We start from the raw sequence: 140,182 nt of genomic DNA on the forward strand, positions 1-140,182 counted from the left end.
TCCACGGCAGTGTCACCCCGTCCCCCGCATCGTGCAGTCCACGGTAGCGTCACGCGCCCCAGGTCCGGCAGGGCCTGAAGAAGCCAGAGGGCCGCCTCCCCGGCCTCCCGCGGCGACGCCAGACCCGATCCAGACTGCGCCGCCCGGAACCGCTCAGACCCGGCTCCCCGCCTCGGACAGACCGCGGAGTCCCGGGAAGGCTTCCTCAGGCCAAGCGGATTCTCTGCAGCCCCAGCCCCCCTGACCCCTGACCCCTGACCCCGGGTGACCCCGACGGCCTGGCGGTCACACAAGCAGCGCTTTCAAACTCCGAGGAAGGCCTCGAAACGCCTCCTTAACTCGTCTTGCTCCTTTCTTCGTGGGCATGAGCGGCAAAAGGCGAGCACATCGCAGAAGGGGGTTTCTTCACTGGAAAAGAAGAAGAACCTCCCCCGCCTCGGAAAAACCTTTCCGGGGAGACCCCGAGCATAATTCTCCCATCACGCCCCGGCCAACGCTTCCCACCAGCCACCGCGAGGCGTTTCCCGCCGTCTACGAGTGAGCCCTTCCCATCAGCCACCGCGAGGCTTCCCATCAGCCCCCACGAGGGATTTCCCATAACCCCCGGCCGGGAGCTTGTGCAGACGCGTCCCTCGGTGAAGGAGGGAGGGCCGCGAGGCCGGGCCGCGGGTGAGTGGAGAGCGGGAGGGTCCATTTCCCCAGTGAGAAATTCCCTCCTTGCCTTTCCCAAGTAGAGGCGACAGAGACCCGCCTCTCGCAACCTCCCTGCCCTCCTCCAAAAAGAACGAGCGGAGGAAACACGGTCCGGGCCGGCCCGCCGGTGAGGGGGCCCTGGGGGACCTCGGGATTGCTCCAGAGGGGCTGGAAGTGCTGGCAAGCCCCCGGGGTCTGCCCCCTCCGTCCACACCTTTCAGGCCACCTCCAGGCGGGGGGGCTGTAGGCCTGGTAGTTGCCATGGCGACGAGCTCTTCAGGACCCTCTTGAAGCGGCCCTAAGAACGGGGGTGGGGGGGGATCGGAAGACCACAGACAGGCCTGTCCGGGGTGGTTGAGGCTGCAGCAGCCGCCCCCAGCATCAGCCGGGCCGCTCAGCAAGGAGGATTCAGACCTGTCTTCACCGTGGAAGTGTCGGGCTGTCCGTTAGGGCTGCTTCCGTCCTGCGCACGTAGGCGTGCACCGCGCGCTTACCCCAGGGCGGGCCACTGTGCGCCGCCGACGATCGGGCGCGGAGACCCGCCGTGTCCGTGGATACCTTAGAAACAGGAATGGCAACTTCTTTTTTTAAAACAGAATTTTCATGGCATTTGGTGGATACGAGCCAGATGCCAGGCTGCACTCCGAACCCCTCTTCGAGGTTCTGACGTCCGCGTGCCCGTCTCTGAAATGGAGGTGCGGCCGCTGCCCTCCGAGCACTGTTGGGGTGTCCGCGTAAAATGTTCCCGGGGAGCCTGGCACGCAGTGAAAGTGGGTGTCGGCGATCCACGCTTACACCGTGCTTGCTGCTCCTGTAGTCCGCTGGGAGCCTTCTGCCCGCCGGTCTTTGGGGAACTTTCAACTCCGTTTGATCTTCGTGATTTTCTTTTCTTTTCTTTTCTTTTTTTTTAAGATTTTATTTATTTGACAGAGAGAGAGAGATCACAAGTAGGCAGAGAGGGAGAGAGAGAGAGAGGAGGAAGCAAGCTCCCCGCCCAGCAGAGAGCCGGATTCGGCACTCTATCCCAGGACCCTGAGATCATGACCTGAGCTGAAGGCAGAGGCTTAACCCACTGAGCCACCCAGGCGGCCCGATCTTCATGATTTTCAATCATCGTTCCTTCCTGAAGGGGATCAAACTGCCAACGATGGCTCAGCCAGGTGCTCACTTGTGGGGATCAGAAGTCAGTCTGTGCTGAAGACTCGCGTTCAGTAGCGCCGATGTCCGCGATGGCGGGAAGAGACCGCAGTCCTTGCGGTTCCAAGTGACCACTTTGAAGTTCATGCCTCCCGTGCATGTGGCAGCCAACAAAGAGGAAACAGCCGGCCACACACACACCCACCGGAGTTATGTGGGTTCGTGGAACGATGTCAAGACGCTGTCATCAAGACACAAACCAGTTCTCGTCTACCCAGGAAGTGAACCCATTCAGTAATGCAGCCCAGCCGGTGGGGCACAGAGGTTAGGGGAGTCAACAGGGCTGCACATGAGCTGTCCAGAAACTGGGCAGACTACGGTTTTCTGTTGGCAGCCACTCAAGGGAAGAGCCTGCAGCTCGTCCCCACTCCCCTCTGTTGCCACACAGCACAGAGCAAGTGTTCGGACGACACACACTTACCAAATTGCATGTTAGGTATCGTTTTGCAACAGAACTGTAGTTTATGCAACACTTGGAGAAGAGAAAAAAAGTAGAGCATATCAATGTTTTGTTCCTTTTTTCGTCTGGTTTAGAATCTTGTGTTTTTTTTTTTTCTTTTATTTATATATTTATTTATTTATTCATTCTTATTTTTTATTCTTTCTTGATTCTCCTTACATCAGATTCAGTTTTCCAGGGGCTCTCTCAGTACATCAGTGAAGTAATTGTAGCTGAGCATGTGCTGAGCCCCTGGGTTGTCTATTAGGGGGCTCTGATGGAACAAGAAAAATGTACAGACCCATCTGGGACAAATTCAGCATTAATGCACACTCTTTAAAAAATTACCAAAACTCTGATCCCCCGTGGCTTCCTCTGGATCTGTTATTCTAAAACGGTGTCATTCTTACAAATTAGTGGATATGTAAGGCCAGTTCTACTCTGGTACCAAAGATGACCTTGCGAGGGGCCATGGTGGTGGAGGGCGAGGCCAAGGTCCAAGGGACTGTACCTTCCGGGGCCTGAGAATGCATCAGGCTCTCCGAGGCAGGTGCAGGGCAGGAGCCTGCAAGCCAAGTGACCTTTCCCGGAATAAGGCTTGCCCTGCCCGACTTGCGGGAAGGTCATGAGGATAGAATGAGATCATGAGGATGAAATGCTCGGGAAAGGCCACGTGCTGTAGAAATGGAATGTGTGTACTCAGCTCGGGTTTTTAAATCCGTGATCACACACTGCTTGATCCGTACCGAAGAATGCACATTCCCTTGTGTCAGTGATGGGACACAGTAAGGCTATGAACCCCTGTGAACCCGCTCCCCAAAATAAGGAAGTGAATGAAGAGATGAGTAGAATCACTGTGAACGTCTGAGTGCAAAGATCTCTGTCCACACCTCAGATCCCACTGTGCAGGATTCAGCCTTGGAGGAGCTGAGGGGCCCTGGGCTGGGAGGAGGAGTAGGGAGACTAAATACTACCCCGTGTTGCCTCCTAGGATGGCCGGTCCCGTGTCGCTGTCCAGCAGAGTGACTGATGCTCGAGGACCCCTCGCCTGCTGTAAGTCATTTTTCCCGGCTAATTTGGTGGGCAGAACCGCATCTCATGGTGCCTTTATTTTGTACTTCCCGGATTGTTTGTGAGGATAAGCACTTTCCCCCACAGGCTTATTCTTCACCTGCGTTGCCCGTGTGTAATTCTTTAGATCATTTTGCTACAGGACACCCTCCCAGATCAGTGAATCTTCTCTCTTTCTGGAACGCGATTCTCGCATTTCTCTACCTGGTGAACCACTCTTCACCTTGAACATCTGACCCAGATGCACCCTCCTGGGGACGCCGTCCTGCCTGCTCCCAGCCCTTGGCACCCCCCCTTCTCTCGGCCTCTGCTGCAGTCCTCGCACCCCTGTGACTTGTGTTTCCAGGTCAGCCTCCCGCCATGCCCCAGGGCCTTGGCCCCCACAGTCTAGCACAGAGCCTGCCCTGCAGTCAAGGCTCACAGTATTAAAAATTACTAAGTGATGTTGGCAAAATCGGTAAAATGTGGTGAAGTATGCAGCCACTTACTGGCATTTTGGTGTGAATCCTTCCAGGCCTTTAAAATGTACATATATTTGTACTTAATCGGACGGTTTCCTTTATCACTTGCTGTTTTCAGGGGCTCTTATATAGTAAACGCGTCAGCTTCTTCAGAAGTGTTTTAAATAACAGCAGTATTTCACCTTGAGGGCCTGTCAGCATTATCTTGACTCAGTCAAAGTTTGATAATAGAATGAATGGAAATGTTTAATTCAGGTTTGAGGGAGGTAGGGAGCGGTCCTTAAGGAGATTGTACTCGTTTACCTTATTAAGAAAATACCGTCTCAGGGTCTTTTCCGGGTACCTCATTCGTCCCGGCCCTGGGGTGACCACCGAAAGCACTTCCTCGGCTCTGGGCGCAACCTGCCCCTCTGCTCTGGTACCCTGTCTCTCCTCCCAGGGCCTGGCTTTTAATGGTCCGGCTGGGAGGGCAAAGCTCTAAGCCGCAGTGGACCAAATACCCTAGTCAGAGCGGCAGAAACCTTTTCCCTACCCCTCCACAAGGAGAGCCAGGAAGATTTTAAATGGGGCTGGCAGTTTAAGGTTTCCTAGGACTGGCATCCACGCCATCTGAGCCCTAAAACTTGGCCCTGAGGACCGGGCTGGGGTCCACTTTGGGCCCCACTAGGCTCCAGGCTGCCAGCTCTAAGCATTGCCACAACTCCTGACCTCAGTGTTATTTCTGGGGCTGAGTGAGTGGCCTCTGCGTAGGGACCCTCCGCGTTTTCCCCGCTGCACGGAACAGAAATGGAAAAATCCCCACGTATGAAGCAAGTTAATTTGGGCAAAGATAACTTCATCTCACCAGTGCATTCCTTGATTAGTTCCTTACTACGTCCAATATATTGTTGGTTTTCCAGAAGTGACGATATCAAAGAAAACATGTGATTTTTTTTTTCTTTTTTAAAGATGTTATTTATTTGACACAGACAGGGATCTCAAGTAGGCAGAGAGGCAGGCGGTGCGGTGGGAGGTGGGGGAGCAGGCTCCCTGCTGAGCAGAGAGCCTGATGTGGGACTCGATCCCAGGACCCTGAGATCATGCCCAGAGACGAAGGCAGAGGCTTAACCCACGGAGCCACCCAGGCGCCCCGTGATTTTTTTTTTTTTCTAAAAGAGTTTTTATATTGTTGTAACCGGAGATTTTGTAACATGTTTAAGGGTTTGGGGGCTGGGGTGTTTGGTGGCTTGAAGCTGTCTGTAGTTTCCGGCCGCCTAGATGACGAGCTCCTGAGAATAGCATCCGTCCTTCCCTCCTTGTAACATAGATGGCGTCGCGCAGAGCCAAGCACTCGGTTGCTCGGCGACCCTGCATTAGAGAAGACACTGAGGAGCATTCCAGGGTGACACATCTAATACATGCTGCTGGGCAAGGCAAGGAGGACGGCCAGCATCCTTGCAGGGAGCACAGGCGCTGGCGGCCAGTCCCCTCTGATCCCCCTCCCCCAATGTGACCAGGCGTGTCCCCTCACAGATGCTCCTGAGTTTGCTGGTGAGAGGGCGGTGGCTGAGACATAATCCACAGGAACTTAGTAGGCACATTTGGATTTAAAACTTGCATTCCTTTTTGCTGCATAACCCAGCCTTCACAGGACTTACATTAAAGACAGGAGGCGGGAACTCAAACTGCATTTTTAGAAGAAAATGGCAGGTCAACCACGCACGCTGCAGAAAGGGACTTTGTAGCTAGTTCTCTCTTCCCTGGGCACCCGGGGCATGGCCACGGATCATGGCACATTCATACAGACCCGCTGTGCCTTCCGGCACTTAACGTCACCACTGCCCACCTGGGAACAGTCACTCAACAGCAGGGGGTTCCTCCAGGGTCTCCTGGGGGCCAGGCTTGATTCTAGGTGGTGAGGATTCATTGATGGACAAACGGATAAAAAAATCTCTGCCCTCACAGAGCCCACATCCCAACATGTGACCTCGTTCACCTTCAGATCAGCCACAGGACGTCCCTGTAGATGGCTGGCGCCCAGGAGAGGACAGTGATATTCCTGTCCCCCCAAGATACACACAGTGAAGGGGGGGACCTGCAGGACATGCTTAACACTGGGAAGCTGTCCATTCTGTTCGTTATCCACAACATTAATAATTGAACAAAATCACCTTGCGCCCCTCCTGCTGGAAGTCTGACTCTGATGAGTGGAGACATAAACGAAGCTTCTCTTCTCCTTACTAAGTAAGCAGGTTCTGGCCTTACCCGTCCCTCCCTCTCTGATAACGTTCAGTGCTTTCCTGCTTTCTAAGCTTGCTGCGTTCTCACAAGCTCTGACGTCCAGACTCGCCAAAAGCGCCCTCCAAGGAGGTCCTCCCCCAGGGATGTCTGTTGCTTTCCCCGATGCGCCGTGGCCTGGCCTCCTGGTTCCTTCGCAGACCCCGAGCTCTTGGGCAGGAGGTCCTTGTTCTAAACCTCCCTTCCCATTGCAGCTGCTGGCACAGGGCTTCTTTGGCACACAGTAGGTCTCACACTTCGTGGGTCTTTCTCATGGAAGACCGAACCTACTAGAAGGTGTCAGAATCACCCCTTTCTCAATGCCAGGGGAAAGGAGGGACTCCTCCCTGCAAATTGGAGGAGACGGGGTGACAAAAGCTGACCCTTCAGCTTGGAGCTGCCCACCTTTGTCCTCTCTCCGTGTCACTCAGGCCACAGACACACTCCATCACACACACACAGTGGCACGGATAGAAACTTATGATCTCATTACTCTCCTGGAGGCCAGCAGTACCCACCCTCAGCCCTCCAGGCAGTGTTCGCTGCAGGTTTGCTTAAATCCTCTTGATTTTCCTCAAATGCCCGAGGCTACCTCCTCCCTCCATTTCAGCAACTGACTTTATCTTCTGCAACGGGGGACGTAGATAAGAGCTCCCAGCTCCTGCCTGTCCACCTAAAATGACCTCTGTCTGCATCTGTCCTTTTCCCATGGTCCCTTCTCCATCTCGGGGTTCGTTTCTCTTCGCATGTTTTGGATTCCTTGTCTTTCTGCCTCAGGTGGGACACATGTCCTTTAAGCTGACGGCCCTCTTTCCTGTGCACATGGACTCCCGTCCTGACTTCTGGCTTCTGTAGGGCGGGCAGCTCCTGAGAGAAACAGCTGCTTCCAGGTCTGGGGTGCGTGGGTGAGGTGCGCTCGGAACATCGTGTCACACTGGAAAACAAGGACATTATCAAAGCACCAAGTCATGGCAGAAGGACTCAGTGGCCAGTGAGATGAGGCTCCCACCGGGGGTGCCTGGGTGGCTGCTGTCCTGTTGAGTGTCTGACTCCTGGTATCAGGTCGGGATCTCAGGGTGGTGAGATCAAGTCCCCCATCGGGCTCTGCGCTCAACACAGAGTCTGCTTGGGACTCCCTCTCCCTCTGCCTCTGCCCCTGCTCCCTCCTCTTTCTCTCTCTCAAATAAATTTTAAAAACCTTTAAAAAAAGAAGAAGAGGAGGCTCTCACCAGCCAAGATGGGCAAATGAGATGAATGCATATCAGAAAAAGGGCAGAACAACATAGAAGGAAACTGATAACTTTTGAGGCATGCTAGAAAACCAAGTCATTGTTTTGACAAGTAGCAGAGAATGGAAGGAATCCCAGTTTTATCCTGCCTTTCCTACCTGAACCACACCTCAGAGTTAGCTAAGTAGCTGGTGAGGACAAGTCTGTCTCCGTGGAATGTGCTACAAAGAAAGAGAACTCTCTAATTCTCTAACTCTCACTTCCAAGGAAGAATGGCCTTCAGCAGGGAACACCAACTGTCACCCATGTCGCGCTCCTCACTGCCCAACCTGATGGCCCCTCAAGAGCTCACTGCCAAGTTCAGGAAGGGCAGGAGGCAAAAGAACACGTTCGATCACATCACGAAGATGGAGCCAGCCCCATGCAGTGTGTGGGAAACTGCAGGACAAACAGCCCGGCCCCTGCAACCACGGGAACAAAGTGTCAGGGGCAGAGAGAGAGAGGCACAGGGCAAATGTCCAGATGGGGAGACCTAGGGGACGCATCCGGGCAATACGTGCGCGGTCTGCTTGAGTCCCCATTTAAAAACGAAATAGAGGGCAAGAACATCTGTAGCACCAGCAGGGAGCTGAGAGCATGGCTGGGTATTGGACGCTGTTCTGGGCTTATTTTTGTTTGCAGGGAGCCTTGATGAATAGGCTGGAACCGTATCTTTTAGAGATACATACTGAAAAGTTACAGATCCAGTGCTACAGTGTCTGGGGCCTGCTGCAAAATACTACCGGGGCAGGAGGGGGGTCGAACAAGGAGGAGACTCATTTGGCCGTGGATTGGTAGTTGATGAAATTGAGTGATGGGCACCTGGGGCTTGCTTCCAGCGTTCTCTCAACTTCTACATACGATCAAAAACGTCCAGACATTTAAAACCTATGCTTCCTGCTCCCCAAGTCCTTCTCAAGCTTTGGACTCTTTTCTCCTCCCAGTCACGGCCAACCTTCCTGAAATGACTGTCTGCTTTCTCCTGCCACCTCTTCCGCACTCCCCACTCAGTCCTGCCCCACAGCGGTCTGCCCACCCCCATGGAAGCTGCAGTCCCCCTTCTTCTCGGCGAAGCCTGTAAACCTGACTTCTGTGCAGCATCTGACTCTGTGGCCCCCTCCATCCCCTTCTGGAAACTGCCTGCTTTGGGCCCTTGGACATCATCCTCTTCTGGCCTTCCCCACTACTCCATCTGCCTGGCCCCTAAGTGTTGGTACCTCTGGATTCAGTCTCAGCCTCCTGCCTGGGCAAGGTCCTACTTCCCTGTTGTCCGTTGCTGCCCATACCCAGCCTCCCTCACCAGCTTAGGATCCTTCCAGTGACTCTGAAGCCACACCTCCAGCCCCCTCAACATCTCCACTGAGAGGTCCCCTGGGAACTAGATGCTCAACAAGTACAAATAAATTCTTCTCCCACCCTCCCCCGCAAGGGTGATAAGCTCTGTGTGCCTCTCTCCATGAGGACTCCGCCATTCATTTTGCTGCCCAAGCCTGACACCTGGGGGCCAGCCCCGGCTCGCTCCTCTCCTTGCCCCTAGACCTTTCTCCCACCCATGTTCCCCACCTGCCATAATCTCGGGCCATCCCTGCTCCTTGACTAGCCTGCTGCCTTGCTTCTCAGGCTTCTGTGCATGCCGGGTTTGCTCTGCACGACCGTGTTCTTCTCTGCCCATGCTCTTGGCCAACCCCTTGTATGCTCCCGAGACATTACCTCCTGTGACCGGCGAGCCAGATCAGGTGACCCTCCTTGGCACCCTGTGTGTTTGCCGCTATAGTGTAACCGTGTTGTGATTGCTGGTTATCTGTGTGACTTATTCCCTAACCAGATGCTCTTTCTGGGGGAAGGGGGATGGAGATCATATCTGTCTTTGCCTCCTGGAGCTGTGCTGGGCTTCCTTGCCTCTACCTCCCTCTCTGGGTTTCCTTGTCTCTACCTCCCTCTTGGCTTGGGGCAGGGGGAGAGTGGGACCTGAGAGGTAGGACTGTTCGCTCCCTGCTCCCTCCCTGCCAGGCGCCACCTGAAACCAGCTAGGTCCCCTCCCAAGCCCCCTCCTGTCCAGCAGCTCTGGCCTCAGCCCCAGCTCCCCAAATCGGAGCAGCGGCTCACTTCCCTGGCCCCAGCGCGCTGGCAGCTTCGTGATGTTGCTAGCCCACGGGTGCATTCCCACACTGACCTCCCTCCGCCCCCGTGCCCTGCTTGGCCTTCTCTAGTGGCCGTGTGCCAGCTCGGTGCCCTCCCCAACCTACCCCTCGCCAGACTCTGGTCCTTCCCAGTTCCACAGAACGTGACCTTATTTGGAAATAGGGTGGTGGCAGATGTAGTTAAGGCAAGGTCCTATTGGAGTGGGGGTGTGCCCCAGATCCAGTATGACCGGTGTCCTTGTAAGAGGGGAAGCACAGAGACACACATGGAGAGACGTGAACACAGACACATGGGAGACACCGTGTGATGGTAGATTGGAGGAAAGCATCTGCAAGCTAAGAAACACCAAGGCTGGCCAGCAATACTGGAAGCAATACGGGAAGCTAAGAGAAAGGTCTGGAACATTCTTCTGGGGAGGCTTCAGGGCTTGCACGGCCCGGCCAGCACCCTCATCTCAAGACTTCTGGCCCCCGTAACTGGGAGACCACGGATTGCCCTGTGGTTTGAAGCTACCCGGTTTGAGGTCCTTTGTCAGGGCATCCCTGAGACATGAATACAAGCCCCTCCCTCACTCGCGCGTGAGTTTCCTCTCGAGGGGCCCAGCTGATTCCTGCCGCACGCTCTTGCTCTGTGAACTTTGCAAAGTCAAGGCCCCTTGTTATTCCGACGCCTCAGTGCCTGGCACGGGGCTGAGCCCCTACGGCAGTAAATACCTGCTGGGTAAGAACCAACGTGCCTCATTTGGTCTGTTCCTCTTTTCCTAAAATAACATCAGAACAAAGTCAAAGCGGACATGGACGTTTCCGGTTAAAGCAGAGCCCCAGCCAGGCGAGGTGTGTTCAGCTGACAGCCCCACATCTGGCCCCCTTGGGGTCATCCATCTGGAGCCAGGCCCCGGGCTGTGCCCCTCGGTGGCAGCCTCAGGGCATACCACCTCTGGTGCTGCACACCTTGTCAGGACTTTGAACCGCTGGAGTGGAAAAGTTGAGCAGGATTGGAATTCATTCTGTTCTCACAGGAAATTTCCATATTACATGTCAATGAAAGAAAAGGAAGAACCATTAGATTCTTTATCTTCTCAACTGTTACAAAATTTGTGATTGAAAAAAACGGGGTTAGAGTCACCTAAGGCGCCTGGGTGGCTCAGTCGGTTAAGCAGCCTGACTCTTGATTTCCGATCAGGACATGATCCCAGGGTCGTGAGATGGAGCCCCTCGTCTGGGTCCGTGCTCAGCGGGGAGATCTGCTTGAGATTGCCTCTCTCCTCCTCCCTCTGACCCTCCCACTCTCTCTCAAATAAATTAATAAACCCTTTTGTAAAAATTTCTAAGAGGTTACCTAGTGGCACAGAGTGTCTCAGTGGTGACGTGCCAGCTGTCCCCTCCATCCTGAGCTTGCACAGTCATGTGAACCATAAAGCCTGGAATGTTCCTCGAAGCGATCGCAGGTTCTCATTTCAAAGTGCAAACTGCCTTATTTGAAAGTTTTGTACAAATTTATTACCTCCCCTACTATATTTTCTGGGTGTTATGATCATATAAAAGATTAGTATTTTATAAAAGATGAATACTTTAACTTTTTTAAAATTAAAAGACAAACACTTTTGGCAAATAATCCGTAGACCATCTTGGCCCCCTCTGGTTTTCCACAGTGTGCCGCACAAATACCATTTTCTCTGAGACAGCTTTGCACACAGACCGCTGCCTTCCAAGTCAGGGCACGGCCTGAGTATCTCCCCAGCCAGATTCAGAAATCACTAGGACCAAGTCACCGTGGTCCGTCAGGACAGACGGGTTTCTGCGGCCCCCAGGAAATGAGAGGACAGAGCTACTGGAGCCGGAGGAGAGGCTGAGGTGGGGTGGGCAGGGCAGACCCAGCAGTGTGTGAGAAAGCGCGCCTCCTGGAGGTGACGGTGCTGTCCCCAAGCCGGGGCAGGAAGCGGCAGGAGCGTGGTCAGGCCTTGTCCCCACGGGACACAGGGGCACCGTGAGGGGTTTCGTCAGGAATGGCAGGATCCCAGCTGCTTTTGGAGGGCAATTCAGGGCAGCTGGGAGAGTGGGTGTCTGAGGAAGAGCCCGGGGCTGGGAGAGCTAGGGCACACTTTCCATGAGAGACCAGGACGCCCGTGGGAGCAGCAGAGGAGGGGCGGTGTGGGGAGAGATGGGAGCCAGGCTGGGCTGGTTCGGGGATCACCAAGAACGGGGAGTCAGGAAGGGCAGAAGGAACTGGTGCTCGGAGACCTGCCAAAAGAAGAAAGAAGCAGAGAGGCCTGGGGCCATCTCACTTGCAGGAGGAGGGGGGCCCGGCAGGTGTCCTGTGGCTGAAACCTTGGGGCCCCTGAGGCTGGCAGGTTTCCCTTCTGCACGGAGAATGCTTCTCAAAAGCCAAAGGGAACATTTGCATGACTTGGTAGGTTAAGTGTCCCACTCAGCTCAGGTCATAGCTCAGGGTCCTGGGTTAGAGCCCCACCTAGCATCTGGCACTGCACTCAGCGGGGTGGGAGGGATTAACTTGGAATTCTCTCTCCCTCTGCCTCATCCCCCTCACCTCCCCACGCCAAGCACACTCTCAAAAAAAAAAAAAAAAAAAAAAAACCAACAACAACAAAACCAGAGAAGTGGTACCTTCTACACAACTCAGTGAACGGGAAAGGACAGCAGACTGTTCTAGAAACTGGAACAGGGCCCCAGGGGAAACGGTGAGGCCTGGCAGGGGAGGAGGAAACCTTCTCAGGGCTGGCCTGAGGGAGATGTTGGGCAGGGCAGACCGATGTGCCCAGACCCACTGTCCCTACAGACCTCCAGGCAAGTAACAGTGAGACCTCGGATTACTTTTAGCCAGGGGCGGCCTCCTTCCTGGAATTTTTCTGCAAAACCTGTTCTCTGCTTCCCTTTGCTCTTCTTGGGACGTGCTATTCTGGGAGCTGGGTGCCTGGGCCCAGTTAGGGTGCTGTGTCTACTGTGGGTGCCTGTGGGAATATAAGCGGCCCCTTCTGGGGTCTGCCCAAGGACAACTGTGGGCCCGCAGTGAGAGTGGGATTCAGAGAACAATTGTCCTGGGCGGTAGTGAGAACTGTGTGTGAGGGCACAGCGAGGTGCCCTGGTCGCAGGTGACAGGAGCCAGGTTGGGCTTCTCCAGGCCACCCCTCCGAGCTGCGTGTCATGCACACACAGGTGTGGTTCGGGAAGGCTCAACAGAGCCTGTCCGTGGGCCCCTTTTCACTCAGGAGCACGCTGGTTTGGGGATTTCTGACCCTTGAGAAGGAGCCACGAGAATAAAGGCCATTAGTCCCAGGCACCCCCACTCTAGCGCTGGGCCTTCCAGGGGGACCCTTGGCTTTGCGGCTTGTTGTTAAAACCTACCTTGAGGGCTAAGGGCCCAGGGGGGCTCCCTGTTGGCCAGTGCAGAACAAGGCAGTGAACGCGCGCCAGCCCGCCGGCAGGTGCAAGGACACAGGCCCGGCGGTCAAAATGCCGAGCTGGGGCGGGGGACGCGCGCCTGCGGGCCCCAGCAGCCCGCGGGCGGGCAGCGCCACTCGCGTGGGGGCGCCCCTGGGGCTGTTTGGGACCTGGGCGCGCCCCGGGGCCGGGGATGGGGGGCGGGGAAGGGGATGGGGGAGGGCGGGGAAGGATCAGAGAAGGGGGGATGAGCAGGAGAGCGAGGGCCGAGCCGCCCGCCGCGGCCCGGGCCCCGGCGCCCCGCCGGCGGCAGGAAAGTGAAAGGGGCGGCGGGGCCGGCGGGGCCTCCGCGCGCCGCCCCAGGAAGTCGCCAGCAGGAAGCGCCCGCGGCGGCCGGCTCGGGCCGCGGCGCAGGTGAGGCGCGGGGACAGGGACAGGGCGGGGAGAGCGACGCGGGGACGCTCTGCACCCGCCGGGCCGCCGGCCTACCGGTCTCCGGGTTTGCGGCCGTGCAGCACCTGCCGCGGCGGCGCCGGCCCCTGCGTTCCGGCCGTCTCCCGCCCCGCCGGCCTTTGTGCTTGGCCTTGGCCTGAGCCGGGAGTCTCGACTCCTGCCTTGCCTCGGAAGAGACCGGAGCGGCCCGGGGAATCCCGGGCAAGGGGAATCGGGCGAGCCGAGCAGTCCCGCGGGCGCCCCTCCTCACCCTGCCCCGGTCGCGGTGACAGCGGGGGTCCGGGGACCCCGCGGGAGGAGCCCCGCGCATTGGCCGCCGCGCCGGGGACGTGGGCGTGTCACCGAGTCCGCCTCTCCCGGGGACCCGCCGCCGGGGAGGAGCCGGCGCTGAAAGGCGTCGGGGAGGCTCGGGGAGCTGGCGCTCTGGGCCTCTGGGCTGTTTGTCTGCTGAGCAGCTGGTTCCCGGAGCCCGTGAGCCTCCCAGCCAACACAGTGACAGCGTCCTGTGGATCGATTGGAAAGCGCCCGACAGCCCCCCACCTGTCGACCTGCGGCCTTCGGGCTCTTTTTTGCCTCTCCCCGACCTTCTGGTGCTCCCCACCCTCCAGCCACGCAGCCGCTTCTGGCGACCCGGTGACTCCGAGGGACCGTCCGGATTTGCATTTGAACGGAGGACACTGGAAAGCCCTTTTTCCAGCCCCAGGTTTGCATTTCTAAAGGTGGAATTCCAAAGCCTGCCTCTCCTTCTGTCTCCTGGGGCTAGGAGGCGGCCAGCTGCAGGTTGGGTGCCTCCCGCCTGGGACCAGAGATTGGGGGCAGTTGTTTGAGCTGGTCACTGTTCAGGGTCTCTTCCTGGCGCCTTCCTTGGTCTCCCTGTAGGTCAAGAGACTCCAGACCTTCAGTGTCTCCCCATGTAGGCTGGGACCCCCACCGGCAGGGTCTGTTTGTGCATCACCTTTGACATTCAGTGGGTTGGGGGTGGGGGAGAGGAGGTGATGCAGAGAGAGAAGTGCTTTTTGTGTTTAAACCCCAGGAAAGAGATAGTGGGCACTGTCAGTAATGTTTCGTAGAGAATAGAGCCTTTAAAGTAGAAGCCATAGAAAGTATTTTCTCTAGAAAGGAAGTTGTCTTCATTCTCCCCCTCTCCTGCCATTCTCTTCTCTCTCTCTCTCTTTGCAGAAAAAAGAAGTAACTTTCTGGGGGGAAGTATACCTTCCACCTGACTTTGCCTTAAAATAAGATCCACTTTGAAAACTCTCTTTGAGTAGCTCATTTAACATCTGTACAGGGCTGCTGAGGTTTACACAGCGCTCGGTTCCGGGAAGACCCTTTCAGTGTCACTCTTGTTGAAAGAGCCCACAGAGCAGTCCTGGGCAGCCAGGTCACCCACCGATGGCCCGAGGGCACGGCCCGGGAATGCTTTTTTGCCTCGGGTTATTCCTCTTCTAGTTGCGGGGTTTGGGCGCTTTCAGAAGGTGGGTATAAAACCGTGCCTGTTAGCAGATTTGACTGATCTGCTCTGGGAGGTGGGAGGGAGCTGAATTCCCCATCTGATGGTAGCATGACTCTGGAGAGTGTGACTTCTCTCCGGGAATAGTGACTTTCAGGAGACCCTACGAAGAGCGGACAGGGGAAAGAGTACGTCTTCTTTTATGCAATGGGGCTGTGTGCTCAACGCAGGGTGTCAAGTGCCTCGCCTCGTTCCCCTGTGCTCTCCGGGGACAAGGGACAGGCCGGAGGAAGAGAAGAGGGTGGATGCGGCAGAGAAAATCTGGACCTGAGTTTGCGCAGTGTCCCGCCCCTGGGCAAGCCGCGGTCCTCCTGGGAGGGGAGTGCCATGCCTCCCGCTGGACCTCACAGGGCTCCACGGCTCTCCATGCAATCCGTGCTTCTCGGGCCACGGCCTGGCTCTGGAGGAAGGAGCCTCATTCAGTTGAGCTCTTAGCATCCCACGTGTAAAATCCCTACCTTTACTTCTAGGAGAGTGAAAGCACTTGCCTTCACCCATTTCACAGGGGAAGACCGTTCAATTGTTTCTGAAAAGAAGTTGAGATTTTCTTAGCCTGCTGGTTTCCAAGGCTTTCTGGATTTTTTTTTTTTTTTTAATTACAGGTTTTGGGGCACCTGGGTGGCTCAGTGGGTTAAAGCCTCTGCCTTCGGCTCAGGTCATGATCTCAGGGTCCTGGGATCGAGTCCCGCATCAGGCTCTCTGCTCAGTGGGGAGCCTGCTTCCCCCTCTCTCTGCCTGCCTCTCTGCCTACTTGTGATCTCTGTCTGTCAAATAAATAAATAGAATGTTTTAAAAAATAAATAAAATTTAAAAAATAATAAATTACAGGTTTTCCCACAATTGAGGTTTATTGATTGACTGATTCAGAGGGGAATACCATCTAGAATATTCCTAGACAAGCCACACCTAGCGAAGCAGTGTTTGGACGGAGGAAGGAAGTGGACTCTGGCCATCCCTTTTCAGGCAATGTAAAATTTAAATCCTTTACTCTGCGGTCACAAAATTGTTTCTCAGAGTATATAGAGGCCCGGACAGGAGCCCGCTCATTTTGAGCGGAGTTTTAGTAAAATATTCTTTAAATCTGGATTTTGAGCCAAAACATCTTTGAAGCATTTGCAGAGACTGGTTTAACACGTCTCCAGAGCGCTCGCTCTGTGCCAAGTTTGAACCTAAGTCCCGGGAATGGGGCAGCCACACGCCACCCTGGCTCTCCTGGATTTCCTGGAACACCAGCTGCTTTTTCCTGAGCTGCTTCTGCCCGCCAGGCCCGCTGCTAAGGGCTTCCCATGGGTGATTTTTTTTCCTCTTCATAAGAACCCTAGGGCGCCTGGGTGGCTCAGTGGGTTGGGCCGCTGCCTTCGGCTCGGGTCATGATCTCAGGGTCCTGGGATCGAGTCCCGCATAGGGCTCTCTGCTCAGCAGGGAGCCTGCTTCCCTCTCTCTCTCTCTCTCTGCCTGCCTCTCTGTCTACTTGTGATCTCTCTCTGTCAAATAAATAAATAAAATCATAAGAACCCTAAAATGTAGGTGCCACCGTCCCTATTTTGTTAGGCGGGGACAGCAAGGGGACAGCATTGAAGTAATGTGCCTGGGATTAGCCAGCCCAAGGTCAGCTCTAAGGGGGTTGGGGAGGGCCAGGACCAGGGGTCCTGGGATGAAAACGCAGCAAGGAATTTGACGTTTTTACTAAAAAGCGTGCAGGGCAATCCCTGAAGAAGGCACCGTGTGTGGAGGGGGGAAGGGCCAGAATGTTGGGGGGGAGGTGCCCGGGCTCTTAGGAATGTAGCTGGAACCTTCCAGCGGAGCTGTTTGCTTTGCTTGTCTGTAACCCTAAAGAAGTTGTTGGAAGACATTAAATAAATTTCAGCAGCTTTAAACTGAGATGAATGTTTACTCAAAAGTAGCTTTAAAAAAAAAAAAAATTACATAACCGGTGAATTTTCAGTAAGTATTAAGACAGCCCAGGCCGTGCTCCTACATGCACTGGGTCCCGTGTTATCTAAGGCCTTGGTCCAAAAGATTCCTTGTGGCCAAGCATTCGAGGATAGACTGAGAAGTAACGTGTCCTGAGGTTGGCTTTGTGACGAGAGACCGGGCCTAATTGCTGTGCCGGCCGTCCTTGGTTCTCAGGCTTCCCTGGCCGTTCCTTCCCGTCTTGCTCTGCCATCAGCCCTGGCTTCGGAATGGGGTCCTTCCCCAGGACATGAGGCATCAAGAGGCAGTTAGACAGTTGGGTACCTTCCCACAGCACGAGATGCATTTCAGTTCAGTCACAAGGCCACAGTGAAATGATAGGCTTGACGACCTGCCATCTTGCCCAGGCCTCTGTGTCTCTCTGTTAGTGTGGCTTGGACGTGGCCTGGTCCACAGGGGGTGGAGTCGAGCCTGTCCCATTGCCTGGCATGCTCTGGTAATTGAGGACACGATATGACCACTGGGCACGGACTGGTTTCACATGAATATTAGTATTAGTTCCATACTGGTATTAGTTCCAATCTGCCTGCCCTCAGGGACAGCTTGTTCAAAGACCATAGACATTGCCTCCCCCTAGTAGCTCTCTTGGGGGGAGTTCGGTGTGGAGCTGGAAGCCCAGCTTTGATCTGGGCCGGCCGACACCCACTCCGGACCTTACGTCTGCCAGGGACTCCCACAGTGGCCCTGCCGGGACACCTGACTTTTCCACTGCTCATTCTTGTAGAGAGCCGAGCCTCTGCCTGAAGGAAGAGGGCAAGCAAGACCCAGCAGGACACCTCAAGGCACCTTCCGGTCGGCGGGAGCTGCAGGGGCCAGAGAGAAATACTGGAGCCCGGGTTGATAACCCACGCATGAAGCCTCTTCTCTTGTGACCAGAGCCCCGTGGTCAGTGCGGCGTAAATGGCTCCCCTGCCCCCAGGCATTCGCTTCATCGTCTCATTCTCCCGGGATCAGTGGTGAGTTCTGGCGCTCAGCCCCGTGGCCCGGTGCTGTGTGGGGGTGTGCGCACGGCTGGTGTCGTTATATAAAATGCGTGTGGATGCCTGGCGTCCCTGTGTTACTGTTGCATGGCTTTTCAGCACTGGAAACTGTGACCAGGAACTTTGCTAAGTTGTCCTCTGCGTTTGGTTCTGGCCATGACAGATAGTGTTAGGAGTCCCTCATGGTTTTCAGTAGTTTCTATAATAATCACGGTGTCCATGGAAAAACGACCCTTGGCTATGGGCAGGATTATAAAGTGGCTGCGGGGGAGATAAGTGTATGAACCCTGAGCCCGGTGAGTGGCTTAGCTGGGGCAGAACTTACTGAGAGAAAATGAAGTCTAAACAAGTTAGATGCAGACCAGAATACCGCTTCCTGTTTCAAGAACAACCTCACGTCGCATGCTCTGACAGCCCTTCTCACGGTGGAGTCAGGAATCTCACACCCCTTCGAGGAAGAAGAGGGCAAGGGCAGAGACTAGAGCCAGCCTCTCCGTCCCGTAGCCCACCCGCCTAAAAGTTTCTCTTTCCTGTTGCTCTCTACTGGGAAGGAATAAGTTTTCCTCTATCCTCTTGGGCTCCTTCCTTGGGGGCATGCAAATTAAACTACAAAAGACAGATGTGATCACATATGCAGGGGAGGTTACAGAAAAATGTGACTCAGAGGGCTTCTGTGCCATCTTAATAAGGGAAGAGGAGTAGGACAAGGACATATGTGGAAAAACAAATGACTTTTCGGAAAGGTTCAATGGGCCTTATGGGAACAGATGGGAGATAAGATAGTGCTGTGGGCCTTTCTTTAGGTGCGCTGCTGGTACTTCTCCTTTCCAGCAAGAAGAGTGTCTCCCCTGCTGCTCCCAGGGAGGGGTTTGCGACACTTGAGTTCTTCTAGGTGGTTGTGCTTGTAGGCAGGTTAGAAATTAAAGGCACTCAAATACCCTCGGCTCAAAACAGTTTCTGTGCCTTAGTGCCATATCCTATACCCCTTCATCTCTGCCACGACAGCCCGCTTGTGGCCCTCACACCCTTTTCTGCTTCTCAGGCCCCTGCTGGTTGGTGGCACCCACAGGTCCTCTGCGTCCCTCCTAGAGCCGTTCCCCTGTCATTTCATTTCACGTCTACTGGTAACCTGGCCTCGAGCTGTAGACACTTCCCTTTCCTCTAGTGGGCGCTGCCCTTCAGTTTTCTTGTCTGTTTTGTAACTTTGTTTTGATACAGTTTCCAAAATCACAGAAGAAAATTGTAAGAATATCACAAAGAACCCCATGTCCTGTATGTCACAAATTCATTCTTTTCTTTTCTTTTCTCTTCTCTTCTTTTTTCTCTTCCTTTTCTTTTTTCAGGTTGAGGCCCCAGGGCTTCTCACACTTTAGTTTACATGTGCATCCTCCCCCTGGGAATGTGTTAAAACGAGCATGCTTACTCAGGAGTTCTGGGGTGGGGCCTGAGAGTCTGCATTTCCCAGGGGACAGGATGCCCTGAGTCTGCAGACCGCACTCTGGGGGGCAAGGATGTAGCGTGTCTCTTCCATCCCTGCCTCAGACTTGCTCGTTGACCTTTACTTTCTAGATCCCAGCTCCCTTCCCCATAAAGGGAGAAAGCTGACTTGAACATTCCTGCAGAGGGCTGGTTATGTCTTTCTCCCAGTGGGCATTGCCCTTGCTGACACCACCTTGATTTCCTTTGGGGACCTGACTCCTTTGTGCGCAGTTGTGGGACTGAAGCGGGCTGGCTGGGTCTTGGGACCCAGAGGAGGGCCCCGGAGGACCAGCCAAGAAAGCCCTCGGCCTCAGGCGGGGTAGAAATCAGAACACAAACCGAGAGGAAGTAAGAACGGAGTCTATTAAATATACAGAGAGTGTGTGGATACAGACAGGGCATCCGGGAGACTCAGAAGGGAAGAAAGAGTGTGTGTCATGTTCGCTTGGGGCCTGGGGTTTTTACTGACGGTGGTCTGGTGCCCGTGCCTCCTCAGTAACCCAGGAACAGAGCCAGTGTGGAGCTGTCCTCTGTAAGTCACTTGTGCCCTGGAGCCGGGGGTTTTGGTGAATCCCAGGTCTTGGAGACGTTCAAGATGACTCCCCCGGTCACTCCTTAGATATCATCTGCTGTGCTGGGAAACTCTGAAGAAGTCATTAACTCCTTGGTGTTTACGTGAAAGACAGACATTATCTGTTCTGTCACAGATGTGTGGGGGGGGCCAAAGATCTAGCAAAAACCGAAGCTGGAAATGCAGTGAGAAAAGCCGTTTTTTTATGGGGTTCCTTTAGTTTCCCTGTCTCAGTAGGTGGGTAAGTCTCAGGACTTTGGGGTCCATTATGGCAGCCGACTGAGGCCCCTGAGGCTCTGTGCCCTTGACCTTTCTTCTTAGCCCACATCCCCCAGGAGGCAGTCTGGGGCCCAGGTGGGATACTGGTCTCTGTCCTGGGGTGCTGACTGTTGAGTAGAGTAAACCTTGGGTAGAGGGACTGTTGAATGTGGCCAGTCCAGCTGGGGCCAGGGCTCAGCTCCCAGACACACCTGCACACTCTGCCCCATTTGCTTCTTCCTCCACCCTCTTTGTATGTGTGTGTGACACACACACAGACACACATGCACACACACACGTATTTTTCTGAATAATTTGAGAGTCACTTGTAGTCATCATGCCCTTTTATTTCTCAATATGCTAGTGTGTGTTTCCTAGCAATAAGACATTCTCCTATAACTGCGCGTGAAGGTCAGAATCAGGAAATTTAACATGAGGTAATGCCGTGATCTAATCCACGGTCCATATCAGAAGTTACAGCAGCAAATGTCCCAGGATGTCTTGTCCCGTGTCCCCTGGTCCAGGACCCTGTCCACAATCACATGTTGTGTTCCATTTTCCTGTGGGACTCAGTCTCCTTCAGTCCAAAGCTGTTTCTTGGCCTTCCCTTGTCCTTCATGACCTTGACATTTTTGAAGAGTACCGGCCATTTCTGTCGTACACCGTCCCTTGTTTGGGTGTCTAGTTAGTATTTCTTCAGGACTGGATTCAGTAACGCTCTTCTGTTAGGAACAGCACAGAGGGGAGAGGACTTCTCGCTGCTGGTGAGGGGCTACAGATGTGGGCGCAGGAGGGGCTGGTTGGGAAGTAACGTATCAGGAAGACCAGGAGAGAAATAGGTACATGTGGTTCTGCACGTGTCTTTGATGCACGTGTGTGGTGTGTGTGTGCACACACGCATGTGTGGTATGTGTACATGTGATGTGTGTTGTGTTTGATGTATGTGGTATGTGTGTTGTGTTTGTGCATGTCTGATGTGTGTGGTGTGTGTGTATATGGTGTGCGTGTGTGTTGTGTTGATGTATGTGATATGTATGGCGTATATGTGGTGTGGTGTGTTTGTGTGTGCATGTATTTGCTGTGTGTATGTAAGTGTGTGCACGTGTGTGCTGTGTTTGCTCTGTGTGTGTGTGTGTGCGAGTGTGGGCTGTGTGTTGCGTGTGAGTCACGTGCCACACCCAGCCGGCTCAGAGGCCGTGGGTGCAGCAGCGTTTGGGGTGGGGAGCACTGGGTGCTGGGTCTCGGGCTCTGCGTGCGGTCTCCCGTGGAGGGACCCAGGCACCCCTGGAGTCTGGACCGATGTCAGGACTGGGGCCGCAGGCACAGTAGGAGGAGCCAGGACTATTTCATACCAGAAAATGACGAGCCGAGTCTGGAGTGACTTGAGATTTAAAATAAATGATGCTAGTGGTGGATTAGTCCGATGAATAGAACAAGATCCCTGGAGCAGCAGGGCTGTAAGTGCGTGCACGAGGGCGAGAAAGGAAGCCCCGTCCCCAGGGGATGCCTGCAGCCTCCCACCCCCCCAGGCCCGAGCCCTTTCTGAGATCATCAGGATCACACACTGCGAGGGGAGACCAGAGGGATAGGATCCCCGTGTCAGCTCCACGTATGTCCCCACAGACTCCGCGTTAGTTACACAGAGGGGAGAAGCGCTGCTTCCTGGGTGGCAGACTGGGCACAGGGCCGCTGGGGCAGAGGGCCGCTTGAGCAGGTGGTCCGTGCCAGCATCTCTGACATCTTGTCGGAGCCTTAGGATGCTCTGGGAAGGTCTCCCATCGTAGCTCTGTGTGGTTTCCTTGTTCCCAAATTAAGGATGCCTTTGGACTAATTCCCACGCCAGATCCTACCGCCCAGTAACTGTCCTCTAAGGCGTTTGTCTCTCCCGTTGGAGTACGACTCCGACGAGTAACGCTCCAGCGAGGAAACAGACGCTGTCCCTTCATCTCGGGCTGAAGCAGGCTGCCGTCCGGGAGCACACGCGAGGCTGGAGACCATGTCTGTGAGGCTCTGCAGGTGCACACCTGGCCTGTGCTGTCACTGCTGAGATGCACTTTTGCTTAGCTAGAAGCTTCACATCAACCCCAGCACCGTTCTTGTGCTGATCGATGTGAACAAGGCCACCGCTAGAGAGAACCGCAGAGTACGTGGCAGGCCGAAGAGTCAAAGGGTTCTGTAGCTCCCTTGTAATTGAACATGTTTCCTGTTCCCAAGCCTAAATGTGACATTGAACAAAAACACCAGTATCAGATTGCATTCGTGTCCCGAGGCCGCCGTAATAGCCCCACATGACAGAGGCCGCAAGTCACATACCCAGGTGTCGGTGGGGCTGCACAGCTCCCAAGGCTCCAGGGAAGGATCCCTCCCGCCTCCTCCAGCTTCTGGGGGTGCCTAGTGGTCCTTGGCCTTCCTTATCTTGGCTCTGCCTCTGCGATCACGCTGCCATCTTCCTGTCTGTCCTTGTATCTTCCATAAGGCCTTTATAAGGATGTCAGTCATTGGATTTAAGATCTCGTGTGGTCTCAGGTCATACGTGGGTTCAGTATGGCCTCAGCTTCACTAATTACATCCCCAGGACTCGATTTCCAAATAAGGTCACGTTCTGAGGTTTTCAGTTGGACTTGAATTTGGGGGGCACAGGATTCAACGCAGTGCAAAGTAGACGGTCACAGTCATCCACAGTCCTGCTTCGTAAAGCATAAAGGAAGACAGAAGACGAGGATAGAGTTAATCACAGGCTAGGAAAAGCAATCAGGAAGGTTGTATAGGACTTTAGTCCTATAACCCCAGGTAATCCCGTGGAAGTAAAATGTCTTCCAGACCTTCTGGAAGGGAACCATCAGCCCAGGATGCTGACTCTTCCCCTCCACGAATCCTGTGTAACCACGATGAGGAAAGGAAGGGAGGAAGGACCGATTTAGGAGTAGGGGCACTAGAGTCGGCCCTGATACTGGCTAAACAGAAGGTAGGGTTTTCTGGTTCAGAATCTCCAGGAAGGAGGCAGCAGCCCAGAGAATGACCGTGTAGGCGCAGGGAAGGGGGACAGCAGCCCAGAGGTGGTGGGTGGAGGCCCAGGTTGGCCACTAAGTCTGGAGAACCTAGACAGACTGTCATCTAGGGCTGCAGGCGTATCGGGGCCCCTGGGGCTCTTCAGATGTGATCTGGACACACACAAGAGCTCTTTATTTCTAGGCTTATTTATCCTACTTAGTAAATATATTTAATAAGGATCAATTACTTGTACATAGAATATTCTGTTTATGTCTGGGAAGAGATTGGAGAGCGTGAACCCAGAGCCCATTGAAATCAAGTCACTCTATCAAAATCCTTAGCTGGGTGACGATGACATTCACGTTCTCCTGGTTCATAACATACCTGTGACTCGGGGTCATGCAGCATCCTGGAGGGCTCGATTCTTCTCTGGGACCCTGATCTGGGAGGTGCTGGGGCTGACTCGGTCCCAGAACTTCGTCCGTGCTCCCTGGGCAGACTGCAGAAGGGGGCCCTGTGCCCAGGTGGGACCAGTTCGGGGTCCCTGCTGGGCTGGAGCCCTGCCTTCTGCCCTTCCGCCGCCGGTACCTCTGCCATAGGTGACTGTCCACTCGGGTGGGCACTCTGTCTGGAAGTCACTGGCCTTTTCAAGCCGGAAACAGGCAGGTTCTTCAGGGGTGGGGGCTGGCCTTGCCTTCCTGGCGGGGCCCCTGCTCTGCTCTCTTGCCAAGTTCTCTTCCCACTGACCTGTTTTCTTCCCCGATAAGTGCTTTTCCAGAGAGGGGTTCCAGCTTGGATGTTGGAATGAACTTTTCTCTTCTTGCCCAGGGTCTTCTTTTCTCTAGTCTCTGATTCATCTCAGTCTTGCTCTTGGGCTGCTTTTCGCATAAACCAGGAAGAGCACACGGCCGCAGGCCAGGCTTTCTGCTGTCATCCGCCTTGTTCATAGCGCGTCTGCGGTCACCAACTTTCTCATGGAGGCCAGTGAGACATTTATATTCCTGCCTTGCATGTGTCCTTCTTAAAAAGTTGCACAGAAGCTCAAAGTAAAAAATAAATATGCTCTTAAATGCCCAGGATACAGGCTTACAGGAAATTTGTACTACATTCTCTTACTAACCCAGTTAATGGTTTCTTTGTGTCTACTCTGTGAACTGTGTTCACCTTCTGCGTCCCAAATTTCTCTTTGATTGTAGTTATGTTTTTATGAGTATTTAAACAGTTTTAATTTGGACAAAGCAAAAGTGAAATTTTTAAATGTTATATTTTATGGTGATGTTGCAAATAGGATTAATAATTGATATAGGATTGAGGGACTCATATACATATAAGACGATTTAAAATACAGTTACAATGTATTGTTTGTTTGTGTGTGTATATATGTATGTATTTTCATCTTATTTATTTATTTTGATTTTAATATTTATTTATTTTGTATGTATTTATTTGATCCTTCATCCTCATCACCTAGTTCACCCTTCCCTTACCTACTTTCCATCTGGTGACCATCAGTGTGTTTTCCAGAGTTATGAGTCTGTTTCTTGGTTTGTCTCTCTCTTTCTTTTTTCCCCCTTTGCTCATTTGTTTTCTTTCTTAAATTCCACGTATGCATGAGATCATATGGTATTTGTCTTTCTTTGACTTTCTTCACTTAACTCTCTAGATCCATTCATGTCATTGCAAATGGTAAGATTTCATTATTTTTTAGGGCTGAGTAATATTCCGTATATATACACACATCCCACTTCTTTATCCATTCATCTGTCTGTGGGCACTTGGGCTGCTTCTCTATCTTGGCTTCTGTAGATACTGCTGCTCTAAATGTAGAGACACACGTATCCCTTTGAATTTGTGTTTTTGTATTTTTTGGGTAAATACCCAGTAGTGCCAATACTGGATGGTATGGTAGTTTCATTTTTAACTTTTTGAGGACCCTCCATACTGTTTTCCACAGTGGCTGCACCAGCTTTCCTTCCCACCAACAATGCAGGAGGTTCCCCTTTCTCCACATCCTTGCCAACACCTGTCGTTTCCTGACTTGTTCATTTGAGCCTTTCTGACTGGTGTGAGGTGGGATCTCACTGTGGTTTTGGTTTGCATTTCCCTGATGATGAGTGATGTGGAGCATTTTTCATGTGTCTGTTGGCCATCTGGATGTCTTCTTTGCAGAAATGTCTGTTCATGTCCTCTGCCCATTTTTAAATTGGATTGTTAGTTGTTCGGTGTTGAGTTGTATAAGTTCTTCATATATTTTGGATACTGACCCTTTATCAGGTATGTCATTTGCAAATATCTTCTCCCATTCAGTAGGTTGTCTTTTAGTTTTATTATTTCCTTGGCTGTGCAGAGGCTTTTTACCTTGATGAAGTCCCAACAGTTTATTTTTGCTTTTATTTCCCTTGACTCAAGAGGCATAGCTAGAAGGATGTTGCTAGGGCTGATGTCAGAGGAGGTACTGTATGTGCTCTCTTCAAGGATTTTTACCTCTTCAGACCAATATCTCTCATGAATATAGATGCGAAAGTCCTCAACAAAATATGAGCAAACCAAATCCAACAATATATGAGAAAAACCATGTGTCATGATCTAGTGGCCTTTATTCCTGGGATGCAGGGGTGGCTCGGTATTCAAAACAATCAAAGTGCTATTTCACATCAATAAGAGAAAGTATAAAAACCATCTGATCATTTCAGTAGATGCAGAAGAAGCATTTGACAAGCCCGACATCCATTGGTAAACCTTCATCAAAGCAGGTCTAGAGGAACACGCCATAACATAATAAAGACCTTACATGAAAAACCTATAGCGAACATCACACTCAGTGGGGATAAACAGAGCTTTTCCCCTAAGGTCAGGAACGTAGCAGGGATGTCCACTCTCCCCACTGTTACTCTACATAGACTGGAAGTCCTGGCATCAGCAATCACACAATAAAAAGAAGTAAGAGGCATCCAGATTGGTAAAGAACTCAAACTCTCACTGTTTGCAGATGACATGATACTATGTATAGAAAACCTGAAAAGAGTCCACCAAAAAACTGCTAGAACTGGTAAGTGAATTCAGTAGAGTCACAGAATACAAAATTAATAGGCAGAAATGTGTTGCATTCCTATACACTAATAAGCAGCAGTAAGTGAAATGAAGGAAACAATCCCATGTACAATTGCACCAAAAACAATAAAATATCTAGGAATAAACTTAACCAAAGATGTGAAAGGTCTGTACTCGGAAAACTATAAAACCCTGATGAAAGAACTTGAAGATGACACAGACGTGGAAAGGCACCCCGTGCTCATGGAGTGGAAGAGCAAATATCGGTACAGCGTCCGTACTACCCAAAGCAATCTAAGGATTCAGTGCCGTCCCTATTAAAGTACCAACAGTGTTTTTCACAGAACTAGAACAAACAATCCTGAAACGTGTGTGGATCCACAGAACCCCCAAAGAGTCAAAGCAATCGTGAAATGAAAAAACTGGAGGAATCACGATCCAGATCGCAAGATACACTATGGAGCGGTCGCGATCGGAGCAGTACAGAACCTGCGCAGAATCAGACACAGGTCAGTGGAATGGGACAGAGAATCCAGAAATGGACCCTCAACTCTGTGGTCAACTCATCTTCAGCAAAGGAGGCAAGAATAGGCAACAGGAAAAAGACTAAATGGTGCTGGGAACACTGGACAGCCACATGCAGAAGAATGGGACTCTTACACCACACACAAAAATAAACTCTAAATGGATGAAAGACCTCAATGTGAGACCTGACCCCATAAAAATCCCGGAGGAGAGGCGCCTGGGTGGCTCAGTGGGTTAAAGCCTCTGCTTTCGGCTCAGGTAATGATCCCGGGGTCCTAGGATCGAGCCCCGCATTAGGCTCTCTGCTACGCAGGGAGCCTGCTCCCCTCCCAACCCCGCCTGCCTGTCCGCCTACTTGTGATCTCTGTCAAATAAATAAATAAAATCTTAAAAAAAAAAAAAATCCCGAAGGAGAGCGCAGGCAGGACTTTCTCATCATTCTCAGACATCGGCCCTGACAGCATTTTCTAGGTTCGTCTCCAGAGACAAGGGAGATACAATGTAATCTTAATGCATCTTGTATTAACTTATGTCATCCCTGCCTCTGTTCTGTGTTGCAGGTACAGAGCCTTCATTTTTATTTTGACATTTTTGCTGTATGCAAGCTTCCACTTATCCCGAAAGCCTATCAGCATAGTTAAGGTAAGAAAGCATAAAAAGCACCATTTTGTTTCCTGCCTGTAGTTTCTGCCGGGAGCTGGGAGCTACTTTAGGAGCCAGTTTGGGAATGGGGGAGGGGCAGGGGCGGGGGGGGGGGGGGGGCGGGGCCATGGAGAAAACAGGTGGTTTTAGAATCAAGTTATCCTGCTTTGATTGTTAGTTTCTCTTTTCTGAAACAAAAATCTTGGACATGCTTTTAGGATTTATCGTTTTAGAGGTGATATGCTTTCGGTTGTAGTAACTGACAGTTGCAGAATTCTTTTTTTTTTTTTTAAAGATTTTATTTATTTATTTGACAGAGAGAGATCACAAGTAGACAGAGAGGCAGGCAGAGAGAGAGAGAGAGGGAAGCAGGCTCCCTGCCGAGCAGAGAGCCCGATGCGGGACTCGATCCCAGGACCCTGAGATCATGACCTGAGCCGAAGGCAGCGGCTTAACCCACTAAGCCACCCAGGCGCCCCGACAGTTGCAGAATTCTAAAGCTTAATCAAATATTTACTCTGTGACCTTCCATCCAAATACATCCCGTCTTAAACTGTTCCCCGAAGTGCCTCTGCCATCGCTGTCCTCTGATTCTAAGTCTGGCCATGGTGGTGGCTCTCTTGTTATTCTCAGAACCCCGAGCTTCTGTTTGAGTGACGGGAGAGCAGAAAGTTGCTCAGCAGGCATTTAACTACACTTTGAGAAAAGAAGATTAAAGTAGACAATCCTACGTAACAGCCAGTTACGACTGGGAAGAAACAGGTCATTTTCTTACCCTCTTAGAAATGACATCATTTTGCCTGTAAACTCTCAACAGGCTGTAGGCTGTTGACTCTTGATTGTAGAAGGAACAAGGAAATTGTCCAGTGCCAAAGACTGCCCCCTCCCTTGCCTAGTCGTGGGCAGGGACACGGATCCAGCGCTGTAATTCTGACCTTGGCAGCCACGTTTCCTACATTTCCACCTCGTGGTTGAGCACCGGCCTCTCGATCTTAAGGCCGGTGGGAGCGGCAGTGCCAAGCAGGGCTGTTGCTTCTGTGGACAGTTTTGTGTTCCCCCTTCTCCAGTAACGCCCAGGGGACGTTAAAACAGCATCCTTCTATGCAAAGGGTTCTGCACTACCTCCTTGACTAGTAAGCAGGAACCTTCTGCGCCCTTGGCATCCCTTAGCAGAATTCTCAAGTTTTTGATATACCAAGTTTTAATGGCTGTAGAAATGTTTGCAGACTTTTAAAAATGTGGTTTTCAAAGGAGAGACAAGGGAGAGTGGGCTTTAATGCATCCAACCAGGCACTCTAAAATCGTTCCAAGGACTAGCCACCACATTTATTTATTTATGTTTGAAGATTTTATTTCTTCATTAGAGCACACAAGCAGGGGGAGAGACAGAGGCAGAGGGAGAAGCAGGCTCCCCTCTGAGCTGGAAGCCCAATGTGGGGCTCGATCCCAGGACCTGGAGATCATGACCTGAGCCAAAAGCAGATGCTCAATCATCTGCGCCCCCCAGGCGCCCCAGCCGCTACATTTAAACATCACCACTCACTCTCTGTCTTCCTTGTTAGGGAAACACACGCACAGCTCAAGAAAAGGCAAGTGATAGAAGTGGAGGAGATTGTTGGAGAGGTCCCAGTGAGCGCCGTGGGGCTGAAGGAGCGGGCGTGCTTGGGGAGCCTGCCGGGGTTTCAGGATCGAGCTCGCCTGGAGTAGCCGATGGAGGGTGGGCTCACCATGAAGCCCCAGCCCAGGGGTCAGAGGCTCTGCTGGGACACAGGCGGCGTGGGGAAGGCGGGCTGCCCGGTGGAGGATCTTGGTGGCAGGACAGGACACTGGGACTCCACGTGATATCGCGAGGGGCCTCGCGTAGCCAGGAAGGGATGTAGCATTGCCGTAGGGCACACTCTCAGCTTCCCTGTTAGGAGTTTGGGGCTTACTGACGATTGGTGTCACGATGAGGCAGGGTCCTATTGGCCCTTCTGGAAGCATCTGTCGGTCACAGGGCTTGTTGTAGCCCGCGGTGTGACAGGGTGACCTGTTCACCATTTGACACAGAGTCCTCACAGTGGCCTGGGGACTTGGGGGCCCAGTCCCCTCATGCAGGGCAGTGCCAGGTCTGGTGAGTTGGGCAGGGTCCTGAGGCATTGATCTGAAGGGCATTGAAGATCTCAGACACGCCCACGGGCCCGCAGCCGGATTTTCTCCCACACACAGATTTTCCGACTTAGCGCCTTAGTTGTGCCTGGACACGGATGGGCCTCACGTGCAGTCTCCTAAGATCGATCCGGACGTCCCCCTACAAACGTCATCCTCAACTTTACAACGCCTCACAAAGCTTCGACACGCTTTCGCGCGTCTTACTTACAAAACTACAGCTAGGGATGATTCTGGTGACCCAAGGAATAGCTCGAATATCTGTAGTCTGTATTCGCTAGCACATGATAAGCAAAACAAAATGAAAATGTATTTGCTTACCTGGAATTGATCACCAGTGGTTGTGAATTATAAAATGGTTCACATCCCTCAATGACATTCGAAGAGTGGCATGACATGTGACGTTGCGGTGTAGCAAAAAGAAAACAAAGGTGGCAGTGATGGACGCGGGCCGGGAGGTGGTGGGTGCAGGCGCAGCCCTCCTCCCTTCCACCTGCTGTCCCAGCCCAGCCTCCCGTGCCCCCCGCGGGAATGGCGACCCCGACAGGTCTGAGTGTCAGCGCCCGGTCCTCTCTGGGTGCACAGAGCCTAGAAGGCGGAAGCTGTGAAATGCTCGGTGACAGATGGAAGACAGCTGGCGGCACAGCCCGGCTTTGGGTGGGAAGGGTTGCTCTCTAGAAAGGCCAGTGTCCTGCGATGAAGGCGGCTGCGGCAGAATGTCTTGGCAGGCCTTTTTCACCGAACAAAATCAGCCTAAGAATTTATGTGGCAAAATGTCCAAGGAAAGTGTGGAAAAGATAGCATTTTTAAGCCACTACAATCAAATTTTCATGGTATGGCATGAGAACAGACCGAGAGGTCAGTGGAAGGGCATAGAAAATAAGGCATGGTAGACAGAGAGGAGGGAAAATTGTAACTTCTTTAGCGAACAGCGTGAGCGCGACTGGTTGTTCGTCTAGAAGAACGGAGTTGAATCCCTACCTTACAAAAATAGATGGGTGGATGAAAGATTTAAGTGTAATAAATAAGTAAAAATCCACGAACAAAATTATGTCCGTTGGAGGGGTGTGAAGTTGGCAAAGCGGAAGGAGGACGCCAGAGGGGGAGGAGAGTAAGTTCACAGACAAGGAGCCGGAATCCCGCCAGACTGGATGAGCTGCGTGCGAGCTTGCCAGCGCCCGTGAAGGCCGGCGAAAGTAGCACTAGGTTGCCTCACACCCACCGTCTGGACACCCGACACAGCGCGCTAGCCCCGGGCACGGGCAGCAGGGGCAGCAGGGGCGGGAAGACAGCCGGGCGCCGCTGGTGGACGTGCAGGGCTTCAGCTCTCGGGGGAGTGTGCCACTCTCCGGGCCGTGAGTTTGAGCCCCATGTTGGGCATAGAGATTCCTAAAAAAATAATAATAATAATAAGCTTTAAAAAAATAAATCAGTATATCAACAAGTAAATAGATAAGCAAACCACAAACAAAAAAAGAATGAGAGCCACGCCGCTTGACACAGGAAGATTTCCGAGAAGGATTTTGAGTAGGAAGCGTTAAGGTGTCCCTAAGTCTGTATTAAAGGCTTCCGGCTTTGAAAGATCAGCCGTGAGCCCAAAGCTCTCCTCTCTCTGCGTGCACCTGCCGGTGGGGGTGTGTTTGCGCCACGGTCCCATGTCCCCTGTGTTCCCTCGGGGCACCTGACCGCACATGGGTTGTGCTGTGGGTGAGTCACGGCCGTCTGGTCCTCCTGCCGCCGGCCCTGTGCCCGGTGGCCCCGCAGCAGCAGAGATCTACTGCTCATGGTTCTGGGGCTGGAGACCCCCGGTGCCCGCGGGCTGGGGGTGTGGTCTAGCAGTCGCTCTGCGACGTCGCTCAAGTTCCAAGCCTACACAGCAGCCTTCTTCCGGGTAGCTCCGCTAAGGACATGGCCTGCGGCTGCATGGACGTGTGCGCCTTGGAAGGGCCGTGCTGTCCGCTGGTCCCGCGTGGTTCCCTTTCGCTGCCCACTGGTGGGGCGGGGGGCAGGGCCAGGGCTGGGCGGGATCTGCAGGGGGGACCAGTGCCCACACCTGCTTCCCCACCCCCACCTCCCCGGCCCCTCGTCTACACCCACGCCGCTCGCTGCTCCGGGGCTGCTCGCTGAGACCTCCCATCCTGCGGCCACCGTCCTGTCCCACCCCACCTTCCGGTCCCCGCGGCCTGTGCTCTGTGTTTTGTTGTTGCTGTTCCCCCGTGGGTCACACGGTGACAAGACGACCTCAAGGATCGTGTACCTGGTGCACTCCACACCACGTAGGCTCCCGATTGCTCAGCTTTGAGTGACCACCTGCCGTCACACGCGGCTCAGTTCCTGCTGTCGGAGGAAGCGCTCTAAACGTTGGCAAAGACGGCGGCTTTTGTGAAAGGGAGGGACGGGTCCCCGAATGCTGTCACGCCAACTGCGAGCCCGTTCAGCTGCTGAGCGTTTTCCTGATCACTTCATCTTGGTCAAATTTCCTTAATTTCCCCCCGAACACCAGGTTGGGGAGTAAAACTCACTGGAAGACGAAAGTACGACAGTGTTACCAACATCCAGTGGGTGGTGACTCGAGTGTCCCCAGGACCCTTGATGCCCAAGCAGTGGGAAGGCTTTTCTTGCTGGGCACAGTGTTTCAGCCGCCTGGAGGGGTGGAGGTGGTGCTTCCAGTGTCGGGGGCGGGCTGGGGAGGGGCTGGCTGTGAGTGGGGGACCCCCTGCCCGTGGCTGCCCGTCCCCACACTCTCTGAGAGGCCAGAGGAGCTGCCCCCACAGGGATTGCGGAGGCGGGAAGGCAGCACCCTGGCCCCGGTGTCGCAGCTCAGAGCCCACTTACCGCAGGACAAACCAAACCAGAATCGCTTTTCTGCTTGTTTCTGGAATAAGAAGGGATCCTTCCCGATCTTTGCCGTTTCTCACAACGGCTGCTTCCTGGGACTCTGACCTGATGGGAGAGGATGTGAAAACCATGTTCGGAGCAGGGGTCCACAGCCGCCTCCTCCCCTGCTCCCACATCAGGCCCTGCACGTGGGGACCCCCCCTCAGCAGGCAGGTCCCCCGACAGCCTGCCTGCAGCTTTCTTTGTGGGCAGTGAACGGGGAGGACAGTGAGGCACAGGGTCTGGCCTGGGGAAAGGCTGACTTCTGCAGGCGAGGAAGAGGAGCTAAATATAGAATCAGGGGAACGGAAATGGGAGACTGCCCGGGGCATGTGGGAGGGAGGGGCTCGGCCTCCCCAGCCTCCCTCCCAGTTCCCTGCGACATCCAGCTGGGCGAGCCCGGAGCACGGGCAGGGGCAGTGGGGCTCTAAGTAATCCAAGAAGGGCAAGAGGAAAGCTATTTAGCAAAGACTGAACCGAGTCTGTAAAGCAAGCCTTGATGATTTTTAGGGCAGTGTTTGAATTCTAGCAGAACGCCCAGTGAAGATGCCAAAGCCACAGGACCACAGAGTGGCCAAGTCCCATGGGCCGTGCCAGCTCTCAGTGGCGTGCGTCCATGCAAAACCAGGAGGCGTCCAGGCCAGGCTGACCACAGCCCTGGCAAGGGCAGCTGCCTGGAGGTGATCAGCCTCTTAGGCGACTCCCTCCCGAAGAAACGGTGTGGGCAAGGGAAGGTGGTGGGCAGGACTCCGGTTGCCCCCCACACCCCCTCCCCGAGCCTGGTGCACTGGGGTGGGGCTCCTTGCCCACTGCCATGTGTCCTGACCTGGAGGAATTCTCCTGGGAGCAGCTTTCCTGGTGCCCCCCAAGCCCCCTGCCTCTCCCAGGTGGCAGCTCAATAAGGAACGCCTTTTTAGGGCCCCTGCTCCTGCTAAGGGCCCCTCCCTGACCTCGAGGATGCCTCCTTTCTGCTCTCCCATCTGGAGGACTGCTTCCTCTGAGCCACTTGGAGTAAAGAAACCCAGAAAACGCTCAGCAGGTGGCAGGGAGCCCCATGGGAGGGGAGACGCGGGACAACCTGCAGCCCAGCAGGCACATGGAGGTTCCCCCAGAACAAGATGGGCCCCAGCCATCATGTGGCACTTTTCTGGAAGCGGGGTTCCTCTTCCTCAGCAGCCCCCGGTGTCCCTTGTGCCCTTCGCATGTCTCCTGTGACCGCCCCTCCAGCCCTTCCTGGCACCCCCATGCCCCACCGCAATGGCCACCTTTCCTCACGGGGCACCCCGTCCCGAGCGCAGTGCTGACACGTGGTGTTTGGCATCTCCAATCCCGGGAAGCGTTCTGTGGGTGATGGGGGCAACCCTGTCGGCGGGCGGGCACACAGGCAGGGCAGGAGTGGCCTGCTCGGGCCCCACACCCGCCCCGAGAGCCCCTGCGCCTCCCGCTCCCCTTCCCCCTGCCCCTGGCCTGCCTGCTGGCTCCTCCGGGGACGGCTCGGTGGGCTGGTGGCCTTGTGCCCTGGCTATTTGGTTCTCTGGGTGAGGTATCTGATTTGCACACAGCAACGTCCTCGGACCTTCAGTATCTAGCCTGGCGAATGTTTACATGCCCCCCTGGGCAGTCATCCCTTGGGCTCAGGTCTGGCCCCCTTCTAGCTCCAGGTCCAGGCTCCGTGTGCCCTGTCCTCTGTTGTTAAGTCCTCTGCCTTTGGCACCGTGTCAGGCTTCCTTGGTTGTGAGATCTGTCCTCATTGTCGCATGGACCTGTGGCTTGTGTCGTGTTCTGCTGGGCAGGGTTGGGTTGTAGACATCAGCACGAGGAGTCTCTGCTTCCACTATGGGCAGGCGGCCCCGGGACGGCAGCGGGCAGCTTCTGCCACACGGCTGCTCAGGGCACTCGTCTCGGGGGCCCCACGCAGGCCTGTGTGGCTGTGTGTGCTCTCAGGGCTGGCCACGGCCGAGGGCCCCACGAGTCTCAGTCGCCGCAGGCACTCTGTGGGTCCTGCAGACAGATCGCGCCCATGGGGCCTCACTCCCCAGGCATGGGGTTGCCCTGCGCAGGCTTTCCGGTGCGAGCCTGCAGAACCTGCCCTGAGCACACCTTCTCCCTCTGGCCTTTGACCCCCGCGGGTGGCCTAGGGCGAGCTGCACAGATACTGCGCTACCCTGCACGAGGGGCAAGTCCAGTTCAACAGCTGGAACCAGAAAGCCAGTGGCGCGCCCCACCGCCAGTCAGCAGACAACGAGACGGACTGTAGCTGGGCCCCGTTTGGTGAGTTCTCTGTCCCCCCCCATGTGCAAGTTGGGGTCGGGGCTTCCGGAAGCGCCCTGTCCTCCGGCTCCGCCATGGCTGGGCGGCTGGGTGCTGCTGGACGCCGGGCCTGCCCCATCTGAGCCGCAGAACCGCGGTCTCCCGTCAGCTGCCCCTCCCTGCGTGCAGAGCCGCTGCCATCTGACAGGTTTGCGGCCTGGGGGACCTGCTGCGGACCCCTTGTGTTTTGTCCATGTCGAAGCTGAGAGATCAACAGCGGGGAACAACAGGGGGACCCCTGGAAGTGGGGGGCGTGGAGCGGGGGCTGGCCTGGGGCGGCCAAGGAGCAGTCAGACCCACACGGGAGGCAGAGTGAAGGCCCCACGTGCTCCCCCAGACGAGTGGGGATCTCCTGTCATATCCACATTTGTTTAGTGACTGTTTGAAAATGTGGCGGCCCTCTTTCCCTTTGTCAAGAAGCCACCCAAGTGTTCCCCCAGGTTTTCTGTGCTGCGAGCAGCCCCGTTCTCCTGAGCGCACCGCCCAACTGTACAGGGCACGTGTGTGTTCTGTCGTCTTGCCCCGGAACACAAGCCGGTGCTGGGTGCAGAGCGAACAGTACTCACCGTTTCCTGTTGATTCTCACCCCTGTAGACCAGGACAACTACCAGCAGCTGCTCGGGGCCCTGGATTACTCGTTTCTATGCGCCTATGCCATTGGCATGTACCTGAGGTAGGTCCGCTAGGGTTCTCCGTCCCCTGATGGTTCTTGTCCCTCTGGGGCAAAACGCATCCGCAGGTTGCCTCCCTTCCTGTGTCTTCTCAGAAACGAGGGCAAAGTGAAAGCCAGCCCGCGCGGGGTGCCCTGCTGGTCAGGGCGCCGCTGCAAATCGCACGTAGACGGCCCAGGTAGTGTGCTGATCGGGGCAGACCGTCCAGGGACAGCGCTCTGGGCCCTGGGGTTTCACACGCACTGTGAATCCTGCCACGATGTGGTCACCAGGGGCGGGGTGCTGGTGGCCCCCGGGGATATGCTGCGGAGCGCGTCCTCCCCTCTGGTCTCCGGGGCTGCCGTCTGCCCACATGACCCCGGTTGCCAGTGTCAGAGCAGTTTCTTCCCCGCTGCCCAGCTCGGCCCCACAGGGTGCCTCACCGTCCTCCTTGTGCTTGGGGCACGGACCCCAGAGGCATGCTGCTGGGAATGAATCCGACTCCAGCGCTGGCTCACACGGCTTTGGGCCAGTCATTGCCCCTCTGTGGGCCTCAGTCTCCCCTTTGTGAAACGAAGAGAACGGTACTTAACTGACAGGATCGTGGCGAGGACCCAACGAACGCTCAGAACAGAGCCTGGCCCACGGAGCGCTCCCAGCATCTTTCCGTGTGATCATTACCCCATTCCAGATTGACCCGGGAAGGTGGAAATGGTATGTCGGTACCAGGACAGGTGATTACCTGATTAAAAACCGGCGTTGTATCAGTTCAGCCAGGTTTTAAAAAAAAAATTGGGGCTCCTGGGGGACTCAGTGGAGCATCTGCCTTTGGCTCAGGTCACGATCCCAGGGTCCTGGGATGGGGTCCCTGCTCAGTGGGGAGTGTGCGTCTCCCTCTGCCTGCTGCTCCCCCTGCCTGTGCTCTCTCTCTCTCTCTGTCAAATAAATAAAATCTTAAAAGAAAAAAATCGTAGGGACTAAGGCCCTTGGCTCAAGAGATTTTTGTTGTTGTTGTTCAGAGATCTTCAGAGGTTTAAGAATCTTGGGGATCCCTGTAATTGCTCAGCTTCTTTCCTGGAGCAGTCCCCCCGGAGCATGGCATCCTCTAGACCTGCCCCCGCCCCAGCTCAGGGCAGTTGGTGGGTGGCCGGTGCCCAGGCAGGCGGTTCCTGTTGGTGGCGCGGCTGTCCCCCGTTTTATCGTAGTTACCTAGCGCTGCAGAACTTGCCTGAACGAACGAATGAATAAGGACGGATGCGAAACCGTCTGTGTGTGCCCCACAGCGGAACACAGCCCAGCCGAGGAGAAGGCGGGGGAGCGTTCGGCTTCCTGGGGCATGAGCTGCAGCCGGCGGCTGGCCTTGTTCCATCTTGAGATCAGATACTGATACCCGAAGACCGCAGTCTTACCGGGCACCGATAACCTATAGTATAAAAAGACCCAAAAGTTCGAATGTGTTTTTCTCGGTTACTAGAAAATAGTATTTACGTGTGCTTCTCAGCTGGGAGCGATTTTGTCCCTCCGCAACATGTAGCAGGATCTGGAAGCGTGGTTGGTTGTCACAACAGGAGAAAGGGGCTTCCTGGCGGCGTGTAGCGGGCAGAGCAGGGCCGCTAAGCGTGCTACAGCACGGGACAGCCCCTCGCCGCAAGGAATGACCCCGCAGCACATCAAGAGTGTTGAGGTGAAGCCTTTAAATAAGGTGGTTTTATTGTTGTTTCACTGGCAAAGGTAGTGTGTCATGCAAGTCGCTAAGGAGGGTTATTACAAAATTCCATCTAGCCTAGATTCTGGAGTAGACTCGTGACTGTAACAAGGGCATCCACTGCTTTGCGTGGCCTTTACTGACATCAGGGCACGTGGCTGGTGAAATGAGTTGTTAGTTTGGCAGGTGAATCGTCTGCAGGGGCGCCTGTGTCAGCGCAAGCCTTTCCCAGTGGGGGTGGCGTGGCCTTTAGTCGCCGTACGGATCGGATGTGAGACGGAGCGGCGTCTGTTCCCTTAGGCCTTTTCTTTAAAAACGGAGTATAGACTAAGTTGGGCCCATTATCATACCGCAAGACTGAGAACATCTGTCAGCCCTGGCCGGGGGCATTACCTCCGTCCTGTGACACCGGACAGCACAGCCAGCCTCTCTCGGACACATTTTCTCTGCCCCGAAACCAGCAAGCTCAAAAACGTCACTTGCTTAGCTCTAGAATGCTCTTGAGCTTGTGACGTTTCTGCGCAACTTTGAATTTGGCCTGAATGTTATACCTGATTTAAACGGTTATAAGTATCTATCATAAATATTTACAATTATAAATTATTCCTAATTTTAAATTACTTCCTTTAGTCATTTGGTTGGTGCTAGGTAGATGGTCCCTCTCTGGGGACTTCAGAAGGAGAAGTGTCCTGCTGTCTTGGTTCTTGAGATGAAGGACAGAGTTGGAGATCGTTCCCTGAGTGGTCTTCCCGGGGCTGGCGGGTATCATTGTATTTCTTGTCTATACGACTCCGGGGTGGTTACGTGGAAGGGAGAGCCGTGCTTCTCAGTGACTGCAGGCGGCCACGATCGTCTGGTGTCCCAGTGTCTGTCCCTCACAAGTGGCGGTGACAAACCGCTCTACAGCGGCGGCTCTCCCCAGGCGGCCTGCTTGCCGAGGCGCGAGCTGCTCTGACAAGGGCAGCCGCCATGCACCAGGCCCTTCGCCCGCTCGGATCTCATGGGAGCCGTCCCAGACAGCTCTGGCACGGAATCGTCCCCCAAGGCCAGCTCGTTATCAAGTGACGTTGCTGGGACAGGAGCATCGTAGCCCTGGCCCCCTGTGTCAGCACTCGCGTTAAAGAAAATCTGTCTTCAGACCAGGTCACAGTGGTGGCGGCTGGAGGTCAGCTAATGGTAGAGCCCGTTCAGCACCGTGTGTGGACACAGGTGACTTAGCGACAGTTTCAGGGCCGAGAGACGTCCCGAGGCGACAGGTGATCCCTTTTCATGACACACCTCCACAGTCTGAACATCACCATTTTAAAATACTGTGCACACACACTGGACGTTGTTTATATAAAAGCAGGACTAACTAGCAGGACAGGTTTTTACTGTTTTGTTTTTTGAAGATCTTATTTACCCGTTCTGGGTGGGGCGCGGGGGAGCGCAAGCAGACTCCTCGCTAAGCACAGAGCCCGACGTGGGGCTCGATCTCAGGACCCCAAGATCATGACCTGAGCCAAAACCAAGAGTCAGACACTTCCCCAACGGAGCGCCCCAGGGGTTCCGGTGGTCTTAACTGGCAGCCGTCATGCGCAAGTCACGGTGTTTGAGGTTTATGACTTGACAGTCCGTGGCCCTTCCAGAAATAAAGTCCTAAAAGACGTTGCCGATGGCCAGTCTCTGGTTCGTGAGCTCTGCTGGACACAGTTGTGATGAAGTCTTCCTGGAAACTGTAGCGCGTTCGAGTTCTGAAAGCTCTGAGAACAGCGTGGAAATTTCCAGAAAGGTCACAGCTCCTTCACATCATGGGTGTGTCCATCTTCTCATTTCTCACGTTCACTTCTTTGTTCTCCATCCTCAGCGGCATCATAGGGGAGCGCCTGCCCATTCGGTACTACCTCACGTTTGGGATGCTGGCTAGTGGCGCTTTCACCGCCCTCTTCGGGTTAGGCTATTTCTACAACATCCACAGTTTGGGATTCTACGTGGTAACTCAGGTAAGGGCTGGGTCTGTGGCTTCCCAGGGGCCGGGTGTCTGTGACAAATCGGACTGGGCGTTTGGGCCTCGGGTCCCCACCCCTGCCACGGGAGAAAGCTGCGGGCTGGGGCAGCTCCGTGTCCTGTCTGCCGGCGTGGGAGGGACCGCACTCCCACCCACATCAGCACCCCAGCACAGGGACGGACGCAGGAAGCCTGGGAGCCCTTCCTCCCTCACATGGAAGGCTTTGAGATGCGTCCTGTGATGCATTTGACCTCTGGTGTCAGAGGGACGTGAGGTGTGGCTGGGGAAGGAGGAAGGGAGGGCTCCGGGCTTGCCAACAGTCAACAGGGAGGCAAGGAGAGAGCCCCATGGTGCTCCGAGGGGAGGAGAGGCCAGGACAGGTTCTGCCCATCCCGCGGGGCCGTCCTTCCTGCAGCCCCTGCTCCAGCGCTCCCCTCGGCCCCATGGGTGAGTCCCGACTGCAATGGAAAATGGCTTGTGAAACTGCGGCTCAGCCTCTGAGGCTCTCCACACAGCCTGGGGGTGCCATCCTGTCATCAAAGCAGATTGTATGTAATTTGCTTTTTAAAGTGTTGCCGCAGGACTTGAAAAGTTTGGGTGTTTTAATTACAACGGTGATTCACACTTTATAGTAAAATGGAGAGTTAGAGGGAGGGAATGAACAGTTCCCCAGAGTCCCAGCGTGTTCCTAGAGGGAAGGCAAGCCTGGCTGGCCCCAAGGCCAGACCCACAGTCATCCCGACTCCCTCCCGGAGGGCTGGCCCGCCCAGCGGCAGCGGTGGTGGGGGGAGGCAGTCGGCTGGACCAGTCTCCCGTCTCGTTGTGAACTTGCCCTTGATGCTCCTGAGACTAGAGCAAACCTGCCTCCCTCCTGAGCCCCTTCTCGGAGCCTGAGCTCAGGGCACTCTCGAGAAGCGGAGAAATGCTTGTCACAAGCGCAGGGTCCTGCCTGTGCTCCTTTCAGAGGGTCGGGATACAAGAAGTGAAACGTGTGGTCCGTGAGCCTCCCTATACACAGTTACGCTCACAATTACACACACGTGCACGCGTACGTGGTTTCAAACCCATCTTTGGCTCCTGAAGCTCCCATCAGAGTGTTCTGCTGCCTTCTTGTGGGAGTCTCCGCTGTGCTCCCAGACTTGCCAGCAACAGGGCGGAGTGAGCTTTTGTGAGCCGGGCCTGAGGACGGGGCACGCACCCTCTTGGGCTGGCGGTGAGCCCTCTTTCCTCTCTGCCGCAGATCATCAACGGACTGGTGCAGACCACCGGCTGGCCCAGCGTCGTCACCTGCCTCGGCAACTGGTTTGGGAAAGGAAGGTGAGCGAAGGTGGCCCCGCTTCCAGCGGCATTTGTTCTTTGAGAGTCTGGTGAAAACCAGACCACCTTCTTTCTAGTTATTCTTTATATTTACTGCAGAAAAAGCCACCTTTATTAGTTCACTCTATGAAGGAAGGCGACTGAACCCTCTGGGACTTGGGGTGCCCATTCCGTGTCATGGTTGGGGCGAGTCTGTTCTGCACAGCTGGTCCCCTGCGAGCCTGGGAGAAACTTGGAGCTTGGGGCCCTGCCCCACATCTTCTGAAGCAGAAGCTCTATCTTCCCAAGACTCAGAGGCACACGGCAGTGTGGCAGGGTCCTGAGTGGGTCACCCAGCGCCCAGCAGCAGAGCCGCACTCAGCCTCTGGTGACGGGACGCAGTCCGGATGACATGGTGATATCCATGTGACGCACAGCGTGGCCGGGCCCAAGGTTAGAAGTGCCTGAAGCCACTAAACACGGTATGGAAAGCAGAGCGAGAGCCCGGCTCCGCGAGCTTTGTTAGGACCCGCACCCGGCTCCTCCGGCGGGCTCTGTGAATGGGGGTTTCTCACACAGCTGCAGTTAGATTACGAAGGCGCAGATCTCATTCTGGGCCCTTCCAAGAAGCTCAGGCAGAGGCTTCTTTCACTCTCCCTAAGCGCAGACTCACTAAGCCCTGAGACAGGCGTGCGATGATTCGTCCCGAGGCCCGGCAAGAACGCTGCTCTGCGCGCGTCTCCCGTGTCCGTCTGCCTCGTGGCCGTGGCATCTGTCGTCCCGCTCATTTCCGTGGGGCCCTGACACGTCCTGGGCACCGTCTGTTCCGCACCCGCCGGCGCATAGCAACTTCTCAGCGTCGTGTGCCGTCTTGTGTTCCGTTGTGTTGCAGGCGGGGCTTGATCATGGGGGTCTGGAATTCGCACACCTCCGTGGGCAACATCTTGGGATCCTTGATTGCTGGCTACTGGGTGTCCACGTGCTGGGGCCTGTCCTTCATCGTCCCCGGGGCCATCGTGGCAGCCATGGGCATAGTGTGCTTTCTCTTTCTCATCGAGCGTAAGTACATGCGGTCTTGGCGATGACGTCCCGGCGGGGGGCTTTGGGGGGCCAGGTGTTAAGGGAAAGGCCCACAGTGGCCCTGGCTCTCCCCCGGCCGGGTGGACTTCCCTCTTCAGGTATAGATTTCTCCCGTGAGCGCTTTCTCTCTGGCTCTTGCTGCATTTCCTGTTGTCTCCTGATTTCTGGAGCAAGCGACGTGGCAGCTCCTCTCCTGCCCATCCCCAGCATCGGGCATGCGTGGTGCGCCTGGTGCCGGGAGTCCTGTATGTGAGATCTGCCACGTCGCTCACCCCCGGGGCCACAGCTCCCAGCACCTGCTCAGCTGTCTTGTTGCCACAAACGGGCATCTCCCCAGCTTGTTTGCCTTCTGACAGGGTAATATCATGAAATCACTGCGTGACTGCAGACCCTGTATCCGAATCAGGTGAAGAGTGTTCTGCCAGAAAATCAAATTCTTTGTTCCCTTCTAGGGAACAATGCCAGACTTCTGATTGAATTGGGTTTGAAATTAATTTTCAAATCGAGAATCTGGCAGGACAAGGACTCCTGGCCGTCAGTCCGGTGATAGGAAAGCCGCTTCAGCCGTTACGGGGTAGGGCACCTGGTCCCCCAAGCTCTTCTTGGAGCTGGATTGGGCATTTGCTGCTTCGATTTGCCTTAAAGCAAAATAAAATCATAGGCACTAGATGGCTGTTAATCCCAGGTAGGGGTGCTCAGGGGCTCGTTGCTGCCACCCATGTGGGCGTCAGCTTCAGCTCTGCATTGGGAGCTGCCAAATTCCTCCGGGACGTTAAGGCGTGTTTTACTCAGCTTCTCGGTTCTCTTTTCTCATTGCTTGCCAGTGTCACCAACCTGTGGCGTTTAATTGCAGTGAGTGTCACGGAGTTCCGGGAAAGGTCCCCTGTGTCACCTGTCCTCCAGGCTGGCCCGCTAGCACGCGGAGCTCTGTCACGGGGCATTCCAGCCTGTTCCTTAGGCAGTAGTCACCTGGAGAACAACGCGAGTCCTCTTGGCTCCTGCACAGGGGCCCCCGGGTGTGTCCTGCCCGAGGTCAAGAGTCCACGGTCCCTTTTCTTCTCTTCCTCAGCCAATAAAGGGTTGGTTCCAGGGGCAAGAGGAAATGCGCTAAGGAATGGGGTGTATGGCCAGAGACGGGAACAGCCGCTGGCCACCCGGATCTTAGTGCCCGAACCCGTTCAGCCCGGTTCTCCCAGGCGGGGCCTCGTCCCCTCCTCAGGGCAGGGATCCCAAGAACAAGGAAGCTGTGGTTTGTCTTTTGTTATAAAATGAGAGCCTTCTTCCCACCGGGCCACCCCTCCTGTGGCTTCCAAGGGGGTGGGACAGGGCGGAGAGGGTCCACACGGGGATCTCCTGGAGCCGCCTTCCCCCCACTTCTTGCTGGGGCCTCCCATTCCATCCAGGGATTGACCTACGGCCCCTGTCCTATTCCTGTGGTGACCCTGGATCGCTGCTTCTCCACCCTGGCCTGCTGGGGGACAGAAGTGCAATCCTTCAGCTTCCCCAGGCCCACCAAGCCTTGAGGCCAGGGGACCGTGCCTGCCAGACTGTCCCGGGAGGCTTGCTGTTACTGGGGGGACAGGCGCACACCTTGCTGTTAGTTGGCAGGGGACAGGCGCACACCTTGCAGACCTGGGCTTGCGTCTCCTGCTCCTCGGGTCCTCCGTGACCTGCAGGGTAGGCGGGGTGCTGACCCTGATGGGAGACTCGGGGCTCCACGGGCAGGGTGAGTGCGGTGGGACTGAGGCCTGGACTCAGAACCTTCCTCCCACCGCCCTCCTGTCCCCTCAACACATTCTCATGGTCAGGGATGGATTCACGCTGAGAGTGTCTACCTTCAGCCCTTAGTAGTACGTTCACTGCAGGTAACACGAGATGTCAGGTGAGCCCCTGTTCCTCCCTCCTTCCTGGACTCCCCACACCTGACCTCCTCCTCCCCAGCTTTCCATGGTCCGGAGCACGTTTCTCACTGCACTGGGTCCCCCCAGAGCCCGGGGTCACCCGATTTATCTCTGTCAGCTGGTGCCTGCTCTCCCCCACATACCCTGGCTGGTCTCCCCAGGACTGGTCGTCCCCGTCCCACCACCCTTGGCTACCTGCTCTCCTCCCCTGCCTTCTGCTGGGGCTGCTCCCCGGTGCCTAGCTCACGTGGCTCATGGATGCCTGACTCTGGCACTTCTCTGCCTTCCCACCAGATGTCTTCTTGCTGTCTTCCTGTGTGCTCCCACCGGGTGTTGGCATCTACCTACCCTCTTGTATCAAAATCCGAGGTTTGCTTTGTTAGTTGTACTGGAGATGAGACACCTTTCAGACTCCCCAAGTAACTAGTGGGCACGTGCCCTGTGGCCTTCTTCCTCGTCATCAGGAGGACATTTTCGGGGGAGAGGAGGCCACCATGTAACAGGAGTTCTGCTGTGTCCCAGGCGCAGGGCCAGGCTTAGGGCGGATATTATTTGGCAGATTTCCAGAGAAAAGTCTTACGGCTCAGGGGCTGTAGGTGACCTGCCCAAGGTCACACACTAAGCGGTGAAGTTGGGGTTAGCGGGTGCCTGCTCGCCCATTCAGACTTTCTCCCTAGGTCCCTGAGATGTGTTCTTACAGACTCAATTTAAAAAAAATATTTTTTCATTTAGACAATAATTTTAAAAAAAACTTTGTGTCCTATAAACACTGCCTTTTCGTGTAGAGACAATACATGTTTGAAAGACATTTTCCTGCAATGAGCTATGTAGGTGCTTCTGAAGTCTGTTTCTCAAACCTGGGTTCCCCAGAACCCAAGGAGTTGAACATTATTCTCTGGAACCTCGGGAACTCTTTCCTTAAAAGGAAATGGCACACATCTGGGTCTCCTCAGCCATCGTTGTTCCACTGCGTGAGCCTCCCCTGCTGATTAAGTGGGCAACTGGCCATTTCTCGTAGAACACGCGCTGGCCCACCCATAGCCTCTTCCCTCCCTCGCCGTGCATATGCCACAGCCCCCCTTCCTCCTCGCCTTCCCTCCTGCCCTCCTTTCTCTGCAGGCCTGAGCGTCCATGGGAGAACAGGTGGACGTACCCTGGGTGTTCCAGGCCCTTCTCTTTCCTGCCCCTGATGAGGCCCCCTGACAGGAGCCACGAAGAGGTCCCCAGCGCTTGTGCCTCCATCTCTGTGGCGCGCGCACTAGACCGCACATCTCAGCTGGGGGACCTCATCACCGCAGTACAGACCCTGACCCCTAAGTAGGCCTCTCCGCTTGGACGTCACACGGTCTGGGGACGTGCCCTCCCCCGCCACGCACCCACCGACTCCCTGCAGCCGTGGTCTGGAGGGACTTCTCTGCACGGGGACTTTGCTCTGGAGGCAGCTGGCCTCACAATAGGGGGCATTTCTGTAGCTTTCTGACTTCCCCTCGTGCTGGGACCCCGGGCACCCATGCACGAGTGTCTGAGCACAGAGACCCCGGTGTGTAGGGTCAGAACGCCCGGCTCCTCCTCCCCGCTCGGGCCCCAGCCAGGCTGGTGGCGTTCCAGAGAAGCTGTTTTACCAAAAGTGACAAAAAGACCCGGATTCTGGGCTGGGGGAGGGGCAGGGCTGTTGGAGGCCACCGCCTGGTTTCTGAAGAAGGGCATCTGCTTCCCTGGGCTCCTTGTGGCCGTAGGTCTGGCTGTTTTGTTTTGTTCCCACTAATTTGTATTTGTGATTAATCCCGTAAAGTGGGACAGCCCATCACGCATGGTACAGGTCACCCACCGCGCACGTCTTCACGGTTCCTCCCGATCTTTGTCCCGCGGGCCATTTTCCGAGGCTCGCCACTGCGGTGCGCACGCGCTCTGCTTGTTTCCGCTTGTCCCATGTGAAATCTTTCCCGTAGCGCAAAGCCATTCTCACGCGCGCGACAGTTCGCCTTTGCCAAAGCTCCCCCACCTCACCTTGCGTGTGTCACAGGGACGGAAGGACAGGGGTGCCGGTGGGGTGCGGGCCTTGTCCTTTTCTTCAACTGCTCCTCATTCGGTCCAGTCTCAGGTGGTGTTTTGGCTCTGGGGTGATTTCTTGGGTGGTGGGAACGCCCAGCCCCGGGCTCACTGCTGTTCCCGTTCGGTCTTGCAGATCCGAAGGACATCGCCTGCTTCTCGTTCCTGGCGGCGGTAAGGACCCTCTCCACTACTTGTTTTTTTGTTTGTTTGTTTGTTTGTTTGTTTTTTGGTTTTTTTTTTTAGGATTTTCTTTATTAGAGAGCAAGAAAGAGAGCACAGCAGGGGGAGAAGCAGACTCCCCGCTGAGCAGGGAGACCCATGCAGGGCTCCATCCCAGGACCCTGGGATCATGACCTGAGCCAAAGGCAGAGTCTTATGGCTGAGCCCCCAGGAGATATGCTTTTCCCCTCCCTCATGCAGCGCTCTTTCTTGGGCTTCCAGACCCCATGCCCCACCACACCAGCTGGCCCCTCGCCTCTGCCAGACCTCCAGAGGCGCAAGCCCCCATCTGTGCCCTCCCCGCCAGAGATCTACACAGGCCCTGGTGGTCAGCGCCTCCCCCCAGCAGGGCCATCCCCTGAGGTCCACGGTCACACAGGCCCCTGCCCCCTGCCATCCCTGCAAGGGCCTCTGGCGGGCTCAGATGGGCCACAGCTAGGGTCATCTCCCCACTTCACCCCATGAACTTGCTGGGCTCCACATTCCCTGTGTCGGTCGCGGAAGCCCTGTCCTCGCTGTGGGCAGGCCAGATCCTCGGGAGTCCTAAACACGCGGGATATCACCTCCACCGCTCTGGCCCGTGGCACCAGCGTCTCTCCTCAGGCTCCTAAAGTAATTCCCCTTTGCTCCTGCAAAAGCCATGCTTCACACCTCACCTGGAAGATTTTTTTTTTTTTAAGATTTTATTTCTTTATTTGACAGACAGGGATCACAAGCCGGCATAGAGGCAGGCAGAGAGAGAGAGGAGCAGGTAGGCTCCCTGCTGAGCAGAAAGCCCGATGCGGGGCTGGATCCCAGGACTCTGAGACCATGAGACCATGAGACCATGACCTGAGCCGAAGGCAGAGGCTTTAACCCACTGAGCCACCCAGGCGCCCCGACCTCGGAAGATTTTTTTGAAGCAGGAGTCAGAGCGGGTCGCTGACTCAATTGAGAGCCTCCTGGGCTCCCCGTTTCCTCACCACCAGTCCCTCTGGGCGGCAGCCCCAGGGCAGGGTCTCCTCTTGGTCTCTGCCATGTGCTAAGGCCAGGGGAGCGGATGGCCAGAGAGTCCTGCTTCTGTCCATTTGTCAATATGTTGAGCTTTTGAGCACAGTTAATTTGAAAAGAAGGGTTCTGGTACCTTCCTAAGCAAATATAAAAACTCAGTTTTGAAAGTCACTGTCTTCAAACAACAGGCGATATTTTATAACATTTTAAAAGCCATTTTCCTTCCATGAGCATGGATTTCAGAGTTTACAGGGATCCAGGTTTCGTTGTGCTGAGAATTAACCCTTACAGCTGGCCCAGCAGCTCCAGTCCGTGGTGCCCAGCCGAGGGAAGGGCCACACGTGTCTCCTGCACGCACTGACCCTGCCTTCTGAACCGTCTACTGACCTAGGGGGACCTTGGTTCCTCTCTCACCAGAGGAGAATGTCACCCAGTATTGTTTCTACAGGCTTTTCCTTTCAAGGTCGTTTAAAAACATCAAAGCCAGGGCGCCTGGGTGGCTCAGTGGGTTAAAGCCTCTGCCTTCGGCTCAGGTCATGATCTCAGGGTCCTGGGATCGAGCCCCGCATCGGGCTCTCTGCTCAGCGGGGAGCCTGCTACCTCCTCTCTCTCTGCCTGCCTCTCTGCCTCCTTGTGATCTCTGTCTGTCACATAAATAAATAAAATCTTAAAAAAAAAAAAATCAAAGCCGTGAGGGAAAGTGAAGTTGACACACTCAGCACCGTGGCGCGTCCTCATACCCCAGTCCTCGATTATTGTTCCCGAGAGGATCCTCTTCTCACTTTCTTTTATCTGAAGGTCTAGAGCCCCCAGTTAGGCCTTTGTTTTATTTTATTTGTTTATTTGAGGGAGATTGAGAACAGGAGCACGAGGCTAGAGGGAGAGGGCGAGAGAGAGTCCCCCAGACGCCCAGCGCGGAGCCCAACACAGGACTGGATCCCGTGCCCCCCAGCTCGTGACCTGAGAGTTGGTCCCTCGACCGACTGAGCCCCCGGCCCCTTGGGCCTGTGGTTTATTTTAACCCTGCGTCTTACTGGCCCTGGGCGGCTGTTTTGAGAGGCTCGTGCGGAGCTTCCTACGCTGCATTCAGATGCGGCGTCTGGCTGTTGAGTCCGTCACTGCTAAGCGTGCTTTTCTGCCCCCGCAGCCGAAGGGCTGTGAGAACGGCACGCATAGGTTCCGGCTGCAGAAGCAGATCTTCACGGACGACAAGAACAAGCTCCCGGTGAGTCGGACCCGCCTCCGCTGCTTCGCAGAGGTCAGAGCCCAGCCTTGGTGAGAAACTTAGGTCTCGTATTTCTCCTGTAAGACCCGCGTTTGCTTGTGCGGTTTCTTTGGGTAGCTGGCTGGACTTCAAGTCTGTCGTCAGCCTGAAAGCAGCGCACCGGTCCCACGACTGCGGGCCGCATTCAGTGTCCCAGGCACGCCCTAGGTCAGGCCCACCTGGAGTGTCAGCCACGGGGTCCCCCCTGTCCTGTGGACTCCCATTCTGGGGGGCAGGTGTGGGATACAGACGGGAAGCCAGCAGGTTCCCGCAGCAGCTAAATGCCAAGCACGGAGCCCGGGGGGGTGGGGCGCGAGCAGGCGCTGGTTCCGGCCCAGTCTTGGGAGCCGCCCCTAAGCAGGGGGCATGGATAGGGCTTTGAAGGAGGAGGGGTGGGTCAGCACCGACCTGGGCCAGAGGGTTCAGGAGATGGACAGGGAGGGCTGGGAATGGGACGTGGGCCCAAGAGGTAATGAAGAGAGTCATCTCCCAGGCCTCCACCCTGACACTCCCATGTTCCAGAAGGGGAAACTGAGGCAGAGTGCTCAGGGACCTGCCCAGTCCTGCTCAGAAAGGAGGCCTGGAGGCAGCGCAACGGGCCCCTTGGCTTTCAGTGTCCTTCCGACCAGTCCTTCCTGGGGCTCTGCCGCACAGCTCTGAGCCACCGGGACACCTCAGACTCGGTTTTACGCACTGAAATTACAAGCTCTTTTCTTTTTAAATCAAACACCTTTAAGGATAAATGTACCAAATGGGCTTCTTAATTTTTTTTTCTTTACTGCCTACAAAAACTTATTTGTGGTTGTTGACATAACGGGAAAGAGAAAAATGATGTCTTGTACTTCTTGGTTCTTGGAATTTAGGGAAAGTCAACTGCAGTGCTCTAATCTCTCTACTCAATGCTCAGTGTGCATTTTAAAAAATTGGGTGTCTTAGTTTGGGCTGTTGTAACACGAATACCATAGACTGTGTGACGTAAACAACACACATGTCCTTCTGGAGGCAGGAAGCCCCAGATCTAGGCACGGGCGGGTCTGGGGTCTGGCGAGGCCCACTTCCCGGCCGGCTGCCTTCTCCTGGGACGCTGGAGAGAGCACGGGGGACACAAACTCTGGGGGCCTCTTCTTACAAGGCATGGACTCCGTCCTGAGGGCTCTGCCCACCACAGTGGGGCTCGGGGTTCCACTCAGGAGCTTCGGAGGGACACAAGTACCGGGTCCACGGCATCAGATGTTAATCGATGTCTGACGGCTGTAAGTCCTGCTCGTTACTGAACACTAACCTTCTTGAGGCGAGCCCCTGTGTTGTGGCACTGTAATGACCGGTAAAGCCGGACGCGTCTTCTGGTATCAATTCCCTCTTCCCTTTCTGGCTCCTGCTGCCAAAGTCTGTTGACTAACGTGTCACCGAGGGGCCCCGGGCAGGCCTTGTTTCTTCCGGTCTGGCCATACCACAGGCCGACCCTGTCGTACCCACGACCACGCAGGTTTTGGTCCCTTGTCTCTTACACGGCAGGAAGGGCTAAGGCGCTGGAGGGGGCTGTACCCCATGGGGGTCACCAGCCAGGATGCCCCCCAAGCTCGGCCAGACACCCTGGTGTCCCCTTTCCCAGAATGACTGGCTCAGATCCCCTGGGCTCGGAGTTACGCGTCACCCACCCCCTCATCACCGCCGCTCTGTGCCCGGCGGGACGCTGACTGCCTTCCTGACCGGCTTGTGTGAGGATAGGGGCCGGTGCGGAAGCAAGGACAAGTGAAGAGGAAGGGGCTCCAGCGTCACGGAGCCAGGAGGACCCTCTTCCCTCCTTCAGGTCTTTATGATTACCTCTTGGTGGTCAAAATTTGTCACCTTGTAGTCACGTGTCATTGCCCAGCCTTGGCTTCTCTGAGGATCCTTCTGATCGGCTGTGGCTCAGCGGACACTTCCGAGCATCGAGTGGGTGTCTCAGTGCTAAAGGTGCCTTCCACGTGGCACGGCAGTGGAGCCACGAATCTGGGGGGTGCCCTCCCAGCACAGTGTGGCTGCGGGCCCCTCTGGGCATGGCGTGGGCTTCTCACTTGAACATCAGCATGTTATTACACACTTCCCCTCACCCCGCTGTGTGCATGTCTCCGTGTGTGTCTGTTTTAATCTTGGGGAGCCCCGTTGCTCTCTGATTCCGAAGCCTAGGAATGGGGCTCCCTGGCCGAAGAGGCCCTGCCCACTGCCGAGGGCGCCACAGGTGCTGTGAGACCCTGCAGGGCCCTTGGCGCACAGCTTCCCGTATCCTGCTCGGCCCAGGGGGTTTCTGGCTCTGTAAGGAGGCAACTCCGCACCCCTGGTGTAGTTTGGAAAACCCACCGTGACTTCCCAGTTCCCCTCTGCACCCTCCAGACACTGCAGAGGACTGGAATTTGGTAGCTGGGGCCCTTTCCAACAAAGGCCGAGCTTGCTTAGATAAAGACCAGAAGTGCTGGATCTGGGGCTTTCCACCAGCCCGACGAGTGGCCCAGAAGTGCTTTCCAGAACCGGGAAGGGGCAGGCGGGTCTCAGTGTGCAGTACCTGCTCCGGGCTAGAGGCACTCTTCTGTTCGCTGGGCAGGAGCTCTTCACTGTCTGTCCTCTGTGTGTCCGGTTGCATGCCGTCCCCTGGAGAGCCTGCTTAGTGTTCACGAGCACCTGTCCTAGCCTGAAACCACAGAAACCCCAGAGGAGAGCGCCGGCAGTAGCATCTCTGCCATCGGCCCTGACAACGTCTTTCAGATACGTCTCCCGAGGCAAGGGAAATAAAACCAGAAATCATCTGTCGGGGTCTCTCAAAATCAGCTTCTGCACAGTGAAGGAAACAACAAAATGAACAGAAGAGACTCGCAAATGACAAATCTGATAAAGGGTGAGTCTGCAAAACCCGTGAAGAACTTAGCTCAACACCACAAAACATACAGTCCTATCGAGAACAGGCAGAAGACATGAACGACATTTCTTCGAAGAAGACACCCAGACGGCCAACAGACACACTCATCATTGGGGAAATGCAAATCCAGACCCCCTGAGATCCCACCTCACACCCGCCAGGATGACGAAAATCAACAACATGAGAAACGACAGGTGTTGGCAAGGATGCGAAGAAAGGGGAGCCCCGTGCGCTACTGCCGGAAATGCAGGCTGGCGCGGCCGCTCTGGAACACAGTGTGGAGGGTCCTCAGAGAGTTACAAATTGAACGACCCTGGGACCCAGCAAGCGCTCTTCTAGGTATTTACCCAAAAAATACGAAAACACTAATTCACAGGATACAGGCCCCCCGTGTTTATAGCAGCATTATCTACAGTAGCCGAGATACGGAAGCAGCCAAGTGTGCACTGACTGATGGATGGGGAAGGGAGAAGTAAGGGGTGTGTGCGTGCGTGCGCGTGTGCACGCACGTGTGTAGGAATATTACTCAGCCATAAAAAGAATGAAATTTCCCTGTTTGCCCCAACATGGATGGAGCTAGAGGGTATTATGCTGAGCAAAATAGAGAAAGACAAATACCATATGATCTCACTCATGTGGAATTAGAGAAGCAAAGGGGAGGAAAAGACAAACCAGGAAACAGATTCTTAACTCTGGAGAACACACAGATGGGCCCCAGAGGGGAGGTCGACCGGGCAATGGGGGAAGGGGGTAGGGATGAAGGAGGGCACCTGTGGTGGTGAGCACCGGGGTCACATGGCAGTGACGAACCACTGTGTTGTACACCTGAAACTGTAGGCAACTGTACAGGAATTAAAATTAAAAAGTGCCTCATTGAAATAGTATAGTGAGTGTATTGATAGCTACACATGGGTACCAATTTGACTGGAAGTAATGAATCTGAAAGTGGTTTTTCCTATAATTGGTCTGGAAGTCTTTATTTTTTCCTATAGTTCATACATTTCCTAATTTAGACTCTTCATTTGCAAGTTTGCTAGAATAACATCTTTTATTCAGTGAAGCAATTTAGTAAGATTTGTAGAATTTCATGAGTGTGGGGACAGTACTCATGAAACCGATGAAACCACACATTGTTGACTGGTTTCTGTTGGATCATAATTCATACCTTAAAATTCTTCAAAACAAAACGAAACCTGTCCTGCAATTTCAGCCTTGACCGCACACCAGACTGACCTGGAGCCTGTCCCCTGAGATGGCTGTGACCAGCCCGGGGTGTGGCCGGGGCACCAGGCTCCCTCACAGCCCCCGAGGTGGCCGTGTTTCACTGTGATTCACAGCCATCAGTTTGGTCTCCTGAGCGGAACCGCTAACAGCGGCATTCTAGAGAGAGAAGGTTCTTTACTGTAGACTTTGATCCTGGTTCTCTGTTTCCGTGTGCTGTTACGGAGCTGTCGTTAGGAGGATGGGCTGTCCCACTGGGGGTTGTCATCCTCACTCAGAAACATCCGCTCATATGCTTAAATGTGAGTGTGTCCCCATCACCGGGCCACGTCGTGGTTGGACGCCCGCTTCTTGGTGTTGGGGACCTTGGGTCGCCTTCTTTCCAGTGTGCCAATTTCTGCTCTTCCGTGGAAGGGAAGTGTAAATATCACGAGAGGACCATGACAACGCATTATCTCTTTCTTCTTTCCTAATTTAAGTACAACTTAAAACTTACCTAGGTTGTAGTGAGATAAATACAGTAAAACTGTTTGACTTTGTGGAAAGCATGAGATGCACAGAAACATTTCTTTGTAAGTCTTGGACCTTTGTGGTTCACTCACAAAGAACATCTTTAGATCATCCTAGCTCGACTTGACCCCCAGCCCCGAACTGGGGAGCGCTCTTCTTTGCTTTAATGAAGGCAAACTTTGCCCTCCAGGACTGTCCAGGATTGGAACTCACAGAATATTGGAAGTGCTTTATGAATTTTAAAATAATGTTATTTCTGGTCACAGGTGTCCATTGTGAACTCCTTAGTAAATACAGGGCCATGTAAAGAATTTATTGACCTTTCCCATAATTCTATCATTCCGTGATAACCATTGTCAATTTGGAATTCAGCTGCTTTTTTCCCCTATAATTAGATAGATCCCTCTAGTTACCTAGACACGTAATAGGCATATACTGAATGTTTTTTAAGATCATAATGAAAAATGAAGTTTTGACTTTTATTATTTAATGGGACATAAACGTTAAAATCTCACCAGCTTTTTCCTTCCTTCCTTCCTTCCGTCCTTTCCAGCCATAAAGAGATATGTCCTTTACATGGACGCCCTTGACCAATGTTCAGTTTATGGTGTTTTCCCAACTTTCAAATGGTTTTTCACAAATAGAGTCCTGCATTGCTGGGTGGAAGGATTTTGCGTGCTTTTAGTTGTTTCCCGGAGACACGCGGGCGCTCGGGACCGTAAGGCGAAGACGTGGTGAGGAGCTCAGCCCCGCATGGCCCCACGACCTAGCTGAACAGCGTCCTGCTCAGGACTGGCCTTGCTCAGCCAGGTGGTGCCCTGCTGACAGCTTTTCTTCTCTCTCTCCTTCCCGATGGGATTCGCCTCCAGGACCCCGAGTTGCAGTGCTTGCTGCCGTCCGACGGGAAGCACCCCGTTCATCAGAGCCACGTCGTGGTCCTCCCAGCCGACGGCGGAGGCAACATGGCCGCCATCAGCTTCACCGGGGCCTTGAGGATCCCGGTGAGTACCAGCGCCCAGGAGGCGTTTCAGAAAGGGGCATTTGTGCCTACGGTTGGTTGACGATCAAGCTTAACAGCAGAAATCCGTGGTCACATAATCCATGAACTCTTGGGCATCAACCCGAGGTTGCCAGCAGGCAGTCATGGGACGGAGTGAGGCCGCAGTGTTTGCCTCACACTAAGCTTTCAGTTTTTCAAAATCAGTTGCCTCCGTGTAGAAGTACACCTGTTTCACAGACAAACAGGGCTTCCCCTCTCCACTTGGGAAACCAGAAGGTCTGGCTCCAGCAAGCCCCTTGTCCCGTGGCCCAGCCCCTCACCAGTGCTCCCCTCCCTGGTCCATGAAGACCCTTAGTGTGGAGCCCTTGGGAGGCATGTCCCCGAGTCCTGCTGTGGGGTGTGGGTGAGCCCACTCGATTTTCTTTACCCTTTAAAGTGCTTTTAGGAGACCAGAGCTGGTGCATTGCCGCCGCACATGCTAAGGGAAGAAATAAGGGGGGGCGGTGTGCAGAGCCAAGGGAAGAGACAGAAGCCCCTGGGGAACACACGCTGATGGTCCTGGGACTCTGCTCTCGTCCATCATTTAAAGATCAGGTGCTGGTCTGGGTGAGGCGGCGGGCTGGCTCCAGGCTGGTGGGCACGCTGGTGTGTGGTCAGGGTGTGAAGGAGGTCCAGGGAGAGGCTTTTCTGCCCAGGGCATGGAGATGTGGTGAGATCTCTTGTTGCTTTGGGTTTTTCTTATCTGAAATCCATGGGCTCCTTCAGCAGAGCATCTGGGGGACCCACAGAGGACACGTGGGAAATGTGTTCTAACATGGTGAGGCACGGCAGGCGATGAAGGCAGAGCCCAGGGCAGAAGCATGGGGAGGGGGAGATGCCCATGTCAGACACTGCCCATGTCAGGGAGGATATCCAGACCCGTGCAGTGGCCAGGCCTATGGACCGCACCTGGAAACATCTGGACTCCCGCCCCAGGGTGTGACAGGCAGAGGAGTTCCTGCAGGTCTCACACACAGACGAGACAGCCTCGCCAGTGTGGCCCTCGGTGAGGAAGGGCTGAGGGAGCACAAGCCCAGAGGCCCCTCAGCGACCGGGTGAGGCAGGAAGCATAAACGGTGCGCCTGGGACCTGAGAATCCGGTCATCGAGGTGAAAGAACTTGGGAGAACGTGTGCTTGAGAGCAGAAAGTCCTGGCGGCTGGCCAGCGGGGAGCGTGGAGGGCCTGGCCGGGGCTCCCGCAGCCACTGAGAATGTGGGTCGGCTGCTTTTCAATAGAAAGTCGCCTTTCCCGTGTGATGGTTAGTAACAGCTAGTAACTTGCCAACCGGGGCCTTCCTGTGCGGCTGCTCGGCCGGGGTCAGGGCGCGCCCAGTTACAGAGCGAAGGAGGCACCGTGGCCCGGTGCAGCCACGGACGTGCTGGGTGTCCCAGGCAAGTGTGTCACCCACGCTGAGCCTCCGTCTCCTCGTCTGCAATGGGGCTCAGGGCCTGGCGTTATACTTAATGTTCCGAGGATTAAACGAAGTCACTCAGGGCAGTAGTGAGGCCACGCAGGGCATGTGGTCTGCGCCATCAGCCCCGCACGCATCCTCGGACGGGGCTTGCCACTGTGAAGCACAAACTCAGATAATTTCACAATCACAGAGATAGAGATCTGTGTTCTCTGCCTGGTTTGGTCCCTGTGCGCACACAATGTGACACCTTAGCATTACCCCGTGTCTCACCCAGACCTCCCGGAGACGTCTGGAACGCGTGTGTCACGATGCCATGCCTTCCCAAGAGTAGAGCTCAAGCAGAACACAGGACTCTCACAGCAGCCGTCAGACTGTGGGCCCTGGGGTCCTCGTCCAGACCCACATTTCTCTTCCCAGTGTCTTCTCCGAGCCCCCACTTCACCGGGTGCAGGTGCCGGCAGGCATGCGCACTGTGACAGGTGGGAAGCCCTGTCCTGTGTGCTTGTTGGCCGCTGCGTCGTTTGCAGGGTTTCCAGCAAAAGGAGGGAGAGCACCGCGTGCACCGTGTAGAGGCGGCCCTTCCAGGTTCGCTCTTGGAGGACTCCTTCAACAGCTGAGTTTCCAGAGCGATGTGGTGTAGGAATCAGGTCAACACGTGCTTTCATGGACTCTGATCTGACGTCAAGAAAATGGTCTCAATCTGCAAAGACAGGCAGGAGCGGCCAGAGTGGCCGTGGGCGGGTCCTCCACCCCACACCCCCGGCTGCCACCACCCAGTCCTCGGGCAGGACCCAGCCCCGAGGATGCCGGCTCCCCTCTCGCGGCAGCGTCGGCAGGTGCCCCACCAGACGGAGATGGCGGCTGTTTTTACGGGAGTGAAGTAAACTAGACTTGTGTTGCATGTTTCCACAAACCTGCTGTGTACACGCTCGGGGTGAAGACCGGCTCTCTCCGTTTCAGGGTGTGATCGAGTTCTCTCTGTGCTTGCTGTTCGCGAAGTTGGTCAGCTATACGTTCCTCTTCTGGCTTCCTCTGTACATCACAAACGTGGGTGAGTATCCGTTGCTGGAAACACCGATGCTACGTTCCTGCCGTGGCTGTGATCTAGACGCCCTTTTAGGTCTGATTTCTAGAGTCTCGTGAGACGTACTTTTGATCAAACAGTGTGGTTAGTAGAAAAGTAGAGGCCAGAAGAGAATTCGGCTACGGAAGCCATAATAACCGTGATGAGGCTTAAGGGGCCCCTCTTCCATCCCAGCTGTGGCTGCTGGCGCTGTGGGGCCCTTCTATCTGGGGCAGCCCGCATTTCAATCTAGGCTACACCGAACGTCAGGTCACACCCTCCCACGTGCCGGGGAGGCCCCCGGGAGCGGAGATAATAAATGCTGAGTCACCTGACCTGGAAATTGCTCCTTGGAGAGGAGCGCTCGTTCTGGGGACAGCTGGCAGCCTGTCTCACGTTTCCTCAGTCTGGCCACAGCTAAAGCTGCAGATAGGACAGAAGGCACCAGCCTGTGGGCTCCACGCGCCCCTGTGCTGTGTGCGACCACGGAGGGAAGTCAGGGGTCATCGGCAGTTCCTAAAAGATGCTTGAGTCCAGGGGCTGCAGTCACGGCTGAATCGGGGCGGGGCCAGGCAGGGAGGGCCCTAGAGCCTCCGGGCCGGGAGCTGGGGGTTGCAGGGAGAAAGGAAAGAAAGCAGGGCCCCCTGGAAATGTGGGTTCTGGGAAGGTGACAGCGAGGGGAGATCTGGAACGTGGGGCTTCGCAGAGCACAAAACCACTGACGGGGAGGAAGCCCTTCCTCCGCCCTGTGGTCCTTCTGGCCGGACTTAGAATCAAATGCCACGTGACAGGTGCCCGGAGAAAGTCACAGTTGAGAGCGCGTGTATCAGACGTCCTCGCCGACGGGGGCAGTTCAGAGACAGTGAGGCCCCACAAAGCTTACGTGGGTGCAGGAGCGGTGTTGGGTCTGGGGGCCCAGGGGGACGGAAGCGCATTGGCAGGCAGGTGAGAGGAGAGGTTTGGAAAACCCCCTTACGCAGATCAGTTCTGAAGTAAAGGGGCGTCTTTGGTAATAGCTCCCTTCCTGGGGCAGGCTCTCCTTCCCCCCGTAAATCTCGGCAGCTGTGGGGAGGCAAAGAGCTTTTCCTGAATCTGCTGCGTTTTAATTACTTTAACTCAAAATAAATCTTTTTAGATATTTATTGATTTATTTAGAGAGAATGCAGGATGGGGGAGGGAGGGAGAGACCCTCAAGCAGACCCTGCACTGAGCTCAGAGCCTGACACGGGCTCGATCTCACAACTCCTGGGATCACAACCTGAGCCGAAAGCAAGAGTCGGACGCTTAACCGGCTGAGCCACCAGGCGCCCCTTTAACTCAAAAGGACCTTCATGCCAAAGTGGCCCGTGTTGGGGCAGCCTGCCCTGGGCCCCAACACCATGGATTCCTGACGGTTGTAAGGACCAGCAGGGGTGGCCGTGGGCCCGAGGCAGGAGGGCTGGGTTTCCCAGGGACGGCGGTTGAGGCAGTAAGGGGACCACCCATGTGAGGGGGCACGGTAAGGAGCTGCTCCCTGTCAGGTGACTCCCTAAGGGCAGGCAAGCCCCGTGCAGTGTAGACAGGCATCCTACTTCTTTCTTCCCTTGTTCCCTGTGACTGCGGAAGGGGTGACGTTTTCAGGACTTTAGTCAGACATTGCTGCCTTTTCCAGACCCAGTGATTAAAAAAGCCAAGTCCCTTATATGTGGCACTGAGGACACCAGGAAAGGCTGGGCTTGATCCCAAATGCTTTCCCCGCCCACTTCTGCTACTCAGGCCAACCTGAGCCCTCTGGGGAGCCCCGCGTGGCTTCCTCCGCTGCTGTACATGGAGCTCCAGTCCCTCCAGACCTAAAGCCTTCAGGTCAGCCGGCCAGTGCCCGTGGCACTCCTCTCTGTGCCACGTGGTTCTTACCGCCTTCTCTGCTGCATCCCACACTATGGCCTCCCCTGGGGGACACCAGACCAGAGGGGATGGTAATCTGGCTGAGCTGGGCAAATCCTCATTTCTTGGTAAAGAGCGGCGTTCATCTTTTCTGCGAGTGTACCGACGTGGCAGGCTGCGGGGTCAACTCCCAGCTGCTCTCGGTATGAGTCACCCTGGGGAAACCAGAGGGTGCCACGTGGGGTCTTCCTTGGCTGTGACTTGCTCACAAAGACACGTGTCATTTTCTCAGATCACCTGGACGCCCGACAAGCCGGGGAGCTCTCCACCCTGTTTGATGTGGGCGGGATCTTTGGTGAGTCCCTCCCACCCTCTTGTCCTTGGCCGGAAACTTGGGGGGCGGTAAGTGAACGTCTGGGCCCGTGTTCTCTCTGAGCTGACTTACTATCGGGAGGAACGCATGTTCCCCAAAACGTCGCATCACCCGAGTTGACGTATGGCCGTCCCTCTGGGGGACGGTCCCCTGTCCCGCATCTGACTCAGAGCCCAGAGTGGTGCTCCCTGGGGAGCAGGGGCCCGCCTCGAGGTAGGCGGCCGGCTGGCATATTAGCGCCCTCGAGGTGAAGGGGCTTCGCAGCCAGCCTGGACCCAGACCCCAGACTTGCCCTCTCTCTCCCTGGGAGATGCCCCTGGGTCGCCCCCGTCTGCCCACAACCCCACGGGGCCTATTCACTGGGACGGCCCCTTGCTAATGGTGAACGTGGCCGGGGATGGGGAGGAGGACATGGTTCCCTTATTGCTGCTGTCCTGTACCCTCCGCGTCCTCTCAAGGGGCTCTTGCCCTGGGGACCCGGGCCGCTCCGGTCCTCACCTCTCTGTGTTGCAGGTGGGATCTTGGCAGGTGTGATCTCAGACCGACTAGAGAAAAGGGCGTCCACCTGTGGCCTGATGCTGCTGCTGGCGGCCCCGACGGTGAGCCTGGGCCCCGAGCCTCCAGAAGCATCCACCCTCCCCGCCAGCAAACACTGTCACGTCCTGCCCAGACTCAGCCCCATTCGTGGCTCGTGGCTTCTGGGCACAGACTCTAGCCTCCGAACCCCTTAGCATGCCCCACAGGCCTGCTGGGCTCCCTCCCCCAGGTGCTTCCCGTGGCCACTTCCCGTGTCAGGGGGCAAGTGGCCGGCCTAGCTCTTCATTCATCCCTGGCTCCCTGGGGGGCATTCCTCCCCGCCCCTCTCCTCTCCCCAACAGGCTCCTGCTCAGCCTCTGGGATGCCCCACCTCCCTGCCCTGCCCCACTGTCGTGCTGGATTCTGCTTTTCATGCATTTGGTGGCACACGACCCTGGGCAGGTGACCTTCCCTTTCTGGGCCTATTGCCTTGTCTGAAAAACGAGGGTGCCGGTAGCACCCCGTCCCAGAGGCAATGCAAGGGTTTCTAAGTCAGTACCGTTTTCCAGTCGTGGTAATTTCAGGCATAATGCCGTCACCCATCAGCTTGCTCTGTAAGCGTCTGCGCGTCTGCCACTCTGCCAGGCCGTGTCCCCAGGACAAGGCCCAGCTTGGGGCCTGGGACCCTGCCCCACACAGATCCTCCGAGGGCCTTTACTGGGGAAATATGTGTGGCCCCTGCCGCAGGACCCCTTCAGCACTGCAGCTGTTTGCGGGGGAGGGGACAGTCGCACGGAGCCCAGGGAGAGCTGCCCAGGGAGCTGAGAGCGGGAGGCGCCGTCGGAACCCGTGCAGGGGCTGAGCCTGGGGACTCCCGCGGGCCGCCCAAGAATCCCCGCCTGACTTTTTAGAGAGACGGGCTCCGGGGTGGTGTTCGGCCGCCTCTGGTAACCCGCGGTTCCCCTGTGTTCCTGCCCTTGCCAGCTCTACACGTTCTCCACCATCAGCAAAATGGGCCTGGAAGCCACTGTCGGTAAGTCCGTGCGGCTTTTCTCCTTGCGCAGTCGGGTTCCGTCCACGCAGCTCACGGAGACAAAGCGGACAGCACGGAGGCATTTGGCTGGGCGGGCTGGAGCGCTGGTGTGGCCGCGGCAGGCCTGTGTCCCTCTCCCGGTGGGACACCTGCTCCCAGAGGGAGGCCTGCCCGTCCGCAGGTCAGAGCGTGGCTGTGGGAGAGCACAGGCTGCTGCTCCGGGGCCTCGGGGAGCCCCCCAGAAGGCAGCAGGCGGGGCCGCAGCAGCCTGAGGCCTGTCCCCCATGTGGGCGGGAGCGGGCCGGGGCCGGGCAGAGCACAGCCTCCCAGCTGGCTTCCGTCAGCGGCCGTTCTGAGAGCAGTGTCGGCCGAGGAGGGGCTCTTCTTAGCTTCCCCCTGATGATGCCTCTGGCAGCTGGTAAATATTTCTTCTGTCGTAACAAGCTGGCAGCAGGGACTGGAAAGGAAGCATCCTGTGTGTGATCCCATTAGAAGTCTCTAGAAGGCAGGTCGCTGACGCGTGGGGCCGTGGGGCTCCCCATGATCCACTGGTCCAGAGGCTTCTGCCTAGAGTGTGAACCAGAGGCTAGCTTGAGAAAGTGAGCCTGGGGGGTGGCGTAGACGCGTGTGTTCAGAACCGAGCGTGTTATCCTGCCCTCAGGAGCTCAGCTGCACTGGGTCTCCGTGTTCCCCTCGGGGACTACCACCAGCGGCTGTGGGCGCTGAGAGAGAGACAGCCCTTTTCACTGCAGAGAAGGCCGTGGCTGGAGTTAGCACACCGCTGGCACCGATGACAGGGAGCCCTGGCACATCCAGGGCACAGTCATGCTTGGGACACGAGGGTTCTGCTTGCTCCTGGGGGGTCCCCAGCTGTCCCTGTTGAGGGTCGAACACGCAGGAGTACCAGGTCCTCCGGACACAGCTGGAGCCTTTGCGGGAGCGTGAGAAGACCTACAGACCTCCGTGGGCAGGTGTGAAGGCAGATGCCCACCACGCTTGGCCCAGCGTGTCCGCTCCCCAGACGCGCGGGCCGCCTTCCCAGCACCCGCCTGCCTTCCGCTCAGGCCGGCCCCACCTGACACTGGGCTGCTCACCCCAGGGCAGCTGAGGCTGGGGAGGCTCTCCCCGAGGGCACTGCTTTGCTCCTAAATGCCTCCTCTGCTTTCTGGTTTCCCACAGCCATGCTGCTCCTGAGTGGGGCCCTGGTCAGCGGGCCGTACGCCCTGATCACGACCGCCGTCTCCGCCGACCTGGTGAGTGGCCACACGGCTGAGCACAGAGCAGAGGCAGGAGCCCGTCCTCGCTGTCGTTCTTGGCAGAGACAGTCACTCTCAGTAAAACTGTGTCTTGATAGAAGCAGTTTTTCTCTGGGAAGGAGTCCGTGCTTCTAAGTCTCTTCTGAAACAAATGCAGGGAGATGCTGTCCCCGGTCCATCCCAGCAGAGCTGAAGGGGCTCGTGTGAGGCCTGAGGTCAGAATCCAGCTCGCTGGCCCCCTCCTCTGTGCTGCCCTTGCTTAACCCGGGGGCTGGTGACCCTGCGCCCCAGCGCCTGGCCGCGGGGCTCCAGATCAGAGACCCAGTGGGGTCAGCTCCCCCTTCACCCGGCCCCTGCTGAGCCCGGCCGGCCCTCTGCTGGTCTGCCCTGGGATCCAGAGGAACTACCGTCCCCACTCCTCCCAGAGGAAGAGGGTGCTGACGAGGCGACCTAGGACTAGCGATCAGGAGAGCCCGGCCCCCGTGCTCTGGGACCCCGGGGAGGCAGGACCACCGCCATCCACCTGAACAGACGGACGTTTCACGCAGTCGTCAGGTGCCCCCGCCTATAGGGAACACCACACCAAGATACAAAATGCCCTTTAAAAAGCTGTTTTCCTAAATAAACGGGAGAAAAGAAACAGATGCCCCGTAGAGAAGACTTCACTGGGTGCTCTGTCCTCAGGGAGGGGGGCACGCCTCGCTGCCCTTAGGTGTGGGCTGCACACAGCGACTTCCTCCCAGTGCAGGGCAAACCATGCAGCTACGGGGAGACCTGACAGACCCTCCCCACCGCCGGGGGACCAAGGTCGGCACTGGCAATGACAGGGTGTGACGCCTGCGCCCTGGGCACGTGCCATGAAGGTGGCACCTCCCCTGTGGCCTCCGTCCCCAGACCCGCCACCCAGCACCCCAGCAGAGGGGCACTCCGCTCGCGATGGCGTCCGAGAGAGGGCAAGTGTCAGACGCCGCCAGGAGGCGCGATGGCGGAACGTCGTGTGGTGTCCTGGACAGAAGAACGTCAAAGTAACCTTTAGCTAAAGGCCCGCCTGTTAGGTGATCCTGGCGCATGGGTGTCGGGACCTTCGCCGCAGCAGCTGGGACGCGGGAAAGTGGGTACAGGGCACGTATACCCCGTGTGCGATCTGGGCCACATGTCCGCGCACCTGAGACTGCTCCAAAAGTAAAAGCTCATTTAAATTCATAAGCAGGTCCCCAGAGCTGGTCCGTCGTCGGGTGGGCAGGACGGCCGGCTTCCTCGGGCCTCTGGCCTGGCGTCCCCCCGCCCCATCGGGCCTCCGAGGCCCCTGGAACTTCTCTGCCCCCTGCCCCAGGGACACACCTCTCTCAAGTCCTTCTAGAATCAGACCCCGAACTTCCCGGCCACTCGCTCATTCTCCTACTTGGCAACCCAGGCGGCTGCGGACCCCGCACCTGCCCCCACCCCTCCTCCAGGGCCAGGCATCTGCCCGACACTGCGCCCTGCTCAGCGGCTCCTGCCCCGTCCTCCCCGCCCGAGACGAGCAGAGGCCCTGCTGTGCCGGGTCAGCAGAGAGAAGCAGAGGAGGGGCATGGGGGAGTCCAGCAGCAGGCCCCCCTTTGTGCTGAGGGTGTACCCATGCTCCTACCTGCATGGGGCACACAGAACATTCTTGAAGGGTCCACACCAGACCACTAACAGTCGTCTGCCCCGTGGGATCAGAGGACAGAAGAGGGACTCCCAACTCCAGAAAATGTAGATTATAGCTGGGTATCGCTTCCTGTGTGTGCTTTGTTTTGTATACTTCTGTGGGTACACACACAAGCACCTGTAGTTACCGCCTCGGGTTTATAAAGCGTCTGGGCACTATCTCTCCCAGTTAATTTTTCTTCTTTATCGTCCTCAGTTGGTGCTTCTTTCTCCCATCTCTCCGTCTTGCTTTCTGAAACCCGGAGCTCCTGTGGGTCTGTCGTTTAGGATTTGGTGACTCCCACATTGGCTTCTTGGGTCCTGCCTGCCTCCCCACCCTCCTGGGCATTTGCTGAGAACTGGGTGGGCATTTAGGTGGTCCAGAGCCATCCCGCACATGTCACAGAAAGCCCCTCGCAGGAACGGGGACGTGGGCGTTAGAGCTGGCGTAGCTCAGGGCAGGGACGAGTGGCGTGCGTGTGTCTGTCTTCAACATTGGCTGGTGGGGTGTGCTGAGGAAATATTTGCTTAAGGAAAAATTCTGAGCACTCTTTCAACCAGAATATGTTTGGACAGAGATGTCTGATGAGGTTTTACTGTTGAAAACCCTTAAACTTCGTGTATCTTTCCAAAGTAAGTTGGAATAGAGTAGAGTTTAAATTTTCTGATGGAAAAACACCCCATGTTTTAAACTGCTTTGCCAAGTTCAGGCAAATTGCTGTAAGAAGGTGCGGGCTCATTTCTCGCTGAGGCTGCTGGGATGTGCCTCACGTTTGCTGTCTCCTCTCTCCTAGGGCACACACAAAAGTCTCAAGGGAAACTCGCACGCCCTCGCCACTGTGACTGCCATCATCGACGGGACTGGCTCTGTAGGTGCGTGGGTGTTTTTAGTTCTAAGAGTTCATCATGGTCATGGGGGAACCACACTGTCCACCTTGTCACATCCCGATTAACCAGATGCCAAGGATTCCAGATGTTTTGGTAATATTAGGATGGGCTGGCCTTTTTTTTTTTTTTTTTAACTGCATGAAACAGTCTTGACACTATTGTTATGATGCTTATTCTAAAAGAAAGCTGATTACTGGGGCACCGGGCTGGCTCCATCGGTAGAACATGCCACTTTTGATCCCAGGGTTGTGAGTTCAAGTCCAACATTGGGCATAAACTTTACTTTAAAAACAAAATTCAAAAAAAGAGATTATTTTTCAAGAATCAGAGATTATTTTTAGTTTGATAGTATCCTCATGCTAGTAAAAGTATCTTTTTTTGTCTACAAATGAGTGGAACACCGTAATTTAAAAATGCAAAGGTTGATATGGGATTTGGGCATCAGAGTCTTATAAATGGCAGAGTCCAGAAGAAAGAGGGGTGTGACACGACGGTTCTCTGCAGACACAGGGAAGGAAAACGTCAGCAAAGACTTACAGGAGGTCCCCTTTCTTAGCTGATTTGACAGAGGGAACTTAATTCAAAATTTAATCCCGATACACAATACGTGTATAAAATCTAACTTGGCAAAACGGGAAATATCTCTCAGGTCATAAATGTGGTGCTCACATGCACTCGATAATTTACTAATAATTTTTATGAATGGAAAAATACAGGACTCAGAGTCACTTAAAGTTCAGTTAGTCTTTCAGCAGAGTTGCTAATTCACGTTAGTAATTTATGATAAAAACCAGCCAAGGGAAATTTGATGAATGCCGTTGCCACAGAGCTCAAATAATTGTTATCGACAAGTTTAGATAACGAAAAAAGGAGGTCTTAACAGTTGTTACTGTGAAAAACCAATGTTTGCTAGGACCAAACCATGGCACGCACACAGACGGTAGGAGTGCGCGGCACGGCGGGAGGACCATGGGTGGGAGGGAGAGGACAGGGTCCCCATGTTCGGCCTTTTACAGACATGAACAGATCCAAAGTGTGCGCGGATCTGGGGGCCGTGGGCGTGGAGGCGCGTGTCCGCGGGTCGCTGGCTGCACAGGGAGGACGGGCCCGGCACTGGCTACGAGTACTTTCCCTCCGTGTGAAAGAACGCGTGCTCAGGTTTTCACCAAAGTCAGCCGCTGGCAAAGGGGGCTGCGGGCCGTTGGTCCCTGTTTATCCCTCCCATTCAAGATGGACAGAATCTAACCCAGTACAAACGGCAGGAACACTCACAGGTCCCCAGGCATACAAGAGTCCGGTGTTACCAGCCTTGTTAGGGTTCTTTTTTTTTTTTTTAAAGAGGCTCTTTTTTTTTTTCTTTTTTAAGATTCACTTATTTATTTGAGAGAGAGAGAGCATGGTGGGGGGCAGAGGGAGAAGCAGACTCCCCGCTGAGCTGAGCCCAATGTGGGGCTCGATCCCAGGATCCATGAGATCATGACCTGAGCCGAAACCAAGAGTCGGACACTTAACCAGCCGAGCCCCCTAGGCGCCCCTCGTGCCGGTTCCTGAAGAGCGAGCGAGCAGCGGCATCCTCTGGAGGAAAGGAAGGTGGCAAAGTGAGCAAGTCGCTCACTCAGAGACTGGCGGGGGGAACCGAGCCAGTGACAAGCGCGTTCTTACCGACCAGTTAGCAGGCTGCCATCAACATTCTTGACCTTTCTCGAGCCTCCTGCCAGGAGCACATGCACTGCGACTGCCCCTGACCCTGCTCCAGGCACCTGCGGTCCTACGCTGGTCCCTCTCCAGACGTGGGGAGCTGAAGCTCGGGAGGTCAGCTGCTGTGGCACGCGCGGCTACCCAGGAGGATCTCGGGGAGCATCCCGGTGTCACCTGCTGCCCCGGGCTCCCGCAGGAGGGGGCTGTGAGGGAGAGGGCTGGCTAGATGAGGAGGGACACCTGGGCATCTAGGACAGTCTCACAGCAGCAGACGCAAGCTCTTGCCAGATGCAGGCGGCTCGGTAAGAACACAGTTCCACCTGAGCCGGGCTGTCCTTCCGTACCGGTGTAGGACCCTGAGGATTTTCTCTTGGCGGCGCCCACCGCCCTGTGTGTAGCTGGATGGAGACAGCCGCCGTCCTCTCCTGGACGCCCACTGCTGTCTTACTAACGCGGAGCCTGAAGTCCTTCCCGCCTCCAGTGTCGGCAGCCCCTCCTCTTCTGTTTCGGGGCACACGTTTCCCCTACTGCTGTCTGGTTTTAATTCTTGGAAAACTGATTCATCAGAGGTTAACCTTTCTGGGTTAATCCTTGCATTTTTTTTCTTTTTTCCTTCTCTCCTGTCTTTTTCTCTTTTCTCTGCTTTCAGAGCTGTTCTTGACTTGACTTTCCAACCTCGTCTTGGAAAGTTGCCGTAATGTTAACATTCATTAGTGTTTTTCTGCCCTTTTCATGCATCCCACTTTCTGTGGGGTTTTTTTTCCAGTTTTATACCTTTATTTGACAATCAGTGATTAGTTCTCATTCCACACATTTTGGAGATTTTAGAGATTTTGATAGATAAGCGACGTAGAGAGCTTTCTCGAGAATCATCTTGTTACACTTCTTGGACAGCCGCACACGGACACAGTGTGGAACGTTCCTAATCCCTTTGACCAGACAGCGTGGTCAAGCCTGGCGTCAGTGTGTACGTCTGGAGTTCCCGTCTCCTTCACGGCAAATTTCCAGATCTTTCTGTGTGCCAAGGGGCACGCATCTCAGAACCCACTCCGTGGACGTGCTTGTGAACCAGCGTTGATGGTGTGTTCTCTGATCACTGTGCTGTTGAAGGCAGAACGGCCCTGGTCACCACCCTTCTCTGTGGGAGCCATTGTGTGGCGTCGGAAAGAAGGGCGTGAGTGCTGTGGGAGAGGGAGAGCCTAGTGCATCCCGTTGTTTGTCGCAGCATGTGTTAGACTGAATCGTGTAATTGCTGATACTGGTTTTCAGGTATAAATGTGAGAATATCGTGTGGTTCAACTTGATTTTCTGTCCATTTTCTGAGGGTATTAGGATTTTCTGGGCATTTTAGCCTCCCCAGTTTGCTTGTTTTCTCTAAGTCACCCTCCTCCCTGCTTGTTTGGGGCTTCCTCAGACCCAGATGAATCTGGCCGGCCCTTCACGTGTTCGTATTTAAGACCGAGCCACCCAGCACTTCCTAGAAGCCCTTTGTGCAGGGGATGATACCAGCCGCTGGTCTTCGCGGCCACGGGATCAGACTGGAATCTGGAGGAGGAGAGCTCCGGTGCCCGCGGGGGTGTGGGCCTTGGGACAGCACTGCCATCATTGTGTGGGGGGTGGCTGCTTGGTGGGGGTGCTGGCCTTCCCTGCGTTCCCCGACTCAGTCGCTGCCCCATCCCCACCCAAATCCCCGAGCCCAGTGCCTCTGCCCACAGTCTGAGGGGCTGTTCTCTTGCGAAGCGGGGGGGTGGCCCCTGGAGTGATGCTGACAAGGAGAAAGCTGGGATCCGGAGAGTGGAGGGACATATCCAATAATTCTTCATGAAAGAGTCTCACCCACAGCCCCCCTTCCCTCCCTTTACCCTCCCCTGCCTTGCGTGTGTGGACGGGCCTGCCTACGAGCAAGGAGTCCTCAGGCCGCCTCTCTCCGAGCAAGGAGACCGGAGCCTGTGTCCTTGTCGTGCCCTTGAAGGTCCATCCTCCAAGAATGGTGCCGTCTCTCATCTGCCCTTCTCGTTGTGGGCTCGTAATTTGTTAAATTCATTTGTGGCATATGTCGGTGTTGGGAGGTGTAGGAATGAGCACAGGTGAGCAAGCCACTGTGTTCACCGGAAGCTTCTCTGAGACTTAACACACACGATCACTTCTCAGGTAAGAAAGTAGTAAGGGCTGTCTGTAAACAGTTGGAACAACATTAGTGCATGCAAAGTGGGAAGGACCCCGTACTCCTTCCTCTCGGGGTCAGGTGTCAGGGTAACTTGCTGTAAAGTCTTTGTACTTCTTAACGGGCCGAAACGATGGCGCAGCCCGTGCGCGGGTCGTAATCTATTCCCGTCGCTTTTCAGACAGTAAATACCCAAACTGTGGCAGCGTTCTTGGGCGTCTTCAGGCATTTTGAGGAGTACTTGCTTGCTTTCGTTTAAAAACGAAAAAGCATTTTGACATAATTTTAGGCTTACATAAAAGTTGCAGAAATGCTGCGGAGATTTCCTGTATCCTGCGTCTGCTTCATTGCCTTTCCCACGCGCGCACGTCTGTAACATACGCACGCGCACACGCGAGAACATCATACGCGGGTTTGCCCGGACCGCTTGGGGGCAGACGACAGACACGCACTCCTTCACCAGGGGCCGTGTATTCGGTGTGTGTTCCCCGAAGAGGGAGAGCCCCGGGCTGTACGCCCAGCTCCCTGCTGTCGCAGTGAGGACGTCCGCCCGGGCACGGTGGCCGCACCTTACTCCTGCCTCGCTACACAGTTGCGCACTTCGTACGTGCGCGCTGGTCAGATCGTGCATCCGGTTCGGGGCTCTTCCGTAGTTTTTCTTTGGGATAGTTGGACCAAGAGAATGAACGTTCGGGGTCAATACGAATTTTCAGATTTGTTTCCAGAGACTGGTGCTGCCAGCCACGCCCCACCGTGCAGGGTACTGGAGGGCCTTCTGCCCCACCCAGCCTGCGAGGGAGAAGGAGCTGCTTCTACCGCGTTTTTCATTCACGGACGGGGAGGTGTTGAGCACCCGCTGTGTGCGCACGGGGTCTGGGTGCGCCTTCCCGAGTCTTCTCACGCGGCTCACTTGTGTCCGTTTGCCCCTCCCAGGAGCGGCCCTGGGCCCTCTGCTGGCCGGGCTCCTGTCCCCGTCTGGGTGGAACAACGTGTTCTACATGCTGATGTTCGCGGACGCCTGCGCCTTACTGGTGAGTCTCTCTGGTTGTCGACCGCACGCTGGGGATGCTTCTCCAGGGGAGCTGCGGGCCTCGGGGAGGCTTGGCCTGTGCTCGTGATACGAGGCCTGCCTCTGCGTGGTCGGCGCACACGTCCTGCTTGCGGCTTTGGTGGGACAGTAGGGAGGCAGAGGGCAGGGGCACCCTGGCGTGGGGCCCCAGCCGTGTCGTCCGCCGGCTGTCGTGTCGCTTCCGCGGTGGCTAGATGGGCATCGAATGGCACCCCGAGACAGGACTGTCGAGGGGACCGGAGGAGATGGCAGGCCGTGACCCACCTCCCGCACGGTGATCCCCCTCGCCCCAGTGCCCCCGCGTCCAGCAGCCCCGTGTGGAAGCAGCCCGACTCCCAGCACCCAGGGGGATGGGAAAGAAGAGCGGAGGCTGCGGGGACAGGCACCGAGACTCAGGTGTGCTGCGGGACAGACAGGACCCGGCCCGAGTCAGAGGCGTGCAGCGCGCCCCGACAGTGGCTGGTGGGCAGAGTCCCCTCCCGGAAGCAAGTTGGGGATTTGGAAATCTCAGCTCCGTCGATCACACGAAGGCTCTGAGTTTTCACTCCAGGGCTCCCGGTTTCAGACAGAATCCAGTGCCACCTTTCCACTCGGGGCCTGTTGGGTTTGAAGACACTGCTTCTCAGAGTGTTTGTTTCTGTTGGTGCCTGAGGGTGTGGCTACGTCAGCGTCCCCAGATCATTTCAGCTCCATGGCGGTGAGACTCCCATCGGGAAAGGCTGTTCGAGGACTGGAAACTCTCCTTCTCCAATCCTGGGAGCACATCCGTCCCTTCTAGCCGCCCAGCAGCTCCGAGGAGAGGCAGGGTGTCCACAGGGCCCACGGCATCGAGATAGCATAGACGAGTACCGAGGCCCTGGCTGGAGGCACGGGCGAGTCGCCCACTCAGGAACGGCGGGACCGCTGCTTGTGCCCCTGGGGAGAGGACAGGAGGTGTCGGGCTGGGCTCCAGCGGGCGGCTCACCGGCAACACGGGCACGTGGGTCTGAGAAGACGAGGACCAGACGGACGTACAGTAAGCAGGCGAGACGCCACGAGAGCTGTCCAAGGAGGAACGGAGCCCGTGGGCACAGATGGCGAGCTCGGCGAGCAGACAGCGCCAAGTCCGGGGGCAGCTTGGACAGCGAGGCGGAGGCTCGGTTGGAGGGAGACCACGCACAAAACGGAGCGCACACGGGTGGTCTGCTCTGAGCCCCCCAGGCGGCATCTCGAGACCGAGAGGGGGCACGGCGCTGGCGGGGCAGCCACAGAGCGTGCAGACCAATGTCTCTCAGCTCCAGAAGGACAGAGATGAGAACGTGAACATACCCGCAGGCAGAAAATAACCGGAAGGAGGCTGGACCGGCCCCGGTGAGGCGAGCGGTGTCAGGAGACGGGCCGCCCCGCAGCGGGGGCCGGCGGTGGGGGGATGGGCATGAACTTGGGACGCATCAGTCGTGTGTCTGCTGGACCCCGCCCGTCTGAGGCTGAGAAGCTCGGCAGCCCGGGCAGGTCACCCAGTGGGGTCAGATCTGGGCGCCCTACAAGACTGGGGAGCGTGACCGTGATGGCCGTGCTGTCACATGTGTGGTCTTATACCTGCGGACGCATGTCATGGGGGCTCCAGGTGGCTTGTGTCACCCGCAGACACGGCATTTCATCACCTTTGACCTTCAGAGTCATTGCCCGCGTCCGCGTTATTTCGTGTCACATGATGCACCGGTCGTCTTCCTCCCTTCTCTGCCCTCCCCTCCCCTCCGTCTTCCTCTCCCTCCCCTCCCCTCCCACCATCCGGGTCCTGTAACGGGAGGCTCCTCCTTCACACGTGGGCTTCGGTGGCACGTGCGGCGGTCCGGTTCCAGCTCCCGCGGAGCAGGGGCACGCTGGTGAGCTGGGGGCTCAGGGTCCCAGCTGGCCCAGCAGAAACGTCACTGTCACCGCCAGCCCCGTACTGAGTGCCTGACGCGCTCCCTGCGTTCCCACTCCAAGTGCACGCGCACCGCTCGAGGGGCAGAGAGAGCAGCCGGCCGTGCTTCTCTGTGGGGGACACGCCGGTTCTCTTCAGCCTGATCTCGTGGCATACAAGGGACTTCGAGCTCCTGCTGGAAACGCAAGCCTCAGAGACAGAAGTGTCCCAGCCCCCTAGAGCTCCGACCTGAGCCGGGTCCGGCAGAGCCACGTGGGTTTTCAACCTGTGCTGGGCTTCTCCCAGCCCGCCATCCCTCTGGGCCCGAGGGCACCTGCCACCTTGGAAGAGGCGGGGACCACCAAAACCAGGAGCCTGTTTCCCCGCACACGGGGCCTCCTGTGGGGCTGCTGCTGGCGCGCAGAAAGACCAGACCCGCAGCCGCCAACAGCAAAGCCAGTTCGCCGGTGTCCAGAGTCCGGCTCTGGAAAGTGACTCGGCCCTGTGAGCGGGAGGGAGCTCGAGGGAACGGTGGCAGGTGACGCAAAGCTGTCCCTGGTTTATTCCCGGAGGCCGCAGGCGAGGGTCCCGGCAGAGCCAGGTGCCCCCCCCCCCCCACCCGCCCCAGTGTCTCCACCATCGTGGGTCACCTTGTCTTTCTTCCGTTTCTGATTCAAGTATCTTATGGTTGGACTCATTTCATTTTAAACATTACTTGGTCCCAGAAATGTTAGGCTGAACTCTGTCCTCACAGCCTTAGCTCCAGGAGCGCGGCGTCCGTGGGCCTCTGAGTCCTTTCTGTCCTGAAGGAGCCTCAGAGTCCCCACAGGCAGCCCGGCAGGTGGCATGGGGACTGCCTCTCTGGACGCAGGCTCCCTGCCCACAGTAACCGCTTCTCCTCTCTGGGTGCAGTTCCTGATCCGCCTCATTCACAAGGAGCTGAGCTGCCCGGGGTCTGCGGCTGGGGACCAAGTTCTGTAAGTGCCTCCCACTCCCGACTTCCCAACGCCAGGTCAGAGGCCGCACTGGTGAACCCACCCACTGACCCTGACTTTGCACATCTCATTCACGCTCATTTTTCCCAATGTTGGGGTGGCAGTGGCAGTCATCTCTCCCCAAAATCTGGGAAAAACCTCAGGGAAATTGCCTTCTTTGTTGTCTCAGAGCTGCAGCTTTGTGACAGAGATAGTCCCAGCTACGGGTGTCCTGCTCACGCTCCTGTCTTCCATCCTCTGTCCCCTGGAGCTGCCCCCTCCGTGTGGCTTTGGAGACCCCGCCGGGAGGGAGAGAAACTGGCTCTGCAGGGTTTGCACGTCCAGCCCGGACGCAGCGTCTGGCCTGTGACCGTCGCTGGCTGTGTCACCAGCTGCCCTTTTATCCTCTTCCAGGTTCAAGGAACACTGACCCCTCGAGTCCCCTGGAGGGAGGCTGGGCCTGTCCTTCACACACTGTCAAGGAAAAGTTCAAATAAAGGATCCTGTGTTGGAAAGAGCCGTTTCCCTTGCCTTTTGCACGCATCCCTGGAAAAGACACAAAAGACACCTTGAGAAGTCCGGGTCCTGTTTTGGGCGAGCCGTGGGACTCACGACGGCGTCCAGGAGGTGTGGGAAGTGCTGTGTCCACGGCGGAGCCTGGGACGCCCCGCGGGACAGGCGGGCACCCCAGCAGCTGCTCGGGACTGGCGGGGGGTGCTCGGGAGCCGGGGTGTCTCGGGTGTCCCGGTCTGGAATGTGAGAGCAGGTGAGCGCCACGCTGGCGGGGACCGGATCCCGCAGCGGGTGCCCGAATGCAGCTGGCGCGGGGCCCAGCCTCTGGGAGGACAGAGGAAACCACGCCTGGGTCAGACACCACGACGGAACTCAGAGCTGCCCCAGCACCCAGAGGACTGTCGCAGCGTCTCCGCCTGCTCTGCGGCCCGAGCTCTAGCTGGCGGGAAGCGAGCAGCCATGAAGCCGTCCAGAGGCCCCGGGAGTGCCGGCCGGGACACCCGGACACGTCTGGGGTCCGAGCTCTGAGGCTGCCGCTGCTGCAGTCCCTGCAGGTCTCGGGGATGACATGGCTTAGGGGGCGGGCGGGCACCCAGACACCCGGGACTGCCTCTAGTGACGTAGCGCCGGTGCGGGCTTATTTATTGAAGACGTGGTATGTGTTCTAGAAGTTTTAGAAACATAAAGGGCATGTTGTGTTTATTAAGAGCACCTGACTCTGCTCTGGCCACTTGCTTTCCCGCTTGTTGCCAGGAAAACACTCACCTGCTCTTTGAAATAAAATAGTCGTTTTTAGAAACCGGTCAAGCAGAATGTCGATTGCGTCTGCTCCCGTTTCCTCTGTTAACAAAAGAGAACTCCACACGCTGCGTGTTCCTGTTTTCCGGGGTCGGACGCCGTCCCGAGTTCTGCGGCTGGAAGCTGAGGCCGTTTCCAGCAAAGCGGGGGCCGCCCTGCTCAGGAGCGGGCTGAGCCCAGGCCCCGGCAAACAGAGTCGGGCTGTTTTGAAAATCATGCATTTAAGGGACATTCCGAGGTTTGTCCTCGACGCACAGGACAGGGCTGCACCAGAAACTGCACGGAGCGGGGCAGGCTCTCAGAGCCGCTCCCCAGGCACAGGCAGTGGACGCCTTCCCGGTCTGCGTGCCTGGGCCTCGGCACAGAGTGCCCGCGGCGGGAATCCAGCCCGGTTCCCCGCCGTCCCCACGGAGGCTTCTGCTCCGGGCTCTCTGAGGAGGACCCGAGAGATGAGGACTCCGCTGGGGGCCGTCGTCCTGCCCGACAGGCTCACTTGCATAATAGCACAAGTCACTTAGCGCTGGAAAGTTGCAGTAGCAGGTGGAGTGCGGTTCCCGTAAGCACGGAGCAGACCGTGCTGTTCCTCGTGCGAGGCTGGCTCCGCTCACGGGGGTCCCTGCCCCTCTGGTTCCTTCCGTCTTGTGTCTGTTGTTCACCTCGAGCCCACAGGCTAGGTCGCTCCTTTTTGCCTTCCCTCCCCATCCTGGGCTTCGTCACCTGCCCCGCGTGGCCCAGGGCCCACGTTCACTGTGCCCCCGGCAGCATCCCGCTCACCCTGCGGCCTCTGTGCCGGGGCTCCAGCTTCAGCATCGACGACACGGAGAGGGCAGAACCGGACGCAAACGTGCGTTCCCGGACGCACAGAGAATCCTTCCTAACGACACTCCGGAGCCCGCTGCTCCCTGCCCCGCGGAAGGATCTCCCTGATGCCTGAACTCGGTCCTATTCCCAGGCAAGGCCTGTAGTCAACGCCCCCCCCCGCAACCCCTGTTAAAGCACAGCCACCAGCCTGGGTGGTTCGGCCACAGGACGCTTTGGGGTGATTATTTTTCCCAACTCTAGGGGCTGGGGTATTCGTCTCCACAGCCCACAGAGGAAAGGCCACTCTGCACCCCCGAGCCTGTGGGGGAACCTGTCATGCCTGTTGAGATGCGGAGTCGACATCGGAAAACGCGTCCACGCAGCTTTGCGTAAAGCAGTTTAGCTGGGACACGCCGGAGCCCGGACAGAGGACATGGAGGACTCGTCCGCACTGTTAAAGGAGAAGGCATCTGGTCTAAGCCCAGATGCCCCCCTTCTGCTAGTACGGGCTGTGTTCTCATGGCAGTGTGACTCTGCCCTCCAGGAGTTCTCCTATTCGTATCCGGGAAGAGAATTTCTATTCAAATCTGGGGGGGAGGGGGGAGACCCAGGACATCTGAAACAAGAGCTTGTGACGGGCACTGGAGGGCCAGGGCCGAGTGCAGGAGCAGAGCCCTTCCGAGGTAATGCGCCTGGGAGCTCCCCCTCCCCGTCAGAAATCAGAACCCCCTCTCCAGCTGCCTAATGAGACCCAATAAAACAAATTACTAGAAAAAATGAACTGGAGCAACACGAGTCCTAATGCCTGTTGGGTTGAACAGACATTGTGCCAGTTGCTGTAGGGGTTGTAAATGCTTCCTCGGGTCTCTATGTGGGGACCTTCCACAGTCGGTGGCCGGCAGTGGCCCCGCGCTGACTGCACCTGGAGCGGGAGAGAGCCCAGCTGAGCAGGTGGCCGTGTGCTGGGTGCTGGCAGGGGTGCTGGGGTCCGGCGTGCTGCGGGGTGTGTGGCTTGGAGGCTGTGGGTGCAGTGCACGGGGGATGCTGTGAATTCTTCACAGAGTGTCACGTGGAGTGTCCCCAAGAAGCCACAGCGGCCTGACTCCTGGGACACCCCCGAGCCTGGCAGCCGAGCTGGCAGGTGTGTGTCTCCAACCAGGGTCAAGACCACGTGAAAACGTGGGCCCTTTCCTCAAAACCCAGGGAAACGTGCTGTTCAAGGTACTGAAACGGTCCTTTCTTCTGCTCTAGGAGGTGGTAGGGGTGGTGGGAGGTGGGATCGTGGGGACAAGTGGGGAGCGTCTGGGCTCTGATCCCCCAGCACCTGCTCCGCTGTCCCACCTGACTTGTTAGAAACCACAACGCAGAGATCACATGACTCAGACCGTCAGCGCAGCAACTGCAGAACATTGAACCCCAAGCACGGGCTTCCCAGGAGCAGAGCCCGTGTGGCTGGAGGGTCACGTGCCAGGACGCTGTCCCACTGACACTCCGCCCCAACAGAACGGAGACTGATGGGGGTGGGCTGGTCCTAGCCTTGCCTCTGACTGCGCAGGCCGGTGTCCAGGGGCAGTGGTTGCAGGAAGGCGGGGTGTGCTCCCTCTGTCTCCCCTTCCCTGGGGGTCCTGCCTTGATGCCACGCGGCAAGTTCAGGTGCTACCCCGTGAGCTTCCTTTCCGGCATGTTCCACATCCTCCTCCCACCGACGGTTAGTTCCCAGGCTCTGAGCTGGTCCTGCAAAGCCCGCCGTCAGGCTCCAGACAGTCCGCCCCCTTCCCTGACCGTTCACCAGCCAGCGTGGGGTCACGGCCACCGAGGGCTCGTCCTTTGTGTGCCTGGGGCTGCCGGCCCTGTTCCCGTCCCCGGGCCTGTCCCCCTGCAGTGTGGAGCTGCTGGCCAATGCAGAGACACTTCACCCAGTCCTTGCGAGAGCAGAGGTCTACGCGCCACAGGAACCTTCCCGGGAACACGTTCCTGACGAAGGAGCCGGGCTCCGTCAGGCCCCGGACACCACGGAGGAGCCGCATGCGTCACAAACGTGAACCCCAACTAACCAAAACGGGTGAGTCCCCGTCCCAGCCGACACAGCCCCAGGACGGGGCAGGAACATCCTTTCACACTCATACCCCGGGACTGCGTGAGTCCCTGTCAGAGAGCCCTGTCCCTGCTGAGCCACTGCAGGCCCCGCCGTAGGCAGAGGGGCCACGTCCTGCCCCTGAGGAGGCGGGCAGGGGTGGGGCTGCGGGCTCAGTTGTCCTGGCGGGCAGGGGTGGGGCTGGGCAGCACCTCGGCTTGTTAATGCCCCAGAGGGCCGTGCCTCAGTTTGAGGTTCTAACCTGAGGCCTGAATCAGACACTCTGTGACCTGTCAGAGCTCGTACGACCTGCCCTGAGGGCATTTCGGGTGGCTGGGCCCCGAGTGGAGGCACAGAGAGGTCGCCTGTGCTCACGGCCTGAAGCGGGTCAGGGTCTCGGGCCGTGGCGTCCACACGGCTCCCTGATCAGCTTCGAGTCCAGCAAAAGGAACGGCTTGTGCACCAGCCCCGAGAGTTTCCTTTGTATATTTTGAGACTGAAGCGAGAGTCACGTAACACCACAAAGTGTGTCCTTTGGTGGCTTTCGGTGCCCAGATGATGTGCGACCACAGCTCTCAAGTCTCAGAGCTCGTCACCATCCTGGGCCCCGGTGGTCACACCCCAGCCTCCTCCCCCAAGACCTTCACATTTTAAATGAAGGTTTCCTAATGGATTGTCTCCAGGGCCCCTTTTAGCCCCAAAATGCTGGAGCTAAGTGTCTGCAAACTGGCACTTCCTCTATTCACCCGCTAATTCATTTACTCCTTAAACAAACATTAGGAAGAAACCGGTAGGCGGGAAAGCGTGGTGTCCCATCGCACTGTCCCGGCTCCTCTGAGAAGCCTCGCAGGGGACCGTGGTCTGGGTCTGCTGACCCCAGAAGACCTCCCCAAGCCGTCGCTGTCCCCAGATCCGAGTCCCACATAGGCCACCAACAGCTCTGGTTTCTCCCTCCCACACCCACCCGCCTTCACCGTGGCTTCATTCCCCCACAGCCACACCACCCCCGGCACCAAAGCGTCCATCGAGGCTGCTGCGCACGCGGGTGGGAGGGACACGTGCACGGAGGCTGCACTTTACACCGACTTCCTGGGAGCCGGACGCTCCGAGTCGCACAGCACAGTTTCCCAGCACATTCCAGAGCAGTGCGCACCGACCCGTAAGGACCAAGACCTCGGCGTGCTCCTTGCCTGCACGGAGAGCCACCCGGCTCGGTAGGATCCCTGGACGTCACGGGTGGAGACGCTGGCCGAGAACGGAAGGTGGCTCTGTCCAGACCAGCTCCGTGAAGCCGGAGTCCTCGGATCCCTCCTGCGCCCGCACCCATGGCCAGCGGTTTCCAGCCCATCAGAAGGGTCTTCACGAGTTCCGCACATGGGAACCGCGAGGAAGGGCGAGTGGGCAGGAACAGCGCCGTGTGAGCCCACACACAGCCTCTCAGTGCACGCACGTGTACGTGTGCACGCCCCCCACCCCCTCCCAGGCTGAGGCCCCAACACAGTGGTCCTAAACCTGCTTCCCCCTCTTCTCACCGAATTTTATTTATCGTTGATCTCCCAGGAGCGCCAGACAGCTCACAGCGCTGGGACCTGCTGCCACCAGGATTAAACACGGGTCGGTTTAGCTCCCGTTTTATAATTCTGAGTCAGACTAAGCAAACGGCCTAAGATAGGCAGATCATTCTGCCCAAAACATGTCCTGATGCCTGAGAACAGTTGTGACGGACCCCGTGTGGGTTCGCACCGATGGCACCACACAGCGGGGCTTGGGCAGGCGCACGAGAAGCAGGAGGCCTGTTGGAAAGGGCCAGGGAGCTGGTGTTCCCTCCGTAAGCTCGGACCCCACAGACAAGTGCATCCTCTCCGCCCTGCCAGCCGGAGCCAGGCCCTGGGAGCACCCCCGCAGCCTTCACAGACAGGTCACAAATCATAAATTGTATGGCCTTGGGACCAGTATCCAGGGCAAGAAATAGAGTATTACCAGCACCCCAGAAATAGTCCTGGGCCCTATTATAAGTCTGCTTTATTCTGAGCACACGGGTTTGCATGGAGCTCAGCGAGTCTTTCCTTGTGTCTGTGGGTCACAAGGGCTGCTCCCTGCACCATCGTCCTCTCTATGGCGCTGCCCATGCTCTGGCCCCTGCCCGACGTGCAGACCATCTTCCAGGCTCCCGCAGTCTGGCTCTTGGGGTCAATGCGGCTAGGCTGCCCCCCCAGGCAGCCAGACACTAATTCAGGCGTTGCAGGGAGGCCCCGGTGGGTGTGTGAACACTTTTTGGCGGCGGACGCCAAGTCCGGACGTTCCCTTGGATGAGCGGGGGGCCGCCGCCATCAGCCCGAAGGCCTTCGGAGCACAGTTGAGGTTTCCCTGGAGAACGAGAAATCCTGCCCGTGAATCACAGTGTCAGCTCCTGCCCAAGAGTGTGTGCGTGCGTGCGTGCGTGTGCACGTGCACGTGTGAGCATACGTCTGTATGTGTGTCTGTATAGTATGCATGTGTGTCTGTGTAAGTGCGTGTACCTGTCTGTGTGTCTGTGCACTGTGTGCACGTGTGTGTGGTATGCGTGTGTGTCCCCAACCGTGTGTCCCCCACTGCTTGTTTCTGGGGGACCCTGACGTAGACAATGTCTCCCTGTATCATCCACGTGTCTGGCCGTGAACGTGTCTTATTTTTAGACTCAGGAGCACTGAAGCTAACTGTGAAAGTACAGGCTTGTGGCAGGGAGCGGAGAGACCCGCTCGGCGGGCCGGCGTCGCCCAGGACGGCTGTGTTTGGAGTCCATGTTTCTGAGACGCGTTCTGAGCCCAGCACCCGCCGCCCCTCCGTGACCTGGGATGTCACCAGCTCTACAAGCTGTCCTTTGGAGCCCCTTGTCGTTGAAGCCAAGCCCCGTGAAGGCAGCTCCGGGGAGCCTGGCGGCAGGATCGCAAACCCAGCAGGTGGGCTGGTGCCGTCCATTCGTTCACACATTCCCTCAACACACACGCTTTGCCCAGTGCCAAGGGAGCGTGGGGACAGTGACAAGCAGGGTGAGCCCGAGCCGTGCACCCGCGGGGCTGTACCCTGGGAGTGGGGGGACCACAGACCGCAAACCAGCAAGCAAGCGAGCCGCGCCGTTGAGGGAGGCCAGCCTCCAGCAGAAACTGGCCGCGCTGAGGGCACGGCAGAGGGCACAGCGTTATCCGAGAGCAGACGGCCTCCCGTGAGGGAGAGCTGAGCAGAGAATCCAGTGTCTGATGAGCCGACCCAGGGCGGGCAGCTGGCAGGTACCCGGGATTGGGTTTCTCCAGACACGCCTGGCCAGGGGAGGGGGCCAGAGGCATGCAGGGGTGGGGAGGGGGGAGTGGGAGGCCCGAGACAGCCCACGGGCTTCAGAGGGGGTGCGGCGGGCTGCTGGGCGTGAAGCCCTGATGGAAGGCCTGTGCCGACAGGGGGAGGCGGCCAGCGGGCCCTGGGCCCAGACACCCTGGTGTGGGCGCAGACGTGGGCATGACCGGGGCGAGGCCGCTGATGGTGGCCCAGGGGCTGCCCCACGCCTGGGGGCCCGGCAGGCACACTGGGCTGCTCCTGCCACAAAGGCTGGGCCCCGGGTTATGTTTCCTTTTGTTCTAATACAGCCCAGAATCCTTGCCGCCACGAGAGGGCCCCCAGCGCTCTCACAGAAGGACCTGGGAAGGCCAGCCCAGCGTCCCCAGGACCTCCCCCTGCAGGAAGTATCTGGGCCCTGTTGGGGGGCCCTGCCATGCCCATTGCCCAGCAGACCCCTCCAATCGCGTCCCTGGGGTGTGGGCTGTTGGCTCGCCTGTCTGCCTGTCCCTTCCAGGGCACAAGAAACCCAGAAAGCCTGTGGGCGGGCAGGAAGGGAGGAGGTGACCAGACGCGGCCAGGTACCTGTGCCGTCCACTCCTCACCCCTCCTCCTAACGAGGAATGAAGGAACTCGGCCCTGAGGAGGTTACCACGCCGAAGCCGGGGTTAGCCTCCAGGGCCCCGGCCTCCCCACGACTTTCTTTCACGGCCTTGCACACTTATCCGGGAAGGGCCGGGTCACGGAAACAGACAAGATCACGGGATGAGCTGCCATGCCCGGCCTCACCCGTGAGCACGGGCTGAGCATCCCCGCGAGGGGAGGGGAGGTGAGGGGAGGCCCTCGGTCCCAGGTCCTCTGGCTGCACCGAGAATCAAGCTGACCTGAGGCAAATACAACAGGAAAAAGAAAACAATTTTTTCATATGCGCTCGGCCACCCCGTAATGAAATTAAGAGAAAGAAACCAGCAAGGCAAGCGGGCTCCGCCTTCCTGCACATGGAGACAATGTATCAGAGAGGGATTGGCAGGACCAAGAAAAGTAACTGGGGGACCTTCCGGTAGTGAGGAATTCTATGCAGAATTGGGGCTGGGGTGGTGAATTAGCAAAAAAAAGTAACGAGTGTTGTTTGTACAGCCTCTGGGCCGTCCATGTCCCACCTCTGGTGACGAGGACATGTCCCTTCATCCTGGGACAGGGAGGGCACCTTCCACAAGGGGAGATTGACCTCCTGCCTTCAGGGGACGAAGGGGGTCTGAAGGTCCCTCCTGCACAGGCTGGCTCTTAACTCACTTCTATTGAAACTGGTCAGTACGCCCAAGCGGCCCGTTTCGGAGGGGTGCGTCCGTGACCCCGACACCTGCTTCATTTCCACCTGGCCTTTTCGTTTTCGGTTTATAATGCGATGTATTTTCAAGCAAATTCTAAATTCATGTCATTGTGCCCCAAGCCCCTTTCCCGCCTAAGCCAGCCACTTACCTCAGTGCTTTGTCGTGTGGGAGCAAAGATCACACGTCCTGATCTCCCCCACTGTCCAGACGAGGCCATCAGAGAGGTCGAGCGACCTCACACGGCAGGTCCCCCAGGATTCGATCTGGGGCACGCTTGGGCACACTGGTGCTGGGGGACCCAGCCCAGGAGGGGAAGGTGTGGTCCTCCACCCCAGGCGCCCTCACCTCCCCAGCAACCCTGCCCGTGCCAGCTGGACATGACCAGAGGGGAGGGCACATGTGCCCAGGAGGAGCCCGGGGCGCTTGGTCCCCACCCATCTCCTCAGCGCAGGGTTTTATAAATCTAATCGCCTACTGTCGAAGGGAAGAGAAATGAGTAAGAAACTCCAGTTACCACTAACTTTATTTTTAGAAGCGGCAGGATGAAATGAAAAATGAGGTCTCTAGAATACCAAGTAGGGGAAATGATAAATCGATTCCTCCAAATTATATGAAATGCAAGAAAACCGTCCAAGCGGCAGTGACTCAGAGGAGCCCGGGGGCGGGCTCTGAGCAGGTCCGGGAGCTCCTGGAGGGCTTTCAAGTCAATGACAGATGGGAGGTGTTAGTGACACCCTCCAGGACAGAGCCGGCTCCTCCAGAGCGCCCTGGAGCATTTGCAAATGCAGCGTGGGGGGCACGAAGAGTTAGCGCCTCGAGGGCTCCCCAGTCCAGCTGGAACAGAAATCCAGGACCCGTTCCCGGAAAGGGGACCCTGCGTGGGCAGCAGAGGGAGCTCTCCGGGCTCTCAGGCGCGGACAGGTGTGCGCGGGGGCTCGGCGGGCCTGGAGGGCTCCGAGCACAGCTCCCAGGCCCCACTGTGCGCAGCGAGCAGGAGTCAGAGCAGCGGACAGACCACAGAGCACTCTCCCGACCGCCGTGTTACTGGGGCTCGTCCCCAACCCTGGCCACCGCATCACCATAGCTGCTCCCCTTGGTCCTTCGGTCCTCTCCAGCGGCCTCCCATGCTTCTTGCCAAGCATTTCCAATGCGTGCCCCTCTAAGCCCGTGGATCGGTGGTCTCGCCAGCGCCCTGCCTCCTTCAGCCCGCATCCTGGGAGAGTGGTGACCCACGTCCCTTTGGTGCTGGAGCGTGTAATGACCCCGTGCATGCGTGTCCGTCCAGAGCTCCTGGACGGAGTGCTGGCGGCCCCTGAGTCTGGCTCGGGCGTGAAGCAGAACGGGCGGCCCCAGTGTGTAAGGAGGGCTGGGGGGAGGGCAGCGAGGAGACAGCCGCCAGGGGCAGGAAGAGGGTGACTTCTGGGGGCGCAGGGACGGCCCGCTCCATAGAAGTGCTGCCTGAGGGTCCCCAGGGGAGTGGGGGGACAGGTTTTGCCCCTAAGGGCACCACGTCCCTAAGGGGAGGCGGCCAAACCTGGGTTGTAGGAGTGTGTGGTGTTGGCTGTTGGGTTCCGTGGGGAAGGTATTGTAAGAAAAAGATGAGCTCGGAGAGCACAGCTCTGGTGTGTGAGCAGGGATGAAAGGGAGCCGGGAGTTAACAAATTCAGAGACCTGCGGGTTAGACAGAAGCTGCCACTCACGTACCAACAGCAAAACGGTGACATTGAGACGCGCCAGCAGCGGCTGACTGCCAAAGTCCGCGGCTCCGAGTGCGAGGCCCAGCCCACCCCCGGGACTGCTGGCGGCCAGCACCAGGCGCCATTCGGGAGGGACCCAGGGACCCCAAGGAAGGGTGCGGCTCCCAGCGGAACTTGTAAGGCTCGGGACCAGCCACGATCTTTCCCCGTAACTGCAGTAAGAGGTCACCTGCCTTTTTAAGGGGCGGGTACCCCCCGAAGAAACCCAGCCAGGGAAACGGTCTCCAGTTCCGCGCAGGAGCTCTGTTCTAGAAAGTCTGCGTGGGCACTGAAGCAGCAAAGACTGAGCCCTCGCACCCAGGTGGTTCTCTCAAGCCCATGCTCATGACGATGTCATCAGTCAGCACACGGCCGGCTGGACGCGAGCTTCTGTTGAACGGCACAGACTTTGCGTGTCCCGTGGACGCATGAACCCTGACCTCCCCGCCGACAGCTCAGTCACCCACCCCCGACGGAGGCCCATCTCTGCCCGCGTTTTCCCCGTGAGGTGCGTCCTAGCACGCCAGACCTCACTTCCCATCCTGCCAGGGGACCAGCTTAAACAACAAAAAGCACAAAAATGTGAGAAATGCTCCACGACGCCAAAGAGGCCACGGAGGGGAGACCTGCTTCCAGCGACGCCTGAAACAGGGCGGCGGCCGTCGTGTCCAACCTCCGCGGGGAACGCGGGCGTCCAGCCACTCACGGGTTTTTGGCCAGTCCCCTTCCTGTCTGAGAACAACCCGGAGCATTGAACAGGGACTACAAAAACGTCTTCCCAAGCAGGTGAATTTGAAAATACAGAATCCACAATTAATGGGGTTGGACTGTGTTGGGGACCCTTTGCAAGGACCTGAAAACCACCCCGGGGCCCCATTCCTGTAGGAGCCGCAGGCAGCCTCACAGTGCTCAGCCCAGATCAGACGAGAGGGACCCCAGAGGACAGGGCTGCGGGCCAGAGGCACGGGCTGGGGCACTTCCCAGGGGGGAGAATCAGGGCTGAACCCAGGAGCTGGGATTCCAGGATGGGCCTCAAAACCCTGGCTCCTTCTCTTGTCATCCTGCCCTGCCCCAAGTAAGTGTTTGGTCACAGCCACCCCCACCCCCACCCCCATTCCACCATTTTCCAGCAAGTGCAGGTGGGGAGTAACCAGTCTTCATCTCATCCACCCACAAATCAAGAAGCGGCACATCTGGACCTGGTGGGGCCAATGGGCGTGCGTGGGGAGGGCTGGACGGGAATGTCGGGCGCCAACGGAGGGACTGTATTTCCTGGGTGACGAGCGTGACCCCCGACCAGAGGGACAGATGCCCGGGCCTCAGGGCAGCCCTCTGGGACCCAGGCTCTCTCGCTCTGGGAATGGGTGTCGCAGGCAGGCTCCCCGCAGGCAGGCTCCGAGTTGGAGCTTATCGGGAGGTTCCCTTGGGGTCCAAGCCTGAGGGAAAGGGGGGCAAAGGGACACGGGGAGCCGCAGTGCAGACCGACCACAGCTTCAGGACCCCCACGTGGGGAGCTGACCAAAACCTCCCGCAGGTTGGCGGACACCAGCGGGAACGGCCGAGCCTGCCCTCCCTCCTGGGTGGCGGGGTGCCTCTTCGTGGTGGGCGCTCGCTGGGCATAACCTGCTCCGCAGCCGTCTTCCCACTCCTGTCCCTGCTCCTCACAGCCCTCCCCATCCTCTGCCCCCGCTCAGGCGTCCACTCCCGCCCTTGACGGGTTATTTCTGAGTCCCCCCACCTTACGACGCCGGGGGCGGGTGATGGGATCTGGCTCACCCTGAGTGGGCCCCGAGGCATGGCCACGCGCCCGTGTCTTTTGGGCCCAGCAGCTCATCCGCAGCTGCTTCTCGAAAGGCACAGAATTCTCTCCCGCAGATGGCATGGCTTTGTTCCCAAACCCCGGGGGCCTGCACCGTGACTCTGACACAGGCTTGCCGTGAACGCCGCGCAGCGCTTTCCCCACCACCGACACCCGTGATAACACAGGGTCCGCCTGGGGCTGTTTGCACACGCCGGGCCCTCCTGCCGAGCCCTCCCTGCCCCGGTCTCCCCCAAAGCCGGTAGCTCTCCCCACCAACAGTAGATGGGCTGGGGCCGTCTCTACAGCTACGGCCAATCCCAGGCGCCGTCTGTCTCTGGTTTTGGGAGACGCAAAATGGGGTGATCGGCCCTTCCCTCTGGTGGTCCCAACGTTCTGGCTGGGCCCCCCAAGAATGTTACTAGTGGGGTACCCCTCTCAATTTTCTTAGGACCTATCTTCCACCGGCAGGAGCTCAGGCTTCTCAAGATTTCTGATGTGTTTGCAACTCCTTGCTTGTCGCCCTACCAGCGAGATGTCATCGGGTGTCGTAGACCGATGTGATGTTCTCCAAAATGCCCAAGTCGCCCGTCTCTCTTTGGGCCCCACGAGGGCGTAGAGGGTGTGAGAGAACACAGCCCCAGAGCAAAGCAAAAACAGACACACAGTCCGCATGAATGTGGACTGTTTCTTCGTGGGGACAGAAGAGAGCTCAGCGGTGGCCTTGTTAAACAGGGATGTGACAGAGGCCACCACCCTGCCTCCTTCAGATCCTTAAGCGTAGAGCTAATTCCCACCACCACTTTTCACCAGGTCACACGCGGTATTGTCTCGTGTTTCCCATCTTGACCGGGGGCAGGGGCCTTTCCAGAGGCTTCCATTTGTCATCCCCCCAGGACAGTTGATTTGACCACCAAGGACCTAAGGAGAGTTTCACCCACTGCCCCGTTTGTCCGTCTTAACTGTAGTTTGGGGATGGGAGACATGGCCGCTCCGGCAGGGGCACGGACCGAGTGGACCCATTGGACGTCAGTGCTTGGGCAAGACCGCATTATTGCCCAGTCCCCGCACACCCCACTCTCGTGGGGGTCATGATGAGGCTCTAGGTCTTTAGGCACCAGGGCAAACTCCATCTCTACCCAGCAGGCCTCAGGGTGTTTGGCTGTTCCTCCCCTGCCCCCTGCCCCCTGCCCCATGTGCAGTTACCCGAGGAAATGACCACACGTCTCACTTTGCGGAAGGAACAGGACAGTTGTTACCAAGCTCTTCAGCTCTGCTGTTTTGTCATCCTTTTCCCTGGGGATCCAACCTGCTCTTCAGCCAAGAGCTCCCAGGTCTGAACACGGCTCAGGTCTGGGAATAGGACAAAGGATCGTGACTTCTGCAGGGCACCTGTCACCCCTCCACGTCATCCATCCTGCTTTCTTCACGGGTCTGAGCGGAGGGCTACCCTTGCCGGCTGCACGCGTTCTGCCTCTAAGGATGCAGCTCCCCCCAAGCTCCCTGCTCACGCAGTAATCACACCCGCTGCCTTCGGACAGTTGGCCCTGACGCCCGCCCTGTGGCTTCCATCCCCTTGTTCCCATTGCTCTCAGTGAGCCTGGGTCTGCGGGCCCCTCCTGCGGTGAGCCTGGGTTCAGTGGCCTCGTCTGCAGTGAGCCTGGTCTATGGAGGGGGCCGCCACTGACCCCTGAGCGAGGCTGGTGATGTCCCCAGCAACGCACTTCACGTTCACGCCCCCGTGGTCAGTGGAGTCGCCTCCAGGGCCTCCCGTAGAATCCAGCCATCTGGTAGACCTCAGGCTTTCCATCGTATACTCATCCCAGCAAGCCCACGTCCAGAGCTCTGGAGAAGGGGTACTCGGTCCACCATCTGCCACGGCAACTGTGGGTTCCCATCGTACTCAGCAGGGGCCTGTGCTTTTCCAGGCTTCTAGGGACCCTCCTCGTAGAAAGTTGGGGACATCTCCTCCTAGGTCCTTGCCAGGGAATGAAATTCTGACACTACAGAGAAGGCGAGGGAGACGGCTTACATTGTCTTCGAGCAAGCGGGGCTGGTAGCGTCTATACCAGGAGGGATGGCCCACTTCTGCAGACTTGGGGTTCTGGGGAAGTTGGGAATTTAGGATTTTCAGGTGAGTCAACCTGGAAGTCCCTGTTCAGGGTGCCAGGATCCCCTTTCTTTCCAACCACGGCCTTGGAATAGCAGACCCACCTGGCTTGGGTCAGGGATCTAACCTTCTTTGGAACCTGGTTCTTGTGATGACTGTGTCCTGGGTGTGGCTCAACTTTCTCTGTCCTTCTGCCCCGGCCATGATCGGCCATGGAGTGTGGGCTGCCTGGGAGGCGTGTCCTTGGGTCTGAGACAGTCCCTGAGGTGCCAGCCTTCCCACATCTGAGCCCGCACGGGTGCATCTCTGCGTCTGTTTCTGTAGAGAACATTCCAGAACTCCCATTGGAGTGGGACCCTGTGACCAGTTACGGCCCAGTCACGAGCGGGCGTGCGACACCATATTGCGTTGGAGCATTCAGTTGCGAGGGCATGAAGCTCCTGCGCTCTGTCCCAGGGCCGTGCTCTCTGACTTACCGCAGCAGATCTGTTTCTCATTCACACGACGTGCCCTTCGCGGGAGTATGGGGGCTCCTCTCCGAACTCCCAGCTCGGGGGGCCAAGCTCAAGGAATAGCCAGCCCTTGGAAGGTTGAACCACACCCCAGGGGACAAGAGCTCTGATACACCGGGGTTCACAGCTCGTGGGCCACGGCCAGTCACGTGACCCCACCAACCACGAGGAGGCCTGGAACCCGCACCTGTCTGAGGGTCAAGGCCGGCTTCCACAGGTCGGCATTCCCTGGGGTTACGTGGAAGTGTCCAGGGAGCCCAGCTTCTCAGATGGAGCCAGCACAGGGCAGGACCTTCGGTCCAACACTACGCAGAAGTGACGAGAGCCAGCGTCACTGTTTTGCTCCCAGTCTCCAAGGGATACCTTTTAACGTGCCGCGTGTGGTTATGATGCTTGCTCGAGGTTTTCTGGCAGACGTTTTATCAGATTGAGGAAGTTCCCTCAGAGCCTAGTTTGCACAAATGAATGTTGACATTTTGTCATGCTTCCCCCATCTCTTGAGATGATTCAACCATTTCTTTAATGGTTGTAGGACTAGTCACATTTTGTATTTCTTATTGTGCTGGTTTTGGTAAGTTATTTTCCTGGAAATGTTTCTATTTCATCTAAGTTTTCAAACTTATGGGCACGAAGTGTTCAAACAGTCCTCTTATTATTTCTCTTCTCTTTAAAAAAATATCATTTATTTGAGGGTGCCTGGGAGGCTCAGTTGGTTAAGCATCTGTCTTCAGCTCAGGTCATGAGCCTGGAGTCCCGGGATCGAGCCCCGCATCAGGCTCCCAGCTCAGCAGGGAGTCTGCTTTGCCCTCTGACCCTCTCCCCTCTCATGCTCTCTCTCTCATTCTCTCTTTCTCTCAAATAAATAAATAAAATGTTTTTTTTTATTATTTATTTGAGAGAGAGAAAGCACGTGCACAGAGGGAGAGGAGGAAGCAGGCTCCCCACTGAGCAGGGAGCCCAACAAGGGGCTCGATCCAACGACCCTGAGACCATGACCTGAGCTGAAGGCAGAGGCTTTCCTTTTCATGAGTCTCAGACTTTTGTTAATGTTACTAATCTTCCAGTCGTGTTTTCTGTCTTTGTTGGTCTTTTCTATTTTACATTTTCTGTCTATTCAGCTACTTTTGTTCTTCCCTTCTTTTTCTTCTTTCTACTTTGTGTTTCTTTTCGTTCTAACTTCTTGAGAAAATTCTTAGTCGTTAATTTCCAATCTTCCTTCTTTCCTAATGTATATAATCAAGCTATGAATTTGTTTTTAAGAACTATTTAACTGGCGTGCCTTGGGGTCTCAGTTAAGCGTCTGCCTTCGGCTCGAGTCGTGATCCAGAGGTCCTGGGATCGAGCCCCGCGTTGGGCGTCGGGCTCCTGCTCAGCGGGGAGCCTGCTCCTTCTCCCTCTGCCCTTTCTCCCTTCCTCCCCCTGCTTGTGCTCTCTCTCTCCGTGTCTCAGATAAATAAATAAAATCTTTTTTTTTTAAGAAAAAAAAAAAAGAACTATTGAATTGTTTCCCAAAGGTTATCTTTTGATTCAAAATATTTTAAAAGTTTTCATTGGTATTTCTCCTCCGAACTTTAGCCTTTTAGAAGAATTAAATGGCAAGCCTGGGGTGGGGGGCGTTTTCTATTTTTCTTTTCCTGTTCCTTTCTGGCTCAGTTGCATTCTGGCCGAAGAACGTGCTCTGCACGATTTAGCTTGTGAGACTCGTTGAGACGGACTTGACGGTCTATTTTGGTACATAATTCACGTGTGCTTGAAAAGAATGGGTATCGAGCAGATTTGGGGGGCGGAGTTCCACATATGCATCTATCATGTCATGTATGGATTTTATTAAGATATTCAGTATCGTTACTGATCTTTGTGCCTGTTACCTACAAGCCATGGAGGAGGTGTGGCGGCATCCTCCGCTATCGGTGCAATTGTGAATTTTCCTACTTATTTTCATTCTATCAAATGTTTTTAAGTATATTTCGGTATCGTGTCATTAAGAGCATACTGATTTAGAATTGCTGTATCTTTTTGATGAATCAAAGTGTCCATCTTTGTCTCTAGAGTTTGTGTCTCTAATGATGTTATGCCTGCAGTCAGTTTTGTCTGATACTAGACCATATACACCAGTTTTCCTTTTCTGAGTGTTTACATGGCATTTTCCCTATTATTTGGGGACGTTCCCCTAATATTTTGTTTTAAGCAATTTTTAGTCTTACATTTCAAATGTTGTAGGATGCAGGAAAATAATGTTTAGAGGAAAATGTTGAGTCTTAAGTGAGTCTTAAGTGTTTTCCTTCGATTAAAAAAACTCTTAGGGGCGCCTGGGTGGCTCAGTGGGTTAAGCCTCTGCCTTTGGCTCAGGTCATGATCTCAGGGCCCTGGGATCGAGCCCCGCATTGGGCTCTCTGATCAGCAGGGAGCCTGCTTCCCCTCCTCTCCCTCTGCCTGGCTCTCTGCCTACTTGTCATCTCTCTCTGTCAAATAAATTAACAAAATCTTTAAAAAAAAAAAAAAACAACAAAAAACCTCTTAGCCAACATCCTTTGTATTGCTTCTCCCAATTCTTTTTTTTTTTTTTCTCTCCTTCTCAGACTCCGTAAATACTTAGGAAACCTCTATGTCTTTCACTCCTGTTTTGTATGCTCCGTCTTTATATCTCTTTCCATAGTTTGTTCTGGATATTTTCTTTTAGCCCACTTTCAGATTCATTAATTTTCCTGTTAGCTGATACCATTCCAACCCATCCATTGAGTTTTTAACTCCAATGATTATATATTGCAGTTCTCAAATCTGTACTCAGATATTTAATATATATTATGTCATTTTTTAAAAAGATTTTGTTTATTTATTTGGCAGACAGAGATCACAAGTAGGCAAAGAGGCAGGTGGGGGCTGGGGGGAAGCAGGCTCCCCGCTGAGCAGAGAGCCCGATGTGGGGCTCGATCCCAGGACCCTGAGACCATGACCTGAGCCGAAGGCAGAGGCTTAACCCACTGAGCCACCCAGGCGCCCTGTCGTTTTTTAATAGCTTTCAATTCTCACCTATATGAATGGTTTGCTGGGTTGATTACGACATCTACAGAGTGCCACTGAGGGTTTAATTTTGTTGTGCTTTGTTTCTGCTGGTTCTTGTCAACACTCTCTGCTCTTTGTGTGTTTATTTATTCTAGGTTGTGTGCTAGACATTGCATTTGGGGAAAATTGTAGAAATAATTTGCTGATAGCATCTTCACTGGGGACTTCTGTGGCTGCCAGACATCTGGCTGTGTTAGCAATCTGGAATCCTCTTAATCTAATTTTATGGGCTGATATTTTCCTGGGACATCCAGATGTCTTAAAACTGGGCTGAAGTTTTTGTGAGGGCTTGTTTATTTCCAGTTCACCTTTTTCTTTAAGTGCGACCCTTCAGGGTCCCCACCAAGAAGAAGGGCTGCTAAGACCCCCAGGCTTGGAGGAACTTGAACCCCAAATTTTGTCCTCTATCCCTGCAGAAGGTTCAAGGTGTTGCCTCACCTCTCAGCCGCCTCTTCTTCCATAATTGTCAAAATGCTCCAAATAGAGCAAATGCCCCAGACGCTGGGCTCACCTTTTCCAATTTCTGCCATCTCCCCAATGCTGCCGCCATGGTTTTCACTGCCTGACTTGCTCACAGTATTCAAGAGCACTGATTCGGATATTTTGTTCAAATACGTCTGGTTGTCCTCAGAGGGAGGGTTACTGCAAATTGCTTAGTTCACCATTACTGGAAGCAGAAGCCTGTATGTGTTATTCTCAGCATAAATTCAATAATAACTCATTCTTCTGACACCAAGAGATCAGAGCTTCAAATGTGCTCACTTTGGCAGCCTGACTTGTTCTATACTCTGAATGCAAATGGGGGAAACTCTGTCAGACTCTTAAAAGTAGAGATGCTTGGTACAGGCTGACCTGAAACTCTGAACAGGCTGCGTTCTGAAGTTCGTTTGGAAACAGGTTATCTAGAGTTCAGGATGTATGTTCCCATATAGGACAGGCCAGCCCTCAACAGCCCCATGGCAGGGCTGAACCACAAGCCCCCAGCCGTGGCTTGAATTCTATGCCGGTGCAGACAGGAGAAGCACCAGGGAAAGAGATGTGTCGTGTCCCCTCTTTACCCAGCAGGAAGAAGTCACTAGGAGAAACTCTTAAATAGCTTAAAGAAGGTCTGCCATAGGCATTCACCACTTGTGTCCTAAGCACTCGGGCTCTAGGCACCTGGTGCTTTCCCGGGATCCCCAGGACTCTCTGGAGAGTCTCATCCTGCCCGTCCCCCACTAAGTGCTCCAAGCTCCTAATTAATCTCATCGTTCTCCCTGATAGCAAAACTTCAAAGTCCTTTGCGGGCCTTGTGAGTCCCGAGCTGAGGGCAGGAGAAAGCCTCGAGGCCAGTACACACTAACCCCCTGTCCGTTGTATTTGAAGTTTTTAAAGACACCCCCGTTGTAACAAGCGACCCAATCGTGTCAGGCCAGGTACAGCGGGAAAACATGCAGGAGACTTGGTGGAGTTACTTGGGGGGGAGAGAAAACGGGAGATGGCCATGGAGTCACAGTAACTATTCGGTTCCCTCCTTCAGGGCGGCTTTTCCAGTCCCTTCCCTCCCTCTGGTGCTGATTCCTGGGAGCCTCTCCATGGTCCAGGTCTGGCCATGGCGGAGTGTTATTGGTGCTGTGTCAAAGGGGACCAGGGACAGGAGATGGGGGAGGGCGGAGGGCAGGGCTCCCCTCACACATCTATAGGCTGGGATTCTCTGGATTCACGCTTTTCAGTTTCTTGCTTCCGATGAATCAAACGTGTCTGTGTGGTGTTGTTTCCCTTCTTCCTTCTTTGCTATCAGTTTAAAGATTTTACTTATTTATTTATTTGACAGAGAGAGATCACAAGTAGGCAGAAAGGCAGGCAGAGAGAGAGAGGGACACAGGCTCCCCGCTGAGCAGAGAGCCCGATTCGGGGCTCGATCCCAGGACCCTGAGATCATGACCTGAGCCGAAGGCAGAGGCTTAACCCACTGAGCCACCCAGGTGCCCCTTTGCTATCAGTTTAAAAACAAATCAAAGTCAAGTTTTTTTCCTGGCAGGATTGGCTCGCCTGTGCTTTACCCACATGGACAATTCGTCCATAAAACAGAGCACTTCCCGCGTTTCGCTGTGGCCCCAGCAGGAGCGCCCGTTACAAGGTGGAGGACACCTGCCGCACCTTACAGCTGCTCATTCCTTACTTCTACAGCGTGACCCTCACCACCCCCTGAACCACCGGTGTGGCTTGTCCCACCTCACAAAGAAAATGAGGCTTGCAGAAGCCACAGGCCCTCCGGGTCAGCCCAGGGCGACTGATCCAAGTTCAGCCCTTCCCGTGGGCTCCGCGGCACAGTCTGCATCTCCCTCTCAAACTCGGCTCTTGCATTTTACGGGGTTTGTCTTATCGAAGTGTCTGTAGTAGGAAACCGCATCCACCAAGGGGCTATTTGGGGCAAACAAACTTTGCCATATTTTTCCCAAAAGGGACTTCTCTGGGCTTTGCAGGGATGAGGGGATACCTGGCATGTATAACCTGCTGTGGGTCTGGCCAGAGTTTACTCCCGGACCGTTCGGTTTCTGAACAACTTGGCAAAGCTCAGGGAAGGGCAGCCGTGAAAGGAACAGAATGTTGGAGATGAAGCGAAAAGCGGCCCTGCCTGAAGAGACACCCAGCATGGAAGTGCGACGTCCGGAAACCTTCTCGAAGCCTTTGAAGCCACCTGCAAATTTAATGTGTTTGAACGTGTCTCTAATCTTTGCCAATCCGAGACCTAAACGCTGGTGTCATATTGTTCTTTTAATTTGCGTGCATGGGATTCGTGGTGTGGTGGGAACTGTTTTCGCAGGTTCGTTGATGAATTCACTCCGTGGCAGGTCCTTATGCTCAGCATGGCCCCATCTCCGCGCTGTGTCCGCTGACTCGAGAAAGCTCGCTACATGGCACGCATGGCAAATACTGACATGATTTTGTTGGAGCTGTTGGTGGCATCGTTTCTAGGTGTCCCAGAAGTGCACCCATAAGCCCCCCGCCGGCGGTGGTGACTCCCTCCGTAGGACGGGGCTGACGGTGGGTCAGTGCTTCTTCAGCCCGTGGCTCCCGAGCAACGACAGGAAAGGGGGTGACAAGGGGCACGTCCCACAGCTGCGGGGAGGGCTGCTGGCCCGGGCGAGGGGCCACCTTCTCCAAAGAACTACAGCCAGTCGAAAGGGGGCCACCTCCCACCTGTGTCAGACCCTCCCCAGCCCCTGCAGCCACGGTCCATGGCTGACGGAGAGTTCCGTCCGCCGGCCCACCTCAAGGAGGGATGAGGGCTGTGGAGGGCTCCTCCGTGGTGTCAGGCTGGCACCGGTCCTCAGCCGAGACCCCCGGCTCTCCCGGCCCGTCCTGCTTCCCTCTCTCCTCTTCGGGGCACGTGCCCTCCACAGGTCACCTGCACACAATCCCCACCTCGGGCCCCGCTTCTTCCTGAGAACGTGGCCCGAGACGCCGCTCGGAGGGCTCACAGAGCTATTTTTCCAGAAACGGGGGTGGACGTCTATGGATCTTGCCACAGTTTCCTGCCACCTCCCTGTATGGGCTGAACGTTTGTGCACCCCCGAAATCCATCGGCGAAGCTCTAACCTCCGATGTGGGCGACGTTTGCCAGCAGAGCCGCACAATGAGATCCGCGTTTTTATAAGAAGAGGAGGAGGCACCAGAGCTCTCAGCTCCCCGCAAAGAGGTCACGTGTGCAGAGCGAGAGGTGGCCACCGGCAGGCAGGGACAGGACCTCGCCGAGAGCCAAAACCCCCCGTACCTCGATCAAAGACATCCTGCCTGCAGAGCTCCGAGAAACGCACGTGCCTGTTTACATGCCCACCCAGTGGCATTTTGTTTCCAAAGCTGGGACAAAGACGTGCCTCTGATGTGCAGAGATTTACAAAATGTGGTTAATGGAATCTCCATGTCCCGGTTTCCATCTAGATGGTGAGCCCAACACAGGGAGGTCTTGCAAATCTGTGACCTGTAAGCTCCCGGAGAAGCAGCGGACACGGACATCAAACACGCGCGTGCGTGCACACACATACACACACATACACCCACACAAGCCGTGAGGACCCTCAGAATCATGGAGCCCGGGATCCCCCTGCCGTCCAGCTCACGATGCCCAGAGGCCAGCATGCACCCTGCCCACAGCTGCAAATGGCTTCCACCACGCCAACGTCATGTTCTCACACACAGCATCCACGGCACGAAGGGCGAGGAAGCAAAGGCATCTTCACAAAGCTCTCTCTCTCTTTTTTTTTTTTTAATCAGGGAGAGAACAATTTCCCAGGAACGTTCCAGCCGGATCCCTGTACATTTCATTGGCTGGAAGTCGGTCACATCCGAACTTGTAGAGATAGTCACTGGGACACACGGACAGGACAGCTGCGGTTGGCTTGGACCAGAAAATGCTTAATCCCAGGACCAGGGAAAACTGCACTCAAATAAGATTGAGGTTTGTTGGGGGCTGGGGGGCTCGGTCAGGTAAGCGCCTGCCTTTGGCTCGGGTCATGATCCCAAGGTCCTGCGACGGAGCCCCACATCGGGCTCCCTGCTCAGCGGGAATGCCCCTGCACGTGTGCTCTCTCTCAAATAAATAAATAAATAAAATCTTTAAAAAACAGCTGAGGTTTGTTAGCCAGGGGAAAAGGAGATAGAAGCCTACAGCGTCCGCCCACGTTGAAGAATTAAACTATCCTGGAGTAGAGCGTCAGCGGGTGGTGGGAGAGCCTTGGACAGCGCTGGTCTCATGGTGATATTTTCGAATCAAAACTAATTGTTCACTGCCCAGAATTAAAATTTATCTCTCAGTGCACATCTACTGAGTACCTGCCGTGGGACTTTTACATAGCAGTGTAACAAGAGCAGTGTTTGTCACCTCCCTGCCTCCCTGCCCCAGCGTCCGGGTTGCCCCGTCCTTCACCGCCACGAAGGGTCTGGCCTACGTGAGGAAGGGATTAACTTAATCTCCGGGTTGCAGACCAGCCGGAAGACGATGTTCCATGTCTTTTATTCTTCAGGCCACTTACTAAAGAGAGTTTTGTCACAAAGGAGCTTTCTTACAGTTACTTTTCTCATCGGAAGGAGGGGCATGGCCATTGTCAAGGGGCAAGACGTGTCCCCAGCTGCCCCCCACACGGGCCGTCGCCTGCATCATGGTGCCCCTGCTGGTCACTACCTTCAGCGTGTGTCTTGGTACAGAGGCTCGCATCTTTGCCCCTAGACATTACCTCTTGGAAAATGTTTCTGAAGGACACAGAAATTACCGGGTTCCACCACCACCAGACCCTTTGTCAAGGGCTCTAGGGAATGCAGAATACCTCCCTTGGGGGCATGGTGTCCTCGGAATTCACGGACAGCAGCCCTCTCTTTGCCTTGACCACATCGTGTCGCAGGGGATCTAGGCAAAATACATATTCTGAGTTACCTCGTGTGGGTATCTTCACAATGGCAGGGTCTCCTAGGTAGACAGGACCCCACGGAGAGTTAGGAGTGCACACAAGCAAAAATCTCAGATGGGCTCATTTGCTGACTCACGCTGCTAAAATGGAAGAAATGTGTGCGTGGTCCTGCAGCCAGCAGGCGACAACGTCATTCTCTCGGGGACGGTCTTCAGATTTGACCTGTTGTCATAGTAGATGGCTAAGGCCACGAGATGGCCCACGGGAATGTGATTCATTCAAAGCAGATATTCTAGAAAGCCCCATCTTTGTCCAAAGAAGTGTAAAGGCGGAGATGGATAGGCCATTGCCCTTTGGAGTAATTGCCCACTTGAGTTGACAGGAATTAACCCAATGCCTCCCTGAAAACAGGGCCAGAGAACATAATGTGCCCTTGAATCAGAGCGCGTCTTCTTTCTAGTATTTTCGTGGCGTGTATAATGCTGGTAGAAAATCTGATCCGCATCCCTACTTCCAGAAGATTATGAGATGCTGATCTGGCAGCAGAAATCTGGTAGAAATAACAGATCTCAGGAGTAAATGTAAGCATCTGCTCCTAGGCGTGCCATCTCCCATATGGACGCGTTAGAGCACGTCCAAAAATTTAAACTATCTTCCTTTGTATTAGTATCCTGGCAAAATGCAATTAAAAGCTACAAATCAAGAAATGCTGACCTTGAAAACACAAAGACATTTAACAAGGTGACAGCAACTGTCTCAGGGCAGGGCCCACGCGGGCTTGGACAAGTCAGCCTTTGCTCTCCAGCAATGTATTGGGAACTCACTGTACACTAGGCATGGGTCAGTAGTAAACATGACTAAATTGGTCACAAGCGACCCGCTCGCCGTCCTCAACCAGCTTCCACTCTTCTTGACTGCTGGGAACCAAGACTAGCCCAGGACTAGAGATTCAGCTGCATTTCCAAGTTGTTTAGTGGAAAGTAGACATTTTATTCTACTTCGTCATAAACCAGGAGCCCGATACTCTCGTTTGGCTGTGGTATGGTGTCAGCTCCACTCAGACACTCTGAAGACGTACACCTCATCCTCCCCCACCCAGGGCCTTCCTCCCACTGGTGTTCTAAAATTTAGCCACAATGTTACGTGGTCACAATGCTGGAGAGAAGAAAGGTCTCTCCCATCCTTGCCCTAATGCCTCCGATCAGTCATGTCCACCCTCTGTGGGCCACCCCCTTCGCAGGCACAGTCTGGGCTGCTCCTCAGAGTCCCCCTGCCCCTCATGTACCACCTCTATCCCTCAGATGCAGTTGGAAATGTTCACGTCAGAGCGTGTGTCCACATTCCACAGCGACCTTGAGGAGGGCAGGCTGTGGCTGCGGCTCGGTGCCCGGCCCATCCTGACGTTCCCAACAGCACTGGCCTCCAGTGGCCTCCACCTGCCTCCTCTCATCCTTCGCAAGGGCGCAGAGCTCTTAGACTCAGGGCTCAGCCTCTGTAGCACACTCACTCCTGTCAGACCTGAAGACGTGGCTTCCCTCCACTCGCTTGTCCCCACTTTCCAGAGACCCAGCTAACTGCAGGATGGATCGCCGCCATGTTGAAAACGCCAACCGGCATTTGCCCTCTCCCTGGTCACGCTGGGGTGGCAGGAGACGTTCACCATCCAGTGAGATGTGTCCCCCTTAGCCCACAGAGGCTGGTTCCATCTCTTCCTCTCAGACATCACTGACTGAATTCCTCTTGGGAGTTTGACATCACGCTGGAGGCCGTGAAGATGGCTGAGATGGGTAAGACGCAGCCCAGCCCTGCAGGCGTGTACAGCCCACCAAGGGGGTAGAATGTGGTCGGAGTCGGGGACCCCGGCAGAGCAAAGTCCAGCGGCCTCAACCCCCCTCCTTCGGTGCTGCTGCGTCACAAATCTACACCCCAGCGCGTTCCCATTCAGGGCTACCACGTCGGCTTCATTTCCAGCGCAAGCTGTGCCTGCAAGTGTGCGGTCTTAAAGATCCTGATTGTTCTATTTTAATTACGCTTCTGGCATCTGCATTTCCATTTTGGGACAAGCTGTCAGTCACCACTTCCCTGAAGTGCATGTGGGTACGCACAGGCTGATGGAGGGGCAGCTGGGCGATGACTCACCGCGGAGAGAAGCTAATGAGAGCTCCTCTGCTTTGGAGAGGCTGTGGGGAAGGGACTGGCCCAGTTAGTGTTTGTCAACTTTCTACGGTCCCTGCAGGGCAGTCATCCAACCTTCCATGGGGCCGTTAGCCGCCTCGATAATGCTGATCAAGGGGCAAAGGGAACGGGGGCTCCCCACTAAGCTCGGCCGCAGAGGGGACCCCACTCCTCACCAGCCACACCACGCTGTCCCCTGCACCATCTCAGCCCCAACCCCCGCACCCGGTTGACTCTGGTTTTGTAGCAATCAGAAAAGCTCTATGTGGTGGCTCTCAGCACCCACCCGGGGTGCTCTCGGTAAAACACAGATGTCCAGCCCTACCCTCCTCTGAGATTCTGGTTCCTTTTGGTCTAGAGTGGGACCAGGCATCAGCATTTTAAAATCCTCCCAGCAGACACTCGGGGCAACCAGAGCTGAGGAGCCCCGTTGTGCTGGGAGCACTTTCCTGCACTGCGGACCCCGAGCACGAACAAATCTCCTCCCGGACTCGGCGCGTCCCCGGGTCTGGAGCCCAGGCCTCGGGACCTCTTTGCTCGAGTTAGAATATTGGCCTCTTCTGAAATTCTCAAACTACTTTACCTTATTGTACATGCGAAGCTACTACTTTTCTAAAACAACATAGGAGAATGGCTGTTTTTCACATCTACGAACACATAAGGTGAAACTTTGTGTACAGCAGACACCCGTACCGGTCGTAAGATTAACCAAGTCATTTGGTGCCCAGTGGTATTTTCGAGCCCGCAGAGCAAGGAAACTGAAACCTCTCTCCCGCTCTCTCTCGCAGAGCTGGGACCCCTAACATGGTGATGCAGGAGTTCGGCCCCACAGCGCCCAGGCCAGGGAGCTTGCTTCGTGCCCACTGTAGTCTACGCTCCTCAGACCCTACAAAAACCTGGTCCCAAGACTGGTTCCCCCAGTCTACACGGGTGAGACTCGGACCAGCACAGCCTCGGCCACAAAGCAAAGAACCCACTATGCCTTTGATGGTCAAAGCCTTCTGAGCACACGTGATGGGGAATCTCGAAGTGGAAAATGCAGTTGGAACCTCCAGGTGTGGAGTCGGACTGTGGATTCCATTTGGAACGTCGCTGATGTTCCCAGCTTGACCATTTTTGGTGCTAAAACTTTAGTATGCCTTTCTTTTCAGAAATGCATTCTTTTCAGTATGCCTTTTTTTTCCAGGTGACAGCTTCTCTATACCCTAATCAATCGTTTCTATATTTTTCTTATTTTGGTAATGATATTCATGAAAAACTGACCATCCTTTGTGGCGATCGTGGCCCTGGTCACAAGCTGACCCAGAGGGAGAGGATAACTGAACCATGCAGTCTCTTGGCAGAGTCCCCAGCACAGACACCTTGGTGGCCCCACAGACCCCATTTCTCAAGGTCACCCATACCTCCCTTGCCATGAGCCCTCCCCATACAATACTCAACCTCAAAGGAAGAGAACTGATGGGGACTTTTGATCCTGAAACAAATGTTTCTCCCCCAGACTGGCTGCCATCCTGACATCAGGCACCAGCTCCCATTCACTCCTGTCCCCTTTGGCTCCGAGAGTGGTTGCAGGCTCCCAGGCCTGCGTGCTCCCAGATCCAAGGTCTGGACGCCAAGCCCCTGACACATGCCCTAAGAGCACTGATGTCCTGACCTTTCTTCGCCATTGGTGCTTTGTCAACACTTAGCCACCACGTGGTGTGTGTGGTGGGGGGTATCCCCTATCCCCTCCTTCTTCAAGAAGCACCTATTAAACGTCTATTTATTTTTTATAAGATTTTATCTATTGATTTAAGAGAGAGAGCAAGAGGCAGAGGGAGAGGGAGTCCCAAGCAGACTCCACACTGAGCTTGGAGCCCAAAGCAGGGTCAGATCTCACGACCTCAATCATGACCCGAACCAAAACCAAGACTCAGACACTTAGACCAAGACGCCACCCAGGTGTCCCAACTTATATTTAATGCTAGGTGCCACCCTCCTCCCACGCCCCCACTCTTCCATGGCAATACAACCAAGACTGCTGTGTAGACCCAGCTAGGCTGTGCCTCACACAAAGGCACCAGCCACACAGGTGAACGGGGCTGAAATCCAGTTCATCTCATAGCACCGTCACCAAATCTTCAAATGGGCACACACTGATCTCCATGGAGAAGAGGTACCCGTTGGTCTCCTGTGTGAAGAGGTACTCGTTGGTCTCCATCAGAAAAGGCCACCTGCTGGTCTCCAGTGTGAAGTGGCACCTGCTGGTCTCCAACAGGAAGGGGAACCCGCTGGTCTCCAGTGTGAAGGGCCACCTGTTGGTCTCCATCAGGAAGGGGCACCCGCTGGTCTCCATCAGGAAGGGCCACCCGTTGGTCTCCATTGCCGAGACTGGGAACCTGAGCCTGCGTGACGTTAAGTGACTCTCTGGTGGCAGTGTGCATAGCTGCACGCAGGGTTACGTCACGGCGACGCCCATGCAAGTAAGTGAACACACTTGTAAACTGACAGGCGCATGTTTCAAGAAACAAGGGACCTACTACACCATCTTCACCCAACCCCATCGGTCAGCTGAGAGGCCGGCTGCCCCTTCCCTAACAGCCCCACTGCCTGAGTGCAGGACACCGGTCACCAGTGCCTAATTCCCGCAGGTCAGAGTGGATGGATCCTGGACTCAGACCCAGTGAGCAGGAAGCGCCTCTCTTTGGTGGCTTCAAGGCCACTGTTGGGGTAATGTGTGCAACTGCACCAGGCCAGGGGTGTTTGGGGGTATTAGGCTAAACATTATTCTTAGTGTGTGTCTTAGTCTGTGAGGGTGTTTCTGGGTAAGGTGAGCATTCAAATTGGTGAACTGGGTAGAGCAGAGTGTCCCCTCCCCAGGGTGTAGTCAGGGTCCCGTCCAGTCTGGTAGAACAGAGCAAAGGACGGGGAGGGAAGACTTGCCCTCTGCTTGGCTGTTAAGCGGGGACATCGGACTCCTGCCCTCAGACTGGGGCTCACACCACCTGGGCTTTAGGCTTCAGGCCTTTGGACTCAGACTGGATGACGCCACCGGCCTCCTGGGTCTCCAGCCACAGACACAAGTCTAGGGACTTCTCAGCCTCACGATCACATGAGCTGATTCCTTATCTTAAACACACATATCTGTTCCCCTGGAGAACCCTGACCAAAGTGGCCACCCCGCCTAGATTCTGCTCAATCTGCCTTTGATCCCAAGGCTTCCCTGCACCCCCAGAAGTGGGCCCCACACAGGGTGGTGCTGGAGAAGCCCGTCTGTTTTCTTGCTCTCCAAGAAATAGCAGAAGAGAGCTCACCTAGAAGCAGTTGTCAAACCCACTTCCACTCGTGAATGTAAGAGGATTGCCGGGCCTGAGGATCTGCGGGAGTAGCTCCCTTCTCCTATCCAGCACGTGTGCAACTTTCACAAAACAAGCCAACCACAAATGGAAATGACCGGCAGGAGAACTTCCCATCTCTCGGACCATCAGGACAGAAACTCCAGGGCAAGTGAGGGCCCCACCAGCATGGGGTGGTACGCAGGACTCAATCCAAGGCAAGGAATCCCAAAACAACCCAGTCCTAAAAGGCAAAAAGAGCCTGAAGGTAAAACATGGCCTTTCCTAACATGAAGAGCCCCCCGCACCCCCCTGTGGAACCACTACCCCAGGGACAGGCACGGGTGTTCTGCTGCCTTCAAGACTAGGGGGCAGGGAGTTCTAACACCTTGTCTGCAGCAGAGAAACAAGGAAAGAGTCCAGCTGACGAATGAAACAGGGTAGGACTGTGTTGACTCACAAGACAGGAAATCCAGTGCAGACAGGCAGGTTGGAGAGGCCTGTATGTGGCCAGCATGGCCACAACAGTCATCCCTAGGCTGAGGCCAGGGCGCGTGGGCTTACAGGAAGAGTGTCCGGGGCCTTGCAGAGCTGCAGGGGCTGTCTACACTCTCCTTTGATTCCAGAATTTACATCTCTATCATGGATGAGGCCCTTAACCCGTCCTAACTGGGTTGGGGGAGACCAAGGCTGAAGGAGGTCATGGCAGCTGAAGTAGGGTTGGGCAAGAGACATCTCTGGGCAATGAGGCCCTCACCATTCTGTCCAGGAGGAACAGGTGCCCTTTTGTTATGTGGGTCTTTAGACAATGAGTTATTTTGTGTTGTGACTGTGACTTCTGGGTGAAAGACTATGCAATACACTGTTTAAATGCTGAACTGGTTGTGGTTGGTTGTGGTTGGTTGGTTGGATGTGGTTGGCTGGTTTGTTGGTTGGTTATTGTTGGTTGTGGTTGGTTGGTTGGTTGGTTGGTTGGTTGTGGTTGGTTGTGGCTGACTGGTTGGTTGGATGTGGTTGGTTGGTGGGTGGGTTACAGTTAGTTAGTTGTGGTTGGATGTAGTTGGTTGGTTGGTTGGTTGTGACTGGTTTGTTGTGGTTCACTGGCTGGTTGGTCATGGTTGGTTGGTTGGTTGTGGTTGGCTGGTTTGTTGGTTGGTTATTGTTGGTTGTGGTTGGCTGGCTGGTTGGTTGGTTGTGGTTGGTTGGTTGTGGTTGGTTGGTTTGAAAATATTCCTTTATGTTGAGGAGGGTAGGAAACTCCTCCCAGCTCAGAGAGGGTTCTCTGCCAAGTGCCTCCACCTTCTTGGGGAACACTCTGTCTTAAACCCACCCTTGCTCTCCCAAGGAAGCTCAAGTGTGTACTCAGAGCACATTGATTTACAACAGCTTGAAAGGACGTGGCATTCTCCCTTAATCAAATGCAGGGTACAGGCCCAGACACCATGCTGTGGCCCCTGTTTCTGTGGATTCCAGGCGTCTACACTCTCCTTTCTCGGAGACAGGAAACATGCAGTTGCCTCTGTCAGGGCCCCCCCCCACCACCAACCATGCCTCTTCTCCGGCACCCTGACAACACCCCCAACACATCCCCATTACTAAAGAAGTGCGGACAGCAGCACTTGTCACCCTCCTAGCCCCTTACAAAGACCTTTGCACCTGCTCAAGGAGACTCCTCTGGGAGCCACATTCAGACCATAAGATTCCTCCAGCAGCCTGATGTTTGGTACACAACAAGTGCTGAATGATTCAGCCCCAGGCTTCTCGCCGGTTCTCTCTGGGCGACACCTGGCCCTCTCACAGATCCTGCGCTGTACCTTTAAAATGGCCCACTCCCAACCTGAGACATCCAAAAAGTGTCTGTCCCTTGTGCCCCGTCCCCAAACATATGACTCTGTCCCCGGCCATTTCCCCTTCCAGTCCCTGTTCCTCAACTGCGTGACAGCACCAGGCTCTGCAGGATGACGCAGGGTTGAAGGCTCATTCCCCACTCTGGAGCTGTATGCCTTCAAGCAATTCCTCCACTTCCTTGACCTCGGTTTCCCTTATTGTAAAAGAAGACTAGGAAGGGAGGATGATGTTCTAAAAGGCATACGATACCCCTCACACTGCCAGGTATACAATAGCTACTCCAATATTTTTCTTCTCCACGAGCTCCCTTCTCTGCTGCCCCCATAAAACCTCCTAAACTACCATCAGCTGTGGACTGACTTGTGTCACCCCCAAAATTATAGGCTGAAGTTAGGCCCACTGTGGGTGTCTTGGGAGTAAGGAAGTCATGAGGTTCAATGGGGTCCTCACGGTGGGACCCTGACCCCGCAGGACCAGAGTCCTTGTGAGAGTACAGCAGAGACTTTGCTCTGTCCCTCCCCAGCCCTGCTGAAGCGCACAGTGGGGAAAGTAAGCAGGCGGCCGTCTGCAGGGCGGGGGGTGCGCCCTCACCACGAACCAGTTTGCCAGCACAGTAGCGTTGGACATCCAGCCTCTGGCACCGTGAGGAAATGCACTTCTACTGCTTGGGCACCCAGTCTCTGGGCATTTTGCTACAAGCACCCGAGCAGACTGAGACACCCTGACGGCATCACTCTGTCCTGGACTCTCGTCCTGCCCAGGGTTTCTATTGCAAAGTGAAGTCAGCCAGGAGGCAGGCAATGAAGTCTTTTCCAGGTGTGGCTCCAACTGCCCTTCTGGTACCATGACCACCACCCCCCACCAGCACCCAAGGGTCCAGCCACACCAGGCCAAGCTGATGGCTGATTGTAGGTGGACAGACAGACGTGAAGTCTGAGGGGTTCCCCAGAGGGAGCAAACTCAGTACCTTATCGCCACAGAGATGGCCAGAGGAACGCAGTAACAGCTGGTCACTCTCAGGTCTTGGAGGTGCTGAGGCTCAGCCCACGGGCTTCTCCGTCCTCGGAGCCACAATCTGCTTTCCTCTGTAGATGAGCGATGCTGGCAGTCGCACGCACCACAGTCCCAGTGCGAGGGCGCTGGCGGTCCCTCTCTGCTCTCAGAGTCAAGGTCTGCACTAGACCTCTCTACCTCACTCCTAGGGTCCCCAAATTAGGTACTAGCCTTTTCCCTTTTTTTTTGTAAATGTATTCAGTTTTCAACCTAGGCCTATCAAGAGGCCACTGTCTAGGAGGCTGGGCTCCTGCAGCGATCCAGGCTGGGCCAAGCTGCCGTCCTTCCAGAACCTAGAACCTGATGGTCAGTGGCATGATGGGAGAAAGGCAGGACAAGCCATGAAGAACAGTCTTCAGAAACAGAGCTTTCAGACCACAGACAGTTTATCAAGAGCAAGCCTGGAGTGATGATCTTATCTTTATACGGGCAGCGGTCCTGTATGATCTTGCAAGCCTGTCTCATCTTACGGACAGGGTGGTTTCTGAAAGGCTGACCATCAACTTTCCTCCACATTTAAAAGGTCCCTGCAGTGACATGTGAGCTTTAAAGTCACGGTATAGAGGCAGCCGCTCCTGGGAATCCACGAGACCCCAGCATCATTCAGAAAAGGCGCCGCAGGGAAATGTGTTGCAACGTGACCTCCATGAATGTGAGCGGGTTCGAGCAGGACGTCAGGTGGCCCCAGGTCAGCTGATTAGCCAGCAGCCTCCGGGCCTCAGTGTTCTGGAACTGATGGCTGACGTGACCCGGGATCCTTCCTCCCCGAAATTCACCCCCCCCCCGCGCTGATCCTTCCGTCTGTGGCTGGCATCCCACGGCAGGCGTCGGCTGCGGAACAGCAGACAGGCAGACCCCATCCCACCCTGCTGAGGGCTTGGTCTCCAGCAGACACCCGAGTCCAAGTGTCCCATGGGCCCCAGGCAGCGGGCAGTGCACCTGCCCCCAGGCCGGTGAGCCGTCTGTGTGCTTTGGGGGCGTGAGACCAGGCTGGGGTCCCAGGACACGTGCCCCTTGTCCTCTTCCTGCAGAGGAGGGACCTGCCCGAAGCCGCAGGGCAGGGTGCGGTGAAGGAGGAAACAGAAGCGGGTCTAGACCCTCACCACGCCCGCCGTGCGGGCAACCGCATGGTTTCGGGCAACCTGGTGAGGTTGTCGGAGGTCGTCGGAGGTCGTTGGCGCTCGACCCTCCGCCTGAATGGCGGCTGACATGTTGGGACTGTGACCCAGCGGGTTCCACTTGTCTGCCATCCCCTCTCCTTCCTCCTCCCCCTCAGGACGTCTACGGTATTTTCCATGATCGTTGTCTCTCCTTCTAGAAGTTGCAACCCAATGGGGGGAAAGAAGAAGCAGGCCAGGAGGGACAGGCCGAGGGGCTGCCTATGTACGGCACGTCGCTCCAGCATCCCTAAGAAAGAAGGATGGGGACAGAAAATGCAGGGCTCCGTGAAGTTCAAGGGGAAGGAAATGGGAGAGAACACATTAGATATGTGCTCGGAAACTAAACGTGGGGACAGAGGGCTCCCTGTTCTCCCTAACTGTGTGCGAGTTTGGAGACTTGTCATTGTAGTCTCGGGAGCACCAAAGAAAGGGAGGTCCCCCGCCCTGGAAGGGAGCGCGCTGCGGCCTCCGTGGGATGGGAACCCTCCGGGAGCGAACAGGAAAACCTAGCAGAGGGATGTGAACCCCTGGGATGCGAAAACCACATCGAACTCTTACAATAAGGCATGTTTAAAAATGGGACCTCCCCTTTTATAGGCTACGAGCAGAGGTCAGCGTGTCCTGACGCATTGTGGGAAATAACGTCGTCATGGAAACAAGACGCTGCTGTCCCCAGAGTGGCCTGGGAATATGTCCCTGCTTCCTTGGAGGCCTTCTAGGGAGCCCGTCTCAGGACCTTTCAGCAGCTGAAATGTTTGGAATCCCGTACAGAAATTTTAAGAAAATCAAACTCCTAGTCCTTCTCTTGACGTTAGAGAATTCGCGGATATCCAGACTTTGCCGTGCTTGTCGTCGCCAACGAAGGGCTCCCTGGTTCCTTCTTTCAGTTAAGACAGAAGGAACTGCTCCAGACGGGGATGTTAAGTGGAAATTGTACCAAATTTATTTCCAGCATGGGAACATTCGAAAGAGCTCAAGAATTTCTGTGTTTAAAAGGCTGATTTCCTAGACGGTTGGATCCAACAGGCACATTTGCTTTGTTGATCAAATAACCGAAGCTCCCCACGAAACTCCAGTCTGCAATCGGAGGAATTTAAGACCTTCACACCCCTTCCATGCATGAATCGCACCCCCTTTTCTCCAGTCCCCACAATGGCCAAGCACAGACTAAGAGGCTGAGCAGAATGAGGCCATCGTCCCCGTGGTGGCCGAGGCGAGGCAGGGGCTGAGCTGGGGTCTTGCCCAGCCACGGAGTCTCTGCCCCTCGGGGTCTGCTGCAGCGGCTGGAGGAGCACCAGAGGGCCCCCCCGACAGCAGGGGACCAACTGCTGTCCACGTTGAGACCCGAGAGAGGGAGGCCAGGGTGAGCCGGGGCGAGGATCCGGAGGGGACAGTGTGGGACTTGGAGCTGCAAGTCATAGGGCTGGGAAGCGCCAGCTGGGGTGGGGGGCTACGCCCTCCAGGGGGCTGTGGCAGCAGGCACCTAGGATGGGTGCCTTTCCAAGCAAGGGGTGAAAGGGGCAGCTGAGGGGCCGTGACGGCTGCACCGTCCCTGGGCCATGAACTGTCCCCAGCAGATCCCCTCCACCCTCCACCTCCACGTGCCCCTCTGCCACCATGAAGCTGCCTGCAGGCACTTCACCCCTGTGTCCTGAGACTTTGCTCCATCCCCTCCCTGAATGTCCTTGTTCTCCTCACCCAACCACCAAGGTCCCATGGCGGCCCTCTGGGCAGCCCGACTCTTCTCCCTGCGGCATCCCCTGTCCCAAAGTTGGGGGCGCTCGTTCCCTCCCACAGCACCGCCAGCCTCGGTGGGCGAGGTGGGCTCCCACCAGCCTCCCACTACCCTCATGTGCAGGAGCCAGCAGCCCCCCGTGCCCCCAGAGCCTGGCCCTGCTCTCCCTCGCCCTCCTCCTCCTTCCGTGCCTGCTTGGTGACAACGTTAGGGACCTGATGGAGAAAAAGTCTTCAGGCCGTAGCCACACCCAGCTCCCTGCACCCCTCACCAATCCCCACGTTCATCTCCTCTTTCATTTTATCTCAGCTCTTTATTGAAGTACGACCTGCATAAAACGAAATGTACAAATCCTACGTATTTCCTTTGATGGATTTTGACACTGAGAAAGTACCTGTTGAACCAGCACCAAATCAAGCGGGAGAGCCTCACCCCCCACGATCCCACCTGGCCCCTCCAGCCACCACGCACTCTCCCTGGAGAGCCACTGTCCCAACAGCCGGCACCACGGACTATCCGGCGTCCCCTTGAGTAGGTGAACCGCAGGGGGGTCTCCTGTCTGCCCGCCCCCGCGTCACGCCTGTGCTATTCCGCTAGGATGTCGCCTGCGCCCGGAGACCGTCCACTCTCACCACTGCGCGGGGGCGCACAGGGCTCGGGACCTTAATCCTGCTGGTCACAGGCTCCGTGGCAGTTCCTGGCTTGTGGCTGAGACGAACCGTGGCCTGGTGCACCGCGTCCGTGTCCTTGGTTGCCACTGGAGGGCATTTTCTCTGCGTGTATAACGGAGCGGATTGCTGGGTCCTGGGTTGCTCACGGGCTCAGCGCACGCTGTCCAACCGTGTTCCTGAGTCACGTGGCAGCGTACGAGCCTTCCGGCCATGGGAGGACTCGCTCCCTGTCTCCGTCCTCATAGTCCTCCCAAGGGTGCATTCCAGACCTGAGCTGGGCTCCTTTGATGACTAATACGGTTGAGTGTCTACAGGGTCCAGTGTGCTCTCCTGTAACGGGGATCCCAGCTCCCAGCCCGCGAGACGCCGTGGCGCTCGGTGGAGTGGTGGAGGCCCCTGTCACAGGACTTCCAGCTGTGGCCTTGGCGGCCAGAGGGAGCCCCAGCTCCCACCTCAGTGGCACAACAGGGGAGGAAGCAGGGGCCGTGAACCCGTGGAAGGAGGCTGCCGGCCGGCCACTGTCCACTGCAGGCTTTTCCTTCCAGGATCTTTTCATGCCAACCCCTGGGGCCCAGTTTAAAAAACAGAAGGGAGGCATTTGCTCAGCCTTTACAAACCCCGCAGAAAGGCAGCTCGAAGTTGAAAGCTGTTCAATTCTATTGTCTCAGTGCATATTGCTGTAAAATCGCCTGTGTTCCTTCCCTCCACCCCCGAGGACCAGGAAGAGACACGTGATCTGTCCCAGGGTCCCTCATCTATGTGGTCCTCAGAGGGCGAGATGTCCCTGGGGCTCCAGGAAGCCGTGCCCAGATGGCCGGCCAAACAGAGCTTCTGGGGGGAGCGTCTGCACCCTGGGGCCTGGCTCTCGCCTGTCTGGGGGCGCCGTCAGGGCCTCAGCTGTGGCGGTTTGATGGGGGACCCAGCAAGCCCCACGCAGAGTCAGACAGGCAGCTGTGCCTGTTCCCATGGCCCCCGAGGCCCTTGATCATGCCCGGATTCCTCTGGAAGCTGCTGAGCTGGGACGTCTTCAGGGCATGTGTCTGCTGCAGCAAAGACACCAAAATGGGAGGAGACCCTGGAGTGGGGACAGCGCTGTCCTCGAAGTCTAATCCAAACGACACCTCGGTGCCGGCCCAGCCCCCTTTGCCTTCATCCCTTGCAGTGGGCAAAGCGGACCCCCACCCAGCTCCCATGACCCCCATGTCCAGGAGCCAGCAGCCCCCGCCCCCGGCCCCCAGAGCCTGCCCCGCTCTCCCGGCGCTGTAGGCACACCTGCATGCCCTCGGCCCCGCAGCCCCCGCACCTGCCCCTGAAATCACGCCCACCACCCACCGAGAAGTGGGGCCCAGACTAAATTTGGAGAGAATGGGGACGGAGCAAACACCCATGCACTCCCCAGCCTGGCTTCTGGCTGCCTACACCTGCGCTTTCTCTCCTGAGAAGTTCTGCGCCAACCCAGTGGGTCCGAGACGCGGGGAAGCATGTGCGCCCCACGGACAAGCTTGTCATACTTATACATGGTCGTTTTCCCCTGAGCGTTAAAGCGGCTGGAAAATGACGAAAAGCTAAGAAGTAGGTGTACTGAAAGCCAGAACAGCACTGGTTTGTTTATATCGAAACAGAATGTATTATAATTTTACTTCGACTTAAGTTGATTAAAAATTATTTAAGATGACCCCTCAGTTAAGAGAAATCGTCAAACAGGGAAATTCTCTCCGTTAAAAATCAGATCAGCCAACGAGTCAGTCTGGGGTACGTGATCGATGTTTCGCTTCATGAGACCCAGGGGTACACCCACCCGGATGGAGCTACCCGGAGCCTGTGACTATGACCTTATTTGGAAAAAGGGTCTTGGCGGATGTAATTAAATTCAGGGTCTGGGAATGAGACCGTCCTGGATCGGGAGGGGCCCTAATCCAAAACGATCGTCCTTACAAGAGAAGAGAAGGGGTGAGACGCGCAGAGGGGACAAAGACGTGAGGAAGGAGGCGCAGGTAGAATTAATGAAGCCTCCCGCCAGGACCCTTAGAACCTCCAGCAGCCCTCCGGCGGTGGGACAGAGACCAGAGCAGCTCTCCCTCCAGAGCCGGGAGAGTATACATGGGTCCCACTGGGTTGTATTTTAAACTTTGATATTTTGCTTATTGTGGATTGTTTGTATTAATTTTAATCTTTTTAAAAATGCGTTGCCTCTCTGGCATGGATCCAACGATCAACAACTAGGCTGGTTGAAGAAAGAGGTTCGCTGACTCCATGAGATGGGTCACCCATGACCCTGGATCCTGGGCTGCCCCCACATCCCCCAGTGGATACTGACGTCAGGTACAAATAGTTCACACTCGGCCCCTTCCACGAGATCCCCAGATGTCTCCCCAGGCCCCACCTTGTCCCCGGGTTTTTGTCTGTGCCCTTTCCACAGCTCTGGAGGACTGGCCCATCCTTTTGTACCACGCCCCCTCCCACCGCCGTCACGCAACAGAGCTCTGAGCCTTCGGCAGACTCCGCACCTCCGCGACGTGGGCACCTAGATGTGTTCCGTGGAGTCCTGCCCACCAGGAGGATTTCCCTTCATCATCGTCCTTTTGGGCAAGGTCTTGATTGTGCAGAATTGCCACTACTTCCACCATGTGCAGACCCTCCCCTGACCAGGCTCAGGCTGCTCCTTCTCCATGAGCCATGGGAGACATCCCTGGTGGCCCCAGGAGCAGGCTGAGGGAGAGGTGACGAAGGAGCACACAGGTCCCTGGAGCCTGAGCTCACCCCTCATGCAGTTTACGTGTGCCTCGTGGTCTGCCCCTGCCCGGCGTCCCCACGAGAACTTGCAGTCCAGGACGGAATTCTGTTTGTGTATCCAATTTCACGGTTGGGGCACACGATCAGCCGGTGACCTCTTTCAGGGGTGGCAGCACCCGCTCGCCATGAAATGTGTTGCTGTTGCAGGCGATGGGGTGCGAACAGCACAGCCACGGCTGGGACGATGGCGGGGTAGGGGGTTGGTGCTCGGGAGCCTGGGGGCGGCGCAAAGCAGACGAAGCTTTTATTCCTGCGGAAGCAGAAACTGCTCCTCTGCGATGGGCGGGGCTTGGTGTATGCAGCGGTCAGCCAGCGGGTCGTCAGCTCGTGCCTGTGGGGATCACGGTGGCCAGGCACTGGTCTGAGGTCAGCACTCGGCCGTGGTGGTAAGCAGGACAGCTTTGGGGAAAGGAGGACCATGTGGCGGGACCTAGTGCACACCGTAAGTGCAGACGGCGTGTGATTCTGCTTAGTGAGCGCAACTGAGAACAAGGCGTGTTCCAGGCAATACCTACAAATTTGTAGGTGCCGGGGGCTGCGCTGACTTTCCCCAGTAAAGATATATCTGAGCCACAGTCCCCATCACCTCTGTGTCTGTGAAAAGTCCGCTATTGTGCTCTAAGATCCATCTGGCTTTTGTTCCAGGTAAATGGGTGTATTACGCGGGCTCGCCGTGCAGATCTCCACCACGACCTCTCCCAAGTCGGCTGGTGCCCTAGATTTTCAGTTTCCCTGGGATGCAGTTGTGGGTTTGATTCATTATTTCTCAGGGGTATGGTGTAGAGGACGGAGTTTCATTGGCCCCCTCTACCTATTTGGCATTTTGGCCAGTTGCTGAATATCATGGACTAAATGTCTGCGTTTCCCCTCCCCGCCCAATTCGTATATGGAAACCCTAACGCCCAGTGCAATGGTATCTGAAGGTAGGGCCTTTAAGAAATAATTAGGTTTGGGGGCGCCTGGGTGGCTCAGTTGGTTAAGCGACTGCCTTCGGCTCAGGTTATGATCCTGGAGTTCCGGGATTGAGTCCCGCATCGGGCTACCTGCTCAGTGGGGAGTCTGCTTCTCCTTCCAACCCTCCCCTTCTCATACTCTCTCTCCCTCTCTCTCATTCTCTCTCTTTCAAATAAATAAATAATCTTTAAAAAAAAAAAGAAGAAGAAGAAAAGAAATAATTAGGTTTGGATGAGGACATGAAGGTGGACCCCCATCGTGGGGGATTAGTGTCTATAAGAACAGGAAGACACACCAGCGCTGGTTCTCTCTCTGCCGTGTGCAGAGACACAGCGAGAAGGTGGCCGTCTCTACAAGCCAGAGAGAGAGACCTCACCAGACGCTGAATCTGTAGGCATCCAGATCTCGGACTTCCCAGCCTCCAGATCCAGAAATAAGTGTCTCCTGTTTAAGCCACCCGGTCTATAGTATTGATTATGGTACCCTGAGCTGAGACATTAAGCACATTTATTTATCCCAACTGTATACTCTGAGTCTGGGGAAATAATCCAGAATGGATCTGTAGGTCCACTGGGTTCCACGTGAGATGAATTTGGGCCAAGACTCCATTATCACCTTGCCAAAAGCTTCCACTTGTTTTTAAGATTTATTATTTATTTATTAATTTGAGAGAGAAAGAAAGAGTGCGAGTGGGGGAAGTGGCAGAGGGAGAGAATATCCAAGCAGACTCCCGCTGAGTTCAGAGCCCGATCTCACAAGCCGTGAGATCAGGAACCTGAGCTGAAAGCCAGAGTTGGGACGGTTAACCAAACGAGCCCCCAGGAGCCCCCAGAAGCTTCTTCTACCTTTTTTAGTGGATCACCGTATCTCTTGGGGATCAGTGCATGTTCTGAATCAATATCTAATAACGTCCAGAGGGTTGGTCATTGCATTGGTCCCAGGACATGGACATCTCTAGAGAAGGCCTGAGGAAAGTTCCACATTATACACCTGTGCCTCATGGCAATGCCCTCTTCAAAGGAAGACAGCCTCCCCATCAATGGAGAGATGCAGATCTTTGAATTGCCTTTAGGTCCAGATCTGGGTCATGAATCCCTACTAGGGTGATTTAAGTTGGATTTCTGCTTATCATTTTAGAATTTGAATTTTCCACAGATCAATCAATATAGATAGATCACAGATAATGATGTAGATGAGAGATGGATAGATAGATAGATAGATAGATAGATAGATAGATAGAATATTCCTCCTTACATACATACGTTTTGAGAGGCTGTTCACCTGTTTCATTTCTAGTTTCCGTGATCGGTTAGCAATTGCTGCACATCCTGCTTGTCCAAACACTCTGAAGACAACGCTTCCCATTTGGATATGAAAGTAGAACCCACTTATCTCGGATGGATAAGCCCTGGGCCTCTGCCACTCCAGGACGTTTCTTAGAAATGCAGAGTCATGGGGTGCCTGGGTGGCTCAGTGAGTTAAAGCCTCTGCCTTAGGCTCAGGTCATAATCCCAGGGTCCTGGGATCGAGCCCCGCATCGGGCTCTCTGCTCGGCAGGGAGCCTGCTTCCTCCTCTCTCTCTCTTCCTGCCTCTCTGCCCACTTGGGATCTCTGTCAAATAAATAAATTTAAAAAAAAAAGAAAAAAAAGAAATGCAGAGTCACAGGCTCACCGAGCCCTTCTGTAGACCATCACTGAGTCTAGGCCCTGATGAGCAATCTAGCCGTCTGTTGATGAAGACAATACCTTTAGCCACTCTGAACCAATGGTTCCCAGCCCTGGCTGCCCATTAGACTCTCCTGAGGAATGTTTAAAACTCCGAATGCCAAACTCTATCCCAGATAATTACATCAGAATCTCTGGAGAGGGCACTCAGGTTCTGCAGACGACACCCGTCCCTCCTGGGCCAGTGGGTTGGTTGGGCCTTACTAAGCTTCATATCCCTACTTGGTCTTATACCATCAGAGTCCCTCACGTGCTCCCCTATTTCCTGCTGATAACTTTTCAAGGTCATAAAACCTCTTGGTGGGTAGTGTGCCTCCTCCCTCCCCAGCAGGACTATGTTGAGCCTGCCTCTCTGCGGCTCAACCCATGGTCCACAGCCCAGTGGCAATGCCAGGAGCTTGTTGGGAGTCAATGAGTTGAATCTGCCTTTTAACAGAACCCCCTAAGATTCCCAGACACACTGAAGCATGAGAAGGGAGAACCGACCCCACTCTGATTTGCACCTCGTGGGAGCGGAGGTGGTTTGGGTCGTGAGAGGTTGAGGGGAGGAACAAGGTGACTTAGCATCAGCTCAGGGGGCACCTGGCCAAGTCTAGTCCCTGAAAGGCTTTTGGGCAAAGCAGGGCTGGTGTCCTCAGACAAAGGGGAGCACTGCTTCTAGAGGGAAAGGAGGCTCAGGGAACTTGGAAGTTCAAAATTCTTGGCTCTAGACATGTCTTTATCCCATGTCTCATGTCCCTCTCTTTGCCCGCCAGGACCCTTACCTCATGAACGTCCCGTAATCTGTCTTTCCTCTCCCTGGGGAGATAGGATGAAGCCAAGAGACTAAAACTCTTGGGACTCATCCCTGTTGCCCCACCAGGGCTTCCATCCTAGTCCTTTGCCCTCCCCACTGCACTTTAGTCCACGCTGACAGCGGTGATTATCAGAATCATCAAGATGTCGCTGTACCTGTGCTTACCTGTGTCATCAAGGAGATTACTCCTGAGCACCTGGAATATATGACCAACCCATTCCGAGAACCTATTTGAGGATCTGTTTTCTGTGCCCCTCCTTGTACTAACTACCTTATCAGTCAAAGTCTCAACAGGAAACAACTCCAGAATCAGGATAATTTGGGGTTATTTGGCGAAGAACTAGTGATAAAGGTGTGGGCAGGGTATGGGGGACACCTGAGAGATGATGTGGTAATCTGGAGCTGTTACCACCAGAGGAGTTATAGGGAGGGGGAAAGCATTTACCGGGAGCCTGCAAGAAGACAGCCATGTATAGGAGGACACCTTGAGCAGAGCAGTGAACTTTCAGTCATGGGAGACAAAGCCTGAAGAGGGCAATGTCTCAGAGACTGAAGCCCTGACCTCTTCACCCAACTCTGAGCTCCCACAAGGATTCCGTGTTGGCTGAACCCAACCAGAAGCCAGAAGAGAAGGGGGCCTGTTGGTGTGTCCATATGGGTCAGCCCCAGGACAGGTGAAGAAAAGGGACAGAGGACGGACCCAGAGGGTGTAACCCCATAGCACCATGCTACAGACTTGCAGGCCTCTGTGAAGCCCAACATCACCTCCAGACTGTTCTCACCGTAGTTCTTCTCTCTGCTGGAAATCTCTGACCTCTCCCTGCCAAAGGCCAGCTCCATCTTCACTCAGGCTCAGCCAGCTGTCATTTCCTCAGGCGCTTCCTGACCCTCTACCAACCACCAGGGTCTTCACTCCCTAAAAGCTAAGCCTCATGCCTGCACTGTGCCTGTCACAAAGTGAGTACCCCATGAATGTGTGTCCACCCACCTACTGGACTTCTGTGATTGCAGGTCTGACATTTGCCCAAACCAAATGTCTTTATTTGTTAATTCATCCATCCAGACATCTGTGCACCCATGCACCCATCTATCCAAGCATCCATCATCCATCCATCCATCCAAGGATCTGTGATCCATGATTTAGCATCCATGCATCCATCCATAGATATAACCAAGAATCCACTCATCCACCCATCCACTCATGCAAGCACCCATCCACCTATCCGAGTGTCCATGATCTATCCATCCATCCAAGTATCTGAGATCCATGATTCATCTACCAGAGCATTTACCTATCCATTCACCCAAGCATCTGTCCATCCATCCATCCATCCACCCACCCACCTACCCACCTATCCATCCATCCATCCAAGCATCCATACAAACACCCACCCACCCAACTCTATCCAAGCATTCATCCATCCACCTATCCAAGCGTACATGATCTATCCATCCATCCAAGTATCTGTGATCCATGATTCATCTACCCTAGCATTTATCCATCCATCCATCCATTCATCCATCCATCCATCCACCCATCCAGCCACCCATCCACCCATTTAAGATATATTCTCATCCCTTTCATCACCAGCCTCACTTCTTGTGGCTTATGACATTAACTTTGTCTTTGACTCATCCTCTGACTTACTTTCTTAGAGGTTGCAGGGACACTGGGATGCAGGCATCCTGGACCAAGAAAGCTTTGTATCTTAGATCATCATAGCCCATCTCAAAGGCAAAGTGGCTTTCTCACTGACCAAGGACCCAAGATGACCATTTTTCATGCCCGCCCCAGGGTGGGCAGGCAGGGGAGCCCTAACGGGTGTGGCAGTTTTTCTGACCTCCCATCCCCTGTCAAAGCAAAGAACAGAAGGAAGAGAGCTTGAGAGAGTCTCTGTTTTCATTTGTTTAGTTAAAGATCATTTTCTCCTTCCTCCATGAGGCAGCTAAATAGATTTAACAATGATTTATTAAAGTTCTGTCTACAGAACATCAAGTCAGTCAGTGAAGAGGTTTACACTGTCAAATTACTAGATATTTATTCCAGAGTGACTAACTTTCCATGGAAGCAAATGGATTTCTGGTTCTGTAATACTCATACCATAACAATGCCCTATTGGCTAACATTTTAATAACATTCTGCAAACATCGAAATTCAGTTAAGGAGCATTTTTAAAGAAGCCTTGCAGAAGTCCCCAAAGATGTTTGCCTTTTCTCATTAGATGGCATCCCATGCACCATTTTGTTTTCAAAGCTGGCAAATGAGCAGAAGGTCAGTGCGTAAACGAACCTTGTCAAACGGGACCAACAATGGCATTTGCTGGGAACGTGGGATGGACATTATTCTTACCATGCATGTTATTACATCGAACCCAGTGCTTGATAACGGCATCTCTCAAAAGAATCAATCAGGGTTGCAAGATTATAAAAATGAGTATTTCTAGAACACTGTGTGTTTTCTCAAGCCACCGTGACGAGGCTTCTATGGAGTAGGTCACAGAGGGTGCATGTATTTTGTAGGTGTGGAGAGTTTCATCAGCATTAGCCAGAAGACAGATTCGTGTCCAGTCCCCATGGGTGCTAAATGGGCTCGAGAGAACGCTCTTTGAGCATACACACATGCACACGCACACACACACACGTGTGCACACGCACGCACACACGTGTGCACACGCACACTCAAGGAAAGCTGCCTCTTACAGTCCAGGCCTCCTTCCCAGAACTAGCAGGCTCTGAACTCTGTGAGCTCACTTGCAAATTCTGGTAAGAAATGACGTCTCATCCTCATGATAGGAAAAGAAGCATGAGGCAGAGCAAGGCTAGGCAGGGTTTCAGCTTCGTAACAAAGATGTGTAGGGAGACACAGAAGACGGTTTTCAACACTCTGGGCACTCCACAAGTGACAGCCCGCCTGTAAACAGAAAACCAACAGCAGGCGTCCGTTTCTAGAGCTTTCCGTATTCCCTGATGGTTAGAGTTGGGTTATTTTTGAGCAAAATGCGGAAGCCAGTTCTGCTGATGCACACAGCACCCAGGGCCTCCCGGCCCCAGAGGCAGGCCACAGTGGGCCAGCCGGCCAACAGGGGAACCTGCTCCACGCTCAAGGCCCAGCAGGTGAAGACAAAGTGACAGGAAGGCATCGGCGCCCCCCGCAGAAGCACGGTTCCAGGAACAGACCCCACCCCCAGTACTGTGATAAAACCATCTGTTTCACCAGGTGAGCTCCCAGGGGCCCTGCCTAAGCCACCTGGTTCTGGAGACTTTGAAGAGGTGAGTGCCTTTGGATGAAGGGCAAGACGAGGGCCGCCTTTCACCAGCTTATTTCAAAGTTGCTGTTAACACCTGGGGCCTCCCGTCAAGAGGGTCAGGGCTTCAGTCAAAACCAGCCGTGCAGAGTCTTCGTTCCTTCCGTACCTGGGGGCCCCGCCTGGGTCTAGGACCTTCCCCGGCTGGTCTGACAGGTCCCCTCCCAGTGCCTTCATTCATTCTCTCGCAAGCCCCCCCACGGTTTCTGGAGCCGAGGCAGCCCCTTGCCACCCACACAAGCTCTCACGGGAACATCATCCTACTATCTCCGGTTTTCTGCAGGCTCTGCTTCCTGCCCCAGCCCGGGGGAGAGGGGCGTCTGGTCTGCCCTTCACCGAACGCGGTACAGAGCGGCATCTCCACGGCCCGTGAACGCCACAGCAGAAGGCTAACTCCTGACACTGAGGGCAGGGAGCCTGGAATGTTCCACAGCCACGGTCCTAGAGCCGGGAGCAGAGCAGCTGCTGCTGGGTACCCCTCCTCCTCACCCCTGAGATCCCAGCACCCCTGGCAGGCTCACCAAACGTCAGGACACGTGGATACGGGGCTTCCACGATTAAGCAGTGGATAGTGGGTGACGGGAGCCAGCTTCCCATCGTGGGAGCTGGGGCAGATGCATAGGCAAGAGGAGGGGCCGGAAAGGTTATTTCGTGCGGTAACTAGCAGCTTAGAGTTGAAGATGTCAGAGTGATCACATCTGGCACGCTACAGATACGGAGGTTGTAGGTCTGTGTCTACACTCGGGTCATTTTCTTCCAAAGCACCAGGCTTCCCTGCGCAGAGCGGCGGAAGACCCTTGCTCCCACCCCCTGGGAGACAGTGTGAGGTTCTGTGGGCTGCGGGATCTATTCATACGAGGGAGGGGGCAGTGAGTTTCTGTGTGAACGCAAGTGACACCCTAGGTGTGCTCAGCCCCACAGCGACAGAGCTACTCCCACACGAGTGTCACACAGGTGGCCTGCTGGTCACCAGGGAGACAGCTTCTGGAAAGGGCGGCCTTGCACGCACCCAGGTGTCCCTGCGGGCCTGTGTCCCTGTGACAGAGGACCGGCTTCTGTCCCGAAAGGTGGAAGGCGTGGTGGAGATGGGAAGCCCACGCCAGGCCCCAGGGTGTTCCCACTGAAGTCAGCAGCCAGGGACCAGGGGCGCCCCCTCCCCTCCCAGCAGCTGGGCATGACTTGGAGGTCGTCTCCAGGACAACGCCGACTGCCCTAAAGGGGGAGCAGAAATTTTCCGTCGTGTTCAATGTGCTGTAAGGAGGCGTCTTGAGCTGTTCTTGGACCTTAGCTCTGGGGAGGGGTGGGGGGAACCACAACCGCCATGACAACAGCGACCTGTGCTTGTCAGACAGAGACAGAAGGCGAGCCTCCCAGAGCTTGTGCCCCGCAGGCTCGATTCTCCTAGTGCCTTAGAAAGCATGAAGCGGCAGGACAAGGGAAGAGAAAGGCATGGGCGGGGTCGTGCTGCGTGTGACGGAGTGCTTTCTACACCTGTGCCCTCGAATCCTGGCAAAGGCCCTGTGAGCCCATTTTATAGACCAGTAAACTGAGGCTTAGGAAGCATAAGCAACTTGTCCAGTGTTGCCCGGTGAGGAAGAACTGGGTTCTGGCCCCAGCTGGCCAGTCCCCAGGACCCACTGGCCCGGCCGCTACACAGGTCAGCCCGGCCCCTGTGCACACAGGTCTGCTTGCGTCCCCATCACTCTGAGCACTCCTCAGCTTTTGCTCCTTCGGAGGCTTTCCTCGTACCAAGAATAAAATCCCCAGTTCCGCACCCTCAGCCTGCTCTGATCCCTCCCTGCCTGTTCCTCTGCCCCCACCACATCCCCGCCCCAGCACGGGCTGCCTCTGCCTTTCCCAGCCGCTGCTTCCCTCCTTTCTGACAAGTCTCCTCCTTCACTTGATTCATGTCCCTGCTCAAATGTCACCTCCTCCGTGATGTCTTCCCAACCACAGCATCTACAATAGCAGCCAAGGAATCCTCTACCTTCTTTCTCCTAACTTTACAGGTCTTATCTCTGCCCTGGCGTTGTATGTTGATTTATACAACAGGTATAATGGTACTTTTTTCTCTTGTCTATCTCCCTACCAGAATATAAGTCCCACTTGGGTGTTTGGGGTATGTTTCCCCACCAGAATAGAAGTCTCAGGTTGGTAGAAATCTGCAAGTCTCATTAGAGCTTTCTGCAAGCCTCTTTGCAAACCTCCCTGGAGAGAGTTTCTAGTGCGCATGTGTGCAGGATGAGGGCGGGGAGAAGGAGTATCTGCTCTGGCTTACATATCTGCCTCTTCTGTCTTCCCATGAGCTCACTAGAGCACAGGGCTGGCCCCACAGATCTCTGCCCCAACCCCGCTCCAGACCCCCAGCTCCCGGCTCCTGGCCCCGAGTGTCAGCCTGATGCATGCTCAGTGAGCTTCGTTTGCCATCGGACCCAGAGGCTGGAGGGCCTGGTAGGTCCTGCTTGTCCACCCGCTTCATGGTTGGCCTCCATGAAGCTCTGGTCAGAGACAGGCCATCTAAAGCGCATTTTTCCAAATGCTGGTAAACCCTTCTAATTCCCTCCATCTCCCACCTCACCTAATTTCTTAGAAGAAGCATCTTTGAAAATCTCCAGGCTCTTCTGGTCTACACTGATCAAGAAAAGTGCTCTCCTTCATTTACGAGTGTGACGGCAGAGGTAAAAATGGGCCAGACCCAGCAATAGACTCAAGGTCCTAGACAGAATGCCAGAGCCTCTCCCCAGCAGGCAGTGACCTTGGGCTCCTGGACGGAATGTCAAAGCCTCTTCCCAGTGGCCAGGGAAAGGAAAGCAGCCGTCTAATGGGGAACTCCACGGGTCCGACAGAGTTTGGGGGAGCCAATCGAAAGGAAGTGGGAGACCAAAGAGGGAGGAGGAGTTCTGGGGTGTGATCAGCTGTCCTCTGTCAGGGGTGATGCCAGCCCAGTCACAGTTTGGGGAGTCACAGACCAGAGGACCTTCCTGAGGGAAGCGGCCGATGGCGCTGGGGTCCACAGCTGTCCTTGGGGTCTCCAAGCAGAGGCCCTAGAGCTTCACCCAAATCATTCAAATAAGCAAATACCAGCAAAGGCTCAGCTGCTAAGGAAGAAGAAAGGGGAAGGATTTCCCGAGACTCTCCGTGAGCCTCCGTTGGAGGGCGGACTCCCGGGGTTGACCTGCTTGCCTTCTGGAGAAGGTGTAGCAGAACTGGGCTGGAAGGAACCATGTCCTCTCCCTGCTGGAGGGTCCAGAGGCCCCTCCCTTTAAGCCTTGTAAACCCCTGATTTGGGCCACATGGGAGGGAGAGGGCGGCTCTCAGGGGAACCTCCCGCTCGGAGCCAGCGGGCACTTAGGAGACTAATTCCAGATGTACAAGAGGCACGGTCACGGTCGAACTCGGAGTTCACGGAAGGCTTTCTTCCACCAAAGTATGTACCAGCCCCGACCCTTCAAACTGTTAGCACTGAGTGTATTTTTGACATATTCCAAGGTGTCATGGAAGCCACCCAAAATGAAGAGGACACGACTATCCTGCCTAAGAACCATTAGGAGGAGTGCTGTTCCGCGGGACTGCCAGGATCCGCAGATCTAGGCCAGCGGGGAACAAGCAAGGACAGGTTTGCATCACAATGAGGCCTTCATGCCCTGTTTCTCGAAATGACATCATCAGTCCACCGCGGGCTCCACTTACCACGACACACTCAATACTGAGCCAGCCTGGACCCTGACTTCAAGTCCCGCAGCCGCCCCACTCGGTCCCCGTGGGAGCTGCTGGAGGCCGGGGCCGCTGAGGACAGACTCAGATGCCCACCACACTCTCCCAGAACCCGTCCGGGGCCCAGACACAAAGAGGCCCACCTGCTGGGTTGGCATCCGAGGGCGGCCACCTTCCCTCCCTGCCCAAGGATCTCAGGGGATGGGGGAATGAGATGATGACGGAAAGGAGGGCTGGCTGCTCAGCGGAGACCTCCAGCAGGGACTGGGCCCCAAACACCGAGCCCTCACTCACCCCACGTCCACCCATCGAGAACCTCCTCCTGTTCTCGACTTTTTTGACGATGCTGGTCTCTGCCGTTCTCACGCAGTTAACGTCACTCTGTACACCGGAATGAGCTCACCACTCCGCCCGAGACCCGATCGTGGAAACACAGTCCTGAGAGTGTCGGGGTCATTCCCCTCCTAATGGGCCTGGAGGCCCCAACCATGGTCGCAGGGCAGTCACACTCATATCGGAGCTCGGAGCCCCTTGTGGTGGACCCGCCCGAGGGACCGGCCGAGATCACTCAAAAGCATTACCAGGTGAAGGCCAACAGGGGTTCGAAGGGTGGAGAGCGGCCACGGTCAGCACTGGCCCATGCGGCAGACCGGGAAGGCAAAGGGACACATCAAGCCTCCACAGACAGCTGGAAAGTCTGCCCAGCAACCCTGCACGGGGACAGGTGAGGGCACCCTGGAGAGCCCCTATGTTCGCCCTCCAGCTGAGCTGGCCCCCATGCCGCTGAGCTGTGCACCGCTTGACCGTGGTGTATCTGGGGCTCTGGCCCGGCTGGACGGGTGGGAACCAAGTTCACCCCGCGACTGGAAGTGAAAGGCCTTCCGGGGTCAGCACGAGGCAGCCCTTTGCTCCCAAGAAATGCCACTGTCGCCCAAGGGGGCGAGGAGGGCATGGCTGGCTCTCACTACTGTTTTAATGCCAGTTAAGGCATGTTCAAAACTCAGCACAGGCCACACGCAGCAGGAAGGTTGGCTGCTATGTCCGGAGGCTTTCCTTCATGGAACCTTGTTTGACAGTCCCCCTGGCTCCAGGTGGAGGGCTGGCCCCTGTCGGAAAGACCCCCGAGACTCAGTCTTTCCTTCCCAGGGTCATGAATCAGTGGAGAAGACAGTGGTAGCTCCAGGCACAATATGAGCAGCAGCAACACTGGTCTCCCTAACAGGACAGCAGTGTGGCCCACGCCCCTACTGCGTACCAGGCCCCGGGCCAACAGATGAGCCGCGCCCCTACTGCGCGCCAGGCCCCGGGCAAACGGATTCTCTCAGCTTAGCCTGTGCTCCCAGGGAATCTCCAGGACGCGCTGAGTCAGTATTGTTGCCCCCATTCGGTCAGGGAGGACGCGGAGGCTCAGGGCAGCACACAATTGTTCAGGGCCCCACAGGGGATCCCAGACGTGTGCTGGGACCCAGGGCCCCCAGGGAGGTGCTCCCCACCCTGTTCCAGAGGTCAGGGGGTTCAGGGAAGCCGGCCCTGTGTAGGTGATCTTAATGGATCTTAAAAAAGAGGTGATCCAGGGAGGAGAGAGGAAGGGACACCCTTCTCAATGAAAGGAAGTGTAAACTCATGGGCGTGACAGCGAGATCTGGTGTCTCCTTGGGGTTGTGGATGGGGAGGGGCAGGGCAGATGGAAGATGCCAGGTGTGGCATCTGGGAGGACAGGAAAGGTCCCCACAGAGGCCATCAGGGGAAGTGACAGCAGCGGAGTGGCCCGCAGGGAAGCTGCAGGGGCCATGAGCAGGGGAAAGATGAGAGGGGCCAGGACCCCTGGTACGAGGCTGCTACATGGGCCACGAGAGAGGAAGCCCGAGGGCCAGGCTCCAGCCAGCTTCCCTTGGAGGCCGTCGCAGTCCAGGAGGCAGGGAAGAGGGAGGCCCGCTGAGGGCCTGGGGAAGCAGCACAACTCCACTCCACACCGTATAACCACGGCTCCCAGCACCGTGTTTGTAAACCAGACACAACCTCTCCTACAACCCCTTCTGAGAAAGCAGGAGAACACTGATTGCCGGCACTCACCGTGCGTCACCTGAATGCTTGCTTCTCCTTTCCCCAGTCTCACGGCAAAAGTAATAGTGTAGAATCAAAAAAAAAAAAAAAAATACTGTTCAGGACGCCTGGGTGGCTCAGTTGGTTAAGCGGCTGCCTTCGGCTCAGGTCATGATCCCAGCGTCCTGGGATCGAGTCCCACATCAGGCTCCTTGCTCGGCAGGGAGCCTGCTTCTCCCTCTGCCTCTGCCTGCCTCTCTGTCTGCCTGTGCTCGCTCTCGCTTCTCTATGACAAATAAATTTTTTTAAAAATCTAAAAAAAAAAAAATACTGTTCTGAGCAAGAAAATGCCTAGAATTCTCCCCCCACCCCTGTTTTGTATCCCCTCTCCAAACCGGCGCAGCCCTGTGCGGTTTTCACAGCGCAAGCCTGGTGGGCCAGCTCTGAGCAGGAGAGGCTGGTTCCGACCACGCTGGCATCCAGCTCCGGCCACACAGAGGGGCCACGGGCAGGAACGAGCGCTCCGCGTGTGAACGTGCCTATGTACTCCGTCGTGATCATCATTGCCGCGTCGGAATTTCCCCACCACGAAGGCGCCACATTAATTAGCTGGCACAGATCCTTGCAAATGTAGGTCATTTCTTTCTTTATTTAAAAAAAATTGCTTTATTATAAACGATACTTCTTCTCTAAGCTGAGAGGAGACCCCGCGTGCCTACGGGAAGACTGGGAGAGGCCTGACTGCGTCAACGGAAGCAACGTTATAAATACGCTGCGAGTGAAGTTGAAAGATGAACCACTGACCTGGCGCAAATGCTTGTAAGGTACATAGGGGGCCGTGAGCTGCCCTCCTCCTTTGCACAGAAGGAGCTGGAAAACATCAGCAATAAAAAACATTTGGGGACGCCTGGGTGGCTCGGTCAGTGAAGCGTCCGCCTTCAGGACAAGTTGGGATCGAGCCCCGCGCTGGGCTCCCCCCTCAGTGGGTCGTGGGCTAGAGACACCCTCTCTCCTCCCTCGGCCCTTCCCGCTTGTGCCTTCCCTCTCTCTTTCTTTCTCTCTCTCTCAAATAAATAAATAACCTTTAAAAACACACACACAAGATGTTGCTTCTCTTTTTCGATTGGAAAATATAAACAGAATTAGGGCCATCTTGTTTTGTTTGCTCGCTGACGGTGGGGGACAAACCTTGGTCTAACCATCCAGAGGGCAGCTCGGCAAACTAAGAAACGTGAGTGTGCGTGCACTTCCGCCTAGAAATCTTACTTCCGAGAACCAGGGCTACAGAATAACAGCACGAGTACCCACGAGGACAGCCGGCACACTGCTCACAACCGCACGATGCTGGGAGACCGCGACGCGCCCCCCACCCCGTGCAGGGAGCCGGTAACAGGGAAGACCGTGGGCGCACGGGGGACCACAGGGCGAGGATTCAGAACGGGGTGCATCGCCGTGTTCCGATCTGGGTGGGACTCTGCCTTTCCCACCGCAGCGTTGGAAATATTTACAACTGGTCTTAATTTTGTAGTTACCAAAGCCGTAAAAAGAAGCAAGTCCGCGTGGGTGTAAAGCAGATCGCGATGGCTCTGGCCGCGCACGGCTCTTCTCCCTCCGTGCCACAGCTGGGGGCAGACCTTTCCTCGAACTCTTGGTGCCTGTGGCAAACAGCTTCCCCAGGGGGTCAGAGCACCTTGTGGGGTGTCCCTTCATTATTCGGGTATGAAACGGGCTGATCCCTGAGAGGCAGCCGCAGAGCCGGCAGAGTGTGGGGCGTCCTGCCTGCAGCACTGATTTTACCCCCACCCCTGGGGCTCCAACCTCCCTTTATAAGACCCCCTCGGGACCATGTATACAGTTGGCTCTAACACCCTGTACTTGTTGCACACGTTCATGTTGTGCCCTCCGCCCCACCCCTGGTTGGGAAGAACAATTGTCATAGGGAGCAACTGGGTCTTTCTCAGAGCTGTCACTGAGAGCACCGGGTAGACGGAAGAGCGAGCAGGCGGAAGGATGCTCTGGGGACAGGACGGGTCAGCGGCAGGTGCAGGGAGCCCACACCGAGTGCCCGGCCCAGCCACTCCGGACACGCGTCTGCTTCTGCCGCTGGGTACGTCCTGGGCTTCTCCGCAGTGCCCTGATCTTCCTTCCAAAGCCCCGCCTCTGGCTGGAGGCCACCCACCCTGCAGAGCCCACGAGGGCCCTGTCCTCCTCCTCCAGTGGCTTTGCCCCTCCAGGAGCTCCTTCCCCTCTTCCCCCTTCCCTGTGAGGTTCAGGCAGGATCTCACGCGCGGAGGCCCCAGGCTCCCCGTGACCTCCTGGGGACTGCGTGAGCTCTGAATTCCCACAACCCTCTGGGGCCTCCTGCTCTGCCCAGGCTCCTCATCCTGCCCCCAGCCCCCAGCCCAGAGGCAGAGGCAGGCGTGTCTTTCATTTTCGTCCTGATTCTGGGAACTTTTGTGGGCCGCATTCCCGGCGGCCACGCCGGCGTCAGGAGTACAGGTCAAGGACACCACGGAGCGCCTGGGCTGATGTGGTGCAGGGAGGGGGAGAGCCAGCTCCTCAGATGGTACCCAGGGGCTGTCCAGGATGAAGGAGCCCGAGTTCAGACAGGACCACATGACCTGGGGGGAAGAAGAGCGAACGGCGGAAATAACGTGAACCTGAGCCACGGGCAGAGGAAAAATCTGAGAATCGGCCACGCAGAGCGCAGAATCTAGCCCCTTCACGCTGCTGTGGTCCAGCCCCCGGCTCTCTTGGCAAACGCTACTGCAGCAGTGTCCTCGTGGCTCTCCCTCCTACAGCCCTGCCACCCAACCGCGGGATGATGCTGTCAAAACACCAGCACGGGAGGAGGCCACGTCCCTCCTCCGCTCTGCTGCCGGGGGGCTAGCATCCAGGACAGTGACACTGGGTCACTCGCATGGTCCACGCAGGGGCCTACCCCCCCACCTCACTCCCACGGCAGGCCCCCTCCCTCCCCTCCCCCTCCTCCCTCCAGCTACACCAGCCCCCTGTGTGAGGGGCCTTGGCCTGCAGGTTCTTCACCATTTGCTAGAAGGTTCTTTCCTTCTGGGCTCCTGTGTGCACTGCCTGGTGGGCTCTTTCATACGTCAGCTCCCCGCACGCCACATTTGGGATCTCCTTCCCTGGTGACTTTTCTCCTTGGCACCCGTTATGAGCCGACACCCTAAACGCTACATTCACGTGTCCCATCTTGTCTGTCTCCCCCTGAAACGCCAGCTCCCCAGCCCCAGACTTGGGTGTGTTCTCTCCTGAGGCCCGGACACACAGTAAGGACCGTGCGGCCAAGGGCCAGAACCCCCGGCCCGCGCGGGAATGAGGCAAAGGCAGGTGCCCCGCTCTGGGGCGGCCGCCGAAGTCTCACCAACGGGATCTGCAGCCGCCCCCCGTCCATCACGCACTCATGGGAGTGATGACTCTTCCAAGTAAGGAGGCCGGTCCCCGGTGATCCCAGCCCCATGCGCTCCCCACTGGGGTGTGCAGCTCTACAGAGCAGCATGAGGACGCCAGTCCTGCCAGGGCGCCAGAAGGAGACGACTGGAGCGGGCCTGATCAGATGCCGATGAGACACGGGGAATAGGTAAGTCCTGGGCTAACGAGCCATCTGCTGGGTGGTGAGACTTCCACAGCAGCCCTACCCATCCGTCACTGGCTTAGGCCCAAACATCAGAACATTCGACAACATTAAACCCTAATCACTGCGCTTGCTCCAATTTTCTGGTGACACGTTATCACAGCTGTGAGTCAAGTGGCCGGCTATAACCACCCCAACGGAGGCTACCCCCACCTCGAAGGTCCCCATGTCACTTCTAAAGCAAGTCTCTTGGTGCCCAGGCTCTGACATGGTCCCTTCCCTGGGCTGGAGGGGAGGGCAAAGCCATCGTCGTTCTTTGAGAGCTGACTCCCGCTCCCAGAGCAGGCCGTAGACATGAGATGACACGCACTGGACTGTCCAAAGGCCGAGGAAGAACTCGCCCCGTAAAGATGAGGAGGCCCGTCTTCCCCAGGGCTCCAGGCTGGCCAGTGCTCCGGGTGGCCTGGAGGACTCTGGAGAGCCTGGGCACCGGGGAAGGCCGGACAGCCAGGGAAGGGAACGGGAATGACGACGGTTGGCGGTGGTCAGCCTGGCGGTGGTCAGCCTGGCTCGGGAGAGCCTGGAGGAAGGGAGGAGCCTGTGCGCACCAGGCACTCTCTCAATACGCAAAACCCAGACATTCAACAGATGGCAGGCAGTGGCTTGGAATTCACAGAGAATGGAACAATCAGCGCATTCTCTGGCTGCATGGACGCTCGCTTCCAAAAGCAACAGGCACTTGGAGCCACTCAGCACTTACCAGCCCTCCCCCCATCTGGTTCCCACTGGGAGATCCCAGAATCGGGAGCAGCCTGCACAGTGATCTACAGGTCACCGACGGCCTGAAATCCCTTCTTTTCCCTCCTGCTTTTCCCATACTCCCTGCAGCAATTAAGGAGGTTGGGGGAGGGTGGGCAGAGCAGCGCTGAACCCAGCGAGAGCTGATGGCTGGGTAATCCTCTCTCCTGCTCCATTAAGGACAGAAATAAAATTGCCATTTCAGCTCTGGGTGCAGCTGGAAAGAGGTTGTCATTCCCAGAATGTACAGAAAACTTAAGGGAAGGATGCACAGGAATGAGAAGCAACTTTTCCCATTTCCTAGTCAGATTAAAGGAGGATGGCAATCACGGCAGGGAGAGGCTGAGCCTCGGGGAGTTGCCTAATGCCCAGCGGTCCTGGATTTGGTTAATGACCCGCCTTAGCTCAGGCGCCCCAAACGCCACCCCCCCCTGCTTGATTAGCCCCCTGGGGCAAAGGAGTCACGCTGAGCAACTGTCCTTGTGGGAAGGTGACCAGCCCTGCAGCCAGACGGGGTCGCTCTGGGGATTTCTGGGCGGTTGGTGGGGAGGGGCGCTGACCAACTCTGTAGCCGGAGGGGTCCGTCGCTGCGGGCACCTGCCCAGAGGTCACTTGCGGATAGGCTTGACGCTTGGCCCCGTCCCCCAGCGCCGGAGCCAAACGGAAGAAGAGGGGGTGTGCCCTAGTGTGGGAAGGGAGGAAGGGGGAAGAGGGAAGGAAAGGAGAAGGGAGGGAAGAGGAGGGACAGGGAGGAAGAGGGAGGCGGGGGAGGGAGGGAGGGGGCGGGAGGGAAACCGGGGAGGAGGCGGAGGCGGAGGGAGGCGGGCGGGGGCCGCGCCGGGGGCGGAGCCGGCGGCCGCGCGCGCCAGAGGCGGCGGCGGGGCGCACCGGAGCGGCTTCGGGGCGCTGGTTGGCTGGTCTCCGCCGTCCCCGCGCCGCCGCCCCCTCCCGCCTCCCACGGCCCGCCCTCCCCGCGGCGGCTGGCGTCGGGAAAGTACAGTGAAAGTCCGAGCGCAGCCGCCGGGAGATGGGGTCCGGCTCCTCCAGCTACCGGCCCAAGGCCATCTACTTGGACATCGATGGGCGCATCCAGAAGGTAGCTCCTCCCCAGCCTCCGCACCGCGGCCGCCGGGCACCCCGCGTCCCCCCAGCCTGGCGCCCACGCCCTCCCCCCGAGCCCCCAGCCGCGCCGCGCTGGACCCCCGCCGTGCGATCCCGCTGGGCGGCCCCTCCCGGTGACGGCGGTGAGGAGGTGGTCGCCGGGGCAGGGCGGGGGGACCTGGCGGCGGCGGGCGGCCGGGGTGGGGGCCGTCGTCTCCGCGTCCGCGCGTCCTGGGTCGGGGCTGCAGCCTCTGACAACTTCGGCTGGGGGCGGGGGGCTCTGCGGAGCTGCTGTCCCCACGTGCCCCTCCCCCTCGTGGAAAGGGGCGACCCACAAGGGGGTATTTTTTCCACTTCATGGGCAGAGCTCTCTCTGTAACAAATCTCATCAGGCCGAGTTTGTGTGTCCAGAGGCTGGTGCATGAAGCCTTTCATTTCCTTCTGACCGACCCCACAGCGGGGCCCCGGGCTGCCCTGCGGGTCGGGGTCCCCCCCGCGGACACGGTGACCGAGGCACGGAGGGGGCCCGAGTCCGCCGTGCCGCCCCCACCCCTAGGCAGTGGCAGTACTTCCTGGCCAGCGGGGAGCAGGTGCGGGGGGGGGGGGGGCGGGGCTTGGGGAGCAGGGGCTGTGCCCCGCAGCACCCCTACCTCCACCGCCCGTGTACCCCCCTGGGCAGATGGTCAGCTCTGACGGCGGAGGGGGGCCCTCAAGGCTGCTCTGCCTCCTGGGTCCTGTCACAGACAGACTGAGGGACAGGCTGGCCCAGCCCTGGGCCCCTCTGCCCCTCTCTGGAGGCATGAAGCCCTCCAGATGTCCACTGTCCCTAACCAACTTGACTCTCATAGCGGGGGCCTCCCGCGCAGACCCCCTTTGTTCCCGGCCCCTCCCTTTCTGAGCCCCTGGCCTGAGTCCAGAGCGTCCTGGACCCAGGCTTCTGATTGGCAGAGAGGAACAATAAGAGAGCGGCTTGGAGGGGGGCATTTCGCGCCTCCTGTACCCCTCCCAGGAGAAAAGCCATGGTGCGGCATCTCTCCCCGCTCCCAAACTTCAGCTGGACATTTCAGGGAAGCTCCCACCTCTCCCCTTGCTCTTCTCAAGGACCCCCCACCCCTTGCCCGGAAGCCAGGGAGGGATCCCCCAGCCAGTCACGGAGGAGGCTTGGGGGGGGGGAGGCTCCAGAGATCTCTGGGGTGCCTCTGCCGGCTGATAGCCTTGCCAGAAGCCACCCTCACTCTCCCCATCCCCAGCTGCATCCCAGGAAGTGAGAATCCCCTTCCCCCACCATCACCCGGGTTAATAGAATCAGAGAGCGGGGAGCTGGAAACCTCTGAGAGGCCAGGCTGTCAAGCCTCTCCCTTCATCAGGGCTGGGTAGTTGGTCAGTGGCAGATGGAGGACCGGACCCCAGTCCCCGGACTTCCAGGACTCGGCACCTGTGACCGAACCAGAATTCAACATCCCCTCAAAGGCAGGAATGACCCTCGGTGCCATCCGTCCCGCGCAGTGTACACACGCGTGTACAAATGTGCCCACATGTGTGCACATGCGTGTTCACACACAACGCGTGCCTGAAATCGTGTGTGCACACGTACACGCACAGATACACACACGTGCACGAGCCACCCACACACAGGCACAGACCCGCCCCATGCCAGCACACACACGTGTGCAAAGGTGCACACACCCTCCTACCACACCAGAAGAGAATCTCCAAGATTGGCCTTTGTCCACCTTTTGAAAGAGGTGAGATGAGATGCCGCCACTGGGTCAGAAGTGACAGCTGCTTCCTGAGAACTTCCCCAAGGTCCTCCCCCCGCCCCCCAGAAGCTGGATTGGAAGTGGGTAAGGAGCGGAAGAGAGGCACCGCTGGTACAGGAGGAGAGCGCCGAGTCTGGCGAGCTCTGCCCTGACAGGCAGGCTGGGTTGTAGAAGGCGACACCCCGAGGTTGGTGTGACCTCCAGAAGAACAGCCCCGGATGCACACCTGCATTCAGGGGGGAGGCCGTGGCCTCGGGAGGGGCCGCATCTGCCGCCCAGTGCTGGCGTCCCCACTCTCTGTGCTCTCGAGCAAGTCCCCGGGCAGCTCTGGGCTGGCCCCGTCATCTGTAAAGGGGGACGGCGGTCGCTGCTTTATAGACTGTTCTGAGAAGGACACGAGACCGTATGACCAGAGTGTGTGGGGCACTGTGGGGACGGGGTGGGCATCATGCACAAGTCCCTCTCTCTGTCTGAGAGTGGCCTTTGCTGATAGAGACGGCAGGGTGGGGGGTGCAGGTAGGCTGTGGTCTTGAAGCCTCGCCCACGGCCACAACACCTGTTAGTGGCTCTTGACCTTGCTCTGTGCCCTCCTTCTTTGCTGTTGACACTGGTGGAGCCTCAGAGCTGGATTTTTCGCCCTGACTGGGAGCCAAGGCATCTGGGGTTTCCAGGCACGAGCTGGGAAAGGACAACGGTACATGGTGGGGACCACAGATGTCTCCACTGAGAACATTCGCAGCATCGTTTTCTGTCGCCTGTCGCCACGCTTTCTTTCCTTAAGGTCCTGGGCACTGGATTTGGTCCTGCTCTGTCTCCCTTTTATCCTTCCGAGTGCTTCTCCCAGGAAGGTCATAGACACAGACCCCTGTGGCTTCCGAGGGGCGGGCAGGCGCCCTGGGGCGGGGGAGGGGCTGAGCCCCTGCTTTGTCTCCCCTGCGCTCTGCCCCTCCAGTGACCCTGCTCTTGGGTACCCCACGCTCCCCCCGTGAGGGCACAGGTGTGGGGGACAGTGACTGCTGCGGGTGTCATGCGCTCTAGCCAAGCTTGGGGGAACAGTCCCGCGTCATCCAAAGGGAGGCCGCCAGCCCGGTCTGAGGACGTGCTTGGGGTGATGACATGGGAGGCGTCCGGGGCCTTGGAGAAGCCACTGCAGCCGCCGGATAGTGAGTTCGGTGCTTTCAGACGTGAAGAAGACTCGAGACAACTCGCCAGCCAGCCCAGGCTGACGCAGTGCGGGACGGGCAGTGGGGTTTGGGGGATCGATCTCCCGCCTGCGGGCTTCCCTTCAGCGGCTTACAGAGGGGGCCGGAGGGCAGAGGAGGCTTACCGTCCAAGTCTGCGCCCCCGGGTCCCCACAAAGCAGCAGAGAGCTGTGCGGCTGCCCCCGTGGCCTGGGCGAGGTCCCCAGTCTCTGTGTAAGGTGGGGATGCCCTCAGTGCTTCCTGTCATAGAATCGGCTGGACAAGACCGTCACTGAGCCCGCTCTCCAGACGAGCTGTCGAACAGCCACCATGTGCGGGGGGCTGGGTCCCGTGTGAATGCGACACCCACGACTCTGTTCCACAGAGCGACAGGCTCACAGATAGTAAACCACAGCCGTGGCAGGGCGTCCGGTGACGGACAGAAGGACACGGCAGGCCCCGCTGGTGGGGCAGGGCCGTGATGCCAGAAGTGGGGGGCTTGAGGAATAGGCTCCCTTCCTTGGTGAAGACTGACTTGGGGGGGGGCCGGGGTGGGGGGAGGGCAGCCTCGGGGTGACCCAGGTTGGGAACTGCTACGTGGCCAAGGGGACAGCCTCACTCACCCCCATACACCTGTCCCCTTCATGCTTCCTCCCCCGCTCCTGTTGGAGGAGGGAATGGGAGCCAGGGGCCCCAAAGCTGGATAGCCGGGGACCCCCGCTCCAGAAGGCTCTTCTCTAGAAGCTGCTGCTTCTCCTCTTTGCCCAGAAGGTTTGCTTTTTTCTGTCCTCCGATGGCCCTGGCCTCAGTACCTGTCCTTTCTCCTGCTCACCCACGGTACCTCCAGAAAGAGGATGCACTCAGCTGGGATGTCCTGGGGAGGCCAGGGCCATGCCCTTGGCCTTGGAGAGGTGGAGGGGCCCTGCCTGCTAGCACGTCCAGGTGTGAGTTTGAAGCCTTACCAGTGAAGAAGAGGGAGGGGTTTCATGTGACCTTGGGCCTGGCTTTGGGCTGGGGCCGTGGAGAAGCCGCATCTGGGTGAGGACAGTCTCCCAGGGAGCCGGTGTCCACGCCGCCTGGGCCCGCTGGGCCGGGATTCCAGGTGGTAGGCCCCGGTTCCTCCCCAGGCTCCTACAGGGCTCAGACCACGGTTTTCCTCTGTGGCCGGGCCCTCCCCTGCCCCCACCCTTGGAGCTCAGGCCTCTGCAGCCCAGCCAGCCGCCTCCCTCCCTCCCACCTGCCTCCCTCTGTCCCCTCTGGCTCCAGCCCTGAGCCCTCCCAGGGACTTCAGGCTCCTCTGCCTTAATTGCTTGCCTTGGCGCAGACATGAGCTGCCCACTCTTCTTCGGGTCAGTCCTGTTTTCTGTTTTTGAAAGAAGGGGTACAGCTGCCCCTGTCTTGTTCCTTGGTGGTCGGCACGGCAGGACCTTGAGTCCCCCCCGAATCATGGGCACCTTTCCCCTTCCTGGAAAATATGTCTGTCCTGCCACCTGGCAAAGCCCAGTGACAATTTCCTTTCACTTTAAGATGTGTGCACCTGCTCCGTCCACGCTCCGAGCCAGCAGAGCTCTCCAGCCAGGGTGGGGGGGTGGTTTCCCTGGGCTTGCACAGGGCTGATCTGCTGACCAGGCAGACTCATGGTGAGTGCTCTGGGCTCAGGTGCTTCTGTTAACCCCGAGTCCCTGCCGGGTAACGGGGACTCCCCTCGGCCATCCCCAGCTGTTCCAGCACCTTCTGTGTATCTTCCTTTAAATGTTGATAGCCTGAGATATTCACGTGGGGACTAAAATGGTGACAGAGGCTAATGGCAAGGCAGGGAAGTTTGGAGAGGGGGGTCATCCGACACCGTCTTGGTTTCCAGCGTAAAACCAGAGGTGGTCTGTCGGGAGACCCAGAAGGCATTCTGCCTCCAGGCCTGCTCCCCTGCCCCTGAGCTCACGATGGCTCACAATGGCTCACGATGGCTCATGACGACCCATCCGTCTGTCTCCTGCTGGGTCAGAGCTGGGAGGCGAGGCTCAATAGGAACTCCACGTGTTCAGCCTCTTACTCAACAAGCAGGTCAGCCCCACGGCCTGCGGTGCCCACAGGTGTTGTACAAACAGAAACCCTTGGAAACGCAGCCTCTCCGAACTCTACCCAGCCCCGGGCGCTGAGAAGTCAGGGGGTGCTGGCCTCCCTCCTTCCCATGTGCCGTGGCCTGGAAGCTCGTTCCCAACATTTGGAGGCCCCAGCAGGGGCGTGGCTGAACCCCACTGATGTCATCAGGATTGACAGATGATGACGCGGAGGTCTCGCAGACTGCATGTAGCTCCTCTGTCTTGGAGGGGTGGCCACCGGGGTGGGGAGGGACAGACAGCCCCGCAGGTCCAGCTCTGTCCCTTGACAGCTTGGAGGCCCAAGGGAAGTCATTTTGTCCTCGGTAAAGTGGGGATGGCAGTGACGCCCCCATCGGGTGACCACAGACGGCGCTGAGTAATGTGTAAAGTGCCCAGGGTGAGCGGGCGACGTGGGGGGCTGGGTCAGCACGTTTTGCATGTAGGCCTTGCTCCCTGCCTCCCCTGGGACCCTGTGGTGGGAGCTGAGGCAGCCCGTCCTGTCCCTGGTTCCCAACCTGCAAGCCCACTGCCAGCCGGAACTAAGGCCCCAGGCCCCCAGGTCCCACTGTCCGGGACCCTTCGTCTCCAACTTGGCAGAGGCTGCTGGAAACAGAACCCCGGGAGTCCTGAACTGGGAGGACCAGCTGTCCCCCAGGGCTGCTGGGGGTACGGGCTGCCTGGCCTCAGACACGGGCAGAGTGCAGCTGTGGTCGTCAGGGAAGAGAAGCAAGAGAAGGCGAAGGGCGTAGTGTCCCCGTCACACCGCTGATGGGAGCCGACAGCGGATGAAAGAGGAAACGCCCTCGGCAGAGCGTGACGGCAGAGCCAGCCACCTCCCGGGAGCCCAGGACACGACCCCGCGGTCAGACAGCGGGACTGGGCGCACAGGGTGCCTTGGCCCCGGAGGCTGGCCCCGTATCCCTGTCCCAGCTCTGCTGCCCCCGAGGCCCCTCCCACAGCAGAAGCCACAAGGCTGAGCCATCCACACCCAGTCCCCTGCTTCCAGGTCACGGATGGCCCAGTGGGGGTGCCCCTGGGAACTGGAGGGGGTCTTGCCCTCGAAGGGATAAGAGGGCACCCGGAGGACACAAAGGGACCCCCAGGCAGGCACCTGGGCAAGACACCAGCAGGACACCAGCAGCTCACCAGCAGGTCCAGCCCCAGGGAGGGACGCCCCCCTGCATCTTGGCTTCCTGCTCAGCCGCACGGGCGATGAGATGGGAGCTGGCCACTGAGCTGTCACGACCTGGCCCGGCATTGCCCCTGTCCCTGGAAGCACGTGCCCCAGCCTGGGGAGACGGCCTGACGCGCGCCGCCCGGCTTCGGACGGGTGAGATGGATCCACCGGCCCTCGCTCAGCTCGCGGGGCTGTCTCCTCCCCGTTTGGATGCTGAGTGTCTGCATTTCCAGGTTCTGACTCAGGAAAACATCCCCTTTGGTGCACGAAGACCCAGCCGCAGGAGCGTGCAAAGCACATGCATGTCTCCCTGGCGTGTGTGGTGCACGGGCCGGCCGTGGGTCCGGTATGAGCGGCACTCAGCTCTCGGCTCGTTCACTACAACAGTCTCCCCCGTCGCCTCGACCGCCTCCAGCCCAGTCCACGCGTCCCCCACCTCCACCACGGCTCACGTCTGCTCCCCGGATCCCTGAGCCGAACCGCGCTGGGAGCCCCGGCCCAACAGGCACTCACAGCCCCACTGAAGAGCGGCCGGAGATTACTATAGAGCCCGAACGTCTGTGCCCGTTGGATTTAGACGATGCCCGTGTGACTGTTTTTTTTAATCATAACAAAATACACGTAAACGTTGTCGCCTTAACCGTTTCCGGGTTCCGTGGCGCTGAGCGACCTCCTCGTGCAGCCACCCACCGTGCGTCCTGAGTCCGTCTTCTCGGAGTGAAACTCTGTCCCCAGTCACCGCGAGCTCCCCTGGCCCCTCCCCAGCGGCGGGTGCCCACCAGCTCCTCTCTGTCCCTGTGGGTCCCTCCCGTGAGTGGGTCCCACGGCGTTTGTCCTGCGGCTGGCTTATTTCACTGGGCGGGGTGTCCTCAAGCTTCGTCCACGTCGTGGCATGGGTGGCCTCCTTTTTGAGCCTGAATCCTGCTCCGTCATGTGTCTTCTCCACGGTCTGTTTATCCGTCCACCCTCCACGAACCCCCTCATCGTCCGGAAATCTCAGTCGTTCCCCATCGTGTTTCCTCGGCTGGCAAAGCCTGGGTCTAGGCATCGGGTACATTCCTGTGTTTTCTGAACAGCCCTCCTCTCCCTCAAGCCCTCCGCGGTTTCCTGGTCGCGGCTGCGTGAATCCGAGGACTCGGGTGTGGTGTGGTCTGGGAAGTGGGACACGTCCGGGCGGGACAGCGAACTGCTCAGGGAAGGCGGCTGCCCACAGCTGCAGGGACCTCGCGGGCGCGAAGCCGCAGCGGGACATCACGGTCAAGAGCGCGGATTCTGGGGCAAGCGCGTCTGCTTTTGAAGCTGGTCTCGTGCAGGCAAGTTCCTTACGCACCTCAGTGACTGCCTGTGACGTGGGGTGATGGGAGCGCCTCCCCAATGCGGTCATCTCGCGACATGCGTAAATGTGCCAATGTGGAAACAGGGCCGGTACGTGGTGAGAGCTGCATAAAGTCCTTGGTATCTTTATCTTTTTGTTCATAATTATTTATTTGCGTCGTGGCTACAAGGCAGTCAGAGCTCTGTGTCTTGTTGGGAGAGCCTGACGGAGACCCCCAGCTTGGCGCTCCGGGTGGGCAAGTGGCCCCGGGGCGGCCAGCCGTCGGTCCGGCACCGGCCCCGTGTCGAGGCACTCTCTGGGACACGCAGGGCCAGCCCAGCCCCCGGTGCTCCCCGCTCTGTGATACCACACTCCCCCCGGGGTAGCCCCGGGTCCTCCCTCCTTCCCACGGATGCCATTCGTTTCTCCTCCGTTCCAGAGCTGGAGCCCTGGGGACCGCAGGGAGGAGGGCCGGCGGTGGGGCGTGGGCGAACCGGGACCACCAGCCCCTCCTGTGCACCCGCACTCGGTGCACGAGGGCCCGGCTGCAGACTCATTTGTTTTGCTAGAGAGGGTGGTTGTGATGCCCATAGCTCCTAGCGGTGATTTTGCTGTTGGAGGGAGATGTACAGTGGAGTGTGTGGCGAGCCGCTGTCCGTGGCGGCTCTGGGGGGCTCGTTGCCACACTTGCCACTGGAATTCTGACCGCACCCCCCGCAAAGGCCCTTGGCCCCCGGGGTGCAGCCTGGGGGAGCTGCTCAGCCCTGGGGGAGACGGAGGGCTGAGTGCTTTGGGGAAACAAAGTCAGAGGCCTCCCGTGGAATGGCAGGAGTTGGCACAGACTCTCTCCGTTGAGCCCCATGGAGGCCGCCCTGCACCAGCAAAGGGAGGGGCCGGGCTGCGTCGTGAGGGCTGGTTGCACACGGGCTGATATGTTTTGCAAGCGGTTCCTGGAGCCCGGTGATCCAGCCTCTTTATCCTTATAGCTTCTGCCTTAGGGAATGCTTTTAAAAAACTTGTATAGCTTTGCAAATAACAGAGAAAGAGGCCCCACAGCTGACATTATCATCTAGAGAACTTCAATGATGTTGGATTTGCATTTGCAAGAGCAGGAGCCCGGGGCTTGCGTGGGGAAGGGCTGACCATGGACCCGCCGCGAGGTGTGGCCGCCGGCCAGGCTGGAGCAGCCGTTTCCGGGGCGCGTGGGGAGCAGCCCGCGGACCGATTTCGCTCAGAGCTGTGCTCTGTAAACGTCATGCAGGAAAAGTGGAGACGTGAGCTGTGGTTGAAGGGGCACACGTCCTCTGAGACCGCTCGCTGGGGCCTCCGAAGGCTGCCCCTTCCGGCCGGCCCAATCACAGAGCATCTGGAGCTCAGGGCAGACACCAGAGGGGCTGGGAAGCGCGACCCCAGCCCTGGCCAATGAGGCCTGGCCTGTTGGGACCCCCTAAGACTTCAGACTCCCTCGGGGCCGCCCAGATGCGCGGCCGTGTATCCGATCCCATTTTGTGGGTGTCATTTGGAAGGCTGTGTCCCAGATAGCGGAGGTGGGGGACGGCATCTGTGCCCCAGTGGCAAAGCCGGCCTGGAGGGGCCCAAGGAGCCGGGGTCCAGAGGGGATCCCAGAGCACAGCAGTGCTTGGGGAAGTGGAGGAGCCGCGAATTTCCCCCACAGGTATTTCTGGAAGCCGGGCTGGGTGGCGCTGGGCGGAGCAGGTGAGGAAATGGGTGCCAGCCTCGGGGAGCCGCGTAGAAACGGGCGGGTGGCGTCTGGACGTCGGCGGGGTGCACAGCCTTGCAGGAGGAGGCGCTGAGAATGACGGGTCCCTCCAGGGGTGGGGGACCCTGGGTCTCCTGGTGCTGCGCGGGCCTCCCAGAGCACTCCACTCCCCCTGCCCCCACCCCGGCCCCTGCCTCCCACCCGCCCGGGGCTGGGTCTCTGATTCGGCCTCAGCCTCTGCAGTGAGCTCTCAGCTCGTCCTCCCAAGGGACAGAGCAGGCGGCCGGAGAGGCCACTCTACAGCGGAGGAGGGTCCGGGCCCCAGAGGGGCCCCTCAAGGTGCCTCCTGCCCCCACCTGCCCCTCCTAAGGGGTCCAGGCTCGGCTTCTGGAGGAAAGAGCCAGGGCCTGGCGGCTTTCCGCCCACCACTGTGAGCCCCAGGCATCGAACTAAAGAGCGAGCCCGCACGCAGGTCTGGGCACGGCGTGGCTGGGGAGACATGACCCCAAGCTGAGGTTACATCCCAGTGACACATCACCGCCGAAGTCCAACGGCCTCGAGCAGAGCCCTGACCTTTGGAGGGACTGCGGCAGCCCCGCAGGAGGCCCGAGAGGCTTCAGCATGGCAGGTGGAGGCCAGCCCCTGAGGGACACGGTGCAGCGTGGGGAGGCCACAGGGAGGCCACAGCAGCCGCTGACTTGGCCTCCAGGCTCCCTCGCCCACACTCAGACACTTCTGTTCTGTTTTTCTAACGAAACTTCAGGTCAGTAGAAAGGAAAGGAATAAGAGGAGGCCCGGGAGGCAGAAGGACAGACTTCTCTGCTCCCTGCGGCCCTGAACTGCCCACTTTCTCCCATGTCTCTCGGATTTCCGTGTCCTCGGCCGCGGCTCGCCAGGTGGCTCTGTGAGGACCGCAGCCCCGCTGCCCACGCTGTCCCACGCTCTGCCACCGCCGTGTCTGTCCCCAGCCTGTGACTGCTGCAGGATGAGGTGTCCCCGTCCCGGCCCCAAAACTTCTGGGGCTATCGCAGTCCTTTCAAAGGGCATCTAAGGTTACTGTACTGGGATGTGTCATGAGAGAGAACTTTGGATAAAAGCATGGCCCTCCCTCTGCTCGCCTTGCTCATGCACTTGGCACAAAGTGGCCGTGGAAAGTGAGCAGTGCGGGGGGAGTGTGAATGGCCGCGGGTAACAGGAGGGAGTGGGGTTCGCTTCCCAGGCCTGCCGTGGGGAGGCGGGGAAGGACATGGGAGCGTCACAGCTCGTCCTGGGCGTGCTCGGCTCACGGTGTGGATCCGGGTTTCGTGCACGTGCAGACCCAGCGTGGGCCTCGAGATGGTTGGGTGGTGAACGATTTCCAAGATTACTTGAAGATGCTCGGATGAGGGGATAGTGCTGACGCGTGGTTGCCTCGGGAGAGAAGTCGCAGTCCCCCGTGTAATCCCTGGAAAGGAGGCTCGAGCGGGAAGATGCTCCAGCCTCCCCCCAAAGCCTGGATGGCTTCTCCTGGAAGGACCTCAAGGCCTCAGTTGCCTGGAATCCTCAGAGTCCGACCCTTAACCCAACCTCAGGGCCAGCACCTGCCCTTCAGCCAAGGCCTCTGCGGCCACCCGTTGGCCTGCCCCAAGGACCCACGGGAAGGACCAACTCCCACCCCAGCCCTGCCTCAGCTGCACACTGGGACTCCCCGGTGTCCTTCCTGCCAGGAAAGAGGATGGGAGCCGTGGTGCTCACTTTCCAAGGTGCCGGAGCTCGGGGTCTCCGCTGAGGAGGGTTTTCCTGCCTCCCAGGCTAGGTCTCCCCCAGGTTTGTCACCCGCTGTCACGCCCTTGGCCTTGCCCGTCACAGCGGAGGGTTACATACTGGGGTCTCCTGTGGGCGGTCCTCCCCAGCACCCCTCCTCTCCACCGCCCTCCCCCCGCGCATGAAGAAGCCTGGACCCCGGGACAGGCCTCACTGGCCCACACTCAGCCCCTGATAAAGGAGAGACCTTGGGGGGAGGGGCGCAGGTTAGGGGGGAGAGCCACATGGGGGCCCAGCGCAGGGGGAAATGCAAGGGTCATACATGGAGAGCCGCCTCCGATTTGAGCGGGAACTCAAGAAGTAGACCGAGCCGAAACCAGAGACCCCTCCGGAAATGTCCTCGCTGGAAGCAGTCCTCGGAAGGGAGTGCCACGTCTGCACACATCTTACCCTTTCTGCGGTCCCCTCCTTGCATTTTCAGTCCCCTGCGATCCATCCTCTGTAACCAGGGAGAGTGACCTCAGACGGCAGAAGCAGAAAAACAACGGAGCGATGCAGAAGAGCGACAGGATTGGCCATGACAAGCGGGTTCCCTGTGGGGGAGGCCTCGGACCCTCGCAGACACAGGCGCGGGCACACGGGCCCCAAGACGCCGCTGAGCCGGGGCAGTCCGGGGCCTGAGCTGGAGGGCTGTTTGCACAGTCTCCGTAGCTGTGTCCCGGGTCGTGCTAATGAGCGTGGCCAGCCGGGACGGGAACTCCCCTGCGAGGCCACACTGTTCTTCCCCAGCCTCCCCGCCCCCTGCTCCAACCCAAGGCCACATCTGCTCTCATGGGGGGGACAAGGGGATGGACCTCCCGTCCATGATCCATCCCCCAGCCTCTCCCGTTGTGTGCTCCCGGTCGTAAATGCGCTCCGTGCCTCACGCAAGTTCAAGGATTCCCGTCCCTGCGAAGAGCCCAGCCTGAGCGCAGAGGCCAGGGCTGCGTCCCGTCCCCGGGCTGCCGCGGCACATTTCCGCTCTCCCCACGACTGCAAACGGCACCGACTTATGCTCTCGAAGCCCTGGAGGCCAGAGTCCAGGATCCACTCCGCTGCACTGAAGTCAAGTGATTGGCAGAGCCTCGCTGCCCTGGGGGCTCCTGGGGGGAGCCATTCCTCGCTCTCCTGCTCCTGGGTCCGTCTGCACACTTTGGCTTGTGGCCACACTGCTCAGGTGCCTTCGGAACCGTCTTCACATCTCTCTCTGCCGCCATACGATTCTGTGACTTCATTAAGGCGCGCCCCGCTGTGACCGGGGCTCATCTCATCCCAGGATCCTTCATCTCATCATGTCTGCAGAGACGTGGCCCCGTAAGGCGGAGAATGGTGTCATCCTGCGGGCTCCTGGCCTCAGACCGTGCTGCACGTCCTGTCCCCAAGCCTCCTCCCGGACTGGCCAGCAGGATCGTGGGGTCTGGAGTGGGGGCGAGGCACAGTGAGGGGGCGGCCGCTTCCCTTCACCGGCAGCCCAGTGCACCTTGCTCTGCGGCCTTCCATCCCTGCAGGACGGGTCACTTCCGCCTTCGTTCGTGTGCACGCTGCCGCCACCGCGTCCCCTGCCTGCTGGCCG

The 140,182-nt window shown here is 56.6% G+C and overlaps 2 protein-coding genes across 3 annotated transcripts in view; both read left to right on the forward strand.

Annotated features, from left to right (window-relative positions):
* The first annotated feature begins 13,199 nt into the window (after positions 1–13,199).
* Positions 13,200–71,853, forward strand: LOC111155734 (solute carrier family 37 member 1). 2 transcript variants are annotated; one of them, XM_022516099.1, is made up of 20 exons: positions 13,200–14,081; positions 17,587–17,818; positions 27,278–27,359; positions 34,523–34,655; positions 35,289–35,367; positions 38,896–39,031; positions 40,277–40,353; positions 41,225–41,391; positions 45,499–45,536; positions 47,722–47,832; positions 53,332–53,463; positions 55,877–55,967; positions 58,135–58,197; positions 58,729–58,814; positions 59,716–59,764; positions 60,944–61,017; positions 63,483–63,561; positions 68,372–68,469; positions 71,305–71,369; positions 71,781–71,853. In XM_022516099.1, the coding sequence occupies exons 2-20, from the start codon at positions 17,763–17,765 to the stop codon at positions 71,794–71,796; spliced, it is 1,632 nt and encodes a 543-aa protein (XP_022371807.1). In that variant the 5' UTR covers positions 13,200–14,081; positions 17,587–17,762; the 3' UTR covers positions 71,797–71,853. The 2 variants fall into 2 exon arrangements, with proteins under 2 accessions (XP_022371807.1, XP_022371808.1); XM_022516100.1 differs by having other exon boundaries at positions 13,201–14,081; positions 47,722–47,799.
* A 55,648-nt stretch (positions 71,854–127,501) lies between these two features.
* Positions 127,502–140,182, forward strand: part of LOC111155736 (phosphodiesterase 9A) — an 82,059-nt gene continuing 69,378 nt past the window's right edge. Inside the window, exon 1 of the mRNA XM_022516103.1 lies at positions 127,502–127,570. Within this exon, the coding sequence (XP_022371811.1) occupies positions 127,502–127,570 (69 nt within the window). The remainder of the gene's footprint in view (positions 127,571–140,182) is intronic.

The sequence above is a fragment of the Enhydra lutris genome, unplaced genomic scaffold, assembly GCF_002288905.1.
Source record: "Enhydra lutris kenyoni isolate GAN:26980312 unplaced genomic scaffold, ASM228890v2 scaffoldscaffold43, whole genome shotgun sequence".
In the NCBI taxonomy this organism is placed as follows: domain Eukaryota; kingdom Metazoa; phylum Chordata; class Mammalia; order Carnivora; family Mustelidae; genus Enhydra; species Enhydra lutris.

What these genes read in the sequence shown, in the direction of transcription:
- LOC111155734 (XM_022516099.1), top strand. Translation starts at nt 17,763, where the DNA reads ATGGCTCCCCTGCCCCCAGGCATTCGCTTCATCGTCTCATTCTCCCGG. An exon ending in TGCTGCTGGCGGCCCCGACG is followed by an intron (nt 58,815 to 59,715) that starts GTGAGCCTGGGC and finishes TGCCCTTGCCAG; the next exon opens with CTCTACACGTTCTCCACCAT. An exon ending in CGACGGGACTGGCTCTGTAG is followed by an intron (nt 63,562 to 68,371) that starts GTGCGTGGGTGT and finishes TGCCCCTCCCAG; the next exon opens with GAGCGGCCCTGGGCCCTCTG.